The 129,969-nt window shown below is 43.0% G+C and overlaps 2 protein-coding genes and 1 long non-coding RNA gene across 3 annotated transcripts; all 3 read right to left on the bottom strand.

Moving 5' to 3' along the window:
* Positions 1 to 15,733: 15,733 nt before the first annotated feature.
* Positions 15,734 to 67,869, bottom strand: LOC125378942. The gene is made up of 7 exons (XM_048394884.1): positions 67,849 to 67,869; positions 62,055 to 62,251; positions 25,263 to 25,280; positions 23,647 to 23,759; positions 23,028 to 23,195; positions 18,500 to 18,617; positions 15,734 to 17,172 (listed from the first exon to the last, which is right to left on the bottom strand). The coding sequence occupies exons 1-7, from the start codon at positions 67,867 to 67,869 to the stop codon at positions 16,938 to 16,940; spliced, it is 870 nt and encodes a 289-aa protein (XP_048250841.1). The 3' UTR covers positions 15,734 to 16,937.
* A 3,229-nt stretch (positions 67,870 to 71,098) lies between these two features.
* On the bottom strand, positions 71,099 to 74,800 carry LOC125378939. The gene is made up of 2 exons (XR_007220536.1): positions 72,882 to 74,800; positions 71,099 to 72,739 (listed from the first exon to the last, which is right to left on the bottom strand). It is a non-coding gene; the product is annotated as an uncharacterized LOC125378939 (long non-coding RNA).
* A 2,814-nt stretch (positions 74,801 to 77,614) lies between these two features.
* On the bottom strand, positions 77,615 to 89,590 carry LOC125378941. The gene is made up of 6 exons (XM_048394883.1): positions 89,532 to 89,590; positions 87,144 to 87,161; positions 85,528 to 85,640; positions 84,909 to 85,076; positions 80,381 to 80,498; positions 77,615 to 79,053 (listed from the first exon to the last, which is right to left on the bottom strand). The coding sequence occupies exons 1-6, from the start codon at positions 89,588 to 89,590 to the stop codon at positions 78,819 to 78,821; spliced, it is 711 nt and encodes a 236-aa protein (XP_048250840.1). The 3' UTR covers positions 77,615 to 78,818.
* Between the last annotated feature and the right edge of the window lie 40,379 nt (positions 89,591 to 129,969).

Here is a 129,969-nt window from a genome sequence, read left to right as displayed (position 1 = left end):
CGGGAAATAGGCCAGTTTGGCTTGAAACGGGTTTTGGCAGTATTCACTTCTCATCTTGAAATAAAATAATATGTAAATATTAACAAAAGTAAAGATCCTTTCCCAACAGATGTGACCAGTTTTTGTCGTAATGTTGGGCGTCTGTGTCTAAATTCGTCACATCTCAACTCATAAAAGGCCAATTCTATTGTAGCAAAACAATATAGTAGCAGTAATAGTAGCAGTAGTTGTGGTAGCAGCAGTAGTAGTTTGTTTGTGTGTTTCTTTTTTAACCCCGCACTCAGTAATACTCCAGCTATATGACACCAGTCTGTAAGAAATCGAGTCTGGACCAGAAAACCCAGTGGCTGACATCATGAACATCGATCTACGCAATTGGGACACAATAACATGGATCAATAAAGTCAGCGGGCCTCACCCGCGGTTGCCTCTTTCTAGTCTTCACAATTACAGTAGCAGCAGCAGTAGTAGTAGTAGAAGTAGTAGTAGTAGTAGCAGCATTAGCATTAGCAGCAGCAGCAGCAGCAGCAGTAGCAGTAGTAGCAGCAGTAGTAGTAGTAGTAGTGGCAGCAGTAGCAGCAGTAGTAGTAGTAGTAGTAGTAGCAGCAGTAGCAGTAGCAGCAGCAGCAGCAGTAGTAGTAGTAGTAGTAGTAGTAGCAGCAGCAGCAGCAGTAGTAGTAGTAGTAGTAGTAGTAGCAGCAGCAGTAGCAGTAGTAGCAGCAGTAGTAGTAGTAGTAGTAGCAGCAGCAGCAGCAGTAGTAGTAGTAGTAGTAGTAGTAGCAGCAGCAGCAGCAGTAGTAGTAGTAGTAGTAGTAGTAGTAGCAGCAGTAGCAGTAGCAGCAGCAGCAGCAGTGGTAGTAGTAGTAGTAGTAGTAGTGGGAGTAGTAGCAGTAGTAGCAGTCGTAGTAGTTGTAGTAAAAGCAGCAGTAGTAGTAGTAGTAGTAGTTGTAGTAGTAGTTGTTGTAGCAGTAGTGGTAGTAGCAGTAGTAGCAGCAGTAATAGTAGTAGTGGTAGCAACAGTGGTAGTAGTAGTGGTAGTAACAGTAGTGGTAGTAGCAGTAGAAGTAGCAGTAGCAGTCATAGTAGTAATGGTAGCAGCAGCGGTAGTAGTAGTGGTAGTAGCAGTAGTAGTAGTAGTTTTGGTAGTAGGAGTAGAAGTAGTAGTAGAAGCAGTAGTATTAGTGGTAGTAGCAGTAGTAGTAGTAGTAGTAGTAGTAGTAGTAGTAGTAGTAGTAGTAGGTGCTAGAGCAGTAGTAGGTGCTATAGTAGTAGGAGTAGGTTTGCGTTGTTTGTATTTATCTAATATCTTCAGAACAAAGCAATCCCCATCAACTGTAAACGAAAATATATACATTGCGTGTAATAAACATGGTGTAAGTTGACAATTTTAAACTAACAACAACGAATTTGACAGATGATAGCAAATGCCAATTCCAGTCACTCAACCGCCGAACTGCCATAGCTGAACTCTATGGTCTTCAGAGTTATCTGCCCTTGTTTGGAAACAAATCGCCAGCACACAAAGTCAGCGAAGCTTTGTCGGCTGAGTGGGTTGGATTTGTTTCCAAGGGCAGATAACTCGTAAGACCATAGATAACTGTCAATTTAGTGCATCACTCTGGCAGAGTGGGTTCGAATCCCGGACGGGACCCTGCTTATACCTACTCTATACCTAGACTGTACCTAGCGTATATTGTAGTAGCAAGTACATACACTGTACCTTACCTGTACCTGGCATTTATCTTTCCTGTACCTAGCCCGTACCTAGCCTGTAACTGGCCTGTAACTAGCCTGTATCAAACTACCATGTACCTTGCTTGTACCTAGCCTCTACCGAGCCTGTCCTCAAGTCTCCCGCGTCCTCCGATATGGCATCAGCACAGAAGTCCGGCAAGACGAAGAAGAAGAAGAAGTCGATGGGTGGTAACGCTGACAAAAACACTCCAGTGACACGCACGACTGACAAAACTCCTGGCTCAAACAAGAAGACACTCACACGATCTCGGGCAGCAGATTTCTTCTGAGTTGTGTCACCATGAATGTTGTACTGAGATTCAATAGCAACACAAGAGGCCTATGCGCTATACGCCAAGGATGCCGACAATATCGACTCCACACCAGCCTCCGTAACACCGAGGTCTGCTGCAACTACAACTACAAGTGTCCTGGTTGCCAAGGTTGTTGTTATGGTAACAGGTGTGATTGTCCTGGAAGCAGGAGTGTCCTGTTATACTTTGTGACCACTCACTCACTCACTCACTCACTCACTCACTCACTCACTCATGTAGCAGATCGTGTACAGTGGTACTATAGACGGGAACAGGGATACACTGAGTTAAGGCAAGTTCACTGGCAGCTGTCTATAGCTGGGTGGGGTGGGGTGGGGTGGGGCTCAATTGGAGGAGCATTCTTCACATATTGTCAGGGGAGGATGTTTTTTGGGGGGGTGTTTAGAGAGTGGGGTCGCATCCTTCACATAATTTTTTGGGGGGGGGTAAAGAGTGGGGTGGCAACTTTAATATATTTTGGGGTTGGGAGTGGGATAGCCATGCAGTTAACACATGGTTAAAGTGAGTGAGTGAGTGAGTTGGGTTTAGCGCTGTTTTTAGCAATATTTCAGTTATATCACAGTGTGTCAGCTTAATGTGGGAGGAAAGCCCGAAGTGAAGCAGGTCTCAGAAGTTTACCACTTTGGTGAAACCCACAAGCACAGGTATGGTGCTGACGAACCTAAGAACTTAACGGGGCGAACCAGGTTCGTACCTACAATCATAGGTTTCTGGCGTAGCCAAGGGATACAACTCTGTACAGCGAATTGCGGCGCCTTAGACGGCCACCTGTGTCCCCTTGTAGCTAAAGAATTAGAGAAAAACCATCGAGCTACGAGGAAGCACGGATTGCCTGACCCGGGTTAATGAATGGAGGTACAGGTCCCCCCTGTATCGAGTAGGTTATTGAGAGAGATAATGAAGAAAAAATGTCAATCCTACAGAAAAACTTCACTAAAGGCAGCCTATTGTTCAGATGACATTTAATGTATTTAATTTGTGACGTCAAGAACAATGGCTGAAGTAACATATTTTATTCAACGGTGACGCACGATGACATCACATGACTTCAACTGACCAATCAGCATTTAGAATCGATAAAATGCCAATACCAGAATGTTATTCTGCATGGTCATTCTACCTTTATGGGTTCTGTATTCAACGTAATAAGGACCCAGGGCACTCTCAAAATTAAATAGGGGGCTCTTATTAGAATACTATTTTGCTCAGAAAAAAAAACAGAGTTGAAAGATCGTAAATTTTGTGGTTTATGCTGACAGCCTGAAATGATACAAAGAAAAGTCTGTGTGTATTATACACGACAAATCTTTTTTCCAGAATTTAAATGCCCATAATTGAGGGTGCATATAACACACAAGTGCATATCATACACGAATAAATAAGTCTTGTGTACATTGATCAATCAGAAGGGATGCTAATTGGGATTGTACACTAGCCAATATATTAGCAAATATAGCCGTGGGCGCTTTTTAGAGCAGGGTACTTATTACGTTGAATACGGTAATATAACACTGATAACGCCCTAGACTCCAGTTGGTTCCCCACATAGGTGCAAAGTAGGAAGCCAGTCTCTCTCTCTCACTCACTCACTCACTCACTCACTCACTCACCTGGCTAGGACTCGGGTAACCACAATTTGGTAAGTAGAGTTGCTTCCCTTAGCATTGCAAGGATAGGCTTATTGTGGGTTCTATTGGCAGATTTGCCCAGATTATGGTCCTTGGTTTGTCAGAATCATACCCATGGATGTGGTAAATGTCAAAAGACCTGCCTCACTTCAGGCTGTCCGACCACATGAAGCTGACATGCCGTGATATAGCGGCAATACTGCTCAAAGCGATGTTTGATTACCTGAGTGAATGTTGGTCTGAACACGAGATGTTATAATTGTACAGTTTATGATTTGTATATAGGTTTCCATGGTGATGACACAGCACTGCAGTCAGGGTTTGCCACATATTTCTTCATAGTGTGTTACCATGGTTACAGGAGCCAGTTGCCTCTGCAATTCTGTTGAGATTCCGTAGGAAGAAACTGATGTCCAGATTTCGTTGGATAAAATTGAGATTTCTCGAATTGCGAATTTGATTGATGATTTTCAGGAAATCTTGATTTCAAGTAATGATTTCAAGTAATGATTACAAGCCAAAACAAAATGTCTCCTCTACCCTAGATGAATTGATGTGTCCAGATAACACTGAATGATAATGAGGTGTCCAGATTATGTTGAATTATAGTGAGGTGTCCTGATGTCATTGGAGTGAGTGAGTGAGTGAGTATGGTTTTACGCCGCTTTTAGCAATTTTCCAGCAATATCACGGCGGGGGACACCAGAAATGGGCTTCACACATTGTACCCATGTCGGGAATCGAACCCGGGTCTTCGGCGTGACGAGCGAACGCTTTAACCACTAGGCTACCCGACCGCCCCTTGATGTCATTGGAGGAAACTGAGGCATTTCAAGTTTATCTGGGCCGGTCGGGTAGCCTAGTGGTTAGAGCGTTCGCTCGTCACACCGAAGACCCAGGTTCGATTTCCGACATGGGTACATTGTGTGAAGCCTGTTTCTGGTGTCCACCGCCGTGATATTGCTGGAATATTGCTAAAAGCGGCGTAAAACCATATTCATTCACTCGCTACAGGATGTTGTGATATTGCCGGAATATTTCTGAGTCTTAAACTGTCCCTCCCTTCACCCTTGGGACAGGATTCTATACTACACTACACTTGATAAGGATATATATTTTCTTGCCATGATACCCAAAAATGATTTTCATGTCAAGAATATATTCAAATATTTGGCATTATTGTCATCGAAAGCTCAGTATTATATACTAATCAAAAGAAGTTAAGGCAACCCAATTTTTGCATAAAACTATAAACTACTTTTATAACAAACACGCTTATAATGAACTGATGGATAGTAGCGTCCTTTTGCTGTATATATGCTTATGATGAACTACGGTTTTAACGAACACAAATTAGTGGTCCCTTTGAGTTCGTTATTACCATAGGTTACTGTAGTTAATCGGTCATGTTATGACAGATTAACTGTAATCATATGAAAGAATCAGGGTTCTTCAACTCCTTGTGAGTAGTCTGTTTTATTTTGGGTTTATTCAGACCAGTGAGTTGTGATATTGTTGGCGCTGTGTGACAGTCTACAGGTTTACATCACATCAGTCTGGACCAGTCATCCTGGTGGCTCAGTCACTGGGGTAGCGGGGGGCACGGGGGGCACGGGGGGCACGGGGGGCCCAGTTGTCTAAGGCGATGTGCAGAGTTGCGTCCCTTGGGCACGCCAGAAACCTATAATTGTGGGTTCGAATCCCGGTTAGCCCTGATTATGTTTCTAGGTTTTTCAGCACCATACCCGTGCTCGTGGGTTTCACCGAAGTGTTAAACGTCTGACACCTGCATCACTTCGGGTTTTCCTCCCACATTAAGCTGACACGCCGTGATATAACTGGAATACTGTTAAAAGTGGCGTTAAACCCAACTCACTCACTCGCTGGTGTAGCTCTGATTTACTTGCAATCTGAAGTGGTGTATACTGCTCAAAAGAAGTTAGACAGATTAACCACAGTAATTTGAAGAATCAGGTGCTCCTTAACTTCTTTTGAGTAGTATATTAGGAAAAGACCTACCCTTGCTTGACTGATGACATTCTTGAACCATGGTGTACATTGTAGAAGTTGAAGACATTTGAATAAACAATGAGTATTGTTTCTGCATTCTGTTTTCTTGATGTTTGATGCTCATGATATCAATCAGTGGCTGTGTCCCGATTTACAGTAATTTGTCCCCTTAGATTTTTATCAACTTGTCAGTACGAACACATGGCCGACCAACATGAGGATTGGATGGTTAACATTACTATATTCTCATATTATACATTTATATACCACAGGTATCGAGGTACTAATGCGGGTACTCAAAAGCGGTCTTATTTGTTCCCTGGCCAGTGCATCCATTTGCATTCCAGTTATCATTCTCAACTCCCTGGGGAGTATACAACCAAACCAGTTAGTTTTTACATCCACTTCACATACTGGGTACCCATTCCCTCCTGGGTGAACAGAGGCACATTTGAACTAAGTCACTTGTCCAGGGTGACCCCACACGTTGTGACACTTGTGTTTCGGGTGTATGTACGTATCCGTGTTTCCACCATCTTGTCATCTACCGTCGGACGAGTGGGTTCTTTTGAGTGCACAGGGTGAATGTTCTGTACACTAGGAGTAGTCACAACACCTTAAAGACCTGTAAATATTGTTGGTCCCAAGGCTGAATAACAACCTGGTCACATGCGGGAAATGATCTCAGGACCTGGTGCTTGCTAACCTGGCGCTTTTGACCGCTTGCCCTCACCGCCCCTAATGAGACCTGACCACACCCAACTTTATAACATGCTGCTGTCACATAGTTCTTCTTATTCACGTTCGCTCGTCACGCTGAAAACCCGGGTTCGAATCCCAACATTGGTACAATGTGTGAAGCCCATTTCTGGTGTCCCCCGCCGTGATATTGCTGGAATATTGCTAAAAGCGGCGTAAAACCATACTCACTCACTCACTCACTTTTCTTATTCAAATATTGTCAATCTTTTTATTAACAATTTCATTATCAAGGACAGTCCTATTACATATCCTTCAGTCTTGTGATATACAAGCCCTTCCAGACCCGTGAAGATCCCTGGTAGAATAGATCTTCAGCAATCCATGCTTGATGTAAAAGGCGACTATGCTTGTCATAAAAGGCGATTAACTGGATCGGGTGGTCAGACTCGCTGACTTGGTTGATGCATGTCATCATATCCCAATTGCGTGGATCGATTCTCATGATGTCAATAACTGGATTGTCTGGTCCAGACTTGATTGCTTATAAACCGCCATAATATAGCTGGAATATTGCTGAGTGCGGCGTTAAACAACAAACCAACCAAGTTCAGTTGTCGTATACGAGCCCCGTCAGTCTCTCTCTCTCTTCTCTCCTCTCTCTCTCTCTCACACACTCTCTCTCTCTCTCTCTCTCAATATCTCACTCACTCTCTCTCACACACTCTCTCTCACTCCTCTCTCTCTCTCTCTCCTCTCATTTACGAGGAGCTGGGGATCACACGCAGATAAATAACAACAGCAAAGGGTTGATGGTTTGAAACATTTATGCATTTTCTTTATACATGCATGGGAGCCGTGAGCGTCGAGAGGCCACCCACAACTTCATATACAGCAGTCAAGCAGGATAGGTGGCAGGGACATCAGCCCTTCACACAGTACCCTCAGTGAACACTGGAGATAGCTAGACATACACCACACTGGCAATATACACATTTATACACCACTTATAGTGGCAAAGGTTTGCATAACAGTGGTTAGTGAACATGAAAAACCAATTCCACAAACTGCCACATATGGACCTAAAACGGAACATATTTAGCACTTGGTGCCCAATTTCATTTCTTTGGAATACCTGAAGGCCATTTCACATATTGTGACAATATTTGATTGTAGTATCCACGGTGACAGGATGTGGAATATGACCTGAATCCGCAAGCTCCTCGCAGTGATACCCCTTTCACGGAGCTCTCCATACTATCACTGACACCAGTCAAACCTTCCCACTGTGATGGGTGGCCACAACCATGCATGAAGTTGAACTCACAGCCGAATGACCGTTATGTTTACAAACAAGTGATAATGCAGTGACGTGGATACTCTTACCCTTGTTATATTATTTTCTTTGTTTATCAATCTTAATTTGCGTTTCATGACAACTATCATGTACTTGAAAGTTGGTTGATTTTCCATTTGTCTGCAATTGTGAACCAATCTGATCAAACAAACAAAATGGTAAATTCATCTGGAAATAATGGTCAGTCATAAACCTTTTCAAAATTCACTATGATATGGGGTTAGAGGGCAAATTTCAAGATTCTTGAAATGGGCGTGCCCCTACTGGTGACAGCGATGTTACCGAGAGTGTAACGAAGGTGTCAAGCGCTGGGAGGGAGCTTGAAGAATCAGGTCCTGTGATTGGAGGAGGTGGGTGATGCTGGATGTACAGGGCATGAGACAGGTCATGAGAACACTGCAAGCAGGGCAACCAAGCAGCATTGTATTAAGTACAGCTTCAAGAACTCATATAAACACCAAAGGCCAACACAAATTTATTGCTACATTATCACCCTGTCCTCTCACCTTCATATTTCATTATAACAGAACTGTCACAAAAACAATAGTGTCAGGGAACTGTAGCTCACCTGGATATGTACGCAACAGTTTTAAAAAACAAAGACAGTCTGAACCTAATTCTGATGTCTGCATTGATTTTCATCTATTCTCTGTATAAATACTAAACACTAGAACTAAAGTCTAATGAATTGACCAAAATGTCATCTAAAGGAGAAACATACATGACAAAGTCTTCCATTTTCATAGAAGTGAGTGAGTGAGTGAGTGAGGTTTTACGCCGCTTTAAGCAATATTCCAGCAATATCACGGCGGGGGACACCAGAAATGGGCTTCACACATTGTACCCATGTGGGGAATCAAACCCGGGTCTTCGGCGCGACGAGTGAACGCTTTAACCACTTGGCTACCCTACCGCCCCTTTCATAGAAGTTTTACAGCACATGGAGAGATTTAACAGCATGACTCACAGATAGCTAACTAGATAATAACTTTAATCACATATTGAACAATGACTGAGTAATGGTCATAAATATCTTTTTCAAAATGGCTGCCATGGTGGCCATATTGAAAAACTGATTCCAACCTCTTCAACAGATTCAGTGCCATCATTGTTGGGAATAAACATGTGAAGTGTCAGCTTCATTGGTCTTGTGGATTCTGAGGAGGAGAAATTTACAGAAGACAAGCAGACGAGCAGACAACGACATACGCTCACTTTCAATCGTGACCTTGAAAGATGATGTTTTTAAAAATAAAACCCCCTCCTTCACTATATTGATAAATATGGATCATAATGTAATAATTAATTTCTTGTGGCCAGAGATTAGTGTTGGTGAAAAATATAGTTTGGCTGGAAATACATTCCCCACCCCTCACTCAGCCTGTCCTACACCGTCACTGTGACTTTACCAAGCCACTTTACATTTACCCTTATAGTTCAGGAGGGACAGTGTTCCTGGAACTGCCAGCCAAACCAAGGCCAAGTGCCCTTCAAATGTAGTGATGCAATATTTTACAAATTGGTGTGAGTTGATTATGAAATCGAGGCCCTGTTAAATAATAACTCAATCTTGGGACATTCATCTTCCAGCCAAACTATTTTTGACATACATGAACAATTTGAAATGTATCCAAGACAATGACAAGGAGTCAACAGCCTCCATGAATGATGATAGCTTATGTACAGGGAAGTGAGGACAGCAAGTAACAAACATTGTACACAGGGTATAAACAGTTGTATATGTACAGGAGAGGGTACTGCATGGAGGGGGATATCAGCCATACCGCCCGGTAGAAAGTATGTATATATAACAGTGGACATATCTTAGAAAAAAACAACAATATACATAGCACTGTCAAAACAGTCATACAATAAGAATTGGATCAGCTTGTGAGCCAGCATATAAACAACAATAACAGACTCAATGGTCATGAATACCAATGGAAAAAAAAACAAATCCTATGAAAATATGACCTTAACAGATCACCATACATTAGGTATGGCAGGGGGATACAAACATCAAGCCGTCACAATAAAAGTTAAAGTTGCGATAAAAAAATTACAAAATATACTTTAGCTAAGAGGGCATGCCTTGTGTGTAACATATGTTCTAAGTCAACCGTATAAAACATACACACTCCCAATTGTCCTGACTAACTTACTGGTTTCAATGGTCCCAGGCTAAAACCTGAATTGATTCAGCCAGATTCCACCTTATTCAGTAATTGCTGGGGCAGCGAAAAAGGTCAAGGTCGTAAACACTCGATCAAGGTCATAAGCACAAAGTTCAGTGTCATAAGCACAAGGTCAAGGTCATAAGCACTAGGTCATGGTTTCCATGCAATGTCAAAGCCAAATTTTCCAAAGCTTTGACGAATGGAGCATAAAAAGGAGCATGTACTGCCTACATGAAGTCATGACAGAAATCAGAGTATCCACGGTATCAGCAATGGGAAAAACACTGCACAATAGCAAAACAATAGGAAAAAGATTGTAACATTGTATGACAGTTATAACCATATAGTTTTAAGTTTGGGCCTGACAGCAGCCTTCAGCACCAGATCCGACAAAGTTCAGGGTCCAAGACATGAATATACAGTTTAATATGGCAATTAACACTAGCCCACTGCCAGTACAGATGCAAGGTGCTAGTAAATCGGTTGTGCTTCACACAACTGTGAACAGTATTTCACATATACTACTCAAAACAAGTCAAAGAACACCCACAATTGGAAGGTTGTGTGCACCCACCAGCCATGACAGACTAACTATAGTCATAAGAAAACATTGGGCTGTCTTTAACTTCTTTTTGAGTAATATACATGGTGTTTCAGTTTGTGTTAGGAGGAAAGCCAGAGTGATGCAGTTCTTCGACGTTTACCACTCTGGTGAAACCCACAACACGGGTATGGTACAGAAAACACCGTGACAATCAAGGTGGATCTAGGATTCGAACCCATGATCACAGGTTCACGGCATGCCTGAGGGAGGAATTGCAGCACACTGCAGCACCTTAGGTGACTGGGCTACCCTTGCCCCTCAAACCAGGGCCACCCTTGGCCCTCAAACCAGGACCACCCCTGGCCCTTAAACCAGGGCTGCCCCTTGCCCTCAAACCAGGGCCACCCCTGGCCCTCAAACCAGGGCCACCCTTGGCCCTCAAACCAGGGCTGCCCTTGGCCCTTAAACCTGGGCCACCCCTGGCCCTCAAACCAGGGCCACCCCTGGCCCTTAAACCAGGGCCTGTAGAGTGTGGAGGACACTGCCGATGTGAGTGCAAATAATACTTTGGTTAACATGTACAAGGAAGAAGATATCGCATTGGCCTATAATGATAGACTCAACTACTTATTTCACACTTAGATGTTTAGTATTTCCCATTAATATACACATGTAATATATAGTATATTCCAAGGAAAATATAGTTTCATGCAAAGTTTTTAAGTTTGCAAATGAGGGCCTTGTACTGATTACCTACCTCGTTAAGATAACCTTGAACCTGTGTTGCTGCTTGTAACAGAGACTGAGGACATCTCATAGTTCAGTTTAAGAACAAAATGTCCAGTCGAATGGTAGGAATTTGTCATTTTTCAAAGGTGAACAACAGCAAATAAAAACCTTATCTGACAATATTTATGTCATCTGGAACGTCAGTCTTGATCCCAAAGCTAGTTTCCTTCCGCAACACAGAATTCAGGGCCTCCTTCCACTGTTGAAATTCTATCGTCGACTTACGATAGTCGCAGCACTCGTATCATCTTATAGCGCATGACCCAGTAGTTAATAAGTGTCAATTAACAAATGCAAAATACAAATAATTCCTGTGTGAAATTGCAGCTCTAGACAGCTGTGTACATTATCCTACCTATTCTGGTCAACACACCTTATTAATCACAACAGAAGAACTCTGACATTCCAAAAGAACTCAGCCACAACAGGACTACGCCGTTTGCATGTTTTTTTCAACAGAACGGCCAGTCCAAGTTGAGACAAACCGTGTTTGCAACCTTCTAGTGCCTAGGCTGTGTGAGTGAGTGAGTGAGTATGGCATAACTCAGCTTTTAACAGTATTCCAATTATATTACTTCTTGTCAGCTTAAAGTGGGAGGAAAGCCCGAAGTGATGCAGGTCTCAGATGTTTACCACTTTGGTGAAACCCACGAGCCCGGGTATGGTGCTCACTAAACCTAGAAACATAATCAGGGTGAACCGGGATTCGAACCCACAATCATACACTGCACAGCAAATCGCGGCACCTAAGACAACTGGGCCATCTGTGCCCCCGACTCTTACAGGAGACTTATCAAGTTAAAGATGCTCCTATTTTGAATGCAATAATATACGACTCAACATTTGAACAACATTCATCTTCAGTCAATGGTGTGGTCCTTAGCAAATGTTGAGCAGCATTACTCAATTGGTACACCCATCCTGCAGGAATCTGTATATTCTAGCACAGCATAGACGCTGTGGGGATGTACGGTCAAGGTGCCCCTATCAGCGTTATCTCAATTGATACTCATATCCTGCAGGAATCTGTATATTCCAGCACAGCATAGACGCGGTGGGGATGTACCGTCAAGGTGCCCCTATCAGCGTTATCTCAATTGATACTCATATCCTGCAGGAATCTGTACATTCCAGCATAGCATAGACGCTGTGGGGATGTACGGTCAAGGTGCCCCTATCAGCTTTATCTCAATTGATACACCCATCCTGCAGGAATCTGTATATTCCAGCACAGCATAGACGCGGTGGGGATGTACCGTCAAGGTGCCCCTATCAGCATTATCTCAATTGATACTCATATCCTGCAGGAATCTGTATATTCTAGCATAGCATAGACGCAGTGGGGATGTACGGTCAAGGTGCCCCTATCAGCGTTATCTCAATTGATACTCATATCCTGCAGGAATCTGTATATTCCAGCACAGCATAGACGCGGTGGGGATGTACCGTCAAGGTGCCCCTATCAGCGTTATCTCAATTGATACTCATATCCTGCAGGAATCTGTACATTCCAGCATAGCATAGACGCTGTGGGGATGTACGGTCAAGGTGCCCCTATCAGCTTTATCTCAATTGATACACCCATCCTGCAGGAATCTGTATATTCCAGCACAGCATAGACGCGGTGGGGATGTACCGTCAAGGTGCCCCTATTAGCATTATCTCAATTGATACTCCCATCTTGTAGGAATCTGTATATTCTAGCACAGCAATGAGCATAGACGCTGTGGGGATGTACGGTCAAGGTGCCCCTATCAGCGTTATCTCAATTGATACTCATATCCTGCAGGAATCTGTATATTCTAGCATAGCATAGACGCAGTGGGGATGTACGGTCAAGGTGCCCCTATCAGCGTTTGTCAACTGATCACCCATCTTGTCTATTCTATCAGAAGGTATGTACTAGATCAAATGGTCTCACAGAGATTTACAGAAATCAGAAATCAGGAGGGTAGTCGTAAGAGAAATTTTACAAAAAAAAACAATAATAAACATGTCATAAATATGCATACAAATTCACGCACTATTTGCAGGTATTTGGAAGAATAAAGACACACCCACCCAGAATCAATGCCGAATTTCATTTTCAGTGATGAACACCACAAACAATATACTGTAAATCTGGAAATTAAAGTGTCTCCAAATTAATACGACTGCTGACCCCTAGCCAAAAAATGCGACTCAAAATCAATGCGACTCCCCCCACCCCATCCCCAGTGGAATGATAGGAATCCTTACCCTAATCCAATCAAACAGTGGTCAATGATGCCTAGTTTGACACGAGTGGGTAGAACTCTTGACCCCAGCAGTGATAACTCACCGGATGCCCTTTGTGTAATTCCTATTCTTTAAATGACATTGTTATGTACTTGTTACAACTGCTGCTCAATAAACCATGTTTGTGTATATATTCAGGTTGGTATTTCCGCTATCCAAAGTGTGCGCTATCCGAAGTCATATTGTTGATAGTCATTTTGGAGACATAAATACGAAGTTTCATTAATGCGAACAAAGACCACTCGCATTTTATCATTTAATTCATGCTCGCGTTAACTTCAAGATTTACATTACCTCGTAACATAGGATTATCCTATAACACGTATGTCCCATTGTACGCAATAGATGCCAGGAAATTTGTTGTGCCTGCTAAATCCCAGTATGAGATGACCACAATAAAGCTAACTTGGTGAGAACACTACGGCCTTTTTGAGACGACTTGGAGTCAGTTGGCTTTAACATTGCTTTGAATGTGAGTGAGTCAGCTTAATGTGGGAGGAAAGCCCGAAGTGATGCAGGTCTCAGACGTTTACCACTTCGGTGAAACCAACGAGCACGGGTATGGTGCTGACAAACCTAGAAACATAATCGGGGCGAACCGGGATTCGAACCCACAGTCATAGGTTTCTGGCCTGCCCAAGGGACGCAACTCTGCACAGCGAATCGCGGCGCCTTAGACGACTGGGCCACCCGTGCCCCCAACATTGCTTTGAAGAGAATTTCAGTTATACTCCATGTGTCAACTTGACGTGGGGGCAAAGCCAGGAAGTTAGCCAGGTCTCAGACGTTTAGCACTCTGGTGAAACCCATGAGCTGACGAACCTAGAAACATAATCGGAGTGAACAAAGATTTAAACCCTCGACCAAAGGTTTCTGGGTGTGTCCAAGTGACGGAAGTCACAGGTCAACTCAGATCTATCATTATCAGTATCGAGATGTTACCTTCAATATACAATTAACTACTCTTGATCATTCGTATTGTTAAACCGAAATATAATCTAAAGTTCATGTACCCTTAAACTTTTCTGTTTCATTACAATAATTTACCCACGAACCATAAAATGTTAGAACCGGACGCCATCTTGCTTCCTAGCAGACGAGTCAATATTCATCACGTGACAAGTCAATACTGATCATGTGACAAGTCAATACTGATCATGTGACAAGTCAATGTTTGAGGTCAGTGTCAGTCACGTGATTTGGGGGTCAACATTGAAACGTATTTTTTTGTCACGTGGTACGGAATAACCAATGGAATAGCAAGATTCTTAATAGAGGCATAACCAGCTATAATGAACACATTCTTAATGAAAGATTATCTAGAAGTTCGCCTACAGTAATAGTTACCGTATTTATCATTATTGACACTGAGATATTCACCTGTGCAGCTGTTCTTCATGAATAATCAAGATATTCAGCTGTCAAGTTAATTGTCAGGATTATCTTCGTACCAATATCATGAACAGTTTAGTAAATCTTCATGAACACATCTATCATGAAAGGTATTATCTAGATGCCCACCTACAAGTATGTTGACCAGGCTAAATGGTAAACAGAGTGTCAGCTTGACGAACAACATGCTTTGTACAAGTGGCCAGGGCATGTTTATCAAAAGGTGCATCTGGCTTGTGGATATGCAATTCAAAGAGAAAAACCAGCTCTTGAAGAATGGCATACTTGTCCCAACATTACAGCAACAGAAATAGGCAATTTGTGGGCGTGTCCCAATGTTACAGTGACAGAAACATGTAATTTGTGGGCGTGTCCCAATGTTACAGTGACAGAAACATGTAACTTGTGGGCCTGTCCCAATGTTACAGTGACAGAAACATGTAACTTGTGGGCGTGTCCCAATGTTACAGTGACAGAAACATGTAACTTGTGGGCGTGTCCCAGGTCAACTCAGATCTATCATTATCAGTATCGAGATGTTACCTTCAATATACAATTAACTTCTCTTGATCATTCGTATTGTTAAACCGAAATATAATCTAAAGTTCATGTACCCTTAAACTTTTCTATGTTTCATTACAATAACTTACCCACAAACCATAAAATGTTAGAACCGGACGCCATCTTGTTTCCTAGCAGACGAGTCAATATTCATCACGTGACAAGTCAATATGATCATGTGACAAGTCAATACTGATCATGTGACAAGTCAATACTGATCATGTGATAAGTCAATGTTTGAGGTCAGTGTCAGTCACGTGATTTGGGGGTCAACATTGAAACGTATTTTTTTGTCACGTGGTACGGAATAACCAATGGAAAAGCAAGATTCTTAATAGAGGCATAACCAGCTATAATGAACACATTCTTAATGAAAGATTATCTAGAAGTTCGCCTACAGTAATAGTTACCGTATTTATCATTATTGACACTGAGATATTCACCTGTGAAGCTGTTCTTCATGAATAATCAAGATATTCAGCTGTCAAGTTAATTGTCAGGATTATCTTCGTACCAATATCATGAACAGTTTAGTAAATCTTCATGAACACATCTATCATGAAAGGTATTATCTAGATGCCCACCTACAAGTATGTTGACCAGGCTAAATGGTAAACAGAGTGTCAGCTTGACGAACAACATGCTTTGTACAAGTGGCCAGGGCATGTTTATCAAAAGGTGCATCTGGCGTGTGGATATGCAATTCAAAGAGAAAAACCAGCTCTTGAAGAATGGCATACTTGTCCCAACATTACAGCGACAGAAATAGGCAATTTGTGGGCGTGTCCCAATGTTACAGTGACAGAAACATGTAACTTGTGGGCCTGTCCCAAGGTTACAGTGACAAAAACATGTAACTTGTGGGCGTGTCCCAATGTTACAGTGACAGAAACATGTAACTTGTGGGCGTGTCCCAATGTTACAGTGACAGAAACATGTAACTTGTGGGCGTGTCCCAATGTTACAGTGACAGAAACATGTAACTTGTGGGCGTGCCCCAAGGTTACAGTGACAAAAACGGAACTTGTGGGTGTGTCCCAATGTTACAGTGACAAAAACGTAACTTGTGGGCGTGTCCCAATGTTACAGTGACAGAAACAAAGTAGAAAAGTCTCCTCTCTTGGTGCGGCTGAAATGAATAGAGTCACAGCCTCATGGGATATACGGACATAAATACTAACGTACTAAAAGCATAAGTGACTCTCCGCCACACGACCCCAGGAACCTGCGAGGGGTAGGACCAGACCGAGGCAGCCTCACTTTGATTGTAGAGTGAGTATAAATTATTTGATTACGACACGTCTACAGCAGAACAGTCTCAAGTCACATGGCACTCTGCCCACGTCTCTTCTCAATACAATCAGTCCAGGCGTATCAAACGTGGCGACAGTGCCCCCTGGTGGTTGGTAGAATCATCACACTCCCTACTTTTTTTCATCGATTGTTTTTAACAAACGTATCCAGAATGTCCTCGGCCATTTTGAGGTTGTTGTGCGACACTCTCAAGGCCTCCACTGCTTTGAGGCGATCGTAGCCCCGGTCTACGAGTATGGTGACGTGCTCCTCATTTAAACTGCCCACAATCGTTCCATTGTTCTCCTTGTTTAGGTCCTGGTTCTCTCGCAGTCCCTCGCGCCGAGCGGGCAGGGGAATATCATTCACATCTCCACTGAAACAACACACACATCCAATACTAATTAACCATACTTGATGGTTCCAGCTGTCACAGTAGTGTAGAATAGTGGGCAGATCGATCTCATTAACTCATAGAAACAACATCAAAATACTATCATACATTCATATTTTCCCAACAAACACATGTAATTATTTTTGATTTTGTATTTATTTTGTGCCAGATGTATGCTCATCTTTTTGTATCGTAACCATGCATATTTATGCACATGTCTTCAAGTTTGCACGTACATCTTGAACTATCACCCAACCTACATTCCATATCAGTAAAAGAGCTGGAATGCAGGGGGATTACAGGATCCTTCCCCTTCAATGACTCGATATACACTCCCCATCAATGATTCCATATACCCTACCCCTCAATGACTCGATATTCCCTCCCCATCAATGACTTGATAAACCCTCCCCCCTCAATGATTCCATATACCCTCCCCTCAATGATTCCATATACCCTCCCCCTCATTGATTCTATATTTCCTACCCCTTAATGACTCCATATACCCCCCCCCCCCCCCCCCGTCAATGATTCCATATACCCTCTCCCCCTCAATGATTCTATAGTCCCTCCCCTTGTGAAAGGTGGAGGTGTTTGTCCGTGGGGTGAAGGAGTGTAATAGTGGGGTGGAGGTGTGGGCCTGTGGGGTGAAGGTGTGTCATTGTGGGGTGGAGGTGTATGGGGTGGAGGTCTGTGGGATGGAGGTGTGGGATGGAGGTGTGGGTCTGTGGGATGGAGGTGTGGGTTTGTGGGATGGAGGTGTTGACCTGTGGGATGGAGGTGTGGGATGGAGGTGTTGACCTGTGGGATGGAGGTGTGGGATGGAGGTGTTGACCTGTGGGATGGAGGTGTGGGATGGAGGTGTTGGATGGAGGTGTGGGATGGAGGTGTGGGTCTGTGGGATGGAGGTGTGGGATGGAGGTGTGGGCCTGTGAGGTGGAGGCGTTGGTATACGGGGGAGGTGTGTGACTGTGGGGGAGGTGTGTGACTGTGGGGGAGGTGTGTAACTGTGGGGGAGGTGTGTGACTGTGGGGGAGGTGTGTGACTGTTGGGGAGGTGTGTGACTGTTGGGGAGGTGTGTAACTGTGGGGGAGGTGTGTGACTGTGGTGGAGGTGTGTGACTGTTGGGGAGGTGTGTAACTGTGGGGGAGGTGTGTGACTGTGGGGGAGGTGTATGACTGTGGGGGAGGTGTGTAACTGTGGGGGAGGTGTGTGACTGTGGTGCTGGTGTGTGACTGTTGGGGAGGTGTGTAACTGTGGGGGAGGTGTGTGACTGTGGGGTTGAGAGGCTCAGGTTTGCTGTACTTACTGTGACTGAACAGGAGCTGGCTGTTTGGCCCTGGGCATATGGGCAGGTGGGCAGGCATATTCACTTGGAAGTCGATGTAACTGGGGGGGAGCGTTTCCTGTCACGGAGAAAATAGTTCCTGTAAAATGTGAGTGAAGCATGAGGAAAGCATTAGGCAAAGCATGCTGGGTAAGCAAATAAGGGCAAGCACAGGCATGCAACTTAAAAACAGCAGAGTCAAGCATGACAAAAATTCAACATAAAAAACAAAATATGGGAACAAAGTGTTTGTTCACATGAATGCTTTGCATGAAAGATCAAGTCAAACATGTTATATATGTGCCAAAGTAATATATTTCTACCTCAACAAGTGCATCACGTCTCAAGAAAGTCGAGAGAACATTGCATACAACTATTCAGGGATATGTTAAGTGCATCGTAAAACCTTCCAGAATTGTTTTGTTGAGGAATTGGTGAGAATTAGAGCCCTAAGTTCTTGTGATTGTGCAGCCTAGTGTTAATGTCAACATCCATGCAGAGGTGTTTACTCATTCAGCCATCCGGGAAGATCCCGTAGAATCCCGGGTAGAATAGGTCTTCAGCAACCCATGCTTGCCTTAAAGGGCGACTATGCTTGTCGTAAGAGGCGACTAACGGGATCGGGTGATCAGGGTTGCTGACTTGGTTGATGCATGTCATCGTATCCCATTCGTGTGGATCAATTTTCATGATGTCAATCACTGGAATGTCTGGTCCTGGCAAGATTATTTACAGACTACCGTCATATAGCTGGAATATTGCTGACTGCGGCGTTAAACAACAAACACACAAAACAAACAAAACTCATTCAGCAGATAATGAGAGTGAGTGAGTGAGTGATGACTGCATTACTCCAGCTCTATCCCTATGGCAGGCTGTGAGTAATGGACCAGACAAACCAGTGACTGAAAGGATGTCAGTAAATCCCCACCATCAGGGTACACAGACACACCATCAACCCTGTCACAGAGAACTCATCCCAGACTGTAGGTGATGGGTCACTAACTCTACGCAACTGCATGGTACTCAAGATGAGTGAGTGAGTGAGTGAGTGAGTGAGTGAGTGAGTGAGTGACCCTGTCACAGAGAACTCATCCCAGACTGTAGGTGATGGGTCAGTAACTCTACTCTACTGCATGGTACTCAAGATGAGTGAGTGAGTGAGTGAGTGAGTGAGTGAGTGAGTGAGTGACCCTGTCACAGAGAACTCATCCCAGACTGTAGGTGATGGGTCAGTAACTCTACTCTACTGCATGGTACTCAAGATGAGTGAGTGAGTGAGTGAGTGACCCTGTCACAGAGAACTCATCCCAGACTGTAGGTGATGGGTCAGTAACTCTACTCTACTGCATGGTACTCAAGATGAGTGAGTGAGTGAGTGAGTGAGTGAGTGAGTGAGTGAGTGACCCTGTCACAGAGAACTCATCCCAGACTGTAGGTGATGGGTCAGTAACTCTACTCTACTGCATGGTACTCAAGATGAGTGAGTGAGTGAGTGAGTGAGTGAGTGAGTGAGTGAGTGAGTGAGTGAGTGAGTGAGTGAGTGAGTGAGTGAGTGAGTGAGTGAGTGACCCTGTCACAGAGAACTCATCCCAGACTGTAGGTGATGGGTCAGTAACTCTACTCTACTGCATGGTACTCAAGATGAGTGAGTGAGTGAGTGAGTGAGTGAGTGAGTGAGTGACCCTGTCACAGAGAACTCATCCCAGACTGTAGGTGATGGGTCAGTAACTCTACTCTACTGCATGGTACTCAAGATGAGTGAGTGAGTGAGTGAATGAGTGAGTGAGTGAGTGAGTGAGTGACCCTGTCACAGAGAACTCATCCCAGACTGTAGGTGATGGGTCAGTAACTCTACTCTACTGCATGGTACTCAAGATGAGTGAGTGAGTGAGTGAGTGAGTGAGTGACCCTGTCACAGAGAACTCATCCCAGACTGTAGGTGATGGGTCACTAACTCTACTCTACTGCATGGTACTCAAGATGAGTGAGTGAGTGAGTGAGTTTGGTTTTAAGCTGCTTTTAGCAATATTCCAGCAATATCACAGCAGGGGACACCAGAAATGGGCTTCACACATTGTACCTATGTCGGGAATCGAACCCGGGTCTTCAGCGTGACGAGCGAACACTTTAACCACTAGGCTACCCGACCACCCTGGTACTCAAGATGAGTGAAGGACCCAACTGGTAATTGTTGTTTATAACCATCCCAATATTTAATTATATACTTTATAACTGTGTGGTTTAAATGGTATTGTCTTTAAAAAACAACAACATAAATACAAAATAGTACACAGGGTGGAAATTAACGCTCACCAATAGGCCCGAGGCCAGTAGAAAATACCTCGGGCTAATATAATCATACTTCTACTTGGCTATAGGCCCTGTTTTTTTAACAAATGCTGTTAATTATCGCCTCTCGATTCTGGCATAATCTTTCAAGTCTTAAAAGATTGAGTTAAAAGATTAGTTAATAAATATGGCAAATACTTGCCCGTTTTCACCATGTGTAAACTTTGATGGACACCTGTACCGAACTTAAACTTGCTGACCTGCTGTCTGCTGTATAGGTAACCTATACCTAACAAGTATGCTACAAGACGTGCTACTCCATGTATAACTCTAATGTCATATACTGAACTGAATAAAAAATATTTAAAAAAAAGAAAAAAAAGAAAAAGAAAAAAAAGATTTAAATTTAAGAGTCTGCTTAATTTTTAAGGACTAGTAACAATTCCGAAAGGCCTGTGTTTTTCGAGTTAATTTCCATCACTGGCACGGCACAAGACAGAAGACAACTGATCGTGACAGTGTGACCACATGACTGTGAGACAGTGTGACAGTGAGACTGACCAAGACTTCAGCGTCACAAGCAGAGACATAAGGGTCAACACATGAAGCTTCAGGATATTTTCTGAGTATGACATATCTCACATGGGATAATATCTCACCGTATTCAAGTTACCAAGACAACAGACAAGTATTTTATTGAAATGGCGATAGGAGTTCTATAAGCATGCACGTCAAGCCCATGGTGACTCCAGGCCATATTAGGTGCCCACTACCCTATGCCTGTGGTAATACTGCTGATTCAGCACCTATCTCTCCATAGGGGACACAGCTGATGAGTGAATGTATGATGAGTAAATGTATGCTTGTGGTAATACTGCTGATTCAGCACCTATCTCTCCATAGGGGACACAGCTGATGAGTGAATGTATGATGACTGAATGTATGCTTGTGGTAATACTGCTGATTCAGCTCCTATCTCTCCATAGGGGACACAGCTGATGAGTGAATGTATGATGAGTAAATGTATGCTTGTGGTAATACTGCTGATTCAGCACCTATCTCTCCATAGGGGACACAGCTGATGAGTGAATGTATGATGAGTGAATGTATGATGACTGAATGTATGATGAGTGAATGTATGATGAGTAAATGTATGCTTGTGGTAATACTGCTGATTCAGCACCTATCTCTCCATAGGGGACACAGCTGATGAGTGAATGTATGATGACTGAATGTATGATGACTGAATGTATGATGAGTGAATGTATGATGAGTAAATGTATGATGAGTGAATGTATGATGACTGAATGTATGATGAGTGAATGTATGCTTGTGGTAATACTGCTGATTCAGCACCCATCTCTCCATAGGGGACACAGCTGATGAGTGAATGTATGATGACTGAATGTATGATGAGTGAATGTATGATGAGTAAATGTATGATGAGTGAATGTATGATGACTGAATGTATGATGAGTGAATGTATGATGAGTGAATGTATGATGACTGAATGTATGATGAGTGAATGTATGATGACTGAATGTATGCTTGTGGTAATACTGCTGATTCAGCACCTATCTCTCCATAGGGGACACATCTGATGAGTGAATGTATGCTTGCACACATCTCACATATGGCATATACCACACAGACATCCTTGGAGTAGCATAATATTTGTATTACTAAGTAGTGTAAGTATCACACACAGACATCCCTGGAGTGGTATAATACTTGTATTACACAGCAGTGCATATGACATCACACAAACATCCTCGGAGCGGTATAATAACGCAGTGTATATAGACAATACAGACAAGATGCAGAAGGTGGTTATCTGTAGCAATATGTAGCATTTAGTCTCCAGTAGTTAAGCACAGCAGACCACTGCTCTCATAGATCTTATACGGTTTAGACACAATAATGCATACTGCAGACAGAACAAGAGATCAATATAGAAGTGGCGAAGGGAACAAAGCAAATAGCTGCCACAGGAAAAAGCTCATATAATGAGATCACTGCCTAAGGCATAACTTTTGCAGAGTCTCAAAACCTAGCTTACATAGCCTCCACTTCCCGTCTTGACCCCTCCCTGTTATTGTCTGGTAACTACACAGTGATTAATGGCTTTCCTGCTTGGGTATATCTGCCCCTAACATTGCCTATTGCCACTGAATTCCCCAACCCCTTGTGTAAGGATGCTGGTATGCTGATGCCGTACCTCCCTCAGGTGACGGCGGGTGTTTGGAGATGCCCTCCGACGTGGGGGAGGTGTTGATGAGGGGGTGCACGCCAGGCAGGGGTTTGTCGTAGTGCGAGTCCGGCTCCGTGTCAACGGTCTTCACAGTGTGGCCGGGGATGTCGTACCTTAGCTCCGCATAGGACACTCCTGAAACACAGGCTACATCTTAGACACTGCCACCCTTCCCTCTAAACACTTACTACACCTGCACCCAGAAGCCGAACTTGAGTTAACATTCCGCTGCTACACAGTGGGATCCTCTGGAGCCACAAGGGGTTGAGTTTAGGGGTTAGAGGTTCGTGGACACCATGTGAGGAGATATTCTCAAGCTAAACATTAGTGTGATGTTACTTTCTGTACACTGACTTTTACCAGACACAAGACATAAACTAGGCTCTCCACAAGGGAACGTTCCCATCTAATGTGCGAGAGTGGGGTGTATGAGAGGGTGGAATATGAGAGTGGGGCGTTGGAGCGAGTGGAATATGAGAGAGTGGGGCGTGGGAGAGAGTGGGTGAGTGAGTGAGTGGGTAAGTGAGTGAGTGGTAGCTAGCAGCAGCCAAGTGTTCAGGTGTGTGTGAGGACAGCTGTATCTAACCTTGGTCCTTCTCTGCGGGCGTCACGTTGATGACCGTCCTCTGGGGTACTGTCGGCCGCTGGAGGCGTGGCGTGTCTTCGTCGTCTGCTGGCGGGGTGGGTGGAAGCTGACGTCTGTCAACACAACACAACACAACACATCTCGTCACTCAGCAAACACAGAAAACCTCACACATAATGGAGAAACTTTCGAATACTGACAGTAGTGCTTAATGTTTGTTTGTGTGCTGTCAGCCATGAACACTGGGCCAGACAAACCAGTGATTAACACAAAGACTAACATCCCATGTAGTCAGAGTATGACACAGCAAGTCTGTTTGTCTGTTGCTTAATGCCACACTCAGCGCTATTCAAGCAATATGACGGCAGTCTGAAATATTTGTTTGTTTGTTTGTTGTTTAACGCCGCACTCAGCAGTATTCCAGCTATATGAAGGCGGTCTGTAAAAAAAATCGAGTCTGGACCAGACAATCCAGTGATTGACATCATGAGCATCGATATAAGCAATTGGGATCACTCACTCACTCACTCACTCACTCACTCACTCACTCAGTACACCAGTGTTGGGTACCTGCGACATAATAACGCTTCGTTCAGTTTAGCAATTGTTTGATGCGTCCATATAATCACCATGGCTGGGCGGGTGCGCTTCGCGAGACGAGTATGAACGTTATCAGCCAGGCGAACCACAGCAGGGTCCCTTTTCACAAAGCGATCGTAGGGCTACGACTACCGTAACTCCTATACTTTAAGATAGACTTACGACCGTCTTAGCGCTACGATCTCTTTGTGAAACGGGCCCGCAATGCAGACTGGACGCCAATCCGACACGAAACACATGTACGGATTCGGACCTCTTCTGATCACATAGCCAACAAACAAATACTAAGTTTTAATTAGCCAAGTCATTCATTATGCGATGCATACATATGTATTTGGTAATTCCCTGAAGGTATCCCTAACCAGTAAACAGGCAAATAACATTGTCTAACGTGGAGCTGATCAGGATGATATATTAAATTTGTACTTTCATTGATTGAAATGTATTTATTTCGATTCAGGTTTAAACACGTTGCAAAGCACAGATCCGGATGACAGACACAGCGGTTTTCTGGAGCGTTTCGATATAGAGTTCACGCCCTTGTCAAGCTGAATGACTGTAAGAATGAACATGGATACATCCCTGGATGCGAAAGTAAACACAGAAGTGCTTATCCACTGAAGTTTTCTTATTTACTCACCAACTTGTTGAATGCCAATAAAACAGTTTTGTCTTACTCTATTTTGTACATTTTTATTTTTAGTTCTTGATTTTTTTGTTCATCATAAGTAAGAGCTTGTGTTTGAGTAATGAATACGCCCGGAATTCTTTCTTGTGAAAGCTTAACACCAAAAGTTTGAATATATGTATTTTGATATGATGGTAATGATCGCACAACACAGCCAGATGTTATGTTATTACCTATATGACTTATATATGAAATACATGAGCGAAAAAAAATGATTGTCATAGTATAGTCAACCAGTGTGAAGACCAATACCATGTAGTGCAGGTGAAATATTATTTGAATGCCTTCACACGGGCACTGACGAAGATTGTACAGGGTTATACTATACCTTTGTTTAAGCTGTGCCCTTAATACGAAACGACTGCATCAGCATGCGGAAGCTGTTGTTGTTGTCGTGGTTGTGATTGACTGCCAGACATGAGGCCGGATGACTCGGGGCACATGCGGTTGTATGTTTGGTTATGCCTAAAATTGTCTGCCCTTTGACCGTTTGGCTTGGAGTGAGTTGCCCCTTTCGGCCTTGCTCGGGGGGTGGGGAAAGGTGGTCGGTGGAGCAGCGCATACTGCGTACCAAATTAGTTGACAACGTTGCGGAAGTAGTTCCTGGATGAATACTACACATCGTATAATACTTGGAGTTTTGTAAATACGCAACAAAAGCCTAAACCACAAAGACAGACGCGACGGATAAAATGGAAAACCAAAAGAACAAAGCTTTTCGTTGATTATGAATAATATTTCTGGAATATTGTATGTTATATTTATATAAATTCTACCATTTCTCAGCGCACTATTTAAACTTTAAATTAAAAATTCCTTTTACTATAAGTTATAACCAATGATGGATGCATGTCGATGAATCTCATATGCACGACAGTTCATTTGGTAAAGCTTGGATGGTGTCGTCCGCTGTCCGTTGTCCGTCGTCTGTACGTCAACAATTGATTCCATCGACTTCTTCCTCTGAACCACTTATTGGAAATAAACGAAATGTGACTGAAAGCATAACATGGCGGGAATTAAAAAATTACAAATGGAGGGGCTGACACTATCCCCCCCACCACCACACACAGGGGGGCTGAGGGGCAGGGCCACATAGGGGTATTTGGATATATTGATTTTAGGGACTTCTTCTCTAGAACTAAGAGATAGATATCAACCATATATTGTTGGAAGCATACTCCGATGGGGAGAATTCAAATTGTACAGTGGTTGATCGCCTCGGCGCCCCCCCCCCCCCCCCCTGCCACCCCGATCCCTCCCTCCCTTTACAATGGTGTAGGAGTAATGGCCCATACACCAAGTACGGATCGAGTGATCAGATGAACTGAATGACCCTTCTCAAAAACAATTTCTTAAAACATCAATAGTCTTTACATATACGTCTCTTCACGCACATCTTGATAGCACAGAGGGAACGTTGCTGCGCTGACGATGACAAGGTTTCACGTTCCAAACGCATAGGAGTTGATAATCATTTTTTCACGTGCAAACCTTATAGAATAAAGTTCACTTCAAACACCCCGTGAGAGGAAAGTGTGACAATGTGTCAATGAGGTTTGTACCGCCCATCAATCACATTGTTGTAATGATGCTTGGCTGAAATGGCAGTACTATTGCGTAGTCCTGTATAGATTTCTGGAGCAAGATGGCTTTACTATTGGTGTAAAAAAGGTATTATAAATACCACAGGATTGGATATGGCTCATATCTACCATTTAGGTTTGTTTCGTGCCGTGCCGGCTGGGCTGGGCTGGGCTGGGCTGGGCTGGGCTTCAAGTTTGTATTAACAATATGTGCCGTGAAAACAGCTGGCCAGGTCAATAGGAAAGAACCAACTAATGCGGCAGAAAAATAGTTGAAACATAGATATCTGAAATATAGCTAAAGTTTAATACTGTGGCTCCAAGTCTGATCCAAAGTATGAGGTGTAGCAGCCAACGAATGTTCATTGCCTTTAACGTTCTCTGATCATGTCTTACTTAAGTTTAACGCCACCGTAAAACATTCATTCAGCAACGCATGTATATATTTACAAAAGATAATTACAAGCAAGGAATCGAACTCCCCATCACAGTTTCAAATAGCGCGACTCGCTGCCGTATGCGCAAAACACATCTCTGTCAATGGGTGTGTCAGTTTCCCTGTCATACCTTCACATTTTGGGAGGTACGCGAAAGGAATCAGGCATGCACGTGTTCATTTGGTTATGCGCGGGAGTATACAAATTGTGGTTCCAGGACAATATGTTTCCAGAGTATATTTGTTTGCCAAAATAATCTAATAATTGACAAGAAGTGCAATTAATATGTCTATATTATAAAGGTGTGAATGTAAGGGGGAAATGTTAGGTCTGACCAGCTTATTAGTAGGTAATTGCCTTGCAGTCAAGTCAACAACAAATATAATTGCTTTTATTTCTTAATAGTCCAGGCCCTTAAGGGGATAGCTCGCGTTGTGTCTACAAGCACCAAATTTCGCACAGGTGTAGACCAGAACATACTAAATTCACCTTTGGAGGGCAAATAGCATTGAACATGATACAAAACATCACCAGCATGGGCATCTGCAGCTGGTGCAATAGATTTACCCTTCAACTGGAAGTTATCATTAGACTTTGCCCAGCTTTTTAGATGTGCATCTACGGTGTCAGTTGCCACCTTCCGTATATTGGTCTGGTCATCTCCATCACAGATAATGCAGCATTTAACATTACTGCCTTTTCCATAGGATGCCCCCGCTGATCTGAATTTTTGGGGTGGACTCTGTGTTCATGTTTTTGACGCAGCCTCTTCTTACGAGAACTACTACAGTAGCTCCTACATGATTTTTGATACTTAGCATTATAGGATCTGAGTGTTGCAACAATACCTGATCCATTTTTTACTTGGTCAAAGAAGACTGAAATATCCAACTGAACGGCATTGATTTCCTTAAAGTCAGTCAGGTTTCTGCCAAGAGTGCAAAGTCCTTCTGCCTTTGGTGTTTGCAACTCTTCACTTTTATCTGACTGGCAAACACAGCAAAGTCCCCTACAGAGATGGAAATATAGGAATACATTCACTGGACAAGTAGCCATATACGACACCTACGTGTGATTAATGCACAATTAGTCATGACCACCTATATCAGCGTTTCTTGAAGAAGTAAAAATACATGCAAGGAACAATTCATGTGACCTTTATGTGTTCAGTAATATAAACCATCAACCACCAGCAGTGCATTATACTCATTTGCAGACCAGAAAATAACATTATTATGTGACATCCAAATTAAACCTGAACCTTAAGTATGCCCCTGGAAAACCTCTGGACAAAGCGTATTTTGTATGTCAACACAAAGCTCAAAAACCTATGAAAAGAGCCTTCATTCATGATTCTATGACTTTTGGTTATTTAAATAGGACAGGATCCAATAGGGATTGGCGGCCATCATGGATTTTACTAATATGGCGGCCCCATTGATCACCGGCTTTGGCGCCCTCCAAAAATGAAGTTCTGGTCTACACCTGTCTACACCTACAGATGTCCTGGTTCCCTAACCCTAAGTCTGTTAAAGGGGAGCCCTACCGATGTCCTGGTTACCTTACCCTAAGACTGTTAAAGGGGAGCCTTACCCTTATCCTGATTCCCTAACTCTAAGACTGTTAAAGGGGAGCCCTACCCATGTCCTGGTTACCTAACCCTAAGACTGTTAAAGGGGAGCCCTACCCATGTCCTGATTCCCTAACCCTAAGACTGTTAAAGGGGAGCCCTACCCTTGTCCTGATTCCCTAACCCTAAGACTGTTAAAGGGGAGCACTACCCATGTCCTGATTCCCTAACCGACTGCTAAAAGGGAGCCCTACCTTTGCCCTGATTCCCTAACCCTAAGACTGTTAAAGGGGAGCCCTACCCTTGCCCTGATTCCCTAACCGACTGCTAAAAGGGAGCCCTACCTTTGCCCTGATTCCCTAACCCTAAGTCTGTTAAAGGGGAGCCCTACCGATGTCCTGGTTACCTTACCCTAAGACTGTTAAAGGGGAGCCTTACCCTTATCCTGATTCCCTAACTCTAAGACTGTTAAAGGGGAGCCCTACCCATGTCCTGGTTACCTAACCCTAAGACTGTTAAAGGGGAGCCCTACCCATGTCCTGATTCCCTAACCCTAAGACTGTTAAAGGGGAGCCCTACCTATGTCCTGATTCCCTAACCCTAAGACTGTTAAAGGGGGCCCTACCCATGTCCTGATTCCCTAACCCTAAGACTGTTAAAGGGGAGCCCTACCCATGTCCTGAATTCCCTAACCCTTAGACTGCGAAAGGGGAGCCCTACCCTTGCCCTGATTCCCTAACCCTAAGACTGTTAAAGGGGAGCCTTACCCTTATCCTGATTCCCTAGCCCCTAAGCATGTTAAAGGGGAGCCCTACCTAATCTTAAGACTGTTAAAGGGGAGCCCTACAGATGTCCTGGTTCCCTAACCCTAAGCATGTTAAAGGGGAGCCCTACCCATGTCCTGATTCCCTAACCCTAAGACTGTTAAAGGGGAGCCCTACCTATGTCCTGATTCCCTAACCCTAAGACTGTTAAAGGGGGCCCTACCCATATCCTGATTCCCTAACCCTAAGACTGTTAAAGGGGAGCCCTACCCATGTCCTGATTCCCTAACCCTTAGACTGCGAAAGGGGAGCCCTACCCTTGCCCTGATTCCCTAACCCTATGACTGTTAAAGGGGAGCCCTACCCATGTCCTGATTCCCTAACCCTAAGACTGTTAAAAGGGAGCCCTACCCATGTCCTGATTTCCTAACCCTAAGACTGTTAAAGGGGAGCCCTACCCATGTCCTGATTCCCTAACCCTTAGACTGCGAAAGGGGAGCCCTACCCTTGCCCTGATTCCCTAACCCTAAGACTGTTAAAAGGGAGTTCTACCCTTGCCCTGATTCCCTAACCCTATGACTGTTAAAGGGGAGCCCTACCCATGTCCTGATTCCCTAACCCTAAGACTGTTAAAAGGGAGCCCTACCCTTGCCCTGATTCCCTAACCCTATGACTGTTAAAGGGGAGCCCTACCAATGTACTGGTTACCTAACCTAAGACTCTAGAAGGGGCATTGTACCTATGCTTTGGTTCCCTTATCTGAAGACTCTAATATGGAAGCCAGCCCTTTCCTTACCCTAAGACACTTGAAGGGGTGCTATACCCTTGTTCAGGCTCCCAAACCCCAAGACACTTACAGGAGAGCTATATTCTTGCTCAGGTTCCCTAACCCTAAGACACTTAAAGGGGTTCACTAACTTTACTCAGGTTTCTAACCCTAATTCATTTAAAGGGGTTCCCTCGCCATAAACTAGTTCCCTGCCCTTGAGACTCTTGACCCTTGAGCCCTTGCCCTGGTAACCTAACCCTAAGAAACTTAAAGGGGTGCTCTACCCTTGCTCAGGTTCCCTAACCCTAAGACACTTAATGGGGTTCACTGCCTTTGCTCAGGTTCCTAACCCCAACACACTTAATGGGGTTCACTGCCTTTGCTCAGGTTCCTAACCCTAAGACACTTAATAGGGTTCACTACCCTTGCTCATGTTATCTTACCCTAAGACACTAACCCTAACCCTAACCCTAACCCTAACCCTAACCCTAACCCTAACCCTAACCCTAACCCTAACTCTAACCCTAACCCTGCTTTACATTTGCTCAGGTTCCCAAATCCTAAGACACTTAAAGGGGTTCACTACCTTTGCTTAGGTTTCTAACCCTAAGACACTTAATGGGGTTCACTACCTTTGCTCAGGTTCCTAACCCTAAGACACTTAAAGGGTTTCGCTACCTTTGCTCAGGTTCCTAACCCTAAGACACTTAAAGGGTTTCGCTACCTTTACTCAGGTTCCTAACCCTAAGACATCTAAAAGGGGTTCACTACCTTTGCTTAGGTTTCTAACCCTAAGACACTTAATGGGGTTCACTACCTTTGCTCAGGTTCCTAACCCTAAGACACTTAAAGGGTTTCGCTACCTTTGCTCAGGTTCCCAAATCCTAAGACACTTAAAGGGTTTCGCTACCTTTGCTCAGGTTCCTAACCCTAAGACACTTAAAGGGTTTCGCTACCTTTGCTCAGGTTCCTAACCCTAAGACACTTAAAGGGTTTCGCTACCTTTACTCAGGTTCCTAACCCTAAGACACTTAAAGGGTTTCGCTACCTTTGCTCAGGTTCCCAAATCCTAAGACACTTAAAGGGTTTCGCTACCTTTGCTCAGGTTCCTAACCCTAAGACACTTAAAGGGTTTCGCTACCTTTGCTCAGGTTCCTAACCCTAAGACACTTAAAGGGTTTCGCTACCTTTACTCAGGTTCCTAACCCTAAGACATCTAAAAGGGGTTCACTACCTTTGCTTAGGTTTCTAACCCTAAGACACTAAATGGGGTTCACTACCTTTGCTCAGGTTCCTAACCCTAAGACACTTAAAGGGTTTCGCTACCTTTGCTCAGGTTCCCAAATCCTTAGACACTTAAAGGGTTTCGCTACCTTTGCTCAGGTTCCTAACCCTAAGACACTTAAAGGGTTTCGCTACCTTTGCTCAGGTTCCTAACCCTAAGACACTTAAAGGGTTTTGCTACCTTTACTCAGGTTCCTAACCCTAAGACACTTAAAGGGTTTCGCTACCTTTGCTCAGGTTCCCAAATCCTAAGACACTTAAAGGGTTTCGCTACCTTTGCTCAGGTTCCTAACCCTAAGACACTTAAAGGGTTTCGCTTCCTTTACTCAGGTTCCTAACCCTAAGACACATAAAGGGTTTGGCTACCTTTGCTCAGGTTCCTAACCCTAAGACACTTAAAGGGTTTCGCTACCTTTGCTCAGGTTCCTAACCCTAAGACACTTAAAGGGTTTCGCTACCTTTACTCAGGTTCCTAACCCTAAGACACTTAAAGGGTTTCGCTACCTTTGCTCAGGTTCCTAACCCTAAGACACCTAAAAGGGGTTCACTACATTTGCTCAGGTTCTTAACCCTAAGACACTTAAAGGGTTTTGCTACCCTTGCTCAGGTTCTGAGACACGTAAACTGGATGCAGATCTCAGTGGTGGGTGGGGTAGCCACGTTCACTGTGTGCTGATGTTGGTGGGTGTGGTAGCCATCCCGACTGAATGCAGGTTTAAGTGTTGGGTGGGCTAGCCACCTTCACTGTTTGTTCGTTGGTGTGGCAACAATCTCGATAGGGTGAACACATCAGTGGTGGGTAGGCCCTTCTAATAAAGCCAAACACAGCCCACCCTTCTAATTCGGTATATCTTAACTGAAAATAGGCCATTTAGGCTTGAAACGAATTTGGCATTGTCCACTTCATATCTTGAAAACCAATTAACGAGATAACACTTGTAAAGCAAACCCATTTAAAATAAAGTCAAGTTCCTTTACCAACAGATGTTACCAGTTATTGCTGTGCTTATTTGAGAACCGCACACAGCCCACCCTTCTAATTTGGTATATCTTAACTGAAAATAGGCCATTTAGGCTTGAAACGAATTTGGCATTGTCCACTTCATATCTTGAAAACCAACTAACGAGATAACATTTGTAAAGCAGACCCACTTAAAACAAAAGTCAAGTTCCTTTACCAACAGATGTTACCAGTTATTGCTGTGCTTTTTGGAGAACCGCACACAGCCCACCTTTCTAATTCGGTACATCTTCACTGAAAATAGGCAATTTAGGCTCGAAATAGGTTTGCAACTGTCCACTTCATATCTTGAAAACCAATAAACAAGATAACATTTGTGAAGTAAACCCATTTAAAACAAAAGTCAAGTTCCTTTACCAACAGATGTTACCAGTTATTGCTGTGCTTTTTGGAGAACCGCACACAGCCCACCTTTCTAATTCGGTATATCTTCACTGAAAATAGGCCATTTAGGCTTGAAACGAATTTGGCATTGTCCACTTCATATCTTGAAAACCAACTAACGAGATAACATTTGTAAAGCAGACCCACTTAAAACAAAAGTCAAGTTCCTTTACCAACAGATGTTACCAGTTATTGCTGTGCTTTTTGGAGAACCGCACACAGCCCACCTTTCTAATTCGGTACATCTTCACTGAAAATAGGCAATTTAGGCTCGAAATAGGTTTGCAACTGTCCACTTCATATGTTGAAAACCAATTAACAAGATAACATTTCTGAAGCAAACCCATCTAAAACAAAAGTCAAGTTTCTTTACCAACAGATGTTACCAGTTACTGCTGTGCTTTTTGGAGAACCGCACACAGCCCACCCTTCTAATTCGGTATATCTTAACTGAAAATAGGCCATTTAGGCTCAAAACGAATTTGGCATTGTCCACTTTATATGTTGAAAACCAATTAACGAGATAACATTTGTGAAGCAAACCCACTTAAAACAAAAGTCAAGTTCCTTTACCAACAGATGTTACCAGTTATTGCTGTGCTTTTTGGAGAACCGCACACAGCCAACCCTTCTAATTCAGTACATCTTCACTGAAACTAGGCAATTTAGGCTCGAAATGGGTTTGGCATTGTCCACTTCATATCTTGAAAACCTATAAACAAGATAACATTTGTGAAGCAAACCCATTTAAAACAAAAGTCAAGTTCCTTTACCAACAGATGTTACCAGTTATTGCACTGCTTTTTGGAGAACCGCACACAGCCCACCCTTCTAATTCGGTACATCTTCACTGAAAATAGGCCATTTAGGCTTGAAACGGGTTTGGCACGGTCCTCTTCATATGTTGAAAACCAATTAACAAGATAACATCTGTGAAGCAAACCCATTTAAAACAAAAGTCAAGTTTCTTTACCAACAGATGTTACCAGTTACTGCTGTGCTTTTTGGAGAACCGCACACAGCCCACCCTTCTAATTCGGCATATCTTAACTGAAAATAGGCCATTTAGGCTCAAAACGAATTTGGCATTGTCCACTTTATATGTTGAAAACCAATTAACGAGATAACATTTGTGAAGCAAACCCACTTAAAACAAAAGTCAAGTTCCTTTACCAACAGATGTTACCAGTTATTGCTGTGCTTTTTGGAGAACCGCACACAGCCCACCCTTCTAATTCAGTACATCTTCACTGAAAATAGGCAATTTAGGCTCGAAATGGGTTTGGCATTGTCCACTTCATATCTTGAAAACCAATAAACAAGATAACATTTCTGAAGCAAACCCATTTAAAACAAAAGTCAAGTTCCTTTACCAACAGATGTTACCAGTTATTGCTGTGCTTATTTGAGAACAGCACATAGCCCACCCTTCTAATTCGGTATATCTTCACTGAAAATAGGCCATTTAGGCTCAAAACGAATTTGTCACTGTCCACTTCATATCTTGAAAACCATTTAACGAGATAACATTTGTGAAGCAAACCCACTTCAAACAACAGTCAAGTTCCTTTACCAACAAATGTTACCAGTTATTGCTGTGGTTATTGAAGAACCGCACACAGCCCACCCTTCTAATTTGGTACATCTTCACTGAAAATAGGCCATTTAGGCTTGAAACGAATTTGGCATTGTCCACTTCATATGTTGAAAACCAAATAACGAGAAAACATTTGTGAAGCAAACCAATTTAAAACAAAAGTCAAGTTCCTTTACCAACAGATGTTACCAGTTATTGCTGTGCTTTTTGGAGAACCGCACACAGCCCACCCTTCTAATTCAGTACATTTTCATTAAAAATAGGCCATTTAGGTTTGAAACGGGTTTGGCACTGTCCACTACATATCTTGAAAACCAATAAACAAGATAACATTTGTGAAGAAAACCCATTTAAAACAAAAGTCAAGTTCCTTTACCAACAGATGTTACCAGTTATTGCTGTGCTTTTTGAGGAACCGCACACAGCCCACTCTTCTAATTCAGTACATCTTCACTGAAAATAGGCCATTTAGGCTTGAAACGGGTATAGCACTTCATATCTTGAAAACCAATAAACAAGATAACATTTGTGAAGCAAACGCACTTAAAACAAAACTCAAGTTCCTTTACCAACAGATGTTCCAGTTACACACTTTGCCTGTTGTATCAACTCTTTCAACCCCCTACACCCTGTTCTTGTGGCATCAACGGTTTCCAACCCGCTACAAACTGTCCTTGCAGAATCAACTGTTTCCAACCACATACACCCTGTCCTTGTTGTATCAACTGTTTCCAACCCCCCACACACGGTCGTTGTTGTATCAACTGTTTCCAACCCCCTACACATTGTCCTTGTTTTATCAACTGTTTCCAACCCACGACACACTATCATTGTTGTATCAACTGTTTCCAACTCCCTAAACACTGTTCCTGTTGTATCATATGTTTCCAATTCCTTACACACTGTTTCTGTTGTATCAACTGTTTCCAACCCACTACACACTGTCGTTGTTGTATCAACTGTTTCCAACTCCCTAAACACTGTGCCTGTTGTATCAACTGTTTCCAACCCCCTACACACTATCGTTGTTGTATCAACTGTTTCCAACCCCCCACACACTATCGTTGTTGTATCAACTGTTTCCAACTCCCTACACACTGTTCCTGTTGTATCAACTGTTTCCAACCCCCTACACACTATCGTTGTTGTATCAGACACACGATCCTTGTTGCATGAACTGTTCCCAACATGCTACACACTGTCCTTGCAGAATCAACTGTTTCCTACATGCTATACTCTGTCCTTACAGAATCAACTGTTTCCTACATGCTACACACTGTCATTGTTGTATCAGCTGTTTCCAACATGCTACACACTGTCATAGTTGTATCAACTGTTTCCAACCCGCTACACACTGTCATTGTTGTATCAACTGTTTCCAGCCCGCTACACACTGTCATTGTTGTATCAACTGTTTCCAACCCGCTACACACTGTCATTGTTGTATCAACTGTTTCCAACCCGCTACACACTGTCCTTGTTGAATCAACTGTTTTCAACCCCATTAACACTGTCCATGTTTTATCAACTGTTTCCAAACCCTTACACACTATCGTTGTTGTATCAACTGTTTTCGACCCCCCACACACGATCGTTGCTATATCAACTGTTTCAAACCCCACACACACGGTCGTTGTTGTATCAACTGTTTCCAAACCCCTTCACACTGTCCTTGTTTTATCAACTGTTTCCAAACCGCTGCACAATGTCGTTGTTGTATCAGCTGTTTCCACCCCCATACACCCTTTCCTTGTTGTATCAACTGTTTCCAGCCAGCTACACACTGTCCTTATTGTATCAGCTGTTTCCAACATGCTACACACTGTCATAGTTGTATCAACTGTTTCGAGCCCGCTACACACTGTCATTGTTGTATCAACTGTTTCCAACTCCCTAAACACTGTGCCTGTTGTATCAACTGTTTCCAACCCCCTACACACTATCGTTGTTGTATCAACTGTTTCCAACCCCCCACACACTATCGTTGTTGTATCAACTGTTTCCAACTCCCTACACACTGTTCCTGTTGTATCAACTGTTTCCAACCCCCTACACACTATCGTTGTTGTATCAGACACACGATCCTTGTTGCATGAACTGTTCCCAACATGCTACACACTGTCCTTGCAGAATCAACTGTTTCCTACATGCTATACTCTGTCCTTACAGAATCAACTGTTTCCTACATGCTATACTCTGTCTTTATTGTATCAACTGTTTCCAGCCCGCTACACACTGTCCTTGTTGTATCAACTGTTTTCAACCCCATTAACACTGTCCATGTTTTATCAACTGTTTCCAACCCCCTACACACTATCGTTGTTGTATCAACTGTTTTCAACCCCCCACACACGATCGTTGCTATATCAACTGTTTCAAACCCCACACACACGGTCGTTGTTGTATCAACTGTTTCCAAACCCCTTCACACTGTCCTTGTTTTATCAACTGTTTCCAAACCGCTGCACAAAGTCGTTGTTGTATCAGCTGTTTCCAACCCCATACACCCTTTCCTTGCTGTATCAGCTGTTTCCAACATGCTACACACTGTCATAGTTGTATCAACTGTTTCCAACCCGCTACACACTGTCATTGTTGTATCAACCGTTTCCAGCCCGCTACACACTGTCATTGTTGTATCAACTGTTTCCAACCCGCTACACACTGTCATTGTTGTATCAACTGTTTCCAACCCGCTACACACTGTCCTTGTTGTATCAACTGTTTTCAACCCCATTAACACTGTCCATGTTTTATCAACTGTTTCCAAACCCTTACACACTATCGTTGTTGTATCAACTGTTTTCAACCCCCCACACACGATCGTTGCTATATCAACTGTTTCAAACCCCACACACACGGTCGTTGTTGTATCAACTGTTTCCAAACCCCTTCACACTGTCCTTGTTTTATCAACTGTTTCCAAACCGCTGCACAATGTCGTTGTTGTATCAGCTGTTTCCACCCCCATACACCCTTTCCTTGTTGTATCAACTGTTTCCAGCCCGCTAAACACTGTCCTTATTGTATCAGCTGTTTCCAACATGCTACACACTGTCATAGTTGTATCAACTGTTTCGAGCCCGCTACACACTGTGCCCGTTGTATCAACTGTTTCCAACCCGCTACACACTGTGCCCGTTGTATCAACTGTTTCCAACCCGCTACACACTGTCCTTGTGGTATCAACTGTTTCCAACCCCCTACACACTATCGTTTTTGTATCAACTGTTTCCAACCCCCCACACACGATCGTTGCTGTATCAACTGTTTCAAACCCCACACACACGGTCGTTGTTGTATCAACTGTTTCCAAACCCCTACACACTGTCCTTGTTTTATCAACTGTTTCCAAACCGCTGCAAACTGTCCTTGCAGAATCAACTGTTTCCAACCACATACACCCTGTCCTTGTCGCATCATCTGTTTCCAACCCGCTACACAGTGTCATTGTTGTATGAACTGTTTCCAAACCCCTACACACTGTCCTTGTTTTATCAACAGTTTCCAACCCGCTACACACTGTCCTTGCAGAATCAACTGTTTCCAACCACATACACCCTGTCCTTGTCGCATCATCTGTTTCCAACCCGCTACACAGTGTCGTTGTTGTATTAACTGTTTTCAACCCCCCACACACGATCGTTGCTGTATCAACTGTTTCCAAACCCCTTCACACTGTCCTTGTTTTATCAACTGTTTCCAAACCGCTGCACAATGTCCTTGCAGAATCAACTGTTTCCTACATGTTACACACTGTCCTTGCAGAATCAACTGTTTCCAACCACATACACCCTGTCCTTGTCGCATCATCTGTTTCCAACCCGCTACACAGTGTCGTTGTTGTATTAACTGTTTTCAACCCCCCACCACACGATCGTTGCTGTATCAACTGTTTCCAAACCCCTTCACACTGTCCTTGTTTTATCAACTGTTTCCAAACCGCTGCACAATGTCGTTGTTGTATCAGCTGTTTCCAACCCCATACACCCTTTCCTTCTTGTATCAACTGTTTCCAGCCAGCTGCACACTGTCCTTATTGTATCAACTGTTTCAAGCCCGCTACACACTGTCCTTGCTGAATCAACTGTTTCCAACCCCATACACCCTGTCCTTGTTGTATCAACTGTTTCCAAAATCGCTACACACTGTCATTGTTGTATCAACTGTTTCCAACTCGCTACACACTGTCATTGTTGTATCACTTGTTTCCAACTCGTTACACACTGTCATTGTTGTATCAACTGTTTCCAAACCGCTACACACTGTCATTGTTGTATCAACTGTTTCCAACCCGCTACACACTGTCATTGTTGTTGCAACTGTTTCTTACTCGCTACACACTGTCATTGTTGTATCAACTGTTTCCAACATGCTACACACTGTCCTTGTTGTATCAGCTGTTTCCAACTGGCTACACACTGTCATTGTTGTATCAACTGTTTCCAGCCCGCTACACACTGTCATTGTTTCATCAACTGTTTCCAACATGCTACATACTGTCATTGTTGTATCAACTGTTTCCAGCCCGCTACACACTGTCATTGTTGTATCAACTGTTTCCAACTCGCTACACACTGGCATTGTTGTATCAACTGTTTCCAACATGCTACACACTGTCCTTGTTGTATCAACTGTTTCCAACTCGCTACACACTGTCATTGTTGTATCAACTGTTTCCAACCCGCTACACACTGTCCTTGTTGCATCACTTGTTTCCAACCCCATACACCCTGTCATTGTTGTATCAACTGTTTCCAACATGCTACATACTGTCATTTTTGTATCAACTGTTTCCAGCCCGCTACACACTGTCATTGTTGCATCACTTGTTTCCAAACCCATACACCCTGTCATTCTTGTATCAACTGTTTCCAACCCGCTACACACTGTCATTGTGGTATCAACTGTTTCTAGCCCGCTACACACTGTCCTTGTTGTATCAACTGTTAACAACTCGCTACACACTGTCCTTGTTGTATCAACTATTTCCAGCCCGCTACACACTGTCATTGTTGTATCAACTATTTCCAGCCCGCTACACACTGTCATTGTTGTATCAACTGTTTCCAGCCCGCTACACACTGTCCTTGTTGTATCAACTGTTTCCAACCCGCTACACACTGTCATTGTTGTATCAACTGTTTCCAACCCCATACACCCTGTCCTTGTTGTATCAACTGTTTCCAACTCGCTACACACTGTCATTGTTGTATCAACTGTTTCCAACCCCATACACCCTGTCATTCTTGTATCAACTGTTTCTAACTAGCTACACACTTTCATTGTTGTATCAACTGTTTCCAACTCGCTACACACTGTCATTGTTGTATCAACTGTTTCCAACACGCTACACACTGTCATTGTTGTATCAACTGTTTCCAACATGCTACAAACTGCCATTGTTGTATCAGCTGTTTCCAATTCGCTACACACTGTCATTGTTGTATCAACTGTTTCCAACTCGCTACACACTGTCCTTGTTGCATCACTTGTTTCCAACCCCATACACCCTGTCATTCTTGTATCAACTGTTTCCAACATGCTACACACTGTCATTGTTGTATCAACTGTTTCCAGCCCGCTACACACTGTCATTGTTGTATCAACTGTTTCCAACTCGCTACACACTGGCATTGTTGTATCAACTGTTTCCAACATGCTACACACTGTCCTTGTTGTATCAACTGTTTCCAACTCGCTACACACTGTCATTGTTGTATCAACTGTTTCCAGCCCGCTACAAACTGTCATTGTTGTATCAGCTGTTTCCAATTCGCTACACACTGTCATTGTTGTATCAACTGTTTCCAACCCGCTACACAGAGTCCTTGCGGAATCAACTGTTTCCAGCCCGCTACACACTGTCCTTGCGGAATCAACTGTTTCCAAACACATACACCCTGTCCTTGTTGAATCAACTGTTTCCAACTCGCTACACACTGTCCTTGTTGTATCAACTGTTTCCAACCCGGTACACACTGTAATTGTTGTATCAACTGTTTCCAACTCGCTACACACTGTCATTGTTGTATCAACTGTTTCCAGCCCGCTACACACATTGTCCTTGTTGTATCAGCTGTTTCCAACTCGCTACACACTGTCATTGTTGTTTCAACTGTTTCCAACCCGCTACACACTGTCCTTGTTGCATCACTTGTTTCCAACCCCATACACCCTGTCATTCTTGTATCAACTGTTTCCAACCCGCTACACACTGTCACTGTTGTATCAACTGTTTCTAGCCCGCTACACACTGTCCTTGTTGTTTTCATCTGTTTCCAACCCGCTACACACTGTCATTGTTGTATCAACTGTTTCCAACATGCTACACACTGTCATTGTTGTATCAACTATTTCCAGCCGCTACACACTGTCATTGTTGTATCAACTGTTTCCAGCCCGCTACACACTGTCATTGTTGTATCAACTGTTTCCAACCCCATACACCCTGTCCTTGTTGTATCAACTGTTTCCAACTTGCTACACACTGTCATTGTTGTATCAACTCTTTCCAACCCCATACACCCTATCCTTGTTGTATCAACTGTTTCCAACCCCCCACACACTGTCATTGTTGTATTAACTGTTTCCAACTCGCTACACACTGTCATTGTTGTATTAACTGTTTCCAAACCCATACACCCTGTCCTTGTTGTATCAACTGTTTCCAACTCGCTACACACTGTCATTGTTGTATCAACTGTTTCCAGCCCGCAAAACACTGTCATTGTTGTATCAACTGTTAACAACTCGCTACACACTGTCACTGTTGTATCAACTGTTTCTAGCCCGCTACACACTGTCCTTGTTGTATCAACTGTTTCCAACCCGATACACACTGTCCTTGTTGTATCAACTGTTTCCAACCCGTTACAGACAGTCCTTGCGGAATCAACTGTTTCCAACCCCATACACCCTGTCCTTGTTCTATCAACTATTTCCAACCCCCTACACACTGTGCCTGATGTATCACCTGTTTCTAACCCCCTACACCCTGTCGTTTTTGCATCAACTGTTTCCAACTCGCTACACACTGTCATTGTTGTATCAAATGTTTCCAACCCCCTACACACTGCCGTTGTTGTATCAACTGTTTCCAACCCACTCCATACTATTGTTGTTGTATCAACTGTTTCAAAACCCCCACACACTATCGTTGTTGTATCATATGTTTCCAACCCCCTACACACTACCGTTGTTGTATCAACTGTTTCCAACCCCCTACACACTATCGTTGTTGTATCAACTGTTTCCAACCCCCTACACACTATCGTTGTTGTATCATATGTTTCCAACCCCCTACACACTATTGTTGTTGTATCATATGTTTCCAACCCCCTACACACTATCGTTGTTGTATCATATGTTTCCAACCCCCTACACACTATCGTTGTTGTATCATATGTTTCCAACCCCCTGCACACTATCGTTGTTGTATCATATGTTTCCAACCCCCTACAAACTATCGTTGTTGTATCATATGTTTCCAACCCCCTACACACTACCGTTGTTGTATCAACTGTTTCCATTCACATACACCCTGTCCATGTAGTATCAACTATTTCCAACCCGTTACACACTGTGCCTATTGTATCAACTGTTTCCAACCCCCCCACACACACACATTGTCCTTGTTGTAGCAACTGTTTCCAATCCCTTACACACTATCGTTGTTGTATCAACTGTTTCTAACCCCCTACACACATCTTTTGTTGCATCAACTATTTCCAATCAGCTACACACTATCGTTATTGTATCAACTGTTTCAAACCCCCCACACGTCTTGGCTAAACCAGGCCAATTTGGCCTGAAACGGATCTGAAACCAGTTATTGCTGTGATTTTTGGAGAACCGCACACAGCCCACCCTTCTAACCCGGCACATCATGACTGAAAAAAAGGCCAATTTGGCCTGAAACGGGTTTTGGCAGTATCCACTTCACATCTTGAAAACTAATATCCTTAATGATATTTTTCAAGGAACCCATTTAAAACACAAGAGAAGTGCCTATCCCAACACATGTTACCAGATATTTCTTTGATTTTTGGAGAACCGCACACAGCCCACCCTTCTAACCCGGCACGTCTTGTCTAAACCAGGCCAGTTTGGCTTGAAACGGGTTTTGGCAGTATCTTCTTCACATCTTGAAAACTCATATCCTAAATGATATTTTTCAAGGAAACCCATTTAAAACACAAGAGAAGCTCTTATCCCAACAGATGTTACCAGTTATTGGTGTGATTTTTGGAAAACCGCACACAGCCCACCCTTCTAACCCGGCACATCATGACTGAAAAATAGGCCAGTTTGTCTTGAAACGGATTTTGGCAGTATCCACTTCACATCTTACAAACTAATATCCTAAATAATATAATTCAAGGAAACCCTTTTAAAACATAAGAGAAGTTCTATCCCAACAGATGTTACCAGATATTTCTTTTTCTTGGAGAACCGCACACAGCCCACCCTTCAAACCCGGCATGTCTTGTCTAAACCAGGCCAATTTGGCTTGAAACAGATTTTGGCAGTATCCACTTCACATCTTGAAATCTAATATCCTCAATGATATTTTTTAAGGAAACCCATTTAAAACACAAGAGAAGTGCCTATCCCAAAACATGTTACCAGTTATTGCTGTGATTTTTGGAGAACCGCACACAGCCCACCCTTCTAACCCGGCACATCATGACTGAAAAATAGGCCAATTTGGCCTGAAACGGGTTTTGGCAGTATCCACTTCACATCTTGAAAACTAATATCCTTAATGATATTTTTCAAGGAACCCATTTAAAACACAAGAGAAGTGCCTATCCCAACACATGTTACCAGTTATTGCTGTGATTTTTGGAGAACCGCACACAGCCCACCCTTCTAACCCGGCACATCATGGCTGAAAAATAGGCCAATTTGGCCTGAAACGGGTTTTGGCAGTATCCACTTCACATCTTGAAAACTAATATCCTTAATGATATTTTTCAAGGAACCCATTTAAAACACAAGAGAAGTGCCTATCCCAACACATGTTACCAGTTATTGCTGTGATTTTTGGAGAACCGCACACAGCCCACCCTTCTAACCCGGCACATCATGGCTGAAAACAGGCCAGTTTGGCTTGAAACGGATTTTGGCAGTATCCACTTCACATCTTACAAACTAATATCCTAAAAAATATAATTCAAGGAAACCCATTTAAAACATAAGAGAAGTTCTATCCCAACAGATGTTAACAGATATTGCTGTGATTTTTGGAGAACCGCACACAGCCCACCCTTCTAACTCGGCACGTCTTGTCTAAACCAGGCCAATTTGGCTTGAAACAGGTTTTGGCAGTATCCACTTCACATCTTGAAAACTAATATCCTCAATGATATTTTTCAAGGGAACCCATTCAAAACACAAGAGAAGTTCTTATCCCAGCACATGTTACCAGTTATTGCTGTGATTTTTGGAGAACCGCACACAGCCCACCCTTCTAATCCAGCTCATCTTGACTGAAAATTGGCCAGTTTTGTCTTGAAACGGGTTCTGGCAGTACCCGCTTCAGATCCTACAAACTGTATTCCTAAATAATGTTTTTCAAGGAAACCCATTTAAAACACAAGAGAAGTGCCTATCCCAAAACATGTTACCAGTTATTGCTGTGATTTTTGGAGAACCGCACACAGCCCACCCTTCTAACCCGGCACATCATGACTGAAAAATAGGCCAATTTGGCCTGAAACGGGTTTTGGCAGTATCCACTTCACATCTTGAAAACTAATATCCTTAATGATATTTTTCAAGGAACCCATTTAAAACACAAGAGAAGTGCCTATCCCAACACATGTTACCAGTTATTGCTGTGATTTTTGGAGAACCGCACACAGCCCACCCTTCTAACCCGGCACATCATGGCTGAAAACAGGCCAGTTTGGCTTGAAACGGATTTTGGCAGTATCCACTTCACATCTTACAAACTAATATCCTAAAAAATATAATTCAAGGAAACCCATTTAAAACATAAGAGAAGTTCTATCCCAACAGATGTTAACAGATATTGCTGTGATTTTTGGAGAACCGCACACAGCCCACCCTTCTAACTCGGCACGTCTTGTCTAAACCAGGCCAATTTGGCTTGAAACAGGTTTTGGCAGTATCCACTTCACATCTTGAAAACTAATATCCTCAATGATATTTTTCAAGGGAACCCATTCAAAACACAAGAGAAGTTCTTATCCCAGCACATGTTACCAGTTATTGCTGTGATTTTTGGAGAACCGCACACAGCCCACCCTTCTAATCCAGCTCATCTTGACTGAAAATTGGCCAGTTTTGTCTTGAAACGGGTTCTGGCAGTACCCGCTTCAGATCCTACAAACTGTATTCCTAAATAATGTTTTTCAAGGAAACCCATTTAAAACACAAGAGAAGTTCTTATCCCAACATATGTTACCAGTTATTGCTGTGATTTTTGGAGAACCGCACACAGCCCACCCTTCTAACCCGGCACATCATGACTGAATGAAAAATAGGCCAATTTGGCCTGAAACGGGTTTTGGCAATATCCACTTCACATCTTGAAAACTCAGTTCCTAAATGATATTTTTCAAGGAAACCCATTTAACACACAAGAGAAGTTCTTATCCCAACAGATGTTATCAGTTATTGCTTTGATTTTTGGAGAACCGCACACAGCCCACCCTTCTAATCCAGCTCATCTTGACTGAAAATTGGCCAGTTTTGTCTTGAAACGGGTTCCGGCAGTACCCGCTTCAGATCCTACAAACTTAATTCCTAAATAATATTTTTCAAGTAAACCCATTTAAAACACAAGAGAAGTTCTTATCCCAACATATGTTACCAGTTATTGCTGTGATTTTTGGAGAACCACACACAGCCCACCCTTCTAACCCGGCACATCATGACTGAAAAATAGGCCAATTTGGCCTGAAACGGGTTTTGGCAGTATCCACTTCACATCTTGAAAACTCAGTTCCTATATGATATTTTTCAAGGAAACCCATTTAACACACAAGAGAAGTTCTTATCCCAACAGATGTTACCAGTTATTGCTGTGATTTTTGGAGAACCACACACAGCCCACCCTTCTAACACGCCTCATCTTGACTGAAAATTGGCCAGTTTTGGCTTGAAACGGGTTTGGGCAGTATCCACTTCACATCTTACAAACTTAATTCATAAATAATATTTTTCAAGGAAACCCATTTAAAACACAAGAAAAGTTCTTATCCCAACAGATGTTACCAGTTATTTCTGTGATTTTTGGAGAACCGCACCCTTCTAAACCGGCAAATAGGCCAGTTTGGCTTGAAACAGGTTTTGGCAGTATTCACTTCTCATCTTGAAATAAAATAATATGTAAATATATTTTACAGGAAATTCTTATTATAAACAAAAGTAAAGATCCTTTCCCAACAGATGTGACCAGTTTTTGTTGTAATGTTGGGCGTCTGTGTCTAAATTCGTCACATCTCAACTTATAAAAGGCCAATTCTATTGTAGCAAAACAATATAGTAGCAGTAATAGTAGCAGTAGTTGTGGTAGCAGCAGTAGTAGTTTGTTTGTATGTTTCTTTTTTAACCCCGCACTCAGTAATACTCCAGCTATATGACACCAGTCTGTAAGAAATCGAGTCTGGACCAGAAAACCCAGTGGCTGACATCATGAACATCGATCTACGCAATTGGGACACAATAACATGGATCAATAAAGTCAGCGGGCCTCACCCGTTAGTTGCCTCTTTCTAGTCTTCACAATTACAGTAGCAGCAGAAGCAGTAGCAGTAGCAGCAGCAGCAGTATTAGTAGTAGTAGTAGCAGCATTAGCAGCAGCAGCAGTCGTAGTAGAAGTAGTAGTAGTAGTAGTAGTAGTGGGAGAAGTAGCAGTAGTAGCAGTCGTAGTAGTTGTAGTAAAAGCAGCAGCAGTAGTAGTAGTAGTAGTAGTTGTAGTAGTAGTTGTTGTAGCAGTAGTGGTAGTAGCAGTAGTAGCAGCAATAATAGTAGTAGTGGTAGCAGCAGTGGTAGCAGCAGTGGTAGCAGCAGTGGTAGTAGTAGTGGTAGTAACAGTAGTGGTAGTAGCAGTAGAAGTAGCAGTAGCAGTCATAGTAGTAATGGTAGCAGCAGCGGTAGTAGTAGTGGTAGTAGCAGTAGTAGTAGTAGTTTTGGTAGTAGCAGTAGAAGTAGTAGTAGAAGCAGTAGTATTAGTGGTAGTAGCAGTAGTAGTAGCAGTAGTAGTAGAAGTGGTAGCAGTAGCAGTAGTAGCAGTAGTAGTAGTTGTAGTAGCAGTAGTAGTTGTAGTAGAAGTGGTAGTGGTAGCAGTAGCAGTAGTAACAGTAGCAGTAGTTGTAGTAGCAGTAGTAGTTGTAGTAGAAGTGGTAGCGGTAGCAGTAGCAGTAGTAACAGTAGTAGTAGTAGTTGAAGTAGCAGTAGCAGCAGCAGTAGTAGCAGTAGTAGTAGTAGTAGTAGCAGCAGCAGCAGTAGTAGTATTAGTAGTAGTAGTAGTAGTAGTAGTAGGTGCTAGAGCAGTAGTAGGTGCTATAGTAGTAGGAGTAGGTTTGCGTTGTTTGTATTTATCTAATATCTTCAGAACAAAGCAATCCCCATCAACTGTAAACGAAAATATATACATTGCGTGTAATAAACATGGTGTAAGTTGACAATTTAAAACTAACAACAACGAATTTGACAGATGATAGCAAATGCCAATTCCCGTCACTCAACCGCCGAACTGCCACAGCTGAACTCTATGGTCTTCAGAGTTATCTGCCCTTGTTTGGAAACAAATCGCCAGCACAAAAAGCAAGCGAAGCCTTGTCGGCTGAGTGGGGTGGATTTGTTTCCAAGGGCAGATAACTCGGAAGACCATAGATAACTGTCAATTTAGTGCATCACTCTGGCAGAATGGGTTCGAATCCCGGACGGGACCCTGCTTATACCTACTCTATACCTAGACTGCACCTAGCGTATATTATAGTAGCAAGTACATACACTGTACCTTACCTGTATCTGGCATGTATCTTGCCTGTACCTAGCCCGTACCTAGCCTGTAACTGGCCTGTAACTAGCCTGTATCAAACTACCATGTACCTTGCTTGTACCTAGCCCCTACCGAGCCTGTACCTAGACTGTACCTAGCCCGTACCTAGCCTGTAACTGGCCTGTAACTAGCCTGTATCAAACTACCATGTACCTTGCTTGTACCTAGCCCCTACCGAGCCTGTACCTAGACTGTACCTTGCCTGTACCTAGACTGTTCCTAGCCGAAACCTTGACTGTACCTAGCCTGTAACTAGCCTTTACCTAGACTGTACCTAGCGTATATTAAACTTGCATTTAACAAGCCTGTAACTAGCCTGTAACTACCCTGCACGTGTATGTTCGTATCACCACTGACAGTGTTGCTGTTCTAAACACCGAGATTTGGCATGATTTGTAGTACATGTAGAACACGTCTTAATCCCCTTGATGGTAGTAGTACATGTAGAACCCAACCCATTTAATGCTAGTAGTACATGTAGAACACGTCTTAATCCCCTTGGTGCTAGTAGTACATGTACAACACATCTTAACCCCCTTGATGCAAGTAGTACATGTAGAACAGGTCGTAACCCCATTGATGCTAGTAGTAGATGTAGAACACGTCTTAATCCCCCAGATGCTAGTAGTACATGTAGAACCAATCCATTTAATGCTAGTAGTACATGTACAACACATCTTAACCCCCTTGATGCAAGTAGTACATGTAGAACAGGTCGTAACCCCCTTGATGCTAGTAGTACATGTAGAACACATCTTAACCCCCTTGATGCTAGTAGTACATGTAGAACACATCTTAACCCCCTTGATGCTAGTTGTACATGCAGAACATATCTTAACCCCCTTGATGCTAGTAGTACATGTAGAACCAATCCATTTAATGCTAGTAGCAGATGTAGAAGATATCTTAACCCCCTTGATGCTAGTAGTACATGTAGAACACATCTTAACCCCCTTGATGCTAGTAGTACATGTAGTACATATCTTAACCCCCTTGATGCTAGTAGTACATGTAGAACACATCTTAACCCCCTTGATGCTAGTAGTAGATGTAGAACACATCTTAACCCCCTTGATGCTAGTTGTACATGCAGAACATATCTTAACCCCCTTGATGCTAGTAGTACATGTAGAACATATCTTAACCCCCTTGATGCTAGTAGTACATGTAGAACACTTCTTAACCCCCTTGATGCTAGTAGTACATGTAGAACACATCTTAATCCCATTGATGCTAGTAGTAGATGTAGAACACATCTTAACCCCCTTGATGACAGTAGTACATGTAGAACACATCTTAACCCCATTGATGCTAGTAGTAGATGTAGAACACATCTTAACCCCCTTGATGCTAGTTGTACATGCAGAACATATCTTAACCCACTTGATGGTAGTAGTACATATAGAACAGGTTTTTACCGCCTTGATGCTAGTAGTACACGTAGAACACATCTTAACCCCCTTGATGCTAGTAGTACATATAGAACAGGTTTTTACCGCCTTGATGCTAGTAGTACATGTAGAACACGTCTTGAGACTCTTGATGCTAGTAGTACATGTAGAACACATCTTAACCCAATTGATGCTAGTAGTACATGTAGAACACGTTTTAAGCCCCTTGATGGTAGTAGTACATGTTGGACACGTCTTGAGACTCTTGATGCTAGTAGTACATGTAGAACACGTTTTAACCCCCTTGATGCTAGTAGTACATATAGAACAAGTCGTAACCCCTTGATGCTAGTAGTACATGTAGACGGGTCTTAACCCCCTTGATGCTAGTAGTACATATAGAACAGGTCTTAACTCCTTGATACTAGTAGTACATGTAGAACACGTCTTGACACTCTTGATGCTAGTAGTACATGTAGAACACATCTTAACCCAATTGATGCTAGTAGTACATGTAGAACACGTTTTAAGCCCCTTGATGGTAGTAGTACATGTTGGACACGTCTTGAGACTCTTGATGCTAGTAGTACATGTAGAACACGTTTTAACCCCCTTGATGCTAGTAGTACATATAGAACAAGTCGTAACTCCTTGATGCTAGTAGTACATGTAGACGGGTCTTAACCCCCTTGATGCTAGTAGTACATATAGAACAGGTCTTAACTCCTTGATACTAGTAGTACATGTAGAACACATGTTAACCCCCTTGATGCTTCTTGTACATGTAGAACATTACTTCTTACATAATCGATCAAAAGCTTTCTCGTCATGTCCACGTTTCTAATCTTTCAATGCGAATTTTCTCAAAAAGCTTACTAAGACAAGACGTTCGCGTAATACCTCTATAATTGTCAGGGTTTGATTTATCTTTCTTAAACTTATAAATACCCCGTGTCTATAGGCTGCAGGTGTGTTCTGAAGTCTGAGAATAGTATTAGATAACAGTGCCAACTTCCGTACTAGCAGCTCACCACCAAACATCACATGTTCAATATATATAGTGTCAGGGCCAGGTGATTTGTTCCTCCTCAGTGTCTGTACATACCTAGTGACTTCCTGAACGGATATTTCAGCACACAGTACATTATCAACCCATGAAAAAGATTCATTACCAGAGGCTTAGTTCTCAATTTCATAGTCAATACCATCTTTAAAGTCTTGATCGATTTGGTCAGCGTCATATGGTTTTGCTAAATCCGCCTATTACCTACCCCAAAGCTGACATATGTCAGTGGGGGTTGTTACATTACGGTCATCATATGTAAGTGTCATTGGTCAAGTGGTGCGATCTCGCGTTCTCGCAAATGTTTGATGCGTCCATAAAATCACTTTGGCCATTTGGCTGCGCTGCTCGAGCCGAGGCTTGATGGTGGTGGGTGTGGTAGGCATCTCGACTGGATGCAGATATCAGAGGTGGGTGGGGTAGTCGACTTCACTGTATGCTGATGTCAGTAGGTGTGGTAGCCATCACGACTGGATGCAGATATCAGAGGTGGGTGGGGTAGTCGACTTCACTGTATGCTGATGTCGGTAGGTGTGGTAGCCATCACGAACGGATGCAGATATCAGAGGTGGGTGGGGTAGTCGACTTCACTGTATGCTGATGTCAGTAGGTGTGGTAGGCATCTCGAGTGGATGCAGATATCAGAGGTGGGTGGGGTAGTCGACTTCACTGTATGCGGATGTCGGTAGGTGTGGTAGGCATCTCGACTGGATGCAGATATCAGAGGTGGGTGGGGTAGTCGACTTCACTGTATGCTGATGTCGGTAGGTGTGGTAGGCATCTCGAGTGGATGCAGATATCAGAGGTGGGTGGGGTAGTCGACTTCACTGTATGCGGATGTCGGTAGGTGTGGTAGGCATCTCGACTGGATGCAGATATCAGAGGTGGGTGGGGTAGTCGACTTCACTGTATGCTGATGTCGGAAGGTGAGGTAGGCATCTCGAGTGGATGCAGATATCAGAGGTGGGTGGGGTAGTCGACTTCACTGTATGCTGATGTCGGTAGGTGAGGTAGGCATCTCGAGTGGATGCAGATATCAGAGGTGGGTGGGGTAGTCGACTTCACTGTATGCTGATGTCGGAAGGTGAGGTAGGCATCTCGAGTGGATGCAGATATCAGAGGTGGGTGGGGTAGTCGACTTCACTGTATGCTGATGTCGGTAGGTGTGGTAGGCATCTCGACTGGATGCAGATATCAGATGTCTTCTATGCTTAAGGATGAGAAGAGGACGGCGTCAATATCAATGTAGCCTTCTGTGCTTTAATGGTAAACGGCTTAACGTCCCATCTGTCAATATAGTATTCTATGGACTCGCGTCAATATCAAAGCTCCTGAAGTGCCTCTGGACAAGTTGTACTTGCTATACAGTGCTTTATGTTACCCTGGCTGTGTAGTACTACTTGCTACCCTAGCTATGCAGTACTTTGTGTTCCATGGCTGTGCAGTACTTTGTGTTCCATGGCTGTGCAGTACTACTTGCTATCCTAGCTATGCAGTACTTTGTGTTCCATGGCTGTGCAGTATTTTGTTTTCCATGGCTGTGCAGTACTTTGTGTTCGAAGGATGTGCAGTACTTTGTGTTCCATGGCTGTGCAGTACTTTGTGTTCCATGGCTATGCAGTACTTTGTGTTCCATGGCTATGCAGTACTTTGTGTTCCATGGCTATGTCGTACTTTGTGTTCCATGGCTGTGCAGTACTTTGTGTTCCATGTCTGTGCAGTACTTTGTGTTCCATGGCTATGCAGTACTTTGTGTTCCGTAGCTGTGCAGTACTTTGTGTTCCATGCCTATGCAGTACTTTGTGTTCCATGGATGTGCAGTACTTTGTGTTCCATGTCTGTGCACTACTTTGTGTTCCATGGCTATGCAGTACTTTGTGTTCCATGGCTATGCAGTACTTTGTGTTCCGTATCTTTGCAGTACTTTGTGTTCCATGGCTGTGCAGTACTTTGTGTTCCATGGCTGTGCAGTACTTTGTGTTCCATGGCTATGCAGTACTTTGTGTTCCATGGCTGTGCAGTACTTTGTGTTCAATGGCTATGCAGTACTTTGTGTTACATGGCTGTGCAGTACTTTGTGTTCCATGGCTGTGCAGTACTTTTTGTTCCATGGCTGTGCAGTACTTTGTGTTCCATGGCTATGCAGTACTTTGTGTTCCGTAGCTGTGCAGTACTTTGTGTTCCATGCCTATGCAGTACTTTGTGTTCCATGGCTGTGCAGTACTTTGTGTTCCATGTCTGTGCAGTACTTTGTGTTCCATGGCTATGCAGTACTTTGTGTTCCATGGCTATGCAGTACTTTGTGTTCCATAGCTGTGCAGTACTTTGTGTTCCATGGCTATGCAGTACTTTGTGTTCCATGGCTATGCAGAACTTTGTGTTCCATGGCTATGCAGTACTTTGTGTTCCATGGCTGTGCAGTACTTTGTGTTCCATGGCTATGCAGTACTTTGTGTTCCGTAGCTGTGCAGTACTTTGTGTTCCATGGCTATGCAGTACTTTGTGTTCCGTAGCTGTGCAGTACTTTGTGTTCCATGGCTATGCAGTACTTTGTGTTCCATGGCTATGCAGTACTCTGTGTTCCATAGCTGTGCAGTACTTTGTGTTCCATGGCTGTGCAGTACTTTGTGTTCCATGGCTGTGCAGTACTTTGTGTTACATGGCTGTGCAGTACTTTGTGTTCGATTGCTGTGCAGTACTTTGTGTTCCATGGATATACAGTACTTTCTGTTCCATGGCTGTGCAGTACTTTGTGTTCCATGGCTGTGCAGTACTTTGTGTTCCATGGCTGTGCAGTACTTTGTGTTCCATGGCTATGCAGTACTTTGTGTTTCATGGATGTGCAGTACTTTTTGTTCCATGGCTGTGGAGTACTTTGTGTTCCATGGCTGTGCAGTACTTTGTGTTCCATGGCTGTGCAGTACTTTGTGTTCCATGGCTGTGCAGTACTTTGTGTTCCATGGATGTGCATTACTTTGTGTTCCATGGCTGTGCAGTACTTTGTGTTCCATGGCTATGCAGTACTTCGTGTTCCGTGGCTGTACAGTACTTTGTGTTCCATGGCTGTGCAGTACTTTGTGTTCCATGGCTATGCAGTACTTTGTGTTTCATGGATGTGCAGTACTTTGTGTTCCATGGCTGTGGAGTACTTTGTGTTCCATGGCTGTGCAGTGCTCAGTGTTCCATGGCTGTGCAGTACTTTGTGTTCCATGGATGTGCATTACTTTGTGTTCCATGGCTGTGCAGTACTTTGTGTTCCATGGCTATGCAGTACTTCGTGTTCCGTGGCTGTACAGTACTTTGTGTTCCATGGCTGTGCAGTACTTTGTGTTCCATGGCTGTGCAGTACTTTGTGTTCCATGGCTGTGCAGTACTTTGTGTTCCATGGCTGTGCAGTACTTTGTGTTCCGTAGCTGTGCAGTACTTTGTTTTCCATGGCTATGCAGTACTTTGTGTTCCATCTCTGTGCAGTACTTTGTGTTCCATGGCTGTGCAGTACTTTGTGTTACATGGCTGTGCAGTACTTTGTGTTCGATTGCTATTCAGTACTTTGTGTTCCATGGATATACAGTACTTTCTGTTCCATGGCTGTGCAGTAATTTGTGTTCCATGGCTGTGCAGTACTTTGTGTTCCATGGCTGTGCAGTACTTTGTGTTCCATGGCTATGCAGTACTTTGTGTTTCATGGATGTGCAGTACTTTGTGTTCCATGGCTGTGGAGTACTTTGTGTTCCATGGCTGTGCAGTACTCTGTGTTCCATGGCTGTGCAGTACTTTGTGTTCGATTGCTGTGCAGTAGTTCGTGTTCCGTGGCTGTACAGTACTTTCTGTTCCATGGCTGTGCATTACTTTGTGTTCCATGGATGTGCAGTACTTTGTGTTCCATAGCTATGCAGTACTTCGTGTTCCGTGGCTGTACAGTACTTTGTGTTCCATGGCTGTGCAGTACTTTGTGTTCCATGTCTGTGCAGTACATTGTGTTGCATGGCTATGCAGTAATTATTGTTCCATGGCTATGCAGTACTTTGTGTTCCATGGCTATGCAGAACTTTGTGTTCCATGGTTATGCAGTACTTTGTGTTCCATGGCTATGCAGTACTTTGTGTTCCATGGCTGTGCACTACTTTGTGTTCCATGGCTGTGCAGTACTTTGTGTTGCATGGCTATGCAGTACTTTGTGTTCCATGGCTGTGCAGTACTTTGTGTTTCATGGCTATGCAGTACTTTGTGTTCCATGGCTGTGCAGTACTTTGTGTTCCATGGCTATGTAGTACTTTGTTTTCCATGGCTATGCAGTACTTTCTGTTCCATGTCTGTGCAGTACTTTGTGTTCCATGGCTATGCAGTACTTTGTGTTCCATGGCTATGCAGTACTTTGTGTTCCGTAGCTTTGCAGTACTTTGTGTTCCATGGCTATGCAGTACTTTGTGTTCCATGGTTGTGCAGTACTTTGTGTTGCATGACTGTGCAGTACTTTGTGTTCCATGGCTGTGCAGTACTTTGTGTTCCATGGCTGTGCAGTTCTTTGTGTTCCATGGCTGTACAGATCTTTGTGTTCCATGGCTATGCAGTACTTTGTGTTCCATGGCTGTGCAGTACTTTGTGTTCAATGGCTGTGCAGTACTTTCTGTTCCATGCCTATGCAGTACTTTGTGTTCCATGGCTGTGCAGTACTTTGTGTTCCATGGCTGTGCAGTACTTTGTGTTTCATGGATGTGCAGTACTTTCTGTTCCATAGCTATGCAGTACTTTGTGTTCCGTGGCTGTACAGTACTGTGTGTTCTATTGCTGTGCAGTAATTTGTGTTCCATGGCTGTGCAGTACGTTATTTTCCATGGCTGTGCAGTACTTTGTGTTCGATTGCTGTGCAGTACTTTGTGTTCCGTGGCTGTACAGTACTTTGTGTTCTATTGCTGTGCAGTACTTTGTGTTCCATGGCTGTGCAGTACTTTGTGTTTCATGACTATGCAGTACTTTGTGTTCCATGGCTGTGTAGTACTCTGTGTTCCATGGCTGTGCAGTACTTTGTGTTACATGGCTGTGCAGTACTTTGTGTTCCATGGCTGTGCAGTACTTTGTGTTCCATGGATATACAGTACTTTCTGTTCCATGGCTGTGCACTACTTTGTGTTCCATGGCTGTGCAGTACTTTGTGTTCCATGGCTATGCAGTACTTTGTGTTCCATGGCTGTGCAGTGCTTTGTGTTCCATGGCTGTGCAGTACTTTGTGTTCCATGGCTATGGAGTACTTTGTGTTTCATGGATGTGCAGTACTTTGTGTTCCATGGCTGTGGAGTACTTTGTGTTCCATGGATGTGCATTACTTTGTGTTCCAAGGCTGTGCAGTACGTTGTGTTCCATGGATGTGCATTACTTTGTGTTCCAAGGCTGTGCAGTACTTTGTGTTCCATGGCTATGCAGTACTTTGTGTTCCGTGGCTGTACAGTACTTTGTGTTCCATGGCTGTGCAGTACTTTGTGTTCCATGGCTGTGCAGTACTTTGTGTTCCATGGCTGTGCAGTACTTTGTGTTCGATTGCTGTGCAGTACTTTGTGTTCCCTGGATATACAGTACTTTCTGTTCCATGGCTATGCAGTACTTTGTGTTCCATGAATGTGCAGTACTTTGTGTTCCATGGCTGTGCAGTACTTTGTGTTCCATGGATGTGCAGTACTTTGTGTTCCATGGCTGTGCAGTACTTTGTGTTCCATGGCTATGCAGTACTTTGTGTTACATGGCTGTGCAGTACTTTGTGTTCCATGGCTATGCAGTACTTTGTGTTCCATGGCTGTGCAGTACTTTGTGTTCCATGTCTGTGCAGTACTTTGTGTTCCATGGCTATGCAATACTTTGTGTTCCATGGCTGTGCAGTACTTTGAGTTCCGTAGCTCTGCAGTACTTTGTGTTCCATGGCTATGCAGTACTTTCTTTTCCATGGCTGTGCAGTACTTTGTGTTCCATGGCTATGCAGTACTTATTGTTCCATGGCTGTGCAGTACTTTGTGTTCCATGGCTATGCAGTACTTCGTGTTCCGTGGCTGTACAGTACTTTGTGTTCCATGGCTGTGCAGTACTTTGTGTTCCATGGCTGTGCAGTACTTTGTGTTCCATGGCTGTGCAGTACTTTGTGTTCGATTGCTGTGCAGTACTTTGTGTTCCCTGGATATACAGTACTTTCTGTTCCATGGCTGTGCATTACTTTGTGTTCCATGGATGTGCAGTACTTTGTGTTCCATGGCTGTGCAGTACTTTGTGTTCCATGGATGTGCAGTACTTTGTGTTCCATGGCTGTGCAGTACTTTGTGTTCCATGGCTATGCAGTACTTTGTGTTACATGGCTGTGCAGTACTTTGTGTTCCATGGCTATGCAGTACTTTGTGTTCCGTGGCTGTGCAGTACTTTGTGTTCCATGTCTGTGCAGTACTTTGTGTTCCATGGCTATGCAGTACTTTGTGTTCCATGGCTGTGCAGTACTTTGTGTTCCGTAGCTCTGCAGTACTTTGTGTTCCATGGCTATGCAGTACTTTGTGTTCCATGGCTATGCAGTACTTTGTGTTCCATGGCTGTGCAGTACTTTGTGTTCAATGGCTGTGCAGTACTTTGTGTTACATGGCTGTGCAGTACTTTGTGTTCCATGGCTGTGCAGTACTTTGTGTTCCATGGCTGTGCAGTACTTTGTGTTCCATGGCTATGCAGTAATTATTGTTCCATGGCTATGCAGTACTTTGTGTTCCATGGCTATGCAGAACTTTGTGTTCCATGGTTATGCAGTACTTTGTGTTCCATGGCTGTGCAGTACTTTGTGTTCGATGGCGGTGCACTACTTTGTGTTCCATGGCTGTGTAGTACTTTGTGTTCGATTGCTATGCAGTACTTTGTGTTCCATGGCTATGCAGTACTTTGTGTTCCATGGCTATGCAGTACTTTGTGTTCCATGGCTGTGCAGTACTTTGTGTTCCATGGCTATGCAGTACTTTGTGTTCCGTGTCTGTGCAGTACTTTGTGTTCCATGGCTATGCAGTACTTTGTGTTCCATGGCTATGCAGTACTTTGTGTCCCGTAGCTGTGCAGTACTTTGTGTTCCATGGCTATGCAGTACTTTGTGTTCCATGGTTGTGCAGTACTTTGTGTTCCATGACTGTGCAGTACTTTGTGTTCGATTGCTGTGCAGTACTTTGTGTTCCATGGCTGTGCAGTACGTTGTGTTCCATGGCTATGCAGTACTTTGTGTTCGATTGCTGTGCAGTACTTTGTGTTCCCTGGATATACAGTACTTTCTGTTCCATGGCTGTGCATTACTTTGTGTTCCATGGTTATGCAGTACTTTCTGTTCCATGGCTGTGCAGTACTTTGTTTTCCATGGTTGTGCAGTACTTTGTGTTCCATGGCTGTGCAGTACTCTGTGTTCCATGGCTGTGCAATAATTTGTGTTCCATGGTTGTGCAGTACTTTGTGTTCCATGGTTGTGCAGTACTTTGTGTTCCATGGCTGTGCAGTACTTTGTGTTCCATGGCTATGCAGTACTTTGTGTTCCTTGTGTTACTCTGGTGATGAGGTACTTAATGTTACCCTGGCTATGAAGTACAATATGTTACCTGGCTGTGCAATACTACATGTTACCCTGTCTATACAGTACTACATGTTACTCTGGTTATGCGGTACTTAATGTTACCCTGGCTATGAAGTACAATATGTTTTCTGGCTATGCAATGCTACATATGTTACAAGTTATTGCTGTGATTTTTGGAGAACCGCACACAGCCCACCCTTCTAACCCGGCTCATCTTGACTGAAAATAGGCCAATTTGGCCTGAAACGGGTTTTGGCAGTATCCACTTCACATCTTGAAAACTCAGTTCCTTAATGATATTTTTCAAGGAAACCCATTTAAAACACAAGAGAAGTTCTTATCCCAACAGATGTTACCAGTTATTGCTGTGATTTTTAGAGAACCGCACACAGCCCACCCTTCTAACCCGGCTCATCTTGACTGAAAAATAGGCCAATTTGGCCTGAAACGGTTTTGGCAGTATCCACTTCACATCTTGAAAACTCAGTTCCTAAATGATATTTTTCAAGGGAACCCATTTAAAACACAAGAGAAGTTCTTATCCCAACAGATGTTACCAGTTATTGCTGTGATTTTTGGAGAACCGCACACAGCCCACCCTTCTAACCCGGTTCATCATGACTGAAAATAGGCTTATTTGGCTTGAAATGGGTTTTTGCAGTATCCACTTCACATCTTACAAACTAGAGTCTTAAATCATATTTTTCAAGGAAACCAATTTAAAACAAAAGAGAAGTTTTTATCCCAACAGATGTTACCAGTTATTGCTGTGATTTTTGGAGAACCGCACACAGCCCACCCTTCTAACCCGGCACATCATGACTGAAAATAGGCCAGCTTGGCTTGAAACGGATTTGGGCAGTATCCGCTTCACATCTTACAAACGAATATCCTAAATTATATAATTCAGGGAAACCCATTTAAAACATAAGAGAAGTTCTTATCCCAACATATGTTACCAGATATTTCTTTGATTTTTGGAGAACCGCACACAGCCCACCCTTCTAACCCGGCACATCATGACTTAAAAATAGGCCAATTTGGCTTGAAACAGGTTTTGACAGTATACACTTCACATCTTGAAAACTAATATCCTCAATGATATTTTTCAAGGGAACCCATTTAAAACACAAGAGAAGTTCTTATCCCAACACATGTTACCAGTTATTGCTGTGATTTTTTTTGAGAACCGCACACAGCCCACCCTTCTAATCCAGCTGATCTTGACTGAAAATTGGCCAGTTTTCTCTTGAAACGGGTTCTGGCAGTACCTGCTTCAGATCCTACAAACTGAATTCCTAAATAATGTTTTTCAAGGAAACCCATTTAAAACACAAGAGAAGTTCTTATCCCAACAGATGTTACCAGTTATTGCTGTGATTTTAGGAGAACCGCACACAGCCCACCCTTCTAACCCGGCTCATCAGGATTGAAAATAGGCCTATTTGGCTTGAAACGGGTTTTGGCAGTGTCCACTTCACATCTTACAAACTAATATCCTAAATAATATAATTCAAGGGAACCCATTTAAAATATAAGAGAGGTTCTTATCCCAACAGATGTTACCAGATATTTCTTTGATTTTTGGAGAACCGCACACAGCCCACCCTTCTAACCCGGCACGTCTTGACTGAAAATTGGCCAGTTTTGGCTTGAAACAGGTTTGGGCAGTATCCACTTCACATCTTACAAACTTAATTCATAAAAAATATTTTTCAAGGAAACCCATTTAAAACACAAGAGAAGTTCTTATCCCAACAGATGTTACCAGTTATTGCTGTGATTTTTGGAGAACCGCACACAGCCCACCCTTCTAACCCGGCTCATCAGGATTGAAAATAGGCCTATTTGGCTTGAAACGGGTTTTGGCAGTGTCCACTTCACATCTTACAAACTAATATCCTAAATAATATAATTCAAGGGAACCCATTTAAAATATAAGAGAGGTTCTTATCCCAACAGATGTTACCAGTTATTGCTGTGATTTTAGGAGAACCGCACACAGCCCACCCTTCTAACCCGGCTCATCATGATTGAAAATAGGCCTATTTGGCTTGAAACGGGTTTTGGCAGTGTCCACTTCACATCTTACAAACTTAATTCATAAATAATATTTTTCAAGGAAACCCATTTAAAACACAAGAGAAGTTCTTATCCCAACAGATGTTACCAGTTATTGCTGTGATTTTTGGAGAACCGCACACAGCCCACCCTTCTAACCCGGTTCATCTTGACTGAAAATAGGCTTATTTGGCTTGAAATGGGTTTTTGCAGAATCCACTTCACATCTTACAAACTAAAGTCCTACATAATATTTTTCAAGGAAACCCATTTAACACACAAGAGAAGTTCTTATCCCAACAGATGTTACCAGTTATTGCTGTGATTTTTAGAAAACCGCACACAGCCCACCCTTCTAAACCGGCACATCATGACTGAAAAATAGGCCAATTTGGCCTGAAACGGTTTGGGCAGTATCCACTTCACATCTTGAAAACTCAGTTCCTAAATGATATTTTTCAAGGAAACCAATTTAACACACAAGAGAAGTTCTTATCCCAACAGATGTTACCAGTTATTGCTGTGATTTTTAGAAAACCGCACACAGCCCACCCTTCTAAACCGGCACATCATGACTGAAAAATAGGCCAATTTGGCTTTAAACAGGTTTTGGCAGTATCCACTTCACACCTTGAAAACTAATATCTTAAATAATATTTTGCAAGGAAACCAATTTAAATGACAAGAGAAGTTCTTATCCGAACACATGTTACCAGTTATTGTTGTTATTTTTGGAAAACAGCACACAGCCCACCCTTCTAACCCGGCTCATCTTGACTGAAAATAGGTCAATTTGGCTTGAAACGGGTTCTGGCAGTACCCGCTTCCCATCCTACAAACTGATATCCTAAATAATATTTTTCAAGGAAACCAATTTAAAACACAAGAGAAGTTCTTATCCCAACAGATGTTACCAGTTATTGCTGTGATTTTTGGAGAACCGCACCCTTCTAAACCGGGAAATAGGCCAGTTTGGCTTGAAACGGGTTTTGGCAGTATTCACTTCTCATCTTGAAATAAAATAATATGTAAATATTAACAAAAGTAAAGATCCTTTCCCAACAGATGTGACCAGTTTTTGTCGTAATGTTGGGCGTCTGTGTCTAAATTCGTCACATCTCAACTCATAAAAGGCCAATTCTATTGTAGCAAAACAATATAGTAGCAGTAATAGTAGCAGTAGTTGTGGTAGCAGCAGTAGTAGTTTGTTTGTGTGTTTCTTTTTTAACCCCGCACTCAGTAATACTCCAGCTATATGACACCAGTCTGTAAGAAATCGAGTCTGGACCAGAAAACCCAGTGGCTGACATCATGAACATCGATCTACGCAATTGGGACACAATAACATGGATCAATAAAGTCAGCGGGCCTCACCCGCGGTTGCCTCTTTCTAGTCTTCACAATTACAGTAGCAGCAGCAGTAGTAGTAGTAGAAGTAGTAGTAGTAGTAGCAGCAGTAGCAGCAGCAGCAGCAGCAGCAGCAGCAGTAGCAGTAGTAGCAGCAGTAGTAGTAGTAGTAGTGGCAGCAGTAGCAGCAGTAGTAGTAGTAGTAGTAGTAGCAGCAGCAGCAGCAGTAGTAGTAGTAGTAGTAGTAGTAGTAGCAGCAGTAGCAGTAGCAGCAGCAGCAGCAGTGGTAGTAGTAGTAGTAGTAGTAGTAGTGGGAGTAGTAGCAGTAGTAGCAGTCGTAGTAGTTGTAGTAAAAGCAGCAGTAGTAGTTGTAGTAGTAGTTGTTGTAGCAGTAGTGGTAGTAGCAGTAGTAGCAGCAGTAATAGTAGTAGTGGTAGCAACAGTAGTGGTAGTAGCAGTAGAAGTAGCAGTAGCAGTCATAGTAGTAATGGTAGCAGCAGCGGTAGTAGTAGTGGTAGTAGCAGTAGTAGTAGTAGTTTTGGTAGTAGGAGTAGAAGTAGTAGTAGAAGCAGTAGTATTAGTGGTAGTAGCAGTAGTAGTAGTAGTAGTAGTAGTAGTAGTAGTAGTAGTAGTAGTAGTAGTAGTAGTAGTAGGTGCTAGAGCAGTAGTAGGTGCTATAGTAGTAGGAGTAGGTTTGCGTTGTTTGTATTTATCTAATATCTTCAGAACAAAGCAATCCCCATCAACTGTAAACGAAAATATATACATTGCGTGTAATAAACATGGTGTAAGTTGACAATTTTAAACTAACAACAACGAATTTGACAGATGATAGCAAATGCCAATTCCAGTCACTCAACCGCCGAACTGCCATAGCTGAACTCTATGGTCTTCAGAGTTATCTGCCCTTGTTTGGAAACAAATCGCCAGCACACAAAGTCAGCGAAGCTTTGTCGGCTGAGTGGGTTGGATTTGTTTCCAAGGGCAGATAACTCGTAAGACCATAGATAACTGTCAATTTAGTGCATCACTCTGGCAGAGTGGGTTCGAATCCCGGACGGGACCCTGCTTATACCTACTCTATACCTAGACTGTACCTAGCGTATATTGTAGTAGCAAGTACATACACTGTACCTTACCTGTACCTGGCATTTATCTTTCCTGTACCTAGCCCGTACCTAGCCTGTAACTGGCCTGTAACTAGCCTGTATCAAACTACCATGTACCTTGCTTGTACCTAGCCTCTACCGAGCCTGTCCTCAAGTCTCCCGCGTCCTCCGATATGGCATCAGCACAGAAGTCCGGCAAGACGAAGAAGAAGAAGAAGTCGATGGGTGGTAACGCTGACAAAAACACTCCAGTGACACGCACGACTGACAAAACTCCTGGTTCAAACAAGAAGACACTCACACGATCTCGGGCAGCAGATTTCTTCTGAGTTGTGTCACCATGAATGTTGTACTGAGATTCAATAGCAACACAAGAGGCCTATGCGCTATACGCCAAGGATGCCGACAATATCGACTCCACACCAGCCTCCGTAACACCGAGGTCTGCTGCAACTACAACTACAAGTGTCCTGGTTGCCAAGGTTGTTGTTATGGTAACAGGTGTGATTGTCCTGGAAGCAGGAGTGTCCTGTTATACTTTGTGACCACTCACTCACTCACTCACTCACTCACTCACTCACTCATGTAGCAGATCGTGTACAGTGGTACTATAGACGGGAACAGGGATACACTGAGTTAAGGCAAGTTCACTGGCAGCTGTCTATAGCTGGGTGGGGTGGGGTGGGGTGGGGCTCAATTGGAGGAGCATTCTTCACATATTGTCAGGGGAGGATGTTTTTTGGGGGGGTGTTTAGAGAGTGGGGTCGCATCCTTCACATAATTTTTTTTGGGGGGGTAAAGAGTGGGGTGGCAACTTTAATATATTTTGGGGTTGGGAGTGGGATAGCCATGCAGTTAACACATGGTTAAAGTGAGTGAGTGAGTGAGTTGGGTTTAGCGCTGTTTTTAGCAATATTTCAGTTATATCACAGTGTGTCAGCTTAATGTGGGAGGAAAGCCCGAAGTGAAGCAGGTCTCAGAAGTTTACCACTTTGGTGAAACCCACAAGCACAGGTATGGTGCTGACGAACCTAAGAACTTAACGGGGCGAACCAGGTTCGTACCTACAATCATAGGTTTCTGGCGTAGCCAAGGGATACAACTCTGTACAGCGAATTGCGGCGCCTTAGACGGCCACCTGTGTCCCCTTGTAGCTAAAGAATTAGAGAAAAACCATCGAGCTACGAGGAAGCACGGATTGCCTGACCCGGGTTAATGAATGGAGGTACAGGTCCCCCCTGTATCGAGTAGGTTATTGAGAGAGATAATGAAGAAAAAATGTCAATCCTACAGAAAAACTTCACTAAAGGCAGCCTATTGTTCAGATGACATTTAATGTATTTAATTTGTGACGTCAAGAACAATGGCTGAAGTAACATATTTTATTCAACGGTGACGCACGATGACATCACATGACTTCAACTGACCAATCAGCATTTAGAATCGATAAAATGCCAATACCAGAATGTTATTCTGCATGGTCATTCTACCTTTATGGGTTCTGTATTCAACGTAATAAGGACCCAGGGCACTCTCAAAATTAAATAGGGGGCTCTTATTAGAATACTATTTTGCTAAGAAAAAAAAACAGAGTTGAAAGATCGTAAATTTTGTGGTTTATGCTGACAGCCTGAAATGATACAAAGAAAAGTCTGTGTGTATTATACACGACAAATCTTTTTTCCAGAATTTAAATGCCCATAATTGAGGGTGCATATAACACACAAGTGCATATCATACACGAATAAATAAGTCTTGTGTACATTGATCAATCAGAAGGGATGCTAATTGGGATTGTACACTAGCCAATATATTAGCAAATATAGCCGTGGGCGCTTTTTAGAGCAGGGTACTTATTACGTTGAATACGGTAATATAACACTGATAACGCCCTAGACTCCAGTTGGTTCCCCACATAGGTGCAAAGTAGGAAGCCAGTCTCTCTCTCTCACTCACTCACTCACTCACTCACTCACTCACTCACTCACTCACCTGGCTAGGACTCGGGTAACCACAATTTGGTAAGTAGAGTTGCTTCCCTTAGCATTGCAAGGATAGGCTTATTGTGGGTTCTATTGGCAGATTTGCCCAGATTATGGTCCTTGGTTTGTCAGAATCATACCCATGGATGTGGTAAATGTCAAAAGACCTGCCTCACTTCAGGCTGTCCGACCACATGAAGCTGACATGCCGTGATATAGCGGCAATACTGCTCAAAGCGATGTTTGATTACCTGAGTGAATGTTGGTCTGAACACGAGATGTTATAATTGTACAGTTTATGATTTGTATATAGGTTTCCATGGTGATGACACAGCACTGCAGTCAGGGTTTGCCACATATTTCTTCATAGTGTGTTACCATGGTTACAGGAGCCAGTTGCCTCTGCAATTCTGTTGAGATTCCGTAGGAAGAAACTGATGTCCAGATTTCGTTGGATAAAATTGAGATTTCTCGAATTGCGAATTTGATTGAGGATTTTCACGAAATCTTGATTTCAAGTAATGATTTCAAGTAATGATTACAAGCCAAAACAAAATGTCTCCTCTACCCTAGATGAATTGATGTGTCCAGATAACACTGAATGATAATGAGGTGTCCAGATTATGTTGAATTATAGTGAGGTGTCCTGATGTCATTGGAGGAAACCTAGCAGTAGCCTAGTGGTTAGAGCGTTCGCTCGTCATGCCGAAAACACGGGTTCGATTCCCGACATGGGTACAATGTGTGAAGCCCATTTCTGGTGTCCCCCGCCGTGATATTGCTGGAATATTGCTAAAAGTGGCGTAAAACCATACTCATTCACTCAAGTTTATCTAATGGAATTTCTTTTGGAATAATCAACATGTCCCAATAGTCAAGTCTTCCAATTTCATGGGGGACAAAATTGAGGCCTACAGATTACGTTGGATGGGATTGAGAATGTTTAAAATCAGTGGGGGGAGTATGAGCGATGTCCTATTTATGCAGTTTCAGCAGCTTTTGTCCTGTTCAACTCTTGATAAGGATAATCACTCATATCATATATAGAGATATTATATGAGTGTTCATGTCATACTATGTTTACGACACGAGTGTCGAAATACCGGAATTTAGGCGCAAGTTTCAGAAACATAGTATGACATGGACACGAATATGCCAGCAATGTTCTATTTATTACCGAAGACACACAGAGACGAATTGTAGAGTTTACCTTTAACGACAGTAAGTCACAATAGCAGCTGAACCACAATTTGTCGAATGACGTCAACAATCTTAAGCTATGACACCGTTTCTAGTGTGACGTCATACCGACATTGCGTCACAATAAGATTCGAATGACGTCAACAATGTCGTCCGGATGACGGAAACAATACCCTGTTGTCTCATGATAAGGAAGATATGATTTGTATTAACCCCGATATGTTTGCCCCCGTAGGTTATAAATGAATAAAATATGTTATCCGTGCCCAATATGATAACATCTATGGAGGTTATTCTTTCAATCTTGAATCCTTCATTACATTATACACTTGGCATATAAGGGTTTGTTTTGTTCATGGGAAGATAAAAATGTCCCTATCAAAAATGGAGTAGTATACATTGATGGAGTATGGAACATGCTGATGAAACAGCACTGAAACATGTGTGGTCCCCCCGAATGAGTTTGTGTCAGAGGTGGCTTGGTCTTCCTGCTAGAAAGGCATTACTTAACTTTCCTGTCTGCAGTGCTGATGGTGGCTTATAGAAACGGGGTTCCAGGGTGTGGGTCAATCTCGTGTTGGTATCAATGAACACCCAGTCGTTCAGGTTCAGGAGTGTTTCTTGTGGAGTATTGCTCACACAGAAGTGCCTACCGTTATGATTTGGCTGTAGTCATTGTGAGTTTTATCCAAACATTATGGTGTTACGGTGATGTAACTAAATGTATTACAAAAAACATATATCGTATTCGACGTAATAAGCGCCCCGCTCTAATAAGCGCCCACGGCGACATTTGCTAAGATATTGGCTAGTGAACAATCCCAATTAGCACCCCTTCCGATTGATCAATGTACACAGGACATTTATTTGCGTATAATATGCACTCGTGTGTTATATGCACCCTTAATTATAGGCAGTTAAATTCTGGAGAAATATATCTGTCGTACATAAACATTTCAGGCTGTCAACATAAACCACGAAATTTATCTTTCAACTCTGTTGGGTTTTTTCCACCAAAATATTAATCTAATAAGAGCCCCCTATTTCTAATTTTGAGAGCGCCCTGGGCGCTTATTACGTCGAATATGGTAAATCATATTTTTTTTAAAACAGACCTTTCGTAGTTACTTGATGCATTGCATGTAATTTGTTGAAGATTAACGTGGCATTCTGTCCAGACGTACACTGTAAGGAGCTCTGAATTAATATTACTTTAAGAAATATATTCGGTAATCTTATTTCTTTCAAATAGCTGTTGAGTGAGTATGTGAAAATATGTGTACAATTTTTACGAATGTAAAAGACATGCACACTTGGTACAATAAAAAATAGCTCCCAGTGGCTGACGGTGATAGAAACTTGAAACGAAAGAAACTAACCTCACCGGGTTGCTATGGTGATTACTGACAATAAATAAACAGTGAAAATGACTGCCTACTTTATCCAGATATTACTGAAAGGGAATAAATAGGCTGGGCACCTGTGCTCATGTTATCAGCCACTGGATTGCTGGTCCGGACTTGACGATTTACAGCATGTTGTGGGGTGGTCGGGTAGCCTAGTGGTTTAAGCGTTCGCTCGTCACACCAAAGACCCAGGTTCGATTTCCGACATGGGTACATTGTGTGAAGCCTGTTTCTGGTGTCCCCCGCCTTGATATTGCTGGAATATTGCTAAAAGTGGCGTAAAACCATACTCACTCACTTCAGGATGTTGTGATATTGCTGAAATATTTCTGAGTCTTAACCTGTCCCTCACTTCACCCTTGGGACAGGATTCTATACTACACTACACTTGATAAGGATATATATTTTCTTTTCCATGATACCCCAAAATGATTTTCATGTCAAGAATATATTTAAATATTTGGCATTGTTGTCCTCATAGGTTCAGTATTATATACTACTCAAAAGAAGTTAAGGAAACCCAATTTTTGCATAAAACTATAAACTACTTTTATAACAAACACGCTTATAATGAACTGATGGATAGTAGCGTCCTTTTGCTGTATATATGCTTATGATGAACTACGGTTTTAAGAAACAAAAATTAGTGGTCCCTTTGAGTTCGTTATTACCATAGGTTACTGTAGTTATTCGGTCATGTTATGACAGATTAACTGTAATCATATGAAAGTATCGGGGTTCTTTAACTCCTTGTGAGTAGTCTGTTTTATTTTGGGTTTATTCAAGAGGACCAGACCAGTGAGTTGTGATATTGTTGTGTTGTCGCACCCTGTTTGTGAGTGGACGAATGGCGCTGTGTGACAGTCTACAGTTTTACATCACATCAGTCTGGACCAGTCATCCTGGTGGCTCAGTCACTGGGGTAGCGGGGGGCACGGGGGGCCCAGTTGTCTAAGGCGATGTGCAGAGTTGCGACCCTTGGGCACGCCAGAAACCTACGATTGTGGGTTCGAATCCCGGTTAGCCCCGATTATGTTTCTAGGTTTGTCAGCACCATACCCATGCTCGTGGGTTTCACCAAAGTGGTAAACGTCTGAGACCTGCATCACTTTGGGCTTTCCTCCCACATTAAGCTGACACGCCGCGATATAACTGGAATACTGTTAAAAGCGGCGTTAAACCCCAACTCACTCACTCGCTGGTGTAGCTCTGATTTACTTGCAATCTGAAGTGGTGTATACTACTCAAAAGATGTTAGACAGATTAACCACAGTAATTTGAAGAATCAGGTGTTCCTTAACTTCTTTTGAGTAGTATATTAGGAAAAGACCTACCCTTGCTTGACCGGATGACATTCTTGAACCATGTTGTACATTGTAGAAGTTGAAGACAATTGAATAAACAATGAGTATTGTTTCTGCATTCTGTGTTCTTGATGTTTGATGCTCATGATATCAATCAGTGGCTGTGTCAAGATTTACAGTAATTTGTCTTCTTAGATTTTTATTTACATCCACTTGTCAGTACGAACACATGGCTGACCAACATGAGGATTGGATGGTTAACATTACTATAATCTCATATCATACATTTATATACCACAGGTATCGAGGTACTAATGCGGGTATTTAAAAGCGGTCTTATTTGTTCCCTGGCCAGTGCATCCGTTTGCATTCCAGTTATCATTCTCAACTCCCTGGGGAGTATACAACCCAACCTGTTAGTTTTTACATCCACTTCACCTACCGGGTACCCATTCCCTGGTGGGTGAACAGAGGCACATTTGAACTAATTCTCTTGTCCAGGGTGACCCCACACGTTGTGACACTTGTGTTTCGGTGTATGTACGTATCCGTGTTTCCACCATCTTGTCATCTACCGTCGGACGAGTGGGTTCTTTTGAGTGCACAGGGTGAATGTTCTGTACACTAGGAGTAGTCACAACACCTTAAAGACCCGTAAATATTGTTGGTCCCAAGGCTGAATAACAACCTGGTCACATGCGGGAACGATCTCAGGACCTGGTGCTTGCTAACCTGGCGCTTTTGACCGCTTGCCCTCACCGCCCCTAATGAGAGACCTGACCACACCCAACTTTATTACAGGCTGCTGTCGCATAGGTCTTCTAATTCAAATATTGTCAATCTTTTTATTATCAATTTCATTAACAAGGACAGTCCTATTACATATCCTTCAGTCTTGTGATATACAAGCCCTTCCAGACCCGTGAAGATCCGTGGTAGAATAGATCTTCAGCAACCCATGCTTGATGTAAAAGGCGACTATGCTTGTCATAAATGGCGACTAACTGGATCGGGTGGTCAGACTCGCTGACTTGGTTGATGCATGTCATCATATCCCAATTGCGTGGATCGATGCTCATGATGTCAATCACTGGATTGTCCAGACTTGATTACTTACAGACCGCCGTCCTATAGCTGGAATATTGCTGAGTGCGGCGGTAAACAACAAACCAACCAACCAAGTTCAGTCGTCATATACGAGCCCCAACAGTCTCTCTCTCTCCTCTTATTCACGAGGAGCTGGGGATCACACGCAGATAAATAACAACAGCAAAGGGTTGATGGTTTGAAACATTTATGCATTTTCTTTATACATGCATGGGAGCCGTGAGCGTCGAGAGGCCACCCACAACTTCATATACAGCAGTCAAGCAGGATAGGTGGCAGGGACATCAGCCCTTCACACAGTACCCTCAGTGAACACTGGAGATAACTAGACATACACCACACTGGCAATATACACATTTATACACCACTTATAGTGGCAAAGGTTTGCATAACAGTGGTTAGTGAACATGAAAAACCAATTCCACAAACTGCCACATATGGACCTAAAACGGAACATATTTAGCACTTGGTGCCCAATTTCATTTCTTTGGAATACCTGAAGGCCATTTCACATATTGTGACAATATTTGATTGTAGTATCCATGGTGACAGGATGTGGAATATGACCAGAATCCGCAAGCTCCTCACAGTGATACCCCGGAGCTCTCTATACTATCACTGCCACCAGTCAAACCTCCCCACTGTGATGCGTGGCCACAACCATGCATGGAGTTGAATTCACAGCCGAATGACCGTTATGTTTACAAACAAGTGATAATGCAGTGACGTGGATACTCTTACCCTTGCTATTTTATTTTCTTTGTTTATCAATCTGAATTTGCGTTTCATGACAACTATCATGTTATTGATATTGTTAGACTTTAAGGGGGAGTTGGTTGATTTTCCATTTGTCTGCAATTGTGAACCAATCTGATCAAACAAACAAAATGATAAATTCATCTTGAAATTATGGTCAGTTATAAACCTTTTCAAAATTCACTATGATATGGGGTTAGAGGGCAAATTTCAAGATTCTTGTAATGGGCGTGCCCCTACTGGTGACAGCGATGTTACCGAGAGTGTAACGAAGGTGTCAAGCGCTGGGAGGGAGCTTGAAGAATCAGGTCCTGTGATTGGAGGAGGTGGGTGATGCTGGATGTACAGGGCATGAGACAGGTCATGAGAACACTGCAAGCAGGGCAACCAAGCGGCATTGTATTAAGTACAGCTTCAAGAACTCATATAAACACCAAAGGCCAACACAAATTGATTGCTACATTATCACCCTGTCCTCTCACCTTCATATTTCATTATAACAGAACTGTTACAAAAACAATAGTGTCAGGGAACTGTAGCTCACCTGGATATGTACGCAACAGTTTTAAAAAACAAAGGCAAATTCTGCTGTCTGCATTGATTTTCATCTATTCTCTGTATAAATACTAAACACTAGAACTAAAGTCTAATGAATTGACCAAAATGTCATCTAAAGGAGAAACATACATGACTCAGTCTTCCAATTTCATAGAAGTGAGTGAGTGAGTGAGGTTTCACGCCGCTTTAAGCAATATTCCAGCAACATCACGGCGGGGGACACCAGAAATGGGCTTCACACATTGAACCCATGTGGGGAATCGAACCCGGGTCTTCGGCGTGAAGAGCGAACGCTTTAACCACTAGGCTACCCGACCGCCCCTTTCATAGAAGTGTTACAGCACATGGAGAGATTTAACAGCATGACTCACAGATAGCTAACTAGATATTAACTTTAATCACATATTGAACAATGACTGAGTAATGGTCATAAATATCTTTTTCAAAATGGCTGCCATGGTGGCCATATTGAAAAACTGATTCCAACCTCTTCAACAGATTCAGTGCCATCATTGTTGGGAATAAACATGTGAAGTGTCAGCTTCATTGGTCTTGTGGATTCTGAGGAGGAGAAATTTACAGTAGACAAACAGACCAGCAGACAACGACATACGCTCACTTTCAATCGTGACCTTGAAAGATGATGTTTTTAAAAATAAAACCCCCTCCTCCTTCACTACATTGATAAATTTGGATCATAATGTAATAATTAATTTCTTGTGGCCAGAGATTAGTGTTGGTGAAAAATATAGTTTGGCTGGAAATACATTCCCCACCCCTCACTCAGCCTGTCCTATACCGTCACTGTGACTTTACCAAGCCACTTTACATTTACCCTTATAGTTCAGGAGGGACAGTGTTCCTGGAACTGCCAGCCAAACCAAGGCCAAGTGCCCTTCAAATGTAGTAATGCAATATTTTACAAATTGGTGTGAGTTGATTATGAAATCGAGGCCCTGTTAAAAAATAACTCAATCTTGGGACATTCATCTTCCAGCCAAACTATTTTTGACATACATGAACAATTTGAAATGTATCCAAGACAATGACAAGGAGTCAGCAGCCTCCATGAATGATGATAGCTTATGTACGGGGAAGTGAGGACAGCAAGTAACAAACATTGTACACAGGGTATAAACAGTTGTATATGTACAGGAGAGGGTACTGCATGGAGGGGGATATCAGCCATACCGCCCGGTAGAAAGTATGTATATATAACAGTGGACATATCTTAGAAAAAAACAACAATATACATAGCACTGTCAAAACAGTCATACAATAAGAATTGGATCAGCTTGTGAGCCAGCATATAAACAACAATAACAGACTCAATGGTCATGAATACCAATGGAAAAAAAAACAAATCCTATGAAAATATGACCTTAACAGATCACCATACATTAGGTATGGCAGGGGGATACAAACATCAAGCCGTCACAATAAAAGTTAAAGTTGCGATAAAAAAATTACAAAATATACTTTAGCTAAGAGGGCATGCCTTGTGTGTAACATATGTTCTAAGTCAACCGTATAAAACATACACACTCCCAATTGTCCTGACTAACTTACTGGTTTCAATGGTCCCAGGCTCAAACCTGAATTGATTCAGCCAGATTCCACCTTATTCAGTAATTGCTGGGGCAGCGAAAAAGGTCAAGGTCGTAAACACTCGATCAAGGTCATAAGCACAAAGTCCAGTGTCATAAGCACAAGGTCAAGGTCATAAGCACTAGGTCATGGTTTCCATGCAATGTCAAAGCCAAATTTTCCAAAGCTTTGACAAATGGAGCATAAAAAGGAGCATGTACTGCCTCCATGAAGTCATGACAGAAATCAGAGTATCCATGGTATCAGCAATGGGAAAAACACTGCACAATAGCAAAACAATAGGAAAAAGATTGTAACTTTGTATGACAGTTATAACCATAGAGTTTTAAGTTTGGGCCTGACAGCAGCCTTCAGCACCAGATCCGACAAAGTTCAGGGTCCAAGACATGAATATACAGTTTAATATGGCAATTAACACTAGCCCACTGCCAGTACAGATGCAAGGTGCTAGTAAATCGGTTGTGCTTCACACAACTGTGAACAGTATTTCACATATACTACTCAAAACAAGTCAAAGAACACCCACAAATGGAAGGTTGTGTGCACCCACCAGCCATGACAGACTAACTATAGTCATAAGAAAACATTGGGCTGTCTTTAACTTCTTTTTGAGTAATATACATGGTGTTTCAGTTTGTGTTAGGAGGAAAGACAGAGTGATGCAGTTCTTCGACGTTTACCACTCTGGTGAAACCCACAACACGGGTATGGTACAGAAAACACCGTGACAATCAAGGTGGATCTAGGATTCGAACCCATGATCACAGGTTCACGGCATGCCTGAGGGAGGAATTGCAGCACACTGCAGCACCTTAGGTGACTGGGCTACCCTTGGCCCTCAAACCAGGGCCACCCCTTGCCCTCAAACCAGGGCCACCCCTGGCCCTTAAACCTGGGCCACCCTTGGCCCTCAAACCAGGGTCAACCCTGCCCTTAAACCTGGGCCACCCTTGGCCCTCAAACCAGGCCACCCCTGGCCCTTAAACCTGGGCCACCCCTGGCCCTCAAACCAGGGCCACCCCTGGCCCTTAAACCAGGGCCTGTAGAGTGTGGAGGACACTGCCGATGTGAGTGCAAATAATACTTTGGTTAACATGTACAAGGAAGAAGATATCGCATTGGCCTATAATGATAGACTCAACTACTTATTTCACACTTAGATGTTTAGTATTTCCCATTAATATACACATGTAATATATAGTATATTCCAAGGAAAATATAGTTTCATGCAAAGTTTTTAAGTTTGCAAATGAGGGCCTTGTACTGATTACCTACCTCGTTAAGATGACCTTGAACCTGTGTTGCTGCTTGTAACAGAGACTGAGGACATCTCATAGTTCAGTTTAACAACAAAATGTCCAGTCAAATGGTAGGAATTTGTCATTTTTCAAAGGTGAACAACAGCAAATAAAAACCTTATCTGACAATATTTATGTCATCTGGAACGTCAGTCTTGATCCCAAAGCTAGTTTCCTTCCGCAACACAGAATTCAGGGCCTCCTTCCACTGTTGAAATTCTATCGTCGACTTACGATAGTCGCAGCACTCGTATCATCTTATAGCGCATGACCCAGTAGTTAATAAGTGTCAATTAACAAATGCAAAATACAAATAATTCCTGTGTGAAATTGCAGCTCTAGACAGCTGTGTACATTATCCTACCTATTCTGGTCAACACACCTTATTAATCACAACAGAAGAACTCTGACATTCCAAAAGAACTCAGCCACAACAGGACTACGCCGTTTGCATGTTTTTTTCAACAGAACGGCCAGTCCAAGTTGAGACAAACCGTGTTTGCAACCTTCTAGTGCCTAGGCTGTGTGAGTGAGTGAGTGAGTATGGCATAACTCAGCTTTTAACAGTATTCCAATTATATTACTTCTTGTCAGCTTAAAGTGGGAGGAAAGCCCGAAGTGATGCAGGTCTCAGATGTTTACCACTTTGGTGAAACCCACGAGCCCGGGTATGGTGCTCACTAAACCTAGAAACATAATCAGGGTGAACCGGGATTCGAACCCACAATCATACACTGCACAGCAAATCGCGGCACCTAAGACAACTGGGCCATCTGTGCCCCCGACTCTTACAGGAGACTTATCAAGTTAAAGATGCTCCTATTTTGAATGCAATAATATACGACTCAACATTTGAACAACATTCATCTTCAGTCAATGGTGTGGTCCTTAGCAAATGTTGAGCAGCATTACTCAATTGGTACACCCATCCTGCAGGAATCTGTATATTCTAGCACAGCATAGACGCTGTGGGGATGTACGGTCAAGGTGCCCCTATCAGCGTTATCTCAATTGATACTCATATCCTGCAGGAATCTGTATATTCCAGCACAGCATAGACGCGGTGGGGATGTACCGTCAAGGTGCCCCTATCAGCGTTATCTCAATTGATACTCATATCCTGCAGGAATCTGTACATTCCAGCATAGCATAGACGCTGTGGGGATGTACGGTCAAGGTGCCCCTATCAGCTTTATCTCAATTGATACACCCATCCTGCAGGAATCTGTATATTCCAGCACAGCATAGACGCGGTGGGGATGTACCGTCAAGGTGCCCCTATCAGCATTATCTCAATTGATACTCATATCCTGCAGGAATCTGTATATTCTAGCATAGCATAGACGCAGTGGGGATGTACGGTCAAGGTGCCCCTATCAGCGTTATCTCAATTGATACTCATATCCTGCAGGAATCTGTATATTCCAGCACAGCATAGACGCGGTGGGGATGTACCGTCAAGGTGCCCCTATCAGCGTTATCTCAATTGATACTCATATCCTGCAGGAATCTGTACATTCCAGCATAGCATAGACGCTGTGGGGATGTACGGTCAAGGTGCCCCTATCAGCTTTATCTCAATTGATACACCCATCCTGCAGGAATCTGTATATTCCAGCACAGCATAGACGCGGTGGGGATGTACCGTCAAGGTGCCCCTATTAGCATTATCTCAATTGATACTCCCATCTTGTAGGAATCTGTATATTCTAGCACAGCAATGAGCATAGACGCTGTGGGGATGTACGGTCAAGGTGCCCCTATCAGCGTTATCTCAATTGATACTCATATCCTGCAGGAATCTGTATATTCTAGCATAGCATAGACGCAGTGGGGATGTACGGTCAAGGTGCCCCTATCAGCGTTTGTCAACTGATCACCCATCTTGTCTATTCTATCAGAAGGTATGTACTAGATCAAATGGTCTCACAGAGATTTACAGAAATCAGAAATCAGGAGGGTAGTCGTAAGAGAAATTTTACAAAAAAAAACAATAATAAACATGTCATAAATATGCATACAAATTCACGCACTATTTGCAGGTATTTGGAAGAATAAAGACACACCCACCCAGAATCAATGCCGAATTTCATTTTCAGTGATGAACACCACAAACAATATACTGTAAATCTGGAAATTAAAGTGTCTCCAAATTAATACGACTGCTGACCCCTAGCCAAAAAATGCGACTCAAAATCAATGCGACTCCCCCCACCCCATCCCCAGTGGAATGATAGGAATCCTTACCCTAATCCAATCAAACAGTGGTCAATGATGCCTAGTTTGACACGAGTGGGTAGAACTCTTGACCCCAGCAGTGATAACTCACCGGATGCCCTTTGTGTAATTCCTATTCTTTAAATGACATTGTTATGTACTTGTTACAACTGCTGCTCAATAAACCATGTTTGTGTATATATTCAGGTTGGTATTTCCGCTATCCAAAGTGTGCGCTATCCGAAGTCATATTGTTGATAGTCATTTTGGAGACATAAATACGAAGTTTCATTAATGCGAACAAAGACCACTCGCATTTTATCATTTAATTCATGCTCGCGTTAACTTCAAGATTTACATTACCTCGTAACATAGGATTATCCTATAACACGTATGTCCCATTGTACGCAATAGATGCCAGGAAATTTGTTGTGCCTGCTAAATCCCAGTATGAGATGACCACAATAAAGCTAACTTGGTGAGAACACTACGGCCTTTTTGAGACGACTTGGAGTCAGTTGGCTTTAACATTGCTTTGAATGTGAGTGAGTCAGCTTAATGTGGGAGGAAAGCCCGAAGTGATGCAGGTCTCAGACGTTTACCACTTCGGTGAAACCAACGAGCACGGGTATGGTGCTGACAAACCTAGAAACATAATCGGGGCGAACCGGGATTCGAACCCACAGTCATAGGTTTCTGGCCTGCCCAAGGGACGCAACTCTGCACAGCGAATCGCGGCGCCTTAGACGACTGGGCCACCCGTGCCCCCAACATTGCTTTGAAGAGAATTTCAGTTATACTCCATGTGTCAACTTGACGTGGGGGCAAAGCCAGGAAGTTAGCCAGGTCTCAGACGTTTAGCACTCTGGTGAAACCCATGAGCTGACGAACCTAGAAACATAATCGGAGTGAACAAAGATTTAAACCCTCGACCAAAGGTTTCTGGGTGTGTCCAAGTGACGGAAGTCACAGGTCAACTCAGATCTATCATTATCAGTATCGAGATGTTACCTTCAATATACAATTAACTACTCTTGATCATTCGTATTGTTAAACCGAAATATAATCTAAAGTTCATGTACCCTTAAACTTTTCTGTTTCATTACAATAATTTACCCACGAACCATAAAATGTTAGAACCGGACGCCATCTTGCTTCCTAGCAGACGAGTCAATATTCATCACGTGACAAGTCAATACTGATCATGTGACAAGTCAATACTGATCATGTGACAAGTCAATGTTTGAGGTCAGTGTCAGTCACGTGATTTGGGGGTCAACATTGAAACGTATTTTTTTGTCACGTGGTACGGAATAACCAATGGAATAGCAAGATTCTTAATAGAGGCATAACCAGCTATAATGAACACATTCTTAATGAAAGATTATCTAGAAGTTCGCCTACAGTAATAGTTACCGTATTTATCATTATTGACACTGAGATATTCACCTGTGCAGCTGTTCTTCATGAATAATCAAGATATTCAGCTGTCAAGTTAATTGTCAGGATTATCTTCGTACCAATATCATGAACAGTTTAGTAAATCTTCATGAACACATCTATCATGAAAGGTATTATCTAGATGCCCACCTACAAGTATGTTGACCAGGCTAAATGGTAAACAGAGTGTCAGCTTGACGAACAACATGCTTTGTACAAGTGGCCAGGGCATGTTTATCAAAAGGTGCATCTGGCTTGTGGATATGCAATTCAAAGAGAAAAACCAGCTCTTGAAGAATGGCATACTTGTCCCAACATTACAGCAACAGAAATAGGCAATTTGTGGGCGTGTCCCAATGTTACAGTGACAGAAACATGTAATTTGTGGGCGTGTCCCAATGTTACAGTGACAGAAACATGTAACTTGTGGGCCTGTCCCAATGTTACAGTGACAGAAACATGTAACTTGTGGGCGTGTCCCAATGTTACAGTGACAGAAACATGTAACTTGTGGGCGTGTCCCAGGTCAACTCAGATCTATCATTATCAGTATCGAGATGTTACCTTCAATATACAATTAACTTCTCTTGATCATTCGTATTGTTAAACCGAAATATAATCTAAAGTTCATGTACCCTTAAACTTTTCTATGTTTCATTACAATAACTTACCCACAAACCATAAAATGTTAGAACCGGACGCCATCTTGTTTCCTAGCAGACGAGTCAATATTCATCACGTGACAAGTCAATATGATCATGTGACAAGTCAATACTGATCATGTGACAAGTCAATACTGATCATGTGATAAGTCAATGTTTGAGGTCAGTGTCAGTCACGTGATTTGGGGGTCAACATTGAAACGTATTTTTTTGTCACGTGGTACGGAATAACCAATGGAAAAGCAAGATTCTTAATAGAGGCATAACCAGCTATAATGAACACATTCTTAATGAAAGATTATCTAGAAGTTCGCCTACAGTAATAGTTACCGTATTTATCATTATTGACACTGAGATATTCACCTGTGAAGCTGTTCTTCATGAATAATCAAGATATTCAGCTGTCAAGTTAATTGTCAGGATTATCTTCGTACCAATATCATGAACAGTTTAGTAAATCTTCATGAACACATCTATCATGAAAGGTATTATCTAGATGCCCACCTACAAGTATGTTGACCAGGCTAAATGGTAAACAGAGTGTCAGCTTGACGAACAACATGCTTTGTACAAGTGGCCAGGGCATGTTTATCAAAAGGTGCATCTGGCGTGTGGATATGCAATTCAAAGAGAAAAACCAGCTCTTGAAGAATGGCATACTTGTCCCAACATTACAGCGACAGAAATAGGCAATTTGTGGGCGTGTCCCAATGTTACAGTGACAGAAACATGTAACTTGTGGGCCTGTCCCAAGGTTACAGTGACAAAAACATGTAACTTGTGGGCGTGTCCCAATGTTACAGTGACAGAAACATGTAACTTGTGGGCGTGTCCCAATGTTACAGTGACAGAAACATGTAACTTGTGGGCGTGTCCCAATGTTACAGTGACAGAAACATGTAACTTGTGGGCGTGCCCCAAGGTTACAGTGACAAAAACGGAACTTGTGGGTGTGTCCCAATGTTACAGTGACAAAAACGTAACTTGTGGGCGTGTCCCAATGTTACAGTGACAGAAACAAAGTAGAAAAGTCTCCTCTCTTGGTGCGGCTGAAATGAATAGAGTCACAGCCTCATGGGATATACGGACATAAATACTAACGTACTAAAAGCATAAGTGACTCTCCGCCACACGACCCCAGGAACCTGCGAGGGGTAGGACCAGACCGAGGCAGCCTCACTTTGATTGTAGAGTGAGTATAAATTATTTGATTACGACACGTCTACAGCAGAACAGTCTCAAGTCACATGGCACTCTGCCCACGTCTCTTCTCAATACAATCAGTCCAGGCGTATCAAACGTGGCGACAGTGCCCCCTGGTGGTTGGTAGAATCATCACACTCCCTACTTTTTTTCATCGATTGTTTTTAACAAACGTATCCAGAATGTCCTCGGCCATTTTGAGGTTGTTGTGCGACACTCTCAAGGCCTCCACTGCTTTGAGGCGATCGTAGCCCCGGTCTACGAGTATGGTGACGTGCTCCTCATTTAAACTGCCCACAATCGTTCCATTGTTCTCCTTGTTTAGGTCCTGGTTCTCTCGCAGTCCCTCGCGCCGAGCGGGCAGGGGAATATCATTCACATCTCCACTGAAACAACACACACATCCAATACTAATTAACCATACTTGATGGTTCCAGCTGTCACAGTAGTGTAGAATAGTGGGCAGATCGATCTCATTAACTCATAGAAACAACATCAAAATACTATCATACATTCATATTTTCCCAACAAACACATGTAATTATTTTTGATTTTGTATTTATTTTGTGCCAGATGTATGCTCATCTTTTTGTATCGTAACCATGCATATTTATGCACATGTCTTCAAGTTTGCACGTACATCTTGAACTATCACCCAACCTACATTCCATATCAGTAAAAGAGCTGGAATGCAGGGGGATTACAGGATCCTTCCCCTTCAATGACTCGATATACACTCCCCATCAATGATTCCATATACCCTACCCCTCAATGACTCGATATTCCCTCCCCATCAATGACTTGATAAACCCTCCCCCCTCAATGATTCCATATACCCTCCCCTCAATGATTCCATATACCCTCCCCCTCATTGATTCTATATTTCCTACCCCTTAATGACTCCATATACCCCCCCCCCCCCCCCCCGTCAATGATTCCATATACCCTCTCCCCCTCAATGATTCTATAGTCCCTCCCCTTGTGAAAGGTGGAGGTGTTTGTCCGTGGGGTGAAGGAGTGTAATAGTGGGGTGGAGGTGTGGGCCTGTGGGGTGAAGGTGTGTCATTGTGGGGTGGAGGTGTATGGGGTGGAGGTCTGTGGGATGGAGGTGTGGGATGGAGGTGTGGGTCTGTGGGATGGAGGTGTGGGTTTGTGGGATGGAGGTGTTGACCTGTGGGATGGAGGTGTGGGATGGAGGTGTTGACCTGTGGGATGGAGGTGTGGGATGGAGGTGTTGACCTGTGGGATGGAGGTGTGGGATGGAGGTGTTGGATGGAGGTGTGGGATGGAGGTGTGGGTCTGTGGGATGGAGGTGTGGGATGGAGGTGTGGGCCTGTGAGGTGGAGGCGTTGGTATACGGGGGAGGTGTGTGACTGTGGGGGAGGTGTGTGACTGTGGGGGAGGTGTGTAACTGTGGGGGAGGTGTGTGACTGTGGGGGAGGTGTGTGACTGTTGGGGAGGTGTGTGACTGTTGGGGAGGTGTGTAACTGTGGGGGAGGTGTGTGACTGTGGTGGAGGTGTGTGACTGTTGGGGAGGTGTGTAACTGTGGGGGAGGTGTGTGACTGTGGGGGAGGTGTATGACTGTGGGGGAGGTGTGTAACTGTGGGGGAGGTGTGTGACTGTGGTGCTGGTGTGTGACTGTTGGGGAGGTGTGTAACTGTGGGGGAGGTGTGTGACTGTGGGGTTGAGAGGCTCAGGTTTGCTGTACTTACTGTGACTGAACAGGAGCTGGCTGTTTGGCCCTGGGCATATGGGCAGGTGGGCAGGCATATTCACTTGGAAGTCGATGTAACTGGGGGGGAGCGTTTCCTGTCACGGAGAAAATAGTTCCTGTAAAATGTGAGTGAAGCATGAGGAAAGCATTAGGCAAAGCATGCTGGGTAAGCAAATAAGGGCAAGCACAGGCATGCAACTTAAAAACAGCAGAGTCAAGCATGACAAAAATTCAACATAAAAAACAAAATATGGGAACAAAGTGTTTGTTCACATGAATGCTTTGCATGAAAGATCAAGTCAAACATGTTATATATGTGCCAAAGTAATATATTTCTACCTCAACAAGTGCATCACGTCTCAAGAAAGTCGAGAGAACATTGCATACAACTATTCAGGGATATGTTAAGTGCATCGTAAAACCTTCCAGAATTGTTTTGTTGAGGAATTGGTGAGAATTAGAGCCCTAAGTTCTTGTGATTGTGCAGCCTAGTGTTAATGTCAACATCCATGCAGAGGTGTTTACTCATTCAGCCATCCGGGAAGATCCCGTAGAATCCCGGGTAGAATAGGTCTTCAGCAACCCATGCTTGCCTTAAAGGGCGACTATGCTTGTCGTAAGAGGCGACTAACGGGATCGGGTGATCAGGGTTGCTGACTTGGTTGATGCATGTCATCGTATCCCATTCGTGTGGATCAATTTTCATGATGTCAATCACTGGAATGTCTGGTCCTGGCAAGATTATTTACAGACTACCGTCATATAGCTGGAATATTGCTGACTGCGGCGTTAAACAACAAACACACAAAACAAACAAAACTCATTCAGCAGATAATGAGAGTGAGTGAGTGAGTGATGACTGCATTACTCCAGCTCTATCCCTATGGCAGGCTGTGAGTAATGGACCAGACAAACCAGTGACTGAAAGGATGTCAGTAAATCCCCACCATCAGGGTACACAGACACACCATCAACCCTGTCACAGAGAACTCATCCCAGACTGTAGGTGATGGGTCACTAACTCTACGCAACTGCATGGTACTCAAGATGAGTGAGTGAGTGAGTGAGTGAGTGAGTGAGTGAGTGAGTGACCCTGTCACAGAGAACTCATCCCAGACTGTAGGTGATGGGTCAGTAACTCTACTCTACTGCATGGTACTCAAGATGAGTGAGTGAGTGAGTGAGTGAGTGAGTGAGTGAGTGAGTGACCCTGTCACAGAGAACTCATCCCAGACTGTAGGTGATGGGTCAGTAACTCTACTCTACTGCATGGTACTCAAGATGAGTGAGTGAGTGAGTGAGTGACCCTGTCACAGAGAACTCATCCCAGACTGTAGGTGATGGGTCAGTAACTCTACTCTACTGCATGGTACTCAAGATGAGTGAGTGAGTGAGTGAGTGAGTGAGTGAGTGAGTGAGTGACCCTGTCACAGAGAACTCATCCCAGACTGTAGGTGATGGGTCAGTAACTCTACTCTACTGCATGGTACTCAAGATGAGTGAGTGAGTGAGTGAGTGAGTGAGTGAGTGAGTGAGTGAGTGAGTGAGTGAGTGAGTGAGTGAGTGAGTGAGTGAGTGAGTGAGTGACCCTGTCACAGAGAACTCATCCCAGACTGTAGGTGATGGGTCAGTAACTCTACTCTACTGCATGGTACTCAAGATGAGTGAGTGAGTGAGTGAGTGAGTGAGTGAGTGAGTGACCCTGTCACAGAGAACTCATCCCAGACTGTAGGTGATGGGTCAGTAACTCTACTCTACTGCATGGTACTCAAGATGAGTGAGTGAGTGAGTGAATGAGTGAGTGAGTGAGTGAGTGAGTGACCCTGTCACAGAGAACTCATCCCAGACTGTAGGTGATGGGTCAGTAACTCTACTCTACTGCATGGTACTCAAGATGAGTGAGTGAGTGAGTGAGTGAGTGAGTGACCCTGTCACAGAGAACTCATCCCAGACTGTAGGTGATGGGTCACTAACTCTACTCTACTGCATGGTACTCAAGATGAGTGAGTGAGTGAGTGAGTTTGGTTTTAAGCTGCTTTTAGCAATATTCCAGCAATATCACAGCAGGGGACACCAGAAATGGGCTTCACACATTGTACCTATGTCGGGAATCGAACCCGGGTCTTCAGCGTGACGAGCGAACACTTTAACCACTAGGCTACCCGACCACCCTGGTACTCAAGATGAGTGAAGGACCCAACTGGTAATTGTTGTTTATAACCATCCCAATATTTAATTATATACTTTATAACTGTGTGGTTTAAATGGTATTGTCTTTAAAAAACAACAACATAAATACAAAATAGTACACAGGGTGGAAATTAACGCTCACCAATAGGCCCGAGGCCAGTAGAAAATACCTCGGGCTAATATAATCATACTTCTACTTGGCTATAGGCCCTGTTTTTTTAACAAATGCTGTTAATTATCGCCTCTCGATTCTGGCATAATCTTTCAAGTCTTAAAAGATTGAGTTAAAAGATTAGTTAATAAATATGGCAAATACTTGCCCGTTTTCACCATGTGTAAACTTTGATGGACACCTGTACCGAACTTAAACTTGCTGACCTGCTGTCTGCTGTATAGGTAACCTATACCTAACAAGTATGCTACAAGACGTGCTACTCCATGTATAACTCTAATGTCATATACTGAACTGAATAAAAAATATTTAAAAAAAAGAAAAAAAAGAAAAAGAAAAAAAAGATTTAAATTTAAGAGTCTGCTTAATTTTTAAGGACTAGTAACAATTCCGAAAGGCCTGTGTTTTTCGAGTTAATTTCCATCACTGGCACGGCACAAGACAGAAGACAACTGATCGTGACAGTGTGACCACATGACTGTGAGACAGTGTGACAGTGAGACTGACCAAGACTTCAGCGTCACAAGCAGAGACATAAGGGTCAACACATGAAGCTTCAGGATATTTTCTGAGTATGACATATCTCACATGGGATAATATCTCACCGTATTCAAGTTACCAAGACAACAGACAAGTATTTTATTGAAATGGCGATAGGAGTTCTATAAGCATGCACGTCAAGCCCATGGTGACTCCAGGCCATATTAGGTGCCCACTACCCTATGCCTGTGGTAATACTGCTGATTCAGCACCTATCTCTCCATAGGGGACACAGCTGATGAGTGAATGTATGATGAGTAAATGTATGCTTGTGGTAATACTGCTGATTCAGCACCTATCTCTCCATAGGGGACACAGCTGATGAGTGAATGTATGATGACTGAATGTATGCTTGTGGTAATACTGCTGATTCAGCTCCTATCTCTCCATAGGGGACACAGCTGATGAGTGAATGTATGATGAGTAAATGTATGCTTGTGGTAATACTGCTGATTCAGCACCTATCTCTCCATAGGGGACACAGCTGATGAGTGAATGTATGATGAGTGAATGTATGATGACTGAATGTATGATGAGTGAATGTATGATGAGTAAATGTATGCTTGTGGTAATACTGCTGATTCAGCACCTATCTCTCCATAGGGGACACAGCTGATGAGTGAATGTATGATGACTGAATGTATGATGACTGAATGTATGATGAGTGAATGTATGATGAGTAAATGTATGATGAGTGAATGTATGATGACTGAATGTATGATGAGTGAATGTATGCTTGTGGTAATACTGCTGATTCAGCACCCATCTCTCCATAGGGGACACAGCTGATGAGTGAATGTATGATGACTGAATGTATGATGAGTGAATGTATGATGAGTAAATGTATGATGAGTGAATGTATGATGACTGAATGTATGATGAGTGAATGTATGATGAGTGAATGTATGATGACTGAATGTATGATGAGTGAATGTATGATGACTGAATGTATGCTTGTGGTAATACTGCTGATTCAGCACCTATCTCTCCATAGGGGACACATCTGATGAGTGAATGTATGCTTGCACACATCTCACATATGGCATATACCACACAGACATCCTTGGAGTAGCATAATATTTGTATTACTAAGTAGTGTAAGTATCACACACAGACATCCCTGGAGTGGTATAATACTTGTATTACACAGCAGTGCATATGACATCACACAAACATCCTCGGAGCGGTATAATAACGCAGTGTATATAGACAATACAGACAAGATGCAGAAGGTGGTTATCTGTAGCAATATGTAGCATTTAGTCTCCAGTAGTTAAGCACAGCAGACCACTGCTCTCATAGATCTTATACGGTTTAGACACAATAATGCATACTGCAGACAGAACAAGAGATCAATATAGAAGTGGCGAAGGGAACAAAGCAAATAGCTGCCACAGGAAAAAGCTCATATAATGAGATCACTGCCTAAGGCATAACTTTTGCAGAGTCTCAAAACCTAGCTTACATAGCCTCCACTTCCCGTCTTGACCCCTCCCTGTTATTGTCTGGTAACTACACAGTCATTAATGGCTTTCCTGCTTGGGTATATCTGCCCCTAACATTGCCTATTGCCACTGAATTCCCCAACCCCTTGTGTAAGGATGCTGGTATGCTGATGCCGTACCTCCCTCAGGTGACGGCGGGTGTTTGGAGATGCCCTCCGACGTGGGGGAGGTGTTGATGAGGGGGTGCACGCCAGGCAGGGGTTTGTCGTAGTGCGAGTCCGGCTCCGTGTCAACGGTCTTCACAGTGTGGCCGGGGATGTCGTACCTTAGCTCCGCATAGGACACTCCTGAAACACAGGCTACATCTTAGACACTGCCACCCTTCCCTCTAAACACTTACTACACCTGCACCCAGAAGCCGAACTTGAGTTAACATTCCGCTGCTACACAGTGGGATCCTCTGGAGCCACAAGGGGTTGAGTTTAGGGGTTAGAGGTTCGTGGACACCATGTGAGGAGATATTCTCAAGCTAAACATTAGTGTGATGTTACTTTCTGTACACTGACTTTTACCAGACACAAGACATAAACTAGGCTCTCCACAAGGGAACGTTCCCATCTAATGTGCGAGAGTGGGGTGTATGAGAGGGTGGAATATGAGAGTGGGGCGTTGGAGCGAGTGGAATATGAGAGAGTGGGGCGTGGGAGAGAGTGGGTGAGTGAGTGAGTGGGTAAGTGAGTGAGTGGTAGCTAGCAGCAGCCAAGTGTTCAGGTGTGTGTGAGGACAGCTGTATCTAACCTTGGTCCTTCTCTGCGGGCGTCACGTTGATGACCGTCCTCTGGGGTACTGTCGGCCGCTGGAGGCGTGGCGTGTCTTCGTCGTCTGCTGGCGGGGTGGGTGGAAGCTGACGTCTGTCAACACAACACAACACAACACATCTCGTCACTCAGCAAACACAGAAAACCTCACACATAATGGAGAAACTTTCGAATACTGACAGTAGTGCTTAATGTTTGTTTGTGTGCTGTCAGCCATGAACACTGGGCCAGACAAACCAGTGATTAACACAAAGACTAACATCCCATGTAGTCAGAGTATGACACAGCAAGTCTGTTTGTCTGTTGCTTAATGCCACACTCAGCGCTATTCAAGCAATATGACGGCAGTCTGAAATATTTGTTTGTTTGTTTGTTGTTTAACGCCGCACTCAGCAGTATTCCAGCTATATGAAGGCGGTCTGTAAAAAAAATCGAGTCTGGACCAGACAATCCAGTGATTGACATCATGAGCATCGATATAAGCAATTGGGATCACTCACTCACTCACTCACTCACTCACTCACTCACTCAGTACACCAGTGTTGGGTACCTGCGACATAATAACGCTTCGTTCAGTTTAGCAATTGTTTGATGCGTCCATATAATCACCATGGCTGGGCGGGTGCGCTTCGCGAGACGAGTATGAACGTTATCAGCCAGGCGAACCACAGCAGGGTCCCTTTTCACAAAGCGATCGTAGGGCTACGACTACCGTAACTCCTATACTTTAAGATAGACTTACGACCGTCTTAGCGCTACGATCTCTTTGTGAAACGGGCCCGCAATGCAGACTGGACGCCAATCCGACACGAAACACATGTACGGATTCGGACCTCTTCTGATCACATAGCCAACAAACAAATACTAAGTTTTAATTAGCCAAGTCATTCATTATGCGATGCATACATATGTATTTGGTAATTCCCTGAAGGTATCCCTAACCAGTAAACAGGCAAATAACATTGTCTAACGTGGAGCTGATCAGGATGATATATTAAATTTGTACTTTCATTGATTGAAATGTATTTATTTCGATTCAGGTTTAAACACGTTGCAAAGCACAGATCCGGATGACAGACACAGCGGTTTTCTGGAGCGTTTCGATATAGAGTTCACGCCCTTGTCAAGCTGAATGACTGTAAGAATGAACATGGATACATCCCTGGATGCGAAAGTAAACACAGAAGTGCTTATCCACTGAAGTTTTCTTATTTACTCACCAACTTGTTGAATGCCAATAAAACAGTTTTGTCTTACTCTATTTTGTACATTTTTATTTTTAGTTCTTGATTTTTTTGTTCATCATAAGTAAGAGCTTGTGTTTGAGTAATGAATACGCCCGGAATTCTTTCTTGTGAAAGCTTAACACCAAAAGTTTGAATATATGTATTTTGATATGATGGTAATGATCGCACAACACAGCCAGATGTTATGTTATTACCTATATGACTTATATATGAAATACATGAGCGAAAAAAAATGATTGTCATAGTATAGTCAACCAGTGTGAAGACCAATACCATGTAGTGCAGGTGAAATATTATTTGAATGCCTTCACACGGGCACTGACGAAGATTGTACAGGGTTATACTATACCTTTGTTTAAGCTGTGCCCTTAATACGAAACGACTGCATCAGCATGCGGAAGCTGTTGTTGTTGTCGTGGTTGTGATTGACTGCCAGACATGAGGCCGGATGACTCGGGGCACATGCGGTTGTATGTTTGGTTATGCCTAAAATTGTCTGCCCTTTGACCGTTTGGCTTGGAGTGAGTTGCCCCTTTCGGCCTTGCTCGGGGGGTGGGGAAAGGTGGTCGGTGGAGCAGCGCATACTGCGTACCAAATTAGTTGACAACGTTGCGGAAGTAGTTCCTGGATGAATACTACACATCGTATAATACTTGGAGTTTTGTAAATACGCAACAAAAGCCTAAACCACAAAGACAGACGCGACGGATAAAATGGAAAACCAAAAGAACAAAGCTTTTCGTTGATTATGAATAATATTTCTGGAATATTGTATGTTATATTTATATAAATTCTACCATTTCTCAGCGCACTATTTAAACTTTAAATTAAAAATTCCTTTTACTATAAGTTATAACCAATGATGGATGCATGTCGATGAATCTCATATGCACGACAGTTCATTTGGTAAAGCTTGGATGGTGTCGTCCGCTGTCCGTTGTCCGTCGTCTGTACGTCAACAATTGATTCCATCGACTTCTTCCTCTGAACCACTTATTGGAAATAAACGAAATGTGACTGAAAGCATAACATGGCGGGAATTAAAAAATTACAAATGGAGGGGCTGACACTATCCCCCCCACCACCACACACAGGGGGGCTGAGGGGCAGGGCCACATAGGGGTATTTGGATATATTGATTTTAGGGACTTCTTCTCTAGAACTAAGAGATAGATATCAACCATATATTGTTGGAAGCATACTCCGATGGGGAGAATTCAAATTGTACAGTGGTTGATCGCCTCGGCGCCCCCCCCCCCCCCCCCTGCCACCCCGATCCCTCCCTCCCTTTACAATGGTGTAGGAGTAATGGCCCATACACCAAGTACGGATCGAGTGATCAGATGAACTGAATGACCCTTCTCAAAAACAATTTCTTAAAACATCAATAGTCTTTACATATACGTCTCTTCACGCACATCTTGATAGCACAGAGGGAACGTTGCTGCGCTGACGATGACAAGGTTTCACGTTCCAAACGCATAGGAGTTGATAATCATTTTTTCACGTGCAAACCTTATAGAATAAAGTTCACTTCAAACACCCCGTGAGAGGAAAGTGTGACAATGTGTCAATGAGGTTTGTACCGCCCATCAATCACATTGTTGTAATGATGCTTGGCTGAAATGGCAGTACTATTGCGTAGTCCTGTATAGATTTCTGGAGCAAGATGGCTTTACTATTGGTGTAAAAAAGGTATTATAAATACCACAGGATTGGATATGGCTCATATCTACCATTTAGGTTTGTTTCGTGCCGTGCCGGCTGGGCTGGGCTGGGCTGGGCTGGGCTGGGCTTCAAGTTTGTATTAACAATATGTGCCGTGAAAACAGCTGGCCAGGTCAATAGGAAAGAACCAACTAATGCGGCAGAAAAATAGTTGAAACATAGATATCTGAAATATAGCTAAAGTTTAATACTGTGGCTCCAAGTCTGATCCAAAGTATGAGGTGTAGCAGCCAACGAATGTTCATTGCCTTTAACGTTCTCTGATCATGTCTTACTTAAGTTTAACGCCACCGTAAAACATTCATTCAGCAACGCATGTATATATTTACAAAAGATAATTACAAGCAAGGAATCGAACTCCCCATCACAGTTTCAAATAGCGCGACTCGCTGCCGTATGCGCAAAACACATCTCTGTCAATGGGTGTGTCAGTTTCCCTGTCATACCTTCACATTTTGGGAGGTACGCGAAAGGAATCAGGCATGCACGTGTTCATTTGGTTATGCGCGGGAGTATACAAATTGTGGTTCCAGGACAATATGTTTCCAGAGTATATTTGTTTGCCAAAATAATCTAATAATTGACAAGAAGTGCAATTAATATGTCTATATTATAAAGGTGTGAATGTAAGGGGGAAATGTTAGGTCTGACCAGCTTATTAGTAGGTAATTGCCTTGCAGTCAAGTCAACAACAAATATAATTGCTTTTATTTCTTAATAGTCCAGGCCCTTAAGGGGATAGCTCGCGTTGTGTCTACAAGCACCAAATTTCGCACAGGTGTAGACCAGAACATACTAAATTCACCTTTGGAGGGCAAATAGCATTGAACATGATACAAAACATCACCAGCATGGGCATCTGCAGCTGGTGCAATAGATTTACCCTTCAACTGGAAGTTATCATTAGACTTTGCCCAGCTTTTTAGATGTGCATCTACGGTGTCAGTTGCCACCTTCCGTATATTGGTCTGGTCATCTCCATCACAGATAATGCAGCATTTAACATTACTGCCTTTTCCATAGGATGCCCCCGCTGATCTGAATTTTTGGGGTGGACTCTGTGTTCATGTTTTTGACGCAGCCTCTTCTTACGAGAACTACTACAGTAGCTCCTACATGATTTTTGATACTTAGCATTATAGGATCTGAGTGTTGCAACAATACCTGATCCATTTTTTACTTGGTCAAAGAAGACTGAAATATCCAACTGAACGGCATTGATTTCCTTAAAGTCAGTCAGGTTTCTGCCAAGAGTGCAAAGTCCTTCTGCCTTTGGTGTTTGCAACTCTTCACTTTTATCTGACTGGCAAACACAGCAAAGTCCCCTACAGAGATGGAAATATAGGAATACATTCACTGGACAAGTAGCCATATACGACACCTACGTGTGATTAATGCACAATTAGTCATGACCACCTATATCAGCGTTTCTTGAAGAAGTAAAAATACATGCAAGGAACAATTCATGTGACCTTTATGTGTTCAGTAATATAAACCATCAACCACCAGCAGTGCATTATACTCATTTGCAGACCAGAAAATAACATTATTATGTGACATCCAAATTAAACCTGAACCTTAAGTATGCCCCTGGAAAACCTCTGGACAAAGCGTATTTTGTATGTCAACACAAAGCTCAAAAACCTATGAAAAGAGCCTTCATTCATGATTCTATGACTTTTGGTTATTTAAATAGGACAGGATCCAATAGGGATTGGCGGCCATCATGGATTTTACTAATATGGCGGCCCCATTGATCACCGGCTTTGGCGCCCTCCAAAAATGAAGTTCTGGTCTACACCTGTCTACACCTACAGATGTCCTGGTTCCCTAACCCTAAGTCTGTTAAAGGGGAGCCCTACCGATGTCCTGGTTACCTTACCCTAAGACTGTTAAAGGGGAGCCTTACCCTTATCCTGATTCCCTAACTCTAAGACTGTTAAAGGGGAGCCCTACCCATGTCCTGGTTACCTAACCCTAAGACTGTTAAAGGGGAGCCCTACCCATGTCCTGATTCCCTAACCCTAAGACTGTTAAAGGGGAGCCCTACCCTTGTCCTGATTCCCTAACCCTAAGACTGTTAAAGGGGAGCACTACCCATGTCCTGATTCCCTAACCGACTGCTAAAAGGGAGCCCTACCTTTGCCCTGATTCCCTAACCCTAAGACTGTTAAAGGGGAGCCCTACCCTTGCCCTGATTCCCTAACCGACTGCTAAAAGGGAGCCCTACCTTTGCCCTGATTCCCTAACCCTAAGTCTGTTAAAGGGGAGCCCTACCGATGTCCTGGTTACCTTACCCTAAGACTGTTAAAGGGGAGCCTTACCCTTATCCTGATTCCCTAACTCTAAGACTGTTAAAGGGGAGCCCTACCCATGTCCTGGTTACCTAACCCTAAGACTGTTAAAGGGGAGCCCTACCCATGTCCTGATTCCCTAACCCTAAGACTGTTAAAGGGGAGCCCTACCTATGTCCTGATTCCCTAACCCTAAGACTGTTAAAGGGGGCCCTACCCATGTCCTGATTCCCTAACCCTAAGACTGTTAAAGGGGAGCCCTACCCATGTCCTGAATTCCCTAACCCTTAGACTGCGAAAGGGGAGCCCTACCCTTGCCCTGATTCCCTAACCCTAAGACTGTTAAAGGGGAGCCTTACCCTTATCCTGATTCCCTAGCCCCTAAGCATGTTAAAGGGGAGCCCTACCTAATCTTAAGACTGTTAAAGGGGAGCCCTACAGATGTCCTGGTTCCCTAACCCTAAGCATGTTAAAGGGGAGCCCTACCCATGTCCTGATTCCCTAACCCTAAGACTGTTAAAGGGGAGCCCTACCTATGTCCTGATTCCCTAACCCTAAGACTGTTAAAGGGGGCCCTACCCATATCCTGATTCCCTAACCCTAAGACTGTTAAAGGGGAGCCCTACCCATGTCCTGATTCCCTAACCCTTAGACTGCGAAAGGGGAGCCCTACCCTTGCCCTGATTCCCTAACCCTATGACTGTTAAAGGGGAGCCCTACCCATGTCCTGATTCCCTAACCCTAAGACTGTTAAAAGGGAGCCCTACCCATGTCCTGATTTCCTAACCCTAAGACTGTTAAAGGGGAGCCCTACCCATGTCCTGATTCCCTAACCCTTAGACTGCGAAAGGGGAGCCCTACCCTTGCCCTGATTCCCTAACCCTAAGACTGTTAAAAGGGAGTTCTACCCTTGCCCTGATTCCCTAACCCTATGACTGTTAAAGGGGAGCCCTACCCATGTCCTGATTCCCTAACCCTAAGACTGTTAAAAGGGAGCCCTACCCTTGCCCTGATTCCCTAACCCTATGACTGTTAAAGGGGAGCCCTACCAATGTACTGGTTACCTAACCTAAGACTCTAGAAGGGGCATTGTACCTATGCTTTGGTTCCCTTATCTGAAGACTCTAATATGGAAGCCAGCCCTTTCCTTACCCTAAGACACTTGAAGGGGTGCTATACCCTTGTTCAGGCTCCCAAACCCCAAGACACTTACAGGAGAGCTATATTCTTGCTCAGGTTCCCTAACCCTAAGACACTTAAAGGGGTTCACTAACTTTACTCAGGTTTCTAACCCTAATTCATTTAAAGGGGTTCCCTCGCCATAAACTAGTTCCCTGCCCTTGAGACTCTTGACCCTTGAGCCCTTGCCCTGGTAACCTAACCCTAAGAAACTTAAAGGGGTGCTCTACCCTTGCTCAGGTTCCCTAACCCTAAGACACTTAATGGGGTTCACTGCCTTTGCTCAGGTTCCTAACCCCAACACACTTAATGGGGTTCACTGCCTTTGCTCAGGTTCCTAACCCTAAGACACTTAATAGGGTTCACTACCCTTGCTCATGTTATCTTACCCTAAGACACTAACCCTAACCCTAACCCTAACCCTAACCCTAACCCTAACCCTAACTCTAACCCTAACCCTGCTTTACATTTGCTCAGGTTCCCAAATCCTAAGACACTTAAAGGGGTTCACTACCTTTGCTTAGGTTTCTAACCCTAAGACACTTAATGGGGTTCACTACCTTTGCTCAGGTTCCTAACCCTAAGACACTTAAAGGGTTTCGCTACCTTTGCTCAGGTTCCTAACCCTAAGACACTTAAAGGGTTTCGCTACCTTTACTCAGGTTCCTAACCCTAAGACATCTAAAAGGGGTTCACTACCTTTGCTTAGGTTTCTAACCCTAAGACACTTAATGGGGTTCACTACCTTTGCTCAGGTTCCTAACCCTAAGACACTTAAAGGGTTTCGCTACCTTTGCTCAGGTTCCCAAATCCTAAGACACTTAAAGGGTTTCGCTACCTTTGCTCAGGTTCCTAACCCTAAGACACTTAAAGGGTTTCGCTACCTTTGCTCAGGTTCCTAACCCTAAGACACTTAAAGGGTTTCGCTACCTTTACTCAGGTTCCTAACCCTAAGACACTTAAAGGGTTTCGCTACCTTTGCTCAGGTTCCCAAATCCTAAGACACTTAAAGGGTTTCGCTACCTTTGCTCAGGTTCCTAACCCTAAGACACTTAAAGGGTTTCGCTACCTTTGCTCAGGTTCCTAACCCTAAGACACTTAAAGGGTTTCGCTACCTTTACTCAGGTTCCTAACCCTAAGACATCTAAAAGGGGTTCACTACCTTTGCTTAGGTTTCTAACCCTAAGACACTAAATGGGGTTCACTACCTTTGCTCAGGTTCCTAACCCTAAGACACTTAAAGGGTTTCGCTACCTTTGCTCAGGTTCCCAAATCCTAAGACACTTAAAGGGTTTCGCTACCTTTGCTCAGGTTCCTAACCCTAAGACACTTAAAGGGTTTCGCTACCTTTGCTCAGGTTCCTAACCCTAAGACACTTAAAGGGTTTCGCTACCTTTACTCAGGTTCCTAACCCTAAGACACTTAAAGGGTTTCGCTACCTTTGCTCAGGTTCCCAAATCCTAAGACACTTAAAGGGTTTGGCTACCTTTGCTCAGGTTCCTAACCCTAAGACACTTAAAGGGTTTCGCTTCCTTTACTCAGGTTCCTAACCCTAAGACACATAAAGGGTTTGGCTACCTTTGCTCAGGTTCCTAACCCTAAGACACTTAAAGGGTTTCGCTACCTTTGCTCAGGTTCCTAACCCTAAGACACTTAAAGGGTTTCGCTACCTTTACTCAGGTTCCTAACCCTAAGACACTTAAAGGGTTTCGCTACCTTTGCTCAGGTTCCTAACCCTAAGACACCTAAAAGGGGTTCACTACATTTGCTCAGGTTCTTAACCCTAAGACACTTAAAGGGTTTTGCTACCCTTGCTCAGGTTCTGAGACACGTAAACTGGATGCAGATCTCAGTGGTGGGTGGGGTAGCCACGTTCACTGTGTGCTGATGTTGGTGGGTGTGGTAGCCATCCCGACTGAATGCAGGTTTAAGTGTTGGGTGGGCTAGCCACCTTCACTGTTTGTTCGTTGGTGTGGCAACAATCTCGATAGGGTGAACACATCAGTGGTGGGTAGGCCCTTCTAATAAAGCCAAACACAGCCCACCCTTCTAATTCGGTATATCTTAACTGAAAATAGGCCATTTAGGCTTGAAACGAATTTGGCATTGTCCACTTCATATCTTGAAAACCAATTAACGAGATAACACTTGTAAAGCAAACCCATTTAAAATAAAGTCAAGTTCCTTTACCAACAGATGTTACCAGTTATTGCTGTGCTTATTTGAGAACCGCACACAGCCCACCCTTCTAATTTGGTATATCTTAACTGAAAATAGGCCATTTAGGCTTGAAACGAATTTGGCATTGTCCACTTCATATCTTGAAAACCAACTAACGAGATAACATTTGTAAAGCAGACCCACTTAAAACAAAAGTCAAGTTCCTTTACCAACAGATGTTACCAGTTATTGCTGTGCTTTTTGGAGAACCGCACACAGCCCACCTTTCTAATTCGGTACATCTTCACTGAAAATAGGCAATTTAGGCTCGAAATAGGTTTGCAACTGTCCACTTCATATCTTGAAAACCAATAAACAAGATAACATTTGTGAAGTAAACCCATTTAAAACAAAAGTCAAGTTCCTTTACCAACAGATGTTACCAGTTATTGCTGTCCTTTTTGGAGAACCGCACACAGCCCACCTTTCTAATTCGGTATATCTTCACTGAAAATAGGCCATTTAGGCTTGAAACGAATTTGGCATTGTCCACTTCATATCTTGAAAACCAACTAACGAGATAACATTTGTAAAGCAGACCCACTTAAAACAAAAGTCAAGTTCCTTTACCAACAGATGTTACCAGTTATTGCTGTGCTTTTTGGAGAACCGCACACAGCCCACCTTTCTAATTCGGTACATCTTCACTGAAAATAGGCAATTTAGGCTCGAAATAGGTTTGCAACTGTCCACTTCATATGTTGAAAACCAATTAACAAGATAACATTTCTGAAGCAAACCCATCTAAAACAAAAGTCAAGTTTCTTTACCAACAGATGTTACCAGTTACTGCTGTGCTTTTTGGAGAACCGCACACAGCCCACCCTTCTAATTCGGTATATCTTAACTGAAAATAGGCCATTTAGGCTCAAAACGAATTTGGCATTGTCCACTTTATATGTTGAAAACCAATTAACGAGATAACATTTGTGAAGCAAACCCACTTAAAACAAAAGTCAAGTTCCTTTACCAACAGATGTTACCAGTTATTGCTGTGCTTTTTGGAGAACCGCACACAGCCAACCCTTCTAATTCAGTACATCTTCACTGAAACTAGGCAATTTAGGCTCGAAATGGGTTTGGCATTGTCCACTTCATATCTTGAAAACCTATAAACAAGATAACATTTGTGAAGTAAACCCATTTAAAACAAAAGTCAAGTTCCTTTACCAACAGATGTTACCAGTTATTGCACTGCTTTTTGGAGAACCGCACACAGCCCACCCTTCTAATTCGGTACATCTTCACTGAAAATAGGCCATTTAGGCTTGAAACGGGTTTGGCACGGTCCTCTTCATATGTTGAAAACCAATTAACAAGATAACATCTGTGAAGCAAACCCATTTAAAACAAAAGTCAAGTTTCTTTACCAACAGATGTTACCAGTTACTGCTGTGCTTTTTGGAGAACCGCACACAGCCCACCCTTCTAATTCGGCATATCTTAACTGAAAATAGGCCATTTAGGCTCAAAACGAATTTGGCATTGTCCACTTTATATGTTGAAAACCAATTAACGAGATAACATTTGTGAAGCAAACCCACTTAAAACAAAAGTCAAGTTCCTTTACCAACAGATGTTACCAGTTATTGCTGTGCTTTTTGGAGAACCGCACACAGCCCACCCTTCTAATTCAGTACATCTTCACTGAAAATAGGCAATTTAGGCTCGAAATGGGTTTGGCATTGTCCACTTCATATCTTGAAAACCAATAAACAAGATAACATTTCTGAAGCAAACCCATTTAAAACAAAAGTCAAGTTCCTTTACCAACAGATGTTACCAGTTATTGCTGTGCTTATTTGAGAACAGCACATAGCCCACCCTTCTAATTCGGTATATCTTCACTGAAAATAGGCCATTTAGGCTTGAAACGAATTTGGCATTGTCCACTTCATATGTTGAAAACCAAATAACGAGAAAACATTTGTGAAGCAAACCAATTTAAAACAAAAGTCAAGTTCCTTTACCAACAGATGTTACCAGTTATTGCTGTGCTTTTTGGAGAACCGCACACAGCCCACCCTTCTAATTCAGTACATTTTCATTAAAAATAGGCCATTTAGGTTTGAAACGGGTTTGGCACTGTCCACTACATATCTTGAAAACCAATAAACAAGATAACATTTGTGAAGAAAACCCATTTAAAACAAAAGTCAAGTTCCTTTACCAACAGATGTTACCAGTTATTGCTGTGCTTTTTGAGGAACCGCACACAGCCCACTCTTCTAATTCAGTACATCTTCACTGAAAATAGGCCATTTAGGCTTGAAACGGGTATAGCACTTCATATCTTGAAAACCAATACACAAGATAACATTTGTGAAGCAAACGCACTTAAAACAAAACTCAAGTTCCTTTACCAACAGATGTTCCAGTTACACACTTTGCCTGTTGTATCAACTCTTTCAACCCCCTACACCCTGTTCTTGTGGCATCAACGGTTTCCAACCCGCTACAAACTGTCCTTGCAGAATCAACTGTTTCCAACCACATACACCCTGTCCTTGTTGTATCAACTGTTTCCAACCCCCCACACACGGTCGTTGTTGTATCAACTGTTTCCAACCCCCTACACATTGTCCTTGTTTTATCAACTGTTTCCAACCCATGACACACTATCATTGTTGTATCAACTGTTTCCAACTCCCTAAACACTGTTCCTGTTGTATCATATGTTTCCAATTCCTTACACACTGTTTCTGTTGTATCAACTGTTTCCAACCCACTACACACTGTCGTTGTTGTATCAACTGTTTCCAACTCCCTAAACACTGTGCCTGTTGTATCAACTGTTTCCAACCCCCTACACACTATCGTTGTTGTATCAACTGTTTCCAACCCCCCACACACTATCGTTGTTGTATCAACTGTTTCCAACTCCCTACACACTGTTCCTGTTGTATCAACTGTTTCCAACCCCCTACACACTATCGTTGTTGTATCAGACACACGATCCTTGTTGCATGAACTGTTCCCAACATGCTACACACTGTCCTTGCAGAATCAACTGTTTCCTACATGCTATACTCTGTCCTTACAGAATCAACTGTTTCCTACATGCTACACACTGTCATTGTTGTATCAGCTGTTTCCAACATGCTACACACTGTCATAGTTGTATCAACTGTTTCCAACCCGCTACACACTGTCATTGTTGTATCAACTGTTTCCAGCCCGCTACACACTGTCATTGTTGTATCAACTGTTTCCAACCCGCTACACACTGTCATTGTTGTATCAACTGTTTCCAACCCGCTACACACTGTCCTTGTTGAATCAACTGTTTTCAACCCCATTAACACTGTCCATGTTTTATCAACTGTTTCCAAACCCTTACACACTATCGTTGTTGTATCAACTGTTTTCGACCCCCCACACACGATCGTTGCTATATCAACTGTTTCAAACCCCACACACACGGTCGTTGTTGTATCAACTGTTTCCAAACCCCTTCACACTGTCCTTGTTTTATCAACTGTTTCCAAACCGCTGCACAATGTCGTTGTTGTATCAGCTGTTTCCACCCCCATACACCCTTTCCTTGTTGTATCAACTGTTTCCAGCCAGCTACACACTGTCCTTATTGTATCAGCTGTTTCCAACATGCTACACACTGTCATAGTTGTATCAACTGTTTCGAGCCCGCTACACACTGTCGTTGTTGTATCAACTGTTTCCAACTCCCTAAACACTGTGCCTGTTGTATCAACTGTTTCCAACCCCCTACACACTATCGTTGTTGTATCAACTGTTTCCAACCCCCCACACACTATCGTTGTTGTATCAACTGTTTCCAACTCCCTACACACTGTTCCTGTTGTATCAACTGTTTCCAACCCCCTACACACTATCGTTGTTGTATCAGACACACGATCCTTGTTGCATGAACTGTTCCCAACATGCTACACACTGTCCTTGCAGAATCAACTGTTTCCTACATGCTATACTCTGTCCTTACAGAATCAACTGTTTCCTACATGCTATACTCTGTCTTTATTGTATCAACTGTTTCCAGCCCGCTACACACTGTCCTTGTTGTATCAACTGTTTTCAACCCCATTAACACTGTCCATGTTTTATCAACTGTTTCCAACCCCCTACACACTATCGTTGTTGTATCAACTGTTTTCAACCCCCCACACACGATCGTTGCTATATCAACTGTTTCAAACCCCACACACACGGTCGTTGTTGTATCAACTGTTTCCAAACCCCTTCACACTGTCCTTGTTTTATCAACTGTTTCCAAACCGCTGCACAAAGTCGTTGTTGTATCAGCTGTTTCCAACCCCATACACCCTTTCCTTGCTGTATCAGCTGTTTCCAACATGCTACACACTGTCATAGTTGTATCAACTGTTTCCAACCCGCTACACACTGTCATTGTTGTATCAACCGTTTCCAGCCCGCTACACACTGTCATTGTTGTATCAACTGTTTCCAACCCGCTACACACTGTCATTGTTGTATCAACTGTTTCCAACCCGCTACACACTGTCCTTGTTGTATCAACTGTTTTCAACCCCATTAACACTGTCCATGTTTTATCAACTGTTTCCAAACCCTTACACACTATCGTTGTTGTATCAACTGTTTTCAACCCCCCACACACGATCGTTGCTATATCAACTGTTTCAAACCCCACACACACGGTCGTTGTTGTATCAACTGTTTCCAAACCCCTTCACACTGTCCTTGTTTTATCAACTGTTTCCAAACCGCTGCACAATGTCGTTGTTGTATCAGCTGTTTCCACCCCCATACACCCTTTCCTTGTTGTATCAACTGTTTCCAGCCCGCTAAACACTGTCCTTATTGTATCAGCTGTTTCCAACATGCTACACACTGTCATAGTTGTATCAACTGTTTCGAGCCCGCTACACACTGTGCCCGTTGTATCAACTGTTTCCAACCCGCTACACACTGTCCTTGTGGTATCAACTGTTTCCAACCCCCTACACACTATCGTTGTTGTATCAACTGTTTCCAACCCCCCACACACGATCGTTGCTGTATCAACTGTTTCAAACCCCACACACACGGTCGTTGTTGTATCAACTGTTTCCAAACCCCTACACACTGTCCTTGTTTTATCAACTGTTTCCAAACCGCTGCACAATGTCGTTGTTGTATCAGCTGTTTCCAACCCCATACACCCTTTCCTTGCTGTATCAACTGTTTCGAGCCAGCTACACACTGTCCTTATTGTATCAGCTGTTTCCAACATGCTACACACTGTCATAGTTGTATCAACTGTTTCGAGCCCGCTACACACTGTGCCCGTTGTATCAACTGTTTCCAACCCGCTACACACTGTGCCCGTTGTATCAACTGTTTCCAACCCGCTACACACTGTCCTTGTGGTATCAACTGTTTCCAACCCCCTACACACTATCGTTTTTGTATCAACTGTTTCCAACCCCCCACACACGATCGTTGCTGTATCAACTGTTTCAAACCCCACACACACGGTCGTTGTTGTATCAACTGTTTCCAAACCCCTACACACTGTCCTTGTTTTATCAACTGTTTCCAAACCGCTGCAAACTGTCCTTGCAGAATCAACTGTTTCCAACCACATACACCCTGTCCTTGTCGCATCATCTGTTTCCAACCCGCTACACAGTGTCGTTGTTGTATGAACTGTTTCCAAACCCCTACACACTGTCCTTGTTTTATCAACAGTTTCCAACCCGCTACACACTGTCCTTGCAGAATCAACTGTTTCCAACCACATACACCCTGTCCTTGTCGCATCATCTGTTTCCAACCCGCTACACAGTGTCGTTGTTGTATTAACTGTTTTCAACCCCCCACACACGATCGTTGCTGTATCAACTGTTTCCAAACCCCTTCACACTGTCCTTGTTTTATCAACTGTTTCCAAACCGCTGCACAATGTCCTTGCAGAATCAACTGTTTCCTACATGCTACACACTGTCCTTGCAGAATCAACTGTTTCCAACCACATACACCCTGTCCTTGTCGCATCATCTGTTTCCAACCCGCTACACAGTGTCGTTGTTGTATTAACTGTTTTCAACCCCCCACCACACGATCGTTGCTGTATCAACTGTTTCCAAACCCCTTCACACTGTCCTTGTTTTATCAACTGTTTCCAAACCGCTGCACAATGTCGTTGTTGTATCAGCTGTTTCCAACCCCATACACCCTTTCCTTCTTGTATCAACTGTTTCCAGCCAGCTGCACACTGTCCTTATTGTATCAACTGTTTCAAGCCCGCTACACACTGTCCTTGCTGAATCAACTGTTTCCAACCCCATACACCCTGTCCTTGTTGTATCAACTGTTTCCAAAATCGCTACACACTGTCATTGTTGTATCAACTGTTTCCAACTCGCTACACACTGTCATTGTTGTATCACTTGTTTCCAACTCGTTACACACTGTCATTGTTGTATCAACTGTTTCCAAACCGCTACACACTGTCATTGTTGTATCAACTGTTTCCAACCCGCTACACACTGTCATTGTTGTTGCAACTGTTTCTTACTCGCTACACACTGTCATTGTTGTATCAACTGTTTCCAACATGCTACACACTGTCCTTGTTGTATCAGCTGTTTCCAACTGGCTACACACTGTCATTGTTGTATCAACTGTTTCCAGCCCGCTACACACTGTCATTGTTTCATCAACTGTTTCCAACATGCTACATACTGTCATTGTTGTATCAACTGTTTCCAGCCCGCTACACACTGTCATTGTTGTATCAACTGTTTCCAACTCGCTACACACTGGCATTGTTGTATCAACTGTTTCCAACATGCTACACACTGTCCTTGTTGTATCAACTGTTTCCAACTCGCTACACACTGTCATTGTTGTATCAACTGTTTCCAACCCGCTACACACTGTCCTTGTTGCATCACTTGTTTCCAACCCCATACACCCTGTCATTGTTGTATCAACTGTTTCCAACTCGCTACATACTGTCATTTTTGTATCAACTGTTTCCAGCCCGCTACACACTGTCATTGTTGCATCACTTGTTTCCAAACCCATACACCCTGTCATTCTTGTATCAACTGTTTCCAACCCGCTACACACTGTCATTGTGGTATCAACTGTTTCTAGCCCGCTACACACTGTCCTTGTTGTATCAACTGTTAACAACTCGCTACACACTGTCCTTGTTGTATCAACTATTTCCAGCCCGCTACACACTGTCATTGTTGTATCAACTATTTCCAGCCCGCTACACACTGTCATTGTTGTATCAACTGTTTCCAGCCCGCTACACACTGTCCTTGTTGTATCAACTGTTTCCAACCCACTACACACTGTCATTGTTGTATCAACTGTTTCCAACCCCATACACCCTGTCCTTGTTGTATCAACTGTTTCCAACTCGCTACACACTGTCATTGTTGTATCAACTGTTTCCAACCCCATACACCCTGTCATTCTTGTATCAACTGTTTCTAACTAGCTACACACTTTCATTGTTGTATCAACTGTTTCCAACTCGCTACACACTGTCATTGTTGTATCAACTGTTTCCAACACGCTACACACTGTCATTGTTGTATCAACTGTTTCCAACATGCTACAAACTGCCATTGTTGTATCAGCTGTTTCCAATTCGCTACACACTGTCATTGTTGTATCAACTGTTTCCAACTCGCTACACACTGTCCTTGTTGCATCACTTGTTTCCAACCCCATACACCCTGTCATTCTTGTATCAACTGTTTCCAACATGCTACACACTGTCATTGTTGTATCAACTGTTTCCAGCCCGCTACACACTGTCATTGTTGTATCAACTGTTTCCAACTCGCTACACACTGGCATTGTTGTATCAACTGTTTCCAACATGCTACACACTGTCCTTGTTGTATCAACTGTTTCCAACTCGCTACACACTGTCATTGTTGTATCAACTGTTTCCAGCCCGCTACAAACTGTCATTGTTGTATCAGCTGTTTCCAATTCGCTACACACTGTCATTGTTGTATCAACTGTTTCCAACCCGCTACACAGAGTCCTTGCGGAATCAACTGTTTCCAGCCCGCTACACACTGTCCTTGCGGAATCAACTGTTTCCAAACACATACACCCTGTCCTTGTTGAATCAACTGTTTCCAACTCGCTACACACTGTCCTTGTTGTATCAACTGTTTCCAACCCGGTACACACTGTAATTGTTGTATCAACTGTTTCCAACTCGCTACACACTGTCATTGTTGTATCAACTGTTTCCAGCCCGCTACACACATTGTCCTTGTTGTATCAGCTGTTTCCAACTCGCTACACACTGTCATTGTTGTTTCAACTGTTACCAACCCGCTACACACTGTCCTTGTTGCATCACTTGTTTCCAACCCCATACACCCTGTCATTCTTGTATCAACTGTTTCCAACCCGCTACACACTGTCACTGTTGTATCAACTGTTTCTAGCCCGCTACACACTGTCCTTGTTGTTTTCATCTGTTTCCAACCCGCTACACACTGTCATTGTTGTATCAACTGTTTCCAACATGCTACACACTGTCATTGTTGTATCAACTATTTCCAGCCACTACACACTGTCATTGTTGTATCAACTGTTTCCAGCCCGCTACACACTGTCATTGTTGTATCAACTGTTTCCAACCCCATACACCCTGTCCTTGTTGTATCAACTGTTTCCAACTTGCTACACACTGTCATTGTTGTATCCACTCTTTCCAACCCCATACACCCTATCCTTGTTGTATCAACTGTTTCCAACCCCCCACACACTGTCATTGTTGTATTAACTGTTTCCAACTCGCTACACACTGTCATTGTTGTATTAACTGTTTCCAACCCCATACACCCTGTCCTTGTTGTATCAACTGTTTCCAACTCGCTACACACTGTCATTGTTGTATCAACTGTTTCCAGCCCACAAAACACTGTCATTGTTGTATCAACTGTTAACAACTCGCTACACACTGTCACTGTTGTATCAACTGTTTCTAGCCCGCTACACACTGTCCTTGTTGTATCAACTGTTTCCAACCCGCTACACACTGTCCTTGTTGTATCAACTGTTTCCAACCCGTTACAGACAGTCCTTGCGGAATCAACTGTTTCCAACCCCATACACCCTGTCCTTGTTCTATCAACTATTTCCAACCCCCTACACACTGTGCCTGATGTATCACCTGTTTCTAACCCCCTACACCCTGTCGTTTTTGCATCAACTGTTTCCAACTCGCTACACTCTGTCATTGTTGTATCAAATGTTTCCAACCCCCTACACACTGCCGTTGTTGTATCAACTGTTTCCAACCCACTCCATACTATTGTTGTTGTATCAACTGTTTCAAAACCCCCACACACTATCGTTGTTGTATCATATGTTTCCAACCCCCTACACACTACCGTTGTTGTATCAACTGTTTCCAACCCCCTACACACTATCGTTGTTGTATCAACTGTTTCCAACCCCCTACACACTATCGTTGTTGTATCATATGTTTCCAACCCCCTACACACTATTGTTGTTGTATCATATGTTTCCAACCCCCTACACACTATCGTTGTTGTATCATATGTTTCCAACCCCCTACACACTATCGTTGTTGTATCATATGTTTCCAACCCCCTGCACACTATCGTTGTTGTATCATATGTTTCCAACCCCCTACAAACTATCGTTGTTGTATCATATGTTTCCAACCCCCTACACACTACCGTTGTTGTATCAACTGTTTCCAACATGCTACAAACTGCCATTGTTGTATCAGCTGTTTCCAATTCGCTACACACTGTCATTGTTGTATCAACTGTTTCCAACTCGCTACACACTGTCCTTGTTGCATCACTTGTTTCCAACCCCATACACCCTGTCATTCTTGTATCAACTGTTTCCAACATGCTACACACTGTCATTGTTGTATCAACTGTTTCCAGCCCGCTACACACTGTCATTGTTGTATCAACTGTTTCCAACTCGCTACACACTGGCATTGTTGTATCAACTGTTTCCAACATGCTACACACTGTCCTTGTTGTATCAACTGTTTCCAACTCGCTACACACTGTCATTGTTGTATCAACTGTTTCCAGCCCGCTACAAACTGTCATTGTTGTATCAGCTGTTTCCAATTCGCTACACACTGTCATTGTTGTATCAACTGTTTCCAACCCGCTACACAGAGTCCTTGCGGAATCAACTGTTTCCAGCCCGCTACACACTGTCCTTGCGGAATCAACTGTTTCCAAACACATACACCCTGTCCTTGTTGAATCAACTGTTTCCAACTCGCTACACACTGTCCTTGTTGTATCAACTGTTTCCAACCCGGTACACACTGTAATTGTTGTATCAACTGTTTCCAACTCGCTACACACTGTCATTGTTGTATCAACTGTTTCCAGCCCGCTACACACATTGTCCTTGTTGTATCAGCTGTTTCCAACTCGCTACACACTGTCATTGTTGTTTCAACTGTTTCCAACCCGCTACACACTGTCCTTGTTGCATCACTTGTTTCCAACCCCATACACCCTGTCATTCTTGTATCAACTGTTTCCAACCCGCTACACACTGTCACTGTTGTATCAACTGTTTCTAGCCCGCTACACACTGTCCTTGTTGTTTTCATCTGTTTCCAACCCGCTACACACTGTCATTGTTGTATCAACTGTTTCCAACATGCTACACACTGTCATTGTTGTATCAACTATTTCCAGCCGCTACACACTGTCATTGTTGTATCAACTGTTTCCAGCCCGCTACACACTGTCATTGTTGTATCAACTGTTTCCAACCCCATACACCCTGTCCTTGTTGTATCAACTGTTTCCAACTTGCTACACACTGTCATTGTTGTATCAACTCTTTCCAACCCCATACACCCTATCCTTGTTGTATCAACTGTTTCCAACCCCCCACACACTGTCATTGTTGTATTAACTGTTTCCAACTCGCTACACACTGTCATTGTTGTATTAACTGTTTCCAACCCCATACACCCTGTCCTTGTTGTATCAACTGTTTCCAACTCGCTACACACTGTCATTGTTGTATCAACTGTTTCCAGCCCGCAAAACACTGTCATTGTTGTATCAACTGTTAACAACTCGCTACACACTGTCACTGTTGTATCAACTGTTTCTAGCCCGCTACACACTGTCCTTGTTGTATCAACTGTTTCCAACCCGCTACACACTGTCCTTGTTGTATCAACTGTTTCCAACCCGTTACAGACAGTCCTTGCGGAATCAACTGTTTCCAACCCCATACACCCTGTCCTTGTTCTATCAACTATTTCCAACCCCCTACACACTGTGCCTGATGTATCACCTGTTTCTAACCCCCTACACCCTGTCGTTTTTGCATCAACTGTTTCCAACCCCCTACACACTGCCGTTGTTGTATCAACTGTTTCCAACCCACTCCATACTATTGTTGTTGTATCAACTGTTTCAAAACCCCCACACACTATCGTTGTTGTATCATATGTTTCCAACCCCCTACACACTACCGTTGTTGTATCAACTGTTTCCAACCCCCTACACACTATCGTTGTTGTATCAACTGTTTCCAACCCCCTACACACTATCGTTGTTGTATCATATGTTTCCAACCCCCTACACACTATTGTTGTTGTATCATATGTTTCCAACCCCCTACACACTATCGTTGTTGTATCATATGTTTCCAACCCCCTACACACTATCGTTGTTGTATCATATGTTTCCAACCCCCTGCACACTATCGTTGTTGTATCATATGTTTCCAACCCCCTACAAACTATCGTTGTTGTATCATATGTTTCTAACCCCCTACACACTACCGTTGTTGTATCAACTGTTTCCAACCACATACACCCTGTCCATGTAGTATCAACTATTTCCAACCCGTTACACACTGTGCCTATTGTATCAACTGTTTCCAACCCCCCCACACACACACATTGTCCTTGTTGTAGCAACTGTTTCCAATCCCTTACACACTATCGTTGTTGTATCAACTGTTTCTAACCCCCTACACACATCTTTTGTTGCATCAACTATTTCCAATCAGCTACACACTATCGTTATTGTATCAACTGTTTCAAACCCCCCACACGTCTTGGCTAAACCAGGCCAATTTGGCCTGAAACGGATCTGAAACCAGTTATTGCTGTGATTTTTGGAGAACCGCACACAGCCCACCCTTCTAACCCGGCACATCATGACTTAAAAATAGGCCAATTTGGCCTGAAACGGGTTTTGGCAGTATCCACTTCACATCTTGAAAACTAATATCCTTAATGATATTTTTCAAGGAACCCATTTAAAACACAAGAGAAGTGCCTATCCCAACACATGTTACCAGATATTTCTTTGATTTTTGGAGAACCGCACACAGCCCACCCTTCTAACCCGGCACGTCTTGTCTAAACCAGGCCAGTTTGGCTTGAAACGGGTTTTGGCAGTATCTTCTTCACATCTTGAAAACTCATATCCTAAATGATATTTTTCAAGGAAACCCATTTAAAACACAAGAGAAGCTCTTATCCCAACAGATGTTACCAGTTATTGGTGTGATTTTTGGAAAACCGCACACAGCCCACCCTTCTAACCCGGCACATCATGACTGAAAAATAGGCCAGTTTGTCTTGAAACGGATTTTGGCAGTATCCACTTCACATCTTACAAACTAATATCCTAAATAATATAATTCAAGGAAACCCTTTTAAAACATAAGAGAAGTTCTATCCCAACAGATGTTACCAGATATTTCTTTTTCTTGGAGAACCGCACACAGCCCACCCTTCAAACCCGGCATGTCTTGTCTAAACCAGGCCAATTTGGCTTGAAACAGATTTTGGCAGTATCCACTTCACATCTTGAAATCTAATATCCTCAATGATATTTTTCAAGGAAACCCATTTAAAACACAAGAGAAGTGCCTATCCCAAAACATGTTACCAGTTATTGCTGTGATTTTTGGAGAACCGCACACAGCCCACCCTTCTAACCCGGCACATCATGACTGAAAAATAGGCCAATTTGGCCTGAAACGGGTTTTGGCAGTATCCACTTCACATCTTGAAAACTAATATCCTTAATGATATTTTTCAAGGAACCCATTTAAAACACAAGAGAAGTGCCTATCCCAACACATGTTACCAGTTATTGCTGTGATTTTTGGAGAACCGCACACAGCCCACCCTTCTAACCCGGCACATCATGGCTGAAAACAGGCCAGTTTGGCTTGAAACGGATTTTGGCAGTATCCACTTCACATCTTACAAACTAATATCCTAAAAAATATAATTCAAGGAAACCCATTTAAAACATAAGAGAAGTTCTATCCCAACAGATGTTAACAGATATTGCTGTGATTTTTGGAGAACCGCACACAGCCCACCCTTCTAACTCGGCACGTCTTGTCTAAACCAGGCCAATTTGGCTTGAAACAGGTTTTGGCAGTATCCACTTCACATCTTGAAAACTAATATCCTCAATGATATTTTTCAAGGGAACCCATTCAAAACACAAGAGAAGTTCTTATCCCAGCACATGTTACCAGTTATTGCTGTGATTTTTGGAGAACCGCACACAGCCCACCCTTCTAATCCAGCTCATCTTGACTGAAAATTGGCCAGTTTTGTCTTGAAACGGGTTCTGGCAGTACCCGCTTCAGATCCTACAAACTGTATTCCTAAATAATGTTTTTCAAGGAAACCCATTTAAAACACAAGAGAAGTTCTTATCCCAACATATGTTACCAGTTATTGCTGTGATTTTTGGAGAACCGCACACAGCCCACCCTTCTAACCCGGCACATCATGACTGAATGAAAAATAGGCCAATTTGGCCTGAAACGGGTTTTGGCAATATCCACTTCACATCTTGAAAACTCAGTTCCTAAATGATATTTTTCAAGGAAACCCATTTAACACACAAGAGAAGTTCTTATCCCAACAGATGTTATCAGTTATTGCTGTGATTTTTGGAGAACCGCACACAGCCCACCCTTCTAATCCAGCTCATCTTGACTGAAAATTGGCCAGTTTTGTCTTGAAACGGGTTCTGGCAGTACCCGCTTCAGATCCTACAAACTTAATTCCTAAATAATATTTTTCAAGTAAACCCATTTAAAACACAAGAGAAGTTCTTATCCCAACATATGTTACCAGTTATTGCTGTGATTTTTGGAGAACCACACACAGCCCACCCTTCTAACCCGGCACATCATGACTGAAAAATAGGCCAATTTGGCCTGAAACGGGTTTTGGCAGTATCCACTTCACATCTTGAAAACTCAGTTCCTATATGATATTTTTCAAGGAAACCCATTTAACACACAAGAGAAGTTCTTATCCCAACAGATGTTACCAGTTATTGCTGTGATTTTTGGAGAACCACACACAGCCCACCCTTCTAACACGCCTCATCTTGACTGAAAATTGGCCAGTTTTGGCTTGAAACGGGTTTGGGCAGTATCCACTTCACATCTTACAAACTTAATTCATAAATAATATTTTTCAAGGAAACCCATTTAAAACACAAGAGAAGTTCTTATCCCAACAGATGTTACCAGTTATTTCTGTGATTTTTGGAGAACCGCACCCTTCTAAACCGGCAAATAGGCCAGTTTGGCTTGAAACAGGTTTTGGCAGTATTCACTTCTCATCTTGAAATAAAATAATATGTAAATATATTTTACAGGAAATTCTTATTATAAACAAAAGTAAAGATCCTTTCCCAACAGATGTGACCAGTTTTTGTTGTAATGTTGGGCGTCTGTGTCTAAATTCGTCACATCTCAACTTATAAAAGGCCAATTCTATTGTAGCAAAACAATATAGTAGCAGTAATAGTAGCAGTAGTTGTGGTAGCAGCAGTAGTAGTTTGTTTGTATGTTTCTTTTTTAACCCCGCACTCAGTAATACTCCAGCTATATGACACCAGTCTGTAAGAAATCGAGTCTGGACCAGAAAACCCAGTGGCTGACATCATGAACATCGATCTACGCAATTGGGACACAATAACATGGATCAATAAAGTCAGCGGGCCTCACCCGTTAGTTGCCTCTTTCTAGTCTTCACAATTACAGTAGCAGCAGAAGCAGTAGCAGTAGCAGCAGCAGCAGTATTAGTAGTAGTAGTAGCAGCATTAGCAGCAGCAGCAGTCGTAGTAGAAGTAGTAGTAGTAGTAGTAGTAGTGGGAGAAGTAGCAGTAGTAGCAGTCGTAGTAGTTGTAGTAAAAGCAGCAGCAGTAGTAGTAGTAGTAGTAGTTGTAGTAGTAGTTGTTGTAGCAGTAGTGGTAGTAGCAGTAGTAGCAGCAATAATAGTAGTAGTGGTAGCAGCAGTGGTAGCAGCAGTGGTAGCAGCAGTGGTAGTAGTAGTGGTAGTAACAGTAGTGGTAGTAGCAGTAGAAGTAGCAGTAGCAGTCATAGTAGTAATGGTAGCAGCAGCGGTAGTAGTAGTGGTAGTAGCAGTAGTAGTAGTAGTTTTGGTAGTAGCAGTAGAAGTAGTAGTAGAAGCAGTAGTATTAGTGGTAGTAGCAGTAGTAGTAGCAGTAGTAGTAGAAGTGGTAGCAGTAGCAGTAGTAGCAGTAGTAGTAGTTGTAGTAGCAGTAGTAGTTGAAGTAGAAGTGGTAGTGGTAGCAGTAGCAGTAGTAACAGTAGTAGTAGTTGTAGTAGCAGTAGTAGTTGTAGTAGAAGTGGTAGCGGTAGCAGTAGCAGTAGTAACAGTAGTAGTAGTAGTTGAAGTAGCAGTAGCAGCAGCAGTAGCAGCAGTAGTAGTAGTAGTAGTAGCAGCAGCAGCAGTAGTAGTATTAGTAGTAGTAGTAGTAGTAGTAGTAGGTGCTAGAGCAGTAGTAGGTGCTATAGTAGTAGGAGTAGGTTTGCGTTGTTTGTATTTATCTAATATCTTCAGAACAAAGCAATCCCCATCAACTGTAAACGAAAATATATACATTGCGTGTAATAAACATGGTGTAAGTTGACAATTTAAAACTAACAACAACGAATTTGACAGATGATAGCAAATGCCAATTCCCGTCACTCAACCGCCGAACTGCCACAGCTGAACTCTATGGTCTTCAGAGTTATCTGCCCTTGTTTGGAAACAAATCGCCAGCACAAAAAGCAAGCGAAGCCTTGTCGGCTGAGTGGGGTGGATTTGTTTCCAAGGGCAGATAACTCGGAAGACCATAGATAACTGTCAATTTAGTGCATCACTCTGGCAGAATGGGTTCGAATCCCGGACGGGACCCTGCTTATACCTACTCTATACCTAGACTGCACCTAGCGTATATTATAGTAGCAAGTACATACACTGTACCTTACCTGTATCTGGCATGTATCTTGCCTGTACCTAGCCCGTACCTAGCCTGTAACTGGCCTGTAACTAGCCTGTATCAAACTACCATGTACCTTGCTTGTACCTAGCCCCTACCGAGCCTGTACCTAGACTGTACCTAGCCCGTACCTAGCCTGTAACTGGCCTGTAACTAGCCTGTATCAAACTACCATGTACCTTGCTTGTACCTAGCCCCTACCGAGCCTGTACCTAGACTGTACCTTGCCTGTACCTAGACTGTTCCTAGCCGAAACCTTGACTGTACCTAGCCTGTAACTAGCCTTTACCTAGACTGTACCTAGCGTATATTAAACTTGCATTTAACAAGCCTGTAACTAGCCTGTAACTACCCTGCACGTGTATGTTCGTATCACCACTGACAGTGTTGCTGTTCTAAACACCGAGATTTGGCATGATTTGTAGTACATGTAGAACACGTCTTAATCCCCTTGATGGTAGTAGTACATGTAGAACCCAACCCATTTAATGCTAGTAGTACATGTAGAACACGTCTTAATCCCCTTGGTGCTAGTAGTACATGTAGAACACATCTTAACCCCCTTGATGCAAGTAGTACATGTAGAACAGGTCGTAACCCCATTGATGCTAGTAGTAGATGTAGAACACGTCTTAATCCCCCAGATGCTAGTAGTACATGTAGAACCAATCCATTTAATGCTAGTAGTACATGTACAACACATCTTAACCCCCTTGATGCAAGTAGTACATGTAGAACAGGTCGTAACCCCCTTGATGCTAGTAGTACATGTAGAACACATCTTAACCCCCTTGATGCTAGTAGTACATGTAGAACACATCTTAACCCCCTTGATGCTAGTTGTACATGCAGAACATATCTTAACCCCCTTGATGCTAGTAGTACATGTAGAACCAATCCATTTAATGCTAGTAGCAGATGTAGAAGATATCTTAACCCCCTTGATGCTAGTAGTACATGTAGAACACATCTTAACCCCCTTGATGCTAGTAGTACATGTAGTACATATCTTAACCCCCTTGATGCTAGTAGTACATGTAGAACACATCTTAACCCCCTTGATGCTAGTAGTAGATGTAGAACACATCTTAACCCCCTTGATGCTAGTTGTACATGCAGAACATATCTTAACCCCCTTGATGCTAGTAGTACATGTAGAACATATCTTAACCCCCTTGATGCTAGTAGTACATGTAGAACACTTCTTAACCCCCTTGATGCTAGTAGTACATGTAGAACACATCTTAATCCCATTGATGCTAGTAGTAGATGTAGAACACATCTTAACCCCCTTGATGACAGTAGTACATGTAGAACACATCTTAACCCCATTGATGCTAGTAGTAGATGTAGAACACATCTTAACCCCCTTGATGCTAGTTGTACATGCAGAACATATCTTAACCCACTTGATGGTAGTAGTACATATAGAACAGGTTTTTACCGCCTTGATGCTAGTAGTACACGTAGAACACATCTTAACCCCCTTGATGCTAGTAGTACATATAGAACAGGTTTTTACCGCCTTGATGCTAGTAGTACATGTAGAACACGTCTTGACACTCTTGATGCTAGTAGTACATGTAGAACACATCTTAACCCAATTGATGACAGTAGTACATGTAGAACACGTTTTAAGCCCCTTGATGGTAGTAGTACATGTTGGACACGTCTTGAGACTCTTGATGCTAGTAGTACATGTAGAACACGTTTTAACCCCCTTGATGCTAGTAGTACATATAGAACAAGTCGTAACCCCTTGATGCTAGTAGTACATGTAGACGGGTCTTAACCCCCTTGATGCTAGTAGTACATATAGAACAGGTCTTAACTCCTTGATACTAGTAGTACATGTAGAACACGTCTTGACACTCTTGATGCTAGTAGTACATGTAGAACACATCTTAACCCAATTGATGCTAGTAGTACATGTAGAACACGTTTTAAGCCCCTTGATGGTAGTAGTACATGTTGGACACGTCTTGAGACTCTTGATGCTAGTAGTACATGTAGAACACGTTTTAACCCCCTTGATGCTAGTAGTACATATAGAACAAGTCGTAACCCCTTGATGCTAGTAGTACATGTAGACGGGTCTTAACCCCCTTGATGCTAGTAGTACATATAGAACAGGTCTTAACTCCTTGATACTAGTAGTACATGTAGAACACATGTTAACCCCCTTGATGCTTCTTGTACATGTAGAACATTACTTCTTACATAATCGATCAAAAGCTTTCTCGTCATGTCCACGTTTCTAATCTTTCAATGCGAATTTTCTCAAAAAGCTTACTAAGACAAGACGTTCGCGTAATACCTCTATAATTGTCAGGGTTTGATTTATCTTTCTTAAACTTATAAATACCCCGTGTCTATAGGCTGCAGGTGTGTTCTGAAGTCTGAGAATAGTATTAGATAACAGTGCCAACTTCCGTAATAGCAGCTCACCACCAAACATCACATGTTCAATATATATAGTGTCAGGGCCAGGTGATTTGTTCCTCCTCAGTGTCTGTACATACCTAGTGACTTCCTGAACGGATATTTCAGCACACAGTACATTATCAACCCATGAAAAAGATTCATTACCAGAGGCTTAGTTCTCAATTTCATAGTCAATACCATCTTTAAAGTCTTGATCGATTTGGTCAGCGTCATGTGGTTTTGCTAAATCCGCCTATTACCTACCCCAAAGCTGACATATGTCAGTGGGGGTTGTTACATTACGGTCATCATATGTAAGTTTCATTGGTCAAGTGGTGCGATCTCGCGTTCTCGCAAATGTTTGATGCGTCCATAAAATCACTTTGGCCATTTGGCTGCGCTGCTCGAGCCGAGGCTTGATGGTGGTGGGTGTGGTAGGCATCTCGACTGGATGCAGATATCAGAGGTGGGTGGGGTAGTCGACTTCACTGTATGCTGATGTCGGTAGGTGTGGTAGCCATCACGAACGGATGCAGATATCAGAGGTGGGTGGGGTAGTCGACTTCACTGTATGCTGATGTCAGTAGGTGTGGTAGCCATCACGACTGGATGCAGATATCAGAGGTGGGTGGGGTAGTCGACTTCACTGTATGCTGATGTCGGAAGGTGAGGTAGGCATCTCGACTGGATGCAGATATCAGAGGTGGGTGGGGTAGTCGACTTCACTGTATGCTGATGTCGGAAGGTGAGGTAGGCATCTCGACTGAAGGCAGATATCAGAGGTGGGTGGGGTAGTCGACTTCACTGTATGCTGATGTCGGAAGGTGAGGTAGGCATCTCGACTGGATGCAGATATCAGAGGTGGGTGGGGTAGTCGACTTCACTGTATGCTGATGTCGGAAGGTGAGGTAGGCATCTCGACTGGATGCAGATATCAGAGGTGGGTGGGGTAGTCGACTTCACTGTATGCTGATGTCGGAAGGTGAGGTAGGCATCTCGACTGAAGGCAGATATCAGAGGTGGGTGGGGTAGTCGACTTCACTGTATGCTGATGTCGGAAGGTGAGGTAGGCATCTCGACTGGATGCAGATATCAGAGGTGGGTGGGGTAGTCGACTTCACTGTATGCGGATGTCGGTAGGTGTGGTAGGCATCTCGAGTGGATGCAGATATCAGAGGTGGGTGGGGTAGTCGACTTCACTGTATGCGGATGTCGGTAGGTGTGGTAGGCATCTCGAGTGGATGCAGATATCAGAGGTGGGTGGGGTAGTCGACTTCACTGTATGCTGATGTCGGTAGGTGTGGTAGGCATCTCGACTGGATGCAGATATCAGATGTCTTCTATGCTTAAGGATGAGAAGAGGACGGCGTCAATATCAATGTAGCCTTCTGTGCTTTAATGGTAAACGGCTTAACGTCCCATCTGTCAATATAGTATTCTATGGACTCGCGTCAATATCAAAGCTCCTGAAGTGCCTCTGGACAAGTTGTACTTGCTATACAGTGCTTTATGTTACCCTGGCTGTGTAGTACTACTTGCTACCCTAGCTATGCAGTACTTTGTGTTCCATGGCTGTGCAGTACTTTGTGTTCCATGGCTGTGCAGTACTACTTGCTATCCTAGCTATGCAGTACTTTGTGTTCCATGGCTGTGCAGTATTTTGTTTTCCATGGCTGTGCAGTACTTTGTGTTCGAAGGATGTGCAGTACTTTGTGTTCCATGGCTGTGCAGTACTTTGTGTTCCATGGCTATGCAGTACTTTGTGTTCCATGGCTATGCAGTACTTTGTGTTCCATGGCTATGCAGTACTTTGTGTTCCATGGCTGTGCAGTACTTTGTGTTCCATGTCTGTGCAGTACTTTGTGTTCCATGGCTATGCAGTACTTTGTGTTCCGTAGCTGTGCAGTACTTTGTGTTCCATGCCTATGCAGTACTTTGTGTTCCATGGATGTGCAGTACTTTGTGTTCCATGTCTGTGCACTACTTTGTGTTCCATGGCTATGCAGTACTTTGTGTTCCATGGCTATGCAGTACTTTGTGTTCCGTAGCTTTGCAGTACTTTGTGTTCCATGGCTATGCAGTACTTTGTGTTCCATGGCTGTGCAGTACTTTGTGTTCCATGGCTATGCAGTACTTTGTGTTCCATGGCTGTGCAGTACTTTGTGTTCAATGGCTATGCAGTACTTTGTGTTACATGGCTGTGCAGTACTTTGTGTTCCATGGCTGTGCAGTACTTTTTGTTCCATGGCTGTGCAGTACTTTGTGTTCCATGGCTATGCAGTACTTTGTGTTCCGTAGCTGTGCAGTACTTTGTGTTCCATGCCTATGCAGTACTTTGTGTTCCATGGCTGTGCAGTACTTTGTGTTCCATGTCTGTGCAGTACTTTGTGTTCCATGGCTATGCAGTACTTTGTGTTCCATGGCTATGCAGTACTTTGTGTCCCATAGCTGTGCAGTACTTTGTGTTCCATGGCTATGCAGTACTTTGTGTTCCATGGCTATGCAGAACTTTGTGTTCCATGGCTATGCAGTACTTTGTGTTCCATGGCTGTGCAGTACTTTGTGTTCCATGGCTATGCAGTACTTTGTGTTCCGTAGCTGTGCAGTACTTTGTGTTCCATGGCTATGCAGTACTTTGTGTTCCGTAGCTGTGCAGTACTTTGTGTTCCATGGCTATGCAGTACTTTGTGTTCCATGGCTATGCAGTACTCTGTGTTCCATGGCTGTGCAGTACTTTGTGTTCCATGGCTGTGCAGTACTTTGTGTTACATGGCTGTGCAGTACTTTGTGTTCGATTGCTGTGCAGTACTTTGTGTTCCATGGATATACAGTACTTTCTGTTCCATGGCTGTGCAGTACTTTGTGTTCCATGGCTGTGCAGTACTTTGTGTTCCATGGCTGTGCAGTACTTTGTGTTCCATGGCTATGCAGTACTTTGTGTTTCATGGATGTGCAGTACTTTTTGTTCCATGGCTGTGGAGTACTTTGTGTTCCATGGCTGTGCAGTACTTTGTGTTCCATGGCTGTGCAGTACTTTGTGTTCCATGGCTGTGCAGTACTTTGTGTTCCATGGATGTGCATTACTTTGTGTTCCATGGCTGTGCAGTACTTTGTGTTCCATGGCTATGCAGTACTTCGTGTTCCGTGGCTGTACAGTACTTTGTGTTCCATGGCTGTGCAGTACTTTGTGTTCCATGGCTATGCAGTACTTTGTGTTTCATGGATGTGCAGTACTTTGTGTTCCATGGCTGTGGAGTACTTTGTGTTCCATGGCTGTGCAGTGCTCAGTGTTCCATGGCTGTGCAGTACTTTGTGTTCCATGGCTGTGCAGTACTTTGTGTTCCATGGATGTGCATTACTTTGTGTTCCATGGCTGTGCAGTACTTTGTGTTCCATGGCTATGCAGTACTTCGTGTTCCGTGGCTGTACAGTACTTTGTGTTCCATGGCTGTGCAGTACTTTGTGTTCCATGGCTGTGCAGTACTTTGTGTTCCATGGCTGTGCAGTACTTTGTGTTCCATGGCTGTGCAGTACTTTGTGTTCCGTAGCTGTGCAGTACTTTGTTTTCCATGGCTATGCAGTACTTTGTGTTCCATCTCTGTGCAGTACTTTGTGTTCCATGGCTGTGCAGTACTTTGTGTTACATGGCTGTGCAGTACTTTGTGTTCCATGGCTGTGCAGTACTTTGTGTTCCATGGCTATGCAGTACTTTGTGTTCCTTGTGTTACTCTGGTGATGAGGTACTTAATGTTACCCTGGCTATGAAGTACAATATGTTACCTGGCTGTGCAATACTTCATGTTACCCTGACTATGCAGTACTACATGTTACTTGACTATGTAGTACATTGTGTTACCCTGTCTATACAGTACTACATGTTACTCTGGTTATGCGGTACTTAATGTTACCCTGGCTATGAAGTACAATATGTTTTCTGGCTATGCAATGCTACATATGTTACAAGTTATTGCTGTGATTTTTGGAGAACCGCACACAGCCCACCCTTCTAACCCGGCTCATCTTGACTGAAAATAGGCCAATTTGGCCTGAAACGGGTTTTGGCAGTATCCACTTCACATCTTGAAAACTCAGTTCCTTAATGATATTTTTCAAGGAAACCCATTTAAAACACAAGAGAAGTTCTTATCCCAACAGATGTTACCAGTTATTGCTGTGATTTTTAGAGAACCGCACACAGCCCACCCTTCTAACCCGGCTCATCTTGACTGAAAAATAGGCCAATTTGGCCTGAAACGGTTTTGGCAGTATCCACTTCACATCTTGAAAACTCAGTTCCTAAATGATATTTTTCAAGGGAACCCATTTAACACACAAGAGAAGTTCTTATCCCAACAGATGTTACCAGTTATTGCTGTGATTTTTGGAGAACCGCACACAGCCCACCCTTCTAACCCGGTTCATCATGACTGAAAATAGGCTTATTTGGCTTGAAATGGGTTTTTGCAGTATCCACTTCACATCTTACAAACTAGAGTCTTAAATCATATTTTTCAAGGAAACCCATTTAAAACAAAAGAGAAGTTTTTATCCCAACAGATGTTACCAGTTATTGCTGTGATTTTTGGAGAACCGCACACAGCCCACCCTTCTAACCCGGCACATCATGACTGAAAATAGGCCAGCTTGGCTTGAAACGGATTTGGGCAGTATCCGCTTCACATCTTACAAACGAATATCCTAAATTATATAATTCAGGGAAACCCATTTAAAACATAAGAGAAGTTCTTATCCCAACATATGTTACCAGATATTTCTTTGATTTTTGGAGAACCGCACACAGCCCACCCTTCTAACCCGGCACATCATGACTTAAAAATAGGCCAATTTGGCTTGAAACAGGTTTTGACAGTATACACTTCACATCTTGAAAACTAATATCCTCAATGATATTTTTCAAGGGAACCCATTTAAAACACAAGAGAAGTTCTTATCCCAACACATGTTACCAGTTATTGCTGTGATTTTTTTTGAGAACCGCACACAGCCCACCCTTCTAATCCAGCTGATCTTGACTGAAAATTGGCCAGTTTTCTCTTGAAACGGGTTCTGGCAGTACCTGCTTCAGATCCTACAAACTGAATTCCTAAATAATGTTTTTCAAGGAAACCCATTTAAAACACAAGAGAAGTTCTTATCCCAACAGATGTTACCAGTTATTGCTGTGATTTTAGGAGAACCGCACACAGCCCACCCTTCTAACCCGGCTCATCAGGATTGAAAATAGGCCTATTTGGCTTGAAACGGGTTTTGGCAGTGTCCACTTCACATCTTACAAACTAATATCCTAAATAATATAATTCAAGGGAACCCATTTAAAATATAAGAGAGGTTCTTATCCCAACAGATGTTACCAGATATTTCTTTGATTTTTGGAGAACCGCACACAGCCCACCCTTCTAACCCGGCACGTCTTGACTGAAAATTGGCCAGTTTTGGCTTGAAACAGGTTTGGGCAGTATCCACTTCACATCTTACAAACTTAATTCATAAAAAATATTTTTCAAGGAAACCCATTTAAAACACAAGAGAAGTTCTTATCCCAACAGATGTTACCAGTTATTGCTGTGATTTTTGGAGAACCGCACACAGCCCACCCTTCTAACCCGGCTCATCAGGATTGAAAATAGGCCTATTTGGCTTGAAACGGGTTTTGGCAGTGTCCACTTCACATCTTACAAACTAATATCCTAAATAATATAATTCAAGGGAACCCATTTAAAATATAAGAGAGGTTCTTATCCCAACAGATGTTACCAGTTATTGCTGTGATTTTAGGAGAACCGCACACAGCCCACCCTTCTAACCCGGCTCATCATGATTGAAAATAGGCCTATTTGGCTTGAAACGGGTTTTGGCAGTGTCCACTTCACATCTTACAAACTTAATTCATAAATAATATTTTTCAAGGAAACCCATTTAAAACACAAGAGAAGTTCTTATCCCAACAGATGTTACCAGTTATTGCTGTGATATTTGGAGAACCGCACACAGCCCACCCTTCTAACCCGGTTCATCTTGACTGAAAATAGGCTTATTTGGCTTGAAATGGGTTTTTGCAGAATCCACTTCACATCTTACAAACTAAAGTCCTACATAATATTTTTCAAGGAAACCCATTTAACACACAAGAGAAGTTCTTATCCCAACAGATGTTACCAGTTATTGCTGTGATTTTTAGAAAACCGCACACAGCCCACCCTTCTAAACCGGCACATCATGACTGAAAAATAGGCCAATTTGGCCTGAAACAGTTTGGGCAGTATCCACTTCACATCTTGAAAACTCAGTTCCTAAATGATATTTTTCAAGGAAACCAATTTAACACACAAGAGAAGTTCTTATCCCAACAGATGTTACCAGTTATTGCTGTGATTTTTAGAAAACCGCACACAGCCCACCCTTCTAAACCGGCACATCATGACTGAAAAATAGGCCAATTTGGCTTTAAACAGGTTTTGGCAGTATCCACTTCACACCTTGAAAACTAATATCTTAAATAATATTTTGCAAGGAAACCAATTTAAATGACAAGAGAAGTTCTTATCCGAACACATGTTACCAGTTATTGTTGTGATTTTTGGAAAACAGCACACAGCCCACCCTTCTAACCCGGCTCATCTTGACTGAAAATAGGTCAATTTGGCTTGAAACGGGTTCTGGCAGTACCCGCTTCCCATCCTACAAACTGATATCCTAAATAATATTTTTCAAGGAAACCAATTTAAAACACAAGAGAAGTTCTTATCCCAACAGATGTTACCAGTTATTGCTGTGATTTTTGGAGAACCGCACCCTTCTAAACCGGGAAATAGGCCAGTTTGGCTTGAAACGGGTTTTGGCAGTATTCACTTCTCATCTTGAAATAAAATAATATGTAAATATTAACAAAAGTAAAGATCCTTTCCCAACAGATGTGACCAGTTTTTGTCGTAATGTTGGGCGTCTGTGTCTAAATTCGTCACATCTCAACTCATAAAAGGCCAATTCTATTGTAGCAAAACAATATAGTAGCAGTAATAGTAGCAGTAGTTGTGGTAGCAGCAGTAGTAGTTTGTTTGTGTGTTTCTTTTTTAACCCCGCACTCAGTAATACTCCAGCTATATGACACCAGTCTGTAAGAAATCGAGTCTGGACCAGAAAACCCAGTGGCTGACATCATGAACATCGATCTACGCAATTGGGACACAATAACATGGATCAATAAAGTCAGCGGGCCTCACCCGCGGTTGCCTCTTTCTAGTCTTCACAATTACAGTAGCAGCAGCAGTAGTAGTAGTAGAAGTAGTAGTAGTAGTAGCAGCATTAGCATTAGCAGCAGCAGCAGCAGCAGCAGTAGCAGTAGTAGCAGCAGTAGTAGTAGTAGTAGTGGCAGCAGTAGCAGCAGTAGTAGTAGTAGTAGTAGTAGCAGCAGTAGCAGTAGCAGCAGCAGCAGCAGTAGTAGTAGTAGTAGTAGTAGTAGCAGCAGCAGCAGCAGTAGTAGTAGTAGTAGTAGTAGTAGCAGCAGCAGTAGCAGTAGTAGCAGCAGTAGTAGTAGTAGTAGTAGCAGCAGCAGCAGCAGTAGTAGTAGTAGTAGTAGTAGTAGCAGCAGCAGCAGCAGTAGTAGTAGTAGTAGTAGTAGTAGTAGCAGCAGTAGCAGTAGCAGCAGCAGCAGCAGTGGTAGTAGTAGTAGTAGTAGTAGTGGGAGTAGTAGCAGTAGTAGCAGTCGTAGTAGTTGTAGTAAAAGCAGCAGTAGTAGTAGTAGTAGTAGTTGTAGTAGTAGTTGTTGTAGCAGTAGTGGTAGTAGCAGTAGTAGCAGCAGTAATAGTAGTAGTGGTAGCAACAGTGGTAGTAGTAGTGGTAGTAACAGTAGTGGTAGTAGCAGTAGAAGTAGCAGTAGCAGTCATAGTAGTAATGGTAGCAGCAGCGGTAGTAGTAGTGGTAGTAGCAGTAGTAGTAGTAGTTTTGGTAGTAGGAGTAGAAGTAGTAGTAGAAGCAGTAGTATTAGTGGTAGTAGCAGTAGTAGTAGTAGTAGTAGTAGTAGTAGTAGTAGTAGTAGTAGTAGGTGCTAGAGCAGTAGTAGGTGCTATAGTAGTAGGAGTAGGTTTGCGTTGTTTGTATTTATCTAATATCTTCAGAACAAAGCAATCCCCATCAACTGTAAACGAAAATATATACATTGCGTGTAATAAACATGGTGTAAGTTGACAATTTTAAACTAACAACAACGAATTTGACAGATGATAGCAAATGCCAATTCCAGTCACTCAACCGCCGAACTGCCATAGCTGAACTCTATGGTCTTCAGAGTTATCTGCCCTTGTTTGGAAACAAATCGCCAGCACACAAAGTCAGCGAAGCTTTGTCGGCTGAGTGGGTTGGATTTGTTTCCAAGGGCAGATAACTCGTAAGACCATAGATAACTGTCAATTTAGTGCATCACTCTGGCAGAGTGGGTTCGAATCCCGGACGGGACCCTGCTTATACCTACTCTATACCTAGACTGTACCTAGCGTATATTGTAGTAGCAAGTACATACACTGTACCTTACCTGTACCTGGCATTTATCTTTCCTGTACCTAGCCCGTACCTAGCCTGTAACTGGCCTGTAACTAGCCTGTATCAAACTACCATGTACCTTGCTTGTACCTAGCCTCTACCGAGCCTGTCCTCAAGTCTCCCGCGTCCTCCGATATGGCATCAGCACAGAAGTCCGGCAAGACGAAGAAGAAGAAGAAGTCGATGGGTGGTAACGCTGACAAAAACACTCCAGTGACACGCACGACTGACAAAACTCCTGGCTCAAACAAGAAGACACTCACACGATCTCGGGCAGCAGATTTCTTCTGAGTTGTGTCACCATGAATGTTGTACTGAGATTCAATAGCAACACAAGAGGCCTATGCGCTATACGCCAAGGATGCCGACAATATCGACTCCACACCAGCCTCCGTAACACCGAGGTCTGCTGCAACTACAACTACAAGTGTCCTGGTTGCCAAGGTTGTTGTTATGGTAACAGGTGTGATTGTCCTGGAAGCAGGAGTGTCCTGTTATACTTTGTGACCACTCACTCACTCACTCACTCACTCACTCACTCACTCATGTAGCAGATCGTGTACAGTGGTACTATAGACGGGAACAGGGATACACTGAGTTAAGGCAAGTTCACTGGCAGCTGTCTATAGCTGGGTGGGGTGGGGTGGGGTGGGGCTCAATTGGAGGAGCATTCTTCACATATTGTCAGGGGAGGATGTTTTTTGGGGGGGTGTTTAGAGAGTGGGGTCGCATCCTTCACATAATTTTTTGGGGGGGGGTAAAGAGTGGGGTGGCAACTTTAATATATTTTGGGGTTGGGAGTGGGATAGCCATGCAGTTAACACATGGTTAAAGTGAGTGAGTGAGTGAGTTGGGTTTAGCGCTGTTTTTAGCAATATTTCAGTTATATCACAGTGTGTCAGCTTAATGTGGGAGGAAAGCCCGAAGTGAAGCAGGTCTCAGAAGTTTACCACTTTGGTGAAACCCACAAGCACAGGTATGGTGCTGACGAACCTAAGAACTTAACGGGGCGAACCAGGTTCGTACCTACAATCATAGGTTTCTGGCGTAGCCAAGGGATACAACTCTGTACAGCGAATTGCGGCGCCTTAGACGGCCACCTGTGTCCCCTTGTAGCTAAAGAATTAGAGAAAAACCATCGAGCTACGAGGAAGCACGGATTGCCTGACCCGGGTTAATGAATGGAGGTACAGGTCCCCCCTGTATCGAGTAGGTTATTGAGAGAGATAATGAAGAAAAAATGTCAATCCTACAGAAAAACTTCACTAAAGGCAGCCTATTGTTCAGATGACATTTAATGTATTTAATTTGTGACGTCAAGAACAATGGCTGAAGTAACATATTTTATTCAACGGTGACGCACGATGACATCACATGACTTCAACTGACCAATCAGCATTTAGAATCGATAAAATGCCAATACCAGAATGTTATTCTGCATGGTCATTCTACCTTTATGGGTTCTGTATTCAACGTAATAAGGACCCAGGGCACTCTCAAAATTAAATAGGGGGCTCTTATTAGAATACTATTTTGCTCAGAAAAAAAAACAGAGTTGAAAGATCGTAAATTTTGTGGTTTATGCTGACAGCCTGAAATGATACAAAGAAAAGTCTGTGTGTATTATACACGACAAATCTTTTTTCCAGAATTTAAATGCCCATAATTGAGGGTGCATATAACACACAAGTGCATATCATACACGAATAAATAAGTCTTGTGTACATTGATCAATCAGAAGGGATGCTAATTGGGATTGTACACTAGCCAATATATTAGCAAATATAGCCGTGGGCGCTTTTTAGAGCAGGGTACTTATTACGTTGAATACGGTAATATAACACTGATAACGCCCTAGACTCCAGTTGGTTCCCCACATAGGTGCAAAGTAGGAAGCCAGTCTCTCTCTCTCACTCACTCACTCACTCACTCACTCACTCACTCACTCACTCACTCACCTGGCTAGGACTGGGGTAACCACAATTTGGTAAGTAGAGTTGCTTCCCTTAGCATTGCAAGGATAGGCTTATTGTGGGTTCTATTCGCAGATTTGCCCAGATTATGGTCCTTGGTTTGTCAGAATCATACCCATGGATGTGGTAAATGTCAACAGACCTGCCTCACTTCAGGCTGTCCGACCACATGAAGCTGACATGCCGTGATATAGCGGCAATACTGCTCAAAGCGATGTTTGATTACCTGAGTGAATGTTGGTCTGAACACGAGATGTTATAATTGTACAGTTTATGATTTGTATATAGGTTTCCATGGTGATGACACAGCACTGCAGTCAGGGTTTGCCACATATTTCTTCATAGTGTGTTACCATGGTTACAGGAGCCAGTTGCCTCTGCAATTCTGTTGAGATTCCGTAGGAAGAAACTGATGTCCAGATTTCGTTGGATAAAATTGAGATTTCTCGAATTGCGAATTTGATTGATGATTTTCAGGAAATCTTGATTTCAAGTAATGATTTCAAGTAATGATTACAAGCCAAAACAAAATGTCTCCTCTACCCTAGATGAATTGATGTGTCCAGATAACACTGAATGATAATGAGGTGTCCAGATTATGTTGAATTATAGTGAGGTGTCCTGATGTCATTGGAGGAAACCTAGCAGTAGCCTAGTGGTTAGAGCGTTCGCTCGTCATGCCGAAAACACGGGTTCGATTCCCGACATGGGTACAATGTGTGAAGCCCATTTCTGGTGTCCCCCGCCGTGATATTGCTGGAATATTGCTAAAAGTGGCGTAAAACCATACTCATTCACTCAAGTTTATCTAATGGAATTTCTTTTGGAATAATCAACATGTCCCAATAGTCAAGTCTTCCAATTTCATGGGGGACAAAATTGAGGCCTACAGATTACGTTGGATGGGATTGAGAATGTTTAAAATCAGTGGGGGGAGTATGAGCGATGTCCTATTTATGCAGTTTCAGCAGCTTTTGTCCTGTTCAACTCTTGATAAGGATAATCACTCATATCATATATAGAGATATTATATGAGTGTTCATGTCATACTATGTTTACGACACGAGTGTCGAAATACCGGAATTTAGGCGCAAGTTTCAGAAACATAGTATGACATGGACACGAATATGCCAGCAATGTTCTATTTATTACCGAAGACACACAGAGACGAATTGTAGAGTTTACCTTTAACGACAGTAAGTCACAATAGCAGCTGAACCACAATTTGTCGAATGACGTCAACAATCTTAAGCTATGACACCGTTTCTAGTGTGACGTCATACCGACATTGCGTCACAATAAGATTCGAATGACGTCAACAATGTCGTCCGGATGACGGAAACAATACACTGTTGTCTCATGATAAGGAAGATATGATTTGTATTAACCCCGATATGTTTGCCCCCGTAGGTTATAAATGAATAAAATATGTTATCCGTGCCCAATATGATAACATCTATGGAGGTTATTCTTTCAATCTTGAATCCTTCATTACATTATACACTTGGCATATAAGGGTTTGTTTTGTTCATGGGAAGATAAAAATGTCCCTATCAAAAATGGAGTAGTATACATTGATGGAGTATGGAACATGCTGATGAAACAGCACTGAAACATGTGTGGTCCCCCCGAATGAGTTTGTTTCAGAGGTCGCTTGGTCTTCCTGCTAGAAAGGCATTACTTAACTTTCCTGTCTGCAGTGCTGATGGTGGCTTATAGAAACGGGGTTCCAGGGTGTGGGTCAATCTCGTGTTGGTATCAATGAACGCCCAGTCTTTCAGGTTCAGGAGTGTTTCTTGTGGAGTATTGCTCACACAGAAGTGCCTACCGTTATGATTTGGCTGTAGTCATTGTGAGTTTTATCCAAACATTATGGTTTTATGATGATGTAACTACATGTATTACAAAAAATATACCGTATTCGACGTAATAAGTGCCCCGCTCTAATAAGCGCCCACGGCGACATTTGCTAAGATATTGGCTAGTGAACAATCCCAATTAGCACCCCTTCCGATTGATCAATGTACACAGGACATTTATTTGCGTATAATATGCACTCGTGTGTTATATGCACCCTTAATTATAGGCAGTTAAATTCTGGAGAAATATATCTGTCGTACATAAACATTTCAGGCTGTCAACATAAACCACGAAATTTATCTTTCAACTCTGTTGGGTTTTTTCCACCAAAATATTAATCTAATAAGAGCCCCCTATTTCTAATTTTGAGAGCGCCCTGGGCGCTTATTACGTCGAATATGGTAAATCATATTTTTTTTAAAACAGACCTTTCGTAGTTACTTGATGCATTGCATGTAATTTGTTGAAGATTAACGTGGCATTCTGTCCAGACGTACACTGTAAGGAGCTCTGAATTAATATTACTTTAAGAAATATATTCGGTAATCTTATTTCTTTCAAATAGCTGTTGAGTGAGTATGTGAAAATATGTGTACAATTTTTACGAATGTAAAAGACATGCACACTTGGTACAATAAAAAATAGCTCCCAGTGGCTGACGGTGATAGAAACTTGAAACGAAAGAAACTAACCTCACCGGGTTGTTATGGTGATTACTGACAATAAATAAACAGTGAAAATGACTGCCTACTTTATCCAGATATTACTGAAAGGGAATAAATAGGCTGGGCACCTGTGCTCATGTTATCAGCCACTGGATTGCTGGTCCCGACTTGACGATTTACAGCATGTTGTGGGGTGGTCGGGTAGCCTAGTGGTTTAAGCGTTCGCTCGTCACACCAAAGACCCAGGTTCGATTTCCGACATGGGTACATTGTGTGAAGCCTGTTTCTGGTGTCCCCCGCCTTGATATTGCTGGAATATTGCTAAAAGTGGCGTAAAACCATACTCACTCACTTCAGGATGTTGTGATATTGCTGAAATATTTCTGAGTCTTAACCTGTCCCTCACTTCACCCTTGGGACAGGATTCTATACTACACTACACTTGATAAGGATATATATTTTCTTTTCCATGATACCCCAAAATGATTTTCATGTCAAGAATATATTTAAATATTTGGCATTGTTGTCCTCATAGGTTCAGTATTATATACTACTCAAAAGAAGTTAAGGAAACCCAATTTTTGCATAAAACTATAAACTACTTTTATAACAAACACGCTTATAATGAACTGATGGATAGTAGCGTCCTTTTGCTGTATATATGCTTATGATGAACTACGGTTTTAAGAAACAAAAATTAGTGGTCCCTTTGAGTTCGTTATTACCATAGGTTACTGTAGTTATTCGGTCATGTTATGACAGATTAACTGTAATCATATGAAAGTATCGGGGTTCTTTAACTCCTTGTGAGTAGTCTGTTTTATTTTGGGTTTATTCAAGAGGACCAGACCAGTGAGTTGTGATATTGTTGTGTTGTCGCACCCTGTTTGTGAGTGGACGAATGGCGCTGTGTGACAGTCTACAGTTTTACATCACATCAGTCTGGACCAGTCATCCTGGTGGCTCAGTCACTGGGGTAGCGGGGGGCACGGGGGGCCCAGTTGTCTAAGGCGCTGTGCAGAGTTGCGACCCTTGGGCACGCCAGAAACCTACGATTGTGGGTTCGAATCCCGGTTAGCCCCGATTATGTTTCTAGGTTTGTCAGCACCATACCCATGCTCGTGGGTTTCACCAAAGTGGTAAACGTCTGAGACCTGCATCACTTTGGGCTTTCCTCCCACATTAAGCTGACACGCCGCGATATAACTGGAATACTGTTAAAAGCGGCGTTAAACCCCAACTCACTCACTCGCTGGTGTAGCTCTGATTTACTTGCAATCTGAAGTGGTGTATACTACTCAAAAGATGTTAGACAGATTAACCACAGTAATTTGAAGAATCAGGTGTTCCTTAACTTCTTTTGAGTAGTATATTAGGAAAAGACCTACCCTTGCTTGACTGATGACATTCTTGAACCATGGTGTACATTGTAGAAGTTGAAGACATTTGAATAAACAATGAGTATTGTTTCTGCATTCTGTGTTCTTGATGTTTGATGCTGTGATAGCAATCAGTGGCTGTGTCAAGATTTACAGTAATTTGTCTTCGTAGATGTTTATTTACATCAACTTGTCAGTACGAACACATGGCCGACCAACATGAGGATTGGATGGTTAACATTACTATATTCTCATATTATACATTTATATACCACAGGTATCGAGGTACTAATGCGGGTACTCAAAAGCGGTCTTATTTGTTCCCTGGCCAGTGCATCCATTTGCATTCCAGTTATCATTCTCAACTCCCTGGGGAGTATACAACCCAACCTGTTAGTTTTTACATCCACTTCACATACTGGGTACCCATTCCCTCCTGGGTGAACAGAGGCACATTTGAACTAAGTCACTTGTCCAGGGTGACCCCACACGTTGTGACACTTGTGTTTCGGGTGTATGTACGTATCCGTGTTTCCACCATCTTGTCATCTACCGTCGGACGAGTGGGTTCTTTTGAGTGCACAGGGTGAATGTTCTGTACACTAGGAGTAGTCACAACACCTTAAAGACCCGTAAATATTGTTGGTCCCAAGGCTGAATAACAACCTGGTCACATGCGGGAACGATCTCAGGACCTGGTGCTTGCTAACCTGGCGCTTTTGACCGCTTGCCCTCACCGCCCCTAATGAGAGACCTGACCACACCCAACTTTATTACAGGCTGCTGTCGCATAGGTCTTCTTATTCAAATATTGTCAATCTTTTTATTAACAATTTCATTAACAAGGACAGTCCTATTACATATCCTTCAGTCTTGTGATATACAAGCCCTTCCAGACCCGTGAAGATCCGTGGTAGAATAGATCTTCAGCAACCCATGCTTGATGTAAAAGGCGACTATGCTTGTCATAAATGGCGACTAACTGGATCGGGTGGTCAGACTCGCTGACTTGGTTGATGCATGTCATCATATCCCAATTGCGTGGATCGATGCTCATGATGTCAATCACTGGATTGTCCAGACTTGATTACTTACAGACCGCCGTCCTATAGCTGGAATATTGCTGAGTGCGGCGGTAAACAACAAACCAACCAACCAAGTTCAGTCGTCGTATACGAGCCCCAACAGTCTCTCTCTCTCCTCTTATTCACGAGGAGCTGGGGATCACACGCAGATAAATAACAACAGCAAAGGGTTGATGGTTTGAAACATTTATGCATTTTCTTTATACATGCATGGGAGCCGTGAGCGTCGAGAGGCCACCCACAACTTCATATACAGCAGTCAAGCAGGATAGGTGGCAGGGACATCAGCCCTTCACACAGTACCCTCAGTGAACACTGGAGATAACTAGACATACACCACACTGGCAATATACACATTTATACACCACTTATAGTGGCAAAGGTTTGCATAACAGTGGTTAGTGAACATGAAAAACCAATTCCACAAACTGCCACATATGGACCTAAAACGGAACATATTTAGCACTTGGTGCCCAATTTCATTTCTTTGGAATACCTGAAGGCCATTTCACATATTGTGACAATATTTGATTGTAGTATCCATGGTGACAGGATGTGGAATATGACCTGAATCCGCAAGCTCCTCACAGTGATACCTCTTTCACGGAGCTCTCTATACTATCACTGACACCAGTCAAACCTCCCCACTGTGATGGGTGGCCACAACCATGCATGGAGTTGAACTCACAGCCGAATGACCGTTATGTTTACAAACAAGTGATAATGCCGTGACGTGGATACTCTTACGCTTGCTATATTATTTTCTTTGTTTATCAATCTGAATTTGCGTTTCATGACAACTATCATGTAATTGATATTGTTAGACTGTAAGGGGGAAGTTGGTTGATTTTCCATTTGTCTGCAATTGTGTACCAATCTGATCAAACAAACAAAATGGTAAATTCATCTGGAAATAATGGTCAGTCATAAACCTTTTCAAAATTCACTATGATATGGGGTTAGAGGGCAAATTTCAAGATTCTTGTAATGGGCGTGCCCCTACTGGTGACAGCGATATTACCGAGAGTGTAACGAAGGTGTCAAGCGCTGGGAGGGAGCTTGAAGAATCAGGTCCTGTGATTGGAGGAGGTGGGTGATGCTGGATGTACAGGGCATGAGACAGGTCATGAGAACACTGCAAGCAGGGCAACCAAGCGGCATTGTATTAAGTACAGCTTCAAGAACTCATATAAACACCAAAGGCCAACAAAACTTGATTGCTACATTATCACCCTGTCCTCTCACCTTCATATTTCATTATTACAGAACTGTTACAAAAACAATAGTGTCAGGGAACTGTAGCTCACCTGGATATGTACGCAACAGTTTTAAAAAACAAAGGCAGTCTGAACCTAATTCTGCTGTCTGCATTGATTTTCATCTATTCTCTGTATAAATACTAAACACTAGAACTAAAGTCTAATGAATTGACCAAAATGTCATCTAAAGGAGAAACATACATGACTCAGTCTTCCAATTTCATAGAAGTGAGTGAGTGAGTCAGTTTTTAC

Source organism: Haliotis rufescens, unplaced genomic scaffold (assembly GCF_023055435.1).
Source record: "Haliotis rufescens isolate VD_foot unplaced genomic scaffold, xgHalRufe1.0.p SCAF_130, whole genome shotgun sequence".
Classification (NCBI taxonomy): domain Eukaryota; kingdom Metazoa; phylum Mollusca; class Gastropoda; order Lepetellida; family Haliotidae; genus Haliotis; species Haliotis rufescens.
This window is presented reverse-complemented; position numbering and strand designations above follow the sequence as displayed.

What these genes read in the sequence shown, in the direction of transcription:
- LOC125378942 (XM_048394884.1), bottom strand. Translation starts at nt 67,869, where the DNA reads ATGTCATCCGGTCAAGCAAGG. An exon ending in TGTCATCCGGTCAAGCAAGG is followed by an intron (nt 62,252 to 67,848) that starts GTAGGTCTTTTC and finishes GACACAACTCAG; the next exon opens with AAGAAATCTGCTGCCCGAGA. An exon ending in CCAGCTCCTGTTCAGTCACA is followed by an intron (nt 17,173 to 18,499) that starts GTAAGTACAGCA and finishes GTGTTGTTTCAG; the next exon opens with TGGAGATGTGAATGATATTC.
- LOC125378941 (XM_048394883.1), bottom strand. Translation starts at nt 89,590, where the DNA reads ATGAACACAGAGTCCACCCCAAAAATTCAGATCAGCGGGGGCATCCTA. An exon ending in GCCCGCAGAGAAGGACCAAG is followed by an intron (nt 85,077 to 85,527) that starts GTTAGATACAGC and finishes CCTGTGTTTCAG; the next exon opens with GAGTGTCCTATGCGGAGCTA. An exon ending in CCAGCTCCTGTTCAGTCACA is followed by an intron (nt 79,054 to 80,380) that starts GTAAGTACAGCA and finishes GTGTTGTTTCAG; the next exon opens with TGGAGATGTGAATGATATTC.